The 103100-nt window shown below is 33.0% G+C and overlaps 3 protein-coding genes and 1 long non-coding RNA gene across 7 annotated transcripts; 2 read left to right on the forward strand and 2 right to left on the reverse strand.

The window, feature by feature from the left end:
- Positions 1–1894: 1894 nt before the first annotated feature.
- On the reverse strand, positions 1895–15207 carry LOC132746272 (uncharacterized; the record flags this gene model as incomplete). The annotated part of the gene is given in 8 exon segments (XM_060735376.1): positions 1895–1956; positions 2214–2255; positions 2880–2993; positions 5206–5376; positions 5590–5748; positions 5950–6457; positions 7133–7266; positions 15046–15207. Coding segments are annotated over 7 exon segments (1082 nt in total), but the record flags the coding sequence as incomplete, so codon positions are not given.
- Positions 14655–79068, forward strand: LOC132746270 (uncharacterized). 4 transcript variants are annotated; one of them, XM_060735374.1, is made up of 5 exons: positions 14655–14833; positions 16199–16336; positions 30969–31546; positions 31786–31959; positions 74999–79068. In XM_060735374.1, exons 3-5 carry the CDS (start codon positions 30998–31000, stop codon positions 75329–75331), a joined length of 1056 nt encoding a protein of 351 aa, XP_060591357.1. In that variant the 5' UTR covers positions 14655–14833; positions 16199–16336; positions 30969–30997; the 3' UTR covers positions 75332–79068. The 4 variants fall into 4 exon arrangements, with proteins under 4 accessions (XP_060591357.1, XP_060591354.1, XP_060591355.1 ...); XM_060735371.1 differs by lacking the exon at positions 74999–79068 and adding an exon at positions 37614–42190; XM_060735372.1 differs by lacking the exons at positions 16199–16336; positions 74999–79068 and adding an exon at positions 37614–42190.
- Positions 65033–67849, forward strand: LOC132746269 (uncharacterized). Its single transcript, XR_009627970.1, has 3 exons — positions 65033–66326; positions 66756–66826; positions 67147–67849. It is a non-coding gene; the product is annotated as an uncharacterized LOC132746269 (long non-coding RNA).
- Positions 79069–87306: 8238 nt separating the features above from the next.
- Positions 87307–93741, reverse strand: LOC132746273 (uncharacterized). The gene is made up of 4 exons (XM_060735377.1): positions 93621–93741; positions 92984–93101; positions 92004–92219; positions 87307–91616 (listed from the first exon to the last, which is right to left on the reverse strand). The coding sequence occupies exons 1-4, from the start codon at positions 93702–93704 to the stop codon at positions 91084–91086; spliced, it is 951 nt and encodes a 316-aa protein (XP_060591360.1). The 5' UTR covers positions 93705–93741; the 3' UTR covers positions 87307–91083.
- Between the last annotated feature and the right edge of the window lie 9359 nt (positions 93742–103100).

The following is a 103100-nucleotide window of genomic DNA, read 5'->3' on the forward strand; positions in this document are numbered from 1 at the left end:
TAAAATTGTCTTTAAAACTTCATTAAATGCCGTTTTATTGTTAAAAAAACATTTTTACAACATTAAAATTTTTGGCTGCTAGGCCGCCAGGCCGCTGGGCCGCCAACTTCACAAAAATGACAAAATTAAAAAAATCTCTGAAAGTGATTTTTTCTTTAGATATATCGTTTAAATAACAATAATTATCTTTAAAACTTCATTAAATGCCGTTTTATTGTTAAAAAAACATTTTTACAACATTAAAATTTTTGGCTGCTAGGCCGCCAGGCCGCTGGGCCGCCAACTTCACAAAAATGACAAACTTAAAAAAATCTCTGAAAGTGATTTTTTCTTTAGATATATCGTTTAAATAACAATAATTATCTTTAAAACTTCATTAAATGCCGTTTTATTGTTAAAAAAACATTTTTACAACATTAAAATTTTTGGCTGCTAGGCCGCCAGGTATCGTTTAAATAACAATAATTATCTTTAAAACTTCATTAAATGCCGTTTTATTGTTAAAAAAACATTTTTACAACATTAAAATTTTTGGCCGCCAGGCCGCCAAGCCGCTGGGCCGCCAACTTCACGCCGCTAGGCCGCCAGGCCGCTGGGCCGCCAACTTCAAGCCGCTAGGCCGCCAGGCCGCTGGGCCGCCAACTTCACGCCGCTAGGCCGCCAGGCCGCCAACTTCACGCCGCCAGGCCGCTGGGCCGCCAACTTCACACATCTCGTAAAATAGCTCCCTCTCAAAATACAATAAACTTGCATGTCTTGTTGTTCGTACTGGCCCAGACTCGGCCATGTTATGCTTGTAAAATTATCGTTGTGATGCCTGTGAGAGATTCTGTTTTATCTAAGCATTTCTCTATTACTAACAGTCGCTTAACTAAAATCTAATTAACAGTTTAAATGACACTAATTTGATCAAAATTGATTGAACGATTGATCAACGTCTTTTTTTTTTGGCAGGGTTCAGAAATGACCGATATTCAGCCCTCAACATTGAAAGATGAAAAATGGTATGAACCCTGTTCTGAAGCATATATACATTACTTCGTACTGACAACTCAACTATCGTGGATAGCAGTGAGTGTCTGATATTTTACAATTGTTACTTTGAATTGAAAAGTATATTGTAAAAATAATCCTACTTTCAAAGATAAAGTTAAGACATATTGAAATGCCATCGTTAAGCACATTTGCAAATTTGTTGAAACAATATTTAACGCATGTGTTCGTTAAATGCGTTCGAGAAAAAAGGTATGACAAATATGTGTCTTAAACTTACACAACACTTATTAAAGAATTAGTGATAGTGGAAGATGCAAAAATTAGATAAAAAGTTCGTAAGACTTGACAAAATGTGACTGATTCTCTCATGAAATGTTTAGTCTTTTGTAGCTCTCATAAAGGTCTTAAAATGTGTTTTGGGTACACTTTTGCATGACCATAAGCAGTACTTTAACAAGGGTAAAGACAGCACTAGATTACTTTGTTGTTAATAAAATACAGGTAAAATGTCAAGAAAACATAAATAATGAGTTACATGAATTTTGAAATCACCCATCGTATTCACAAAACACAAAGTATATCTCTTAAAGTTATATTTCTCTTTCATTATTATCTGAATTTTTACATATTTTATACCCTCATATTTAAACTAATGAACATATCTAATAAAAACAAAATATGAAACGGGGCAATGCCATGGAACAAGGTTTTCAACAGAAGGCATAATATTATTAGCTCTTTACTAATAACCAAAGTTTTTTATTGTGTTTTTTTTTTTGGTATTTAAATTTCAAGTGTATTAGTAAATATAACCTTTTGTTGATGCTGATGCTGATGCTCAACATCTGGCTTTTCTATGGTAGCAAAAGGAAACAGCTCAAGCAAACGAAAAAACTCTTTTCGTGATTCTGCGATGGTTGCGATGAATTGTATAGCCTTGAAATCCACATGGTCGTCAACCTTAAGGAACGCAATAAATATATTAGTCTGTTCAAAGTTGTTTTTGATCTTTAGAAAATATATTTTAAAGATTCAACATATAAGCCTGAAGTTTGGGCATTTAAACGAATCATAAACTTACTTTGCAGAAAGTAAAATCTATCTTGTACAGTATTTAAGCTATCCTTTTTTAAAGCAATAATATTGAATTATGTTATAGAAACAATGCGGGATTTTTTCCACTAAAATGTAACTGATATTGTTAAATGATCATTTACAAGTGGCTTTATCCAACTGTTCTCTTCTTCCTTTTGGTTGACCTGAAAACAGTGAAAATAAGCAAATTTATATGATTAGCGTATATAATTTCAACATATGACATTTTCAACAATAAGTTGATAAAACTACCATTATGTAATACAAGTTCATGGGAGTTTTTGCATTTCGGCATTTTACTTGCCCTATGATTCTAGGCTTACATTCAACTCGCAAGCACGCTATGTTAGACTTGTTCGATGTACATTGTATTTTATGTACAATTTTATGAGTACTGTATTCTCTATTTTTTATTTTCATTTATTTAATCTTATTTTTGTGCGATTGCCAATTTATATTAAGAAGCAATAAAATTTCCTTTTACATATTCATAATATCTAATTAAACTAAAGAAAGCGTAAATTACAGTACTTATGCTATAGTGAAGTTACAGGACTTTGATGAAACATATGATGATAAAACTGAAAGTTGATACAGAAAATAAGGACATTAAATTATTAAATCTCCTTTATGTCTGCATGCAAACCGGTTTCGTTTTTTATTTAATAATATTTTACATGTAAATTAGTAATTGTTTATTACAGTGAAAATAGTTTAAAATAAATGAATTTTGTCGAAAATCATTTAAAACCAAAGATGTCTAAAATATTCACTACAATTATACATACTATCGATTGTAAACTGTCCCGCTCATTTTCGAGTTCCTTTACTCTTTCTTTCAGTTTGTTATTTTCTTCTTGAAGTTCTGATAAAACATCAGGTTCATCTTCTGTTATACTTTCCTAGGCAAGATAATACAAAACAAACTACAATATTTATATCTTAATATTTATGTTACATACACTTCTCTGAGCATTAAACTGACTTGGCATTAAGGATACTAGTACATTTTGATCAATAATCATGATCAATCTCCAAAATGCTTCAGAAATCTGTGGTCCATAAAAATGGTTTGCAGTTATGAAAGCAACTGCCAGCAACGATATGCTTTCGCTGTAAAACTTTTTTTGGATAAGAATTGACTGGTAGGATGTCCTATTTACCGAGTATATCGGTACTGCCTTGACTTTATGGATCATCGTGCTCAAACATGTCAAATGTCATTTTCCAGGGATGACCGGTAGGACAGAGACTCAAAATTAAGCTGTGCGGGAATCATCTGAGATGGTCAAGTATAATAAAAGATATGTTCAATATACATGTACCTTTTTACAACACAACATTCCATAGTAACATATGTTTATTTTTCACATCGAAATAGATGAATACAACGGTTAACAGCAAAGCAACGGATCACATGCTCGTTATTAATCTTAACCAAATCTTTATCAATAATTTATGTTTCCTGCAAAATTTGACTTTTTCACAATGATAAAACAAACCGTCTTGATACCCATTCAAATTCTTAATAAACCCTGAGATCTCTTACCGTATATAAAGATTTATAATTCAAATATATGTGAAGAAATGAAACTGATATAAATCTGGCACACAGCAAAATATATGTAGAAAAATACACTATGTTAATATATGTAGAAAAATACACTATGTTATGGTGTCCTATTCGTCCCCAAAATTTCGCTAGAAAACGCGCGATAATAATCGCCTCAAAATGGCGAAATTTAGTACTTAATTTCGCATGTCTTAAATTTCGTTAGTCTCTCAAGCGATAATTATCGCCCTTTCTATAGACAAAGGACACTTTTACTAGCGAAAATATTTAATATCATCGGGGTGATCCGGGAAGTATAGCTCTGCCTTGCTGATTCGGAGCTCACCCTGGGTGGTTAGTAAGGAATTACCGTAGTGTTGCCGGGGTAAGTGTGACCGCAACAATAATTCCACCCCGGATCTTCCCGGATCATCTCGGTTACTTACCGAGATGGTCCTGGGCTCTGCCGGGAGTCAGTGAGACCGCAGCTTAATTTATTTCTCTCATTTTATGTACAAGCATGACAAACATGAATAAAAGTACAATGAGGCTCAAACAGCGAAAAATATAATGGTTAATAATTTGAAATTACATTTAGATTTGTATACTTTCCAGTTTCACGTACATGGAGAGCAAAAACTGTTGTATATGTATATTGCTAAAACATATTAACTAATAGAACAAGCTGGTAGTAGTGTTTAATTTTGTTTCTTAATTTTTCTTTCTTTCTTGGTATTTTACCAATGTGATTCGATTTAAACAAAAAATTATCACTGGACGGACTTACAGTGAAAAATGTAGTTAAATTGGTTGGTTTTGGAGAGAAAAGAAAAGAAAAAAAGAAGAAAAAAATGAAGTAAAGGGGGAAAATAATACACGTGAAAGTATTTAATTGACGATTACTGCTCAATAGTCATAATAACAATCAACATTTTTTTACATATTCATATCACAATATCATGAAGCGAAAATAGTTTGAAACAAAATGAATATACTACATGTACTAGTATTCCCGTTAACATAATGCATGCGCATCATTTTCAAGTGATACATGGAGAAGTCTAATGATTAACAATAACAAACAATATAGGGTATAGAATAGAAATTCCATGGTTACTTGAATGATCTCAATTTTATGAAGTGCGAATGGCAGACGAGGGGAGATAACAAAATAGCTTTACATAGTAGATTTACTTCCCTTTAGTTAAAGTTGCCTAATGTTCAAGTGTTTTTATGCAAAGTGAATTGAATATAACTTATGATGTATTTTAGAGAATTTTTTTCAGATCGGCGCCCTTTAACGCGATAATAATCGCGTGAATAACATACAACATGAATTTAAGACGTTAATTATCGAGGTTCGCTAATATACGTTTCCCTGTTCTCAATAAAGGCGCCCGAGTGACTAGCGAAATTAAAACATGCGAAATTTAGTGCTAAATTTTGCCCTTTTGGGGCGATAATTATCGCGTGTTTTGTGGACTAAATAGGACACCGTACTTTGTATCTTTAATAGTTTTATATGCAGATATTAAAATGTTCGAGAATTCAGGTAAACTTACTTCTACTTGAAGCAATAGTTTTCTGGTTTTTGGCAAAGCTTTGTCTGAAATCGAGCCTTCGCTTTTTGCAATTTGTTTTTCTAAGGTGGCGACCTTTATCTCCAAATATTTTTTGACAAGTAGTGTGTACACGTCCATTGGGTATTCTTCCTGTAAGTCTATTCCCTTCAGCTATTAACAAATATGAATTACAATACTTGGTTTCTAAAGGAAAGAAATTAAGGCAAAATACAACCCGAGGAAAAATATATAACTATTTTGCAGGAATTATATCAATTTATGAAAAAAGGGATTGTATTTACGTTATCAGCTTATCAAGGGGCAATTCTTTCACAGGAGGAAACCTTCTGCTTTGCGTAAATAAAATTATTTTCGAAAATATACCCGTTTGATGCTACTTATGACATCCTCACAGGCAAGAAATAATCTGGATTCGTCAAATTTTGACAGCAAATTAATTATGTTATCAAATATGGCATCCAGTCTTTTTTCTTCCACATGGTTTTCTTCAGAAAGCAAGAGTTCGTCCCTGTCGTTGTAAATCTGAAAGAACATGATTACCAAAAATGTTTTTAGGACGTACTCCATTTTGAAGGTTAAAATAATTTGTAACACTTATAGCTAATTGATATTTTGACTTCATTCATATTCACTGAAAGTTTACACTAAGCCATCTAAAAATCACAGAATGCTTCAGCTTATCATGAATCATACAAAATGTACTGCTTCTATTAGTATACTTACTTCGTCGAACATGCTTGTAGAATACTCGAAGGCAAACAACTGACAGTTACTCATTATTTTCAGTAAGTACGATATATCCAATTCAACGAAATCCGACCTCGATATATCGTCTTCAGTTTCAACAAACAGCATTGCCAGATTCCAGACATATTGAAAACATATGTCTGACGACGGTAAACACGGCATCGTATCATGGTTTCCCGATGGTGGTTCAGTGGAGCGGTATAGAAGACGAAGTTTGTCGTACAGCACTAAGCAAACGGGGTGATCGCAAGACATATTCCGCTTTCTCCCAAAGTGTTTTATTTCACTTTTTCTAGCACACTGGACGAATATTTCAACATTGGATCTTTCTTCATCAGTTAAATTTGAAATGTAGTTTTTCCATTTCTTCTCTATTATGTGAAACAGTGCTTTCTTTGCCTCGCTGTGAGCTAGGATGGCCGTTGTCCAGTTTTTAAACCCGCTTTTACAAATATCTTCATTCGTGTCCGTGAATAATGACAAACTAAAATGTGAAAAGTTGCATAATATTGGCAATCGAATATACTTGATTATTTCATTAAATAAAATGGACAGTAGAAGGCAAAGCCCTTCATTCAGACAAAAGTGTAATGGTGTGTATATTATTACCGTGAATTGTCACAGCTTATACAAACACCTCTGAAAAAAACATGTTTATGAACCATTGTCTTCTTTGGGGCTGTAGGTCGCTGTAAATCTTCCTTTTATAGCTCACAATATTGAGCAAAATAAAGAAAAATGATATGTATTGGAAAGTGGAAAGTGTAAAATTTCCAAGTGTTCGCTGTCAATGTTTCTTTTTTAGATTTTCATCTATCTTGAAGGAACACCATTTAGGTCAAAAAGTCAAAACATATAAAATTTGAATTTCTTATATAAAAAAAACTGTGACACTTAATTTAAATTAATGGAACATTAAAATAATGCAAAACCGTCAACTCGTTCAGGAAAACGCAAGACTGAACTTTTTAAAATATTTTGTTCCATTTTAGATTGACTTAGCGCCAAGTAAATAATATAATACTTGTATTTAACTCGTCTGAGTCTCTTTAACAAGTTAACAAGTTGATATTCACATTATGAAGATTACAAAATTATCAATTGGATTTTAAAGCATTTTTAAACATAATTGATGATATAAATTGCAAAAAAAGTTAACCTTTCTTTTTCTATTGTGTCCATCATCACCGAGGTCGTATTAATTTTCAACAGTGTCCGGTAAACCAAACATAAATACTGACTGGCTTCAACTACTATGGTTTACATCATTCTTACACATTTGAGGCATAGGCTCTGTAAAAAAAGTTAAAATGTATCAAAAACTATTGTTAAAGGCGACGAATATTTTCCTAGCTTATCAGTAAAACTATTCAGGACCAGTGACCTTGACCCAAGACACCTTCCTCTTTAACAAAAATAAGATGGCCATACAATGTATGTTTCTATCAAAGATGGTATACATTAGTCAATAAATATAAATGGGAGACAAGCGTTATAATGTTTGATGATATATTTTTGGTTGGGTTTTACGTCGCACTGTAACACCGCACTTTGGGGTCAAACGCTTTTGGGTCCGACCCCAAAGTGCGTTACGTACTTTGGGGTCAGACCCCTGAGTGCGTTACGCACTTTGGGGTCCAATTTCGAACCCAAAGTGCGTTAAACAGGTACATATGCATTTTGTAACTTCAGGCAAACGACCGCACTTTGGGGTCATAGAAAATTAATATAGGGTTAACGCACGTTTTTCCGTGTTATAACGTCTGCAGAGTCCCGAGGAACGGTTGGTGCCCGAGCCCGGTAGGGCGAGGGCTCCAACAGTTCCGAGGGACTCTGCAGACTTTATAACACGAAATAAACGTGCGTTGACGCTATTATAGCATAAAATTTTAAAACAGATTCGTGATGTATATTATATATAAAACACAAACATTAAATCCTTGTGCTTGAACGGTATTTATCCAACTCTCCATGTTTTACGTATGCGTTTTATTTTTTCCGGGGCCAACAACTTGAGAACCGAACGAAATTTCGAATTTTAATTGATTTAACAAAGTTTAACTTTGGAGATATATCAACTTAAGAAAAACATATCATTACTCTACCAAAGACAAAACAGGCGCCTCAGAAATTCCTAGAATGGTTACAGATTGGCGGTAGGAAAAAGATCAGTGACATCAGATTCAATTTCAGAATCGGTTTTTTAAGCATGCAAGTTTAAAAAAAATCAGGCATAAAACATTATTCTCTCAAAGAAACATAATGAACATTTATCAATATAAACGTCAATAAAACAACGTTTTCTTATATTCATTTTGTGCCTTCCATTTTTGTAAGTTAATCGGGGGATTAAACTGAATGACAGATTCTACTAGTATTTGTTTACATTGACAACTGTCCGTTTCTAAGAAAGGGCGACAACCAAGATAAGCGGCGATGTCTATACGCCGTATTGCCGGCATAATTACTTGAATATGCGACTGAGGCCCTCGAATTAATAATTCCAATATAACAAGAGCGCATGACTCTGGCAAACAGGCCAAATCGTCATTTTTTGTTTGTTTTCTGGGCCCTGCATGTATTGCGCATAGGTAAAACCGGGCTATAACAAGAGCGCGTGACTATGTTAACGCATGGTTTTGGCCCCGTTATAACATGGGCAAAAGAGGGAATAATAGCCGATTTTATGCTATAATGTTCATTATGTTTTAAAGTCAAAGCCAATGGTAAACAAAAAATCAAGGTATTAAAACGCAAAACATGTGCCCTGAATCAAAGTAGAATTAATAGAGATTTAAATGATCTTGATCAGTTAGTGAAGAACTTTCACCAAATAAATCACCATATAAAGAATTTGTTTCAATTATTAAGCTTAAAATTTTTTTCTCTCAAATTTTCCATTTATTTTAAAAAAATGTACACCTTTCATTAACTCCATTGTTTTTTTAGTTTCTTACACATTTTATAAAAATATGATAGTCTTAGCATAGACAAAGGTATGAATTCTTGGTAATCATAGTAAGACATTTAGTACAAAATTTGCCTGATATTATGTTGAAAGAGCCATTTATTTAGCTAAATGTGACATATAAGAAACTTGACTAGGTGTAGATGCGGCTTTAAGTAGTGGTCCGTACAGGCAGTACTAAAAATATCAACTATTTAAATAGTCGCACATTAAGAGCGGAACTTCAGAATAATGTAAAATTCTCACTGGGGGTATAGAGAGGATTGTGGGGTATCGACCCCCCGCGAGGGTTAAAAATAACGTTTTAAAGGCCCATTTTGGTTTTATTTGTTTTTCTTAAAAGCTTTTTATTTTGATGTTCTTCTATATTATCCTAAAAATACACATTATAATTATGTTTAATGTGTATTTTGTGTAATAATACATTAGATAACATATTGAATAAGCCTTATTCATAAACTAACGTTGTGTGCCGATAATTGTTACACATATTTCCATCTCATTACAAACCACTTCCATATACGATAGTATCTGCTGAGGACCCATTAAAATCTTGATTTACCCTATTTCGTTTTATATTATTAAAGTAACAATTCTGAATTAACTAATTATAGTTCTTTTAATGTTGAATGCTGTAGACTGAAAACAGAAGTCAAGCTATGCCAATCTGCCACAACTGGGGAAAATAAAACATTTAAGATGGATTCTAAGATAGATGCCATACTGAAAGAATACATCATACTCGACAATTAAGATCATAAGTGTATATTTAGATGAATTGCACATCCGATTATGGCAGGAATTATTTTCAAACACGTATATCGTAATTTTCGAATAATTACGGAATAAAGTCATCTCATCTCATTCAAAATGGCAGCGGTTTTGGTAATACATAAAACTGACGTAAGTTTGAATATAGAAATCAACACAGTTTCAATTTAAAAATGTTATTATTTTATTTGAAAAATATACAACGTTTCGACTCAAAAGTCTTCATCAGGTATACTTTGTTTACAGGAAATAACGTCAACGTCATATGACGTCAAGGACAACGACGTCAAAATGTAATACATAATTTGGCGTATAAATGTAATATGTAGGATCTTATTAAAAGATAGACAAGAACTATCCTTTACATTTTATTTTAGAATGGCCAATGAAAATTGCCAGATTTAGTTTTGTAATTTTAAAATGACCAATGAAAACTTTTCTTATATTCAGTTCATCCCTGTAAATTTTACAGGAAGTCAAACTGAAAACATAATGGCCTTGGGCCAGAATAACTCGTTGCGGACATATTAAAGTATATATAAGAAAAGTCTCGGTCTATGGTTTTCCTTCAACTTTTTTGCTTCCGAGGGATCACTTCGTTTGCAGATTGTTTGTAAAGTTTCAACAACGCTTGCAAATCAAAGCACAGAAGGCGCTGAATTTGTTTGGGTCTCAGAATGTCACAAAGGTGAAGGTTGTGAGATAATAAAGCAATTTGTACTTTTATTGTGCCACCAATGCTTTCCAGCGTTTTAATTGTAGTAGATTGGCTATAAAACTAATCGTAACACTGATATTCGATCCAATGTTTATTTGACTGAAACAATTAGAAAAAAAAAGATTTGCCTTAACTGGGATTTGTACTCCAGAACTCTCGCTTCCTAAGCGAGCGCGCTAACCCCTCGGCCACGATTTGTACTCCAGAACTCTCGCTTCCTAAGCGAGCGCGCAAAACCCTCGGCCACGGTGGATTTACATATTATCGGCCTGAAGAAAACCATATTATTCTAGTTAGGGTTTGTAACGACGCTAACTGTTGTTTAACACTTGTGTAAAGAATCATGGCGCTTACTATAAGCATATATATCTATAAAAAATTAAACAATATTAGAAATCTTCGACCATTCGGGAATTATTTTGCTTGAAAATTAATCCGCCTGTCATGTGACCATATTAACGCAGTGATCTTCCCTACAATTTTTCGGTCTAAGTGTTACTTATAAAGGGAAGTAATCGCTTCAAAAAAGCGGACTACTTTCGGCACTTGAAATTAACAGCGTTAGGGTCTGAAATTTCGCTACCATTATTTGTTTGGTCTGACGACCCAAACAAATAAAAACTATCGCGGATTTCTTTCTGTTCCTCTACTTTTTAAAGACAAACAAAGCATGAGGTGTAGAGTCAAGCCATGAACGATATCGGCCATTGGAGTCAAAATGTTCCTTGCTGTTTCCACCAAATGGTATAAAATATGGAGGTTTATACATTCACCGCGACATTTTGTACGATTTTGGCAGAAAACCTCGAGAGTTTGTAAGTTGTCCGCGACATTTTGTGATAAAGCGATTTATTGCTGGCTTAAAATGGCCGCAAACGGCCACCTTATATATGATATTTGTAAAACGCTATTTTTTTTCTTTTTAATGAGTGCAATGCTCTGTTACAACCAGTTTTGCAATAAAAACGAGTTTTGCAATAATTTTATTGCAAAAGCAAAACAAATGAATGGTTAAATGTTTTAAACAAATTTTTCAAAAGAAAAAAATGAACAAAAATAAGATTTTCCTTTTTAAAATTTTAAAAGGTATGTCTAGTCACACTTGTTGTTCTGTCGAAGTATGAATTCTTTTCATAAATAAATGAAAAAGTTTTTAAAAAATGTATTCAAAATTTAAACATTTGACGGTCATGGTCTTTTAAAGCTCAAGGTCAAGGCCACTTCAACCTGTCCAAAAGTTGTTTTTTCCACGTATGAAATAATCCATTGATTTATTACAAAGTTACAACTGATAAACCATAAAGGTCCTAAATAAGTCAAGGTTAATTTGAGTTTGATAAACATGAACATCCTGACATAAATATGTTGTGTTTTAGTATGAAGATAATCCATTTATAAATAACAACGGTATAACCAATTACAGATTAAATGTTTCATTAATTTCACCATGGCAGCCGATGTCAAATAATTTGACATTATGGTCAAAGTCATTTAAAGCTCAAGATCAACATAATTTCGACATTTAAGAAGGTCTTGTCAAAAATGTTGTTTTGCAAAAGTATGAAGAAAATCCATTTATTCATATAACAAAACTACAGTCAATTATAGCAAAAAAAAAGTAGAAATTTAATAATCTAACCTTTAAAGTCAAGGTTATAAAAAGGTCAATTTGAGTTTGATCGAGATTGATCCTAAGAAAGTTCTTTTATAATATGAAGTCAATCCATTCAGTTATAACAAAATTATAGCCAGTTTCACAGAAAAAAATGAAAATTTCAATATTTTCACCGTAAAGGTCAACTTCATTTATGAGTGAAGGTCAAAGTATGTCTGGTTAACTTGAAGGAGGTCTTTTCTAAAAGATTATAATGTTAAAGTTTGAAGACAATCAATTAAAAAAATATCAAAGTTATAGTCCCTTATAGCAAAAATCAGCTAAAAACAAGCAGAATTTAGACATTTGACCTTAAAGGTCAAGGTCATTTATGAATAACTGTCAAGGTTAATCTTGATTACTTGAAAGTCTTGTCCCAAGGGTTGTTGTGGCCATATATGAACACAATACACCGAGAACTTAAAAAGTATGATCAATGTACAAGTTTTTGGACGGCAACGCTGACATAACTGTAATAATAGCTCTTTTTTTCTCTTTTTTCTTGTTTTCTTCAAAAAAAAAACGTCGAGCTAAATATTATTCAAGTGAGATATACATTGATCAAGGGTTTAATAAATGTAAGTTTCACGCTTTGGTGACTCATTCTTAATAGAATATTTAGGTGTATTATGTTAAATCAATTTAATCTATTTTATCCGGTATGATTTCATTTCACAACGTTCTATTCGCACGCGGATTTAAGTAAAGATATAAACTGATAACTAAAGTGATAATCAATAAAATTTTATTCACAAACGACCAACCTTTTTAAAGGTAAACAAATTGATTTATGTTCCATTGGTTAGTTTCATTAAAGATGTCTTTAAATATAATCAATATATTTTTTAAAATTACGGAACGTGTACATTTAAACGCAACAGAAAGCGCTGTAAATAAGGCATTATAAATATGTGATTTAAAGAAAGTGAATGTCATTCAATATAGATAACTACCGGGCCTTTCAATGATATATTGTATAAGTACAATGTTTATATTAGGCTTTATTAAGTGACGTAAGAGTTATAGAGTTATTTTGTTACGGCGTATTACATTCAATGTATGTATGTACACACACGTATTTTTTGACAAGATGAGTTTTGATATTCTAACAATTAAACATTAACTGTTCGAAAAGTTTTTACAACATTATAATCAGCAATCAAGCTGATCAGGTTTAATAATCTGTTAAAAAGTATAATAGAAAATGTATTTCTAGTTGAGGTCTCTTGTTAATTTTCGACCAAAATTGTCTCACATAGAGAAAGGACATTTAATATATTATACATTTTTTGATATATTTAGAAATTGTATCTAGAGCAAAACTGAAAATTATTATCTGTACTCCTCAGAATAAAAATTACATGCATTCTGACAAATTCTTTAAAGCTGCAATACAGAGCTGACATTGTGATACATTTCTATGCATTATTCAATCAAATAATCAATATTTATTTATTCGTACTTATTTATTTACTTTTAACATGAGTATGCACAGTATGCTTCTAGAACTATTGTGAATATTGATTTATGGATTGCTGTTTTTCTGTTAATTGATATTGCTTAATGTTAACAGTTATACATTTGACTATCTGTTAATATTGTATCTGGCGGTTTTAACATTACTGTTTTGTTAATTTCATAATTATATGTTCAGCTCTTCTCACTACACTACAACGTCTCATTGTATAAATAATTTTATATTTTGGAGGATAGTACAAGATACAGATACAGAAAGAGGCCCCAATTCCAGAAGCTTCTCCTTGTTCTTTAACGTGCCAAGTGTTTACGCACTCATACACGGGACATCCATTTAAAGTTTCATCCTTAAGACTGGTTAGTAATTTTAGTTGGCCAGACCGGGAATCGAACCAACAATGTCGAGATTAACAAGTCTCGCGCTCTAACCGATTGAGTTATGCGGGCTGACTGGTATTGTCGACCTATAGTTGGTAAATTCCGTAAACGTTACGATCTAATTGTAAATCGATATGAATGTATAGAACAGGTTGTTAAATGGTCTATTTTAAGAATCCCCCTTAGCGTTGTCTGTCAAGGTCTTAAGAGTATAGACGTAAACTCGTAGGTCCGAATCCTGGTTCATCCACTTTTATTTCTTTGAATTATGCTTAGTGCAGAGCAATTGTAATGTTCACGTGGATATGAAATTGGCTCGACGAAATTCTTTCAGACGTTTTGAGAAAAAAAAGAAGCGTTTTATTCGTTCGACAATTATGTTCGGATCTCGGCAAAATATGAAAGCGAAACTATTTTATTCGATAACCTTACAGCCGTTATCGAGACAAGCCCCTGAGCTGTCAGTTTCTACGCATCAACACTCCAAACCAGTGTTGAATAGCGGTCCGGATAAGTATCGCTGACACCGAAATTATTTCTTTAAACGAAAAAAAGGGTCAACGTTCTCCCCTCCTTCCGCAATTTAAAAACGAAACTTCAGACCTTTCGAAAGTTTAGCTGACCTGCAAACATTCAAGATCATTGTATACTGTTAACAATAAGATATAGGTAAATTTGTGAACGGACATCAACAGTAAAAAAAAGACTTACTTTATTTTCCTTTGAAAAAATGTTTAAACCGAAAATACGATCCTTTTTTGTTGCTGCTTTTGCAAATGTAAACAAACAATTAATTCCCTTTCACCTACGCGTGTAGGGGGCGCTCAACGAAAGATTAGAGACGACATTTTGCTTGTTGACAATTCCTTGAGGATCATTAGCAAACTAAGTGTTTGTAAGTTATTATATGTATTTGTTGTTGTGTTATATGCATTCATTTTGTCACACGCATAATTTTAAAACTTTAACACGAGATTTTTTGTCCGCAGATGTAAATCACTTTTGGTTTCGATATTTATTCCAAGTAAGCAAGATCTACTATCCTACACATTGGAGTTTGGGCGTTTTCTTTTAGAAAAAAAAAGTCATTAAAAGATAAAATTTCACCTCAGACTGAAATAGATGATTAATACATGTCTTGTCCGACGTAAAAACATCTATAGATGTAAAGTATTTGTAATATTCATCCTTCTGTATATATATGATTTTCAACCGTGGCAACGTTTTATTTTGTAAATATTGACACACCCGTTAACTTTAGTATAAGTTGAACACGATAACGTTTACATTAATCGGTCGTACCATTTTGATAAAATGGGTTGTTCAAGTTCTCTAATTATTACATTTTGAAAATTTATTGCAAGAGAAACGAATAAACGTAAATCCGAGTAGCGTAGTGATTATAAAGTTCAGATGATGAAGATCTCAGGTTATAAAAATGTTTGTTCTTCTCGAGTTTAGTATATTTTTAAATTTAGGATATATCTTTCATAGTTTGTAACGTAATGTTTACAATGTTTTACACAATTTATACGGTTAAGCAAGATTGAATGCATTTGATTTTTAACAGATTGAACAGATTGAATAGCATTATCAACTTCATTTTGTTGACATTTTTATCAATTTTGGCTCATTCGTACATACATTTTTTCTTCCATTGCTCATAAATCACCCTTATCACAACAGTGTGGTCTATATAATGCGAGTTTGCGAATTGTGTGACATAAACTATTAAATTCGTTCCTGAAATAGCAATGTTGAATGAAATTCACCAGAAACTAAAAATCGAGTCCGGCGCTTGTTGAGAAATTTAAAAAAAAAAAAAACAAGAAGAGAAAAAATATCTTTTCAAGGAATGAAAGCGTAAAACGGGGCCGAAAACCATTCCAGACAGGCTCCTGAGCTGTCACCTCCTGCGCATCAAAACTTCAAACCGGTGTTGAATACCATACGAGCATCACTGAGACAGAAATTATTTCTTTCATATAATGATGAAAAAATAGGGCCAACGTTCTTCCCTACTTCTGAAATCTTACCCTAGATTTATTTATTTTCGAAAATTTAACTGCAAACATTTAAAATCATTGTATAGTGTTAAATAATAAGATCTCGGTAGATTTAAAACGAATATCAGAACATGAAAAGACTTACATTTATTTCCTTTGAACAAAATGTTTAAACCGAAAATACGATGTTTTGATGGGATATACACTTTTGTAAATAAAAAACAAAAACAACTCCCTTCTACATACGCGTATAGGTGGCGCTCAACGAATGGTAACAGACGACCAACAATTAACTCCCTTCTACATACGCGTGTAGGTGGCGCTCAACGAATGGTAACAGACGACTGCCTTGTTTACAAGCATTTGGGGATTATTACACAAAATAAGTATTTGTAAGTTTTTTTATATGAATTTGTGATTATTGTAATGTGATGCATTTATTTTGTCACACGCATAGTTTTAAAATTTTAACACGATATTTATGTCCGCATGTGTCAATCACTTTTGGTTTCGATTATTATTCAAAGCAAGTGGCAATTCATAATAGGGTGGAACTAGATGATTAATAAATGTCTTGTCCGACGAAAAAATTCATCAATGTAAGGTACTTTTAATGTTTATCCTTCTGTTATTTTAAACCTTTGCAATGTTTTATTTTGTAAATATTGACTTTAAGCTGCACGGCTCCAGAGGAGCCAACATATTTAAAGAAAATCAATATCCTAACATTTTAAGAAAGGTTAAAACGTTCAAGATCCAAGTTATATTTTACATGTGCGGTTTAAGGCTAATTTTGTAGTATCTTATCACCATATTTCTACTGCCTTCTTAAAAAGTATGTTAAAACTATAAAGTTGTAAAAATGTTATGTTAACTTTAAAGTAAATTATGATTTTATTTCTTTGCTGAGTAATATTTGCAAATTATTTGTTTGACACTGTGTATTTATTCAAACGTTGATGAATATATACATGTAATGGTACTGATACTTAATTACTTCACCAAAAAAGTACTGGTACTGCAGTACCGAGCTAAAATCTAGTACTGGTACTGGTAATGGTACTGCATAATTTGCCAAGTACTAGTAGTGGTACTGAAGTATTACACCCTTAGTACTGATGCAGCTCTGGTCCGGGGCATATCTCAAAATCTATTTGAGATATCAACTCGAAATGTCATAGAGGAGGAATACATACAAGATTTATAATTCTTCCAGCTATTATCATTGAGTTATTTCCTCTTGTTATTTTCTATACTTACTTTTGTCCGGTGCATTTCTCAAAAAGTATTTGATTTATCAACGGTGGATAGATCTTACTTAAGAGGCGTGCATTGCATAAAAAAATTATTCTCGTTTTAATAATATCTAGTTTTTGCCCTTTGTTAGTTTTCATGTTTGATTTTTATCAAGAAAATAACCTGAAAAGTATTTGGATATTAACTGTATACTTTTTAGATTGATAGATCTCATCGTGGATGAATGTAGTGCAGAAGTATAAGAAATTTTCGCTTCATTATTTTTTGAGCTTTTGTCCTTTGCTTTGTTTCATATACAATTTTGTCCAGACCATAACACATAAAGCTTAACAGACATAGTAGATATATGCATTTAGAAACCTCATCGGAGGAAAGGAATGCAGTTGACGAGACTGACAAATCTCTACACCATATGTTTTAAGTGATTCTCCTTTGTATTTTTTTTGTTTAATTATCGATTGTTATTATATTTGTCCTTGCTTAACCTTTAAGTGTTTATCAGCTCAAAACCTCCTGAGTAAAGCTGTTTATACCAATATTTTGGTAATTGCCCTTTCATCTTGTATATAAAATTAATGTATGCCACGGATTTTCATCTTTTTAATACTTTTCTCTAGTTCAATGGGAGATTTTGCAGTCTGTGACTGCTTCTTGTTGGATAAGGCGTTGGTCTTTTATTACAAACGTTAGAGTTAACCAATCTATAGAAAATCCTCTTTTCGAATTTTTAAAAAATTCAGAGTAAGATAAAGTAAATTCACAGGTTTCACAGCAAACAAAATTTACGAGTGTTTAAACGTGAAAAAGCGGTAAAGATATAAGGACTGTCTAAATCTTAACTCAATAAATTAGATTTTCGATTTATTGCTCTTTAATCTTTTCTGATTTTATTTTATTGAGTTTATCAATTTCTTTCAGCATATGTTTCTTACATAGCCAAAGACCTATTAATCATTTTATTTTGACATTAGGGCAAAAGAGTTTGTTTTTAGTTTTTGTATGACAAAATAAAAAGATCGGCGGGCCTAAAATGGTTTGCTGATATTGTTTCGCTATTATTGTTTTTTTTCCCCATTTAAGAAATATGCAATCTATTAAAGTATATTGTTCGAAATATTTCTATAGGTTTAAAATGACAACATGAATTTGGAGTTGAGGTACCTCATTTCAGTTTAACATATTCAACCATGCATTGTGCTTGTTTGAACTACAATATCGTTTTATAACTTGTTTTACTCCCAGGGTCGTGTAGTTGATGTACTATTCATTAAAACGACAAGCGTTCGTTCTGTTTAACCTTAAAGAGGTAATTATCTCGGTAGTAAATCCATAACTTGAAAATGGAAAAATGAAGATCAGTAGATTAAGTAGATGTATCGCTTAAATGTGACAAGTATATATATATTGCAATAATGTGTTGAAATGGAATTTGACAATGATACTATAAATGGATGCATAATATAAATATCATTAGAGAAAGTTATAGAAAAGTTTGAAAAAGTGAACATGATCATTAATATTATGAAAGTTAAGATAGATAGATTGCAATATGAAGTGAGTAATTATTGCACTTATTTGATATGCATGACAATAAATATATTTTGTAGGATGTCAATAATAGGAAACTTTCGTCATTTATGTACTATATTTTTGCTGTGAAAACAAATAATCATCCAGGCTGTGTGTGTGATTTCAGACTTGGATCAAATTCGTAAAATGACGTTCAAAATTGGAATAGCTGAATGTATTTTGGCCTAAAATGACCTCAAAATGATGAATTCTTTACAAAATTGTTCTACCAAAGTCGAGTCCTATAACATTTTTGCGCCCTCACTATACAGGGGCATTTTGATTTGCCCTTGTCCTAATCCAGTTTTATTAGAGTTATTGCCCTTGAATTAGTACAGATTGACAATTTTCAATTTGTGTCGCGCGTAGTTCAGAAAGTATATGACCTAGAGTCATTAAACTTTTCAGGACTGTTAGTCACCATGTGTAGTTAAGTTATATAGCTGCGGTTCGGAAAAATTAAGATATCAACATTGGAATAAGGAATGTCCAATATAAACAGACCATTCGTTCATGCACATATTACTACTATAAATCTTTTCTAACCTCTTTAATAGGAGACTTAAACGCCCTTCCAATTAAAATCAAGCATGCTCCTACGCTTGCCGCTTTTACGGGCAGTCTTAAATGTGAAGTAACAAATATGCCGAACTTAAGCGAAAAGACCAAATAATACATACTAGACTTCGAACCAAATGTAGCTATCTTGCATCTGATTTAGTCGACAAGAATATTGCCGAGTCTCAACTGTGTGATTGTTGAGGAGTTGAAAATACCTATCATTTCTTCTTTATTTGTCAAAAATATGCTCATCTACGTCCCTATCTACTAAACAATATTTTCAACTATTGCACTCAAACTGTGCATGTTATTCTTTTCCTGTGGACTCCAACAGCGCACCGCTGTTCATAAATTTATAAGAGATGGTAAAAGATTCTAATGTAACATACTAGTTGTCATAAAATATAGTGTTCACATAACTTCTTTTTTCATAAATGAAGTCTTACCAAAACGATTGTAAACGATAATTTTATATAGAAACATCCTCTTATCTCTATCTTTCTTTTTATCATTTTCCATAAATTACTTACATATTTGTATTTTTTTTTAATTTTAAAATTTATAATTGAATTTTCATTTCCTTTTTTATAGGGTTTAATTAAAAAAATAATAGCCATGTATTATATGAACGTATACATTTTGTTAAAGAAGACTACCATGAGCTATTGCAGCCCTCGGTCCAATTCCTTTCTGCTTAAATCGTAAATCATAATTATATAATTATATTGAATTAAAATTTGTTTAAACCAACGTTGGAAAAATAAGATGTTTTTTTTTTGCCCTAATCACTAAGGGGAGAGTCATATAGAATTTCCTTTGTCTGTCCCTCTGTCATACTGTCCTGCAGACAGTTGAAAGTAGGGTCACCTGTGGCATATGATAACATTTCTAGTTATATGTTTATTTATTAACAAACAAAAACAAAAAAACAACAACAAAAAAAAAAAAAAAAAAAAAAAAAAAAAAAAAACACACACACAAAAAACGCGCTAATTATTCTTTAACTATACTTTAGTGGAATTTAGATTTCGGAAATACTGCATTACACTGTTATCATGAACTACCTATAGGTTGCATAGATAAATCATAAATGTATGATTTCGTCTAGCCTGCATTAATGGTAACAAATTTTACATTTGTGCCATACGGATTTTGTAAGTGCCTTACTAAAGCCGTTATTAACAATTTAAATGTTATTTCAAATTTCTTTTTCAAAACTGTTTTTGTATACATTGCTTTCAATTTATACAGAGTTATAAGCTAAATTTCTATATGCGTTACAGGTTTATCCTCTACCGAACAACATCCACTTCCGGATAAAAACCGCTATAGAAACTAATTCTTCATTCTGCAGTATTGTTACATTCCGACTACACTACATTACAATATTGTTTGCAAAGATCTTTAAATGCTTTAAAAGTTTCAAATAGTTCATTTTCATGAAATAATGCATTCCTTTAAAAAAACAAAAAACAAAAAAAAACAACAAAAAAACAGTTAATTGATAAAATCATAGTATATACTTACGCGTCAAACTTAGCATACACGCATGCGCATGCAAGCATGGATGAATACATCAAAATTATATGAATAAGACAAAGCATCTTAGATAGATATTTAATCAAATAAAATTCCTGATTTATATTTATGCAATGAAAATGTCCTAAAAGGATGTACAAAATGAGTATACAGGAAATGTTTATTGCCTGATTCAGTAACGGGTAAAATTAACGATTCGGCAACTCAATCATTCGACCCATAAAAATTTGTCGAACTAAGGATATTGACGATTTAGCCTGAGCATGGAGCTAAAATAAACATATGCATTTCGACTTTCATATAATTTTGAAAAGTTCCGTACGGCTAGACAATTCAATGTGTCCTGGATAGCCGTATGTGACTCACGTACGGCTAGAACTTTTGGCTAGCCGTACGGGTCCGTACGGCTAGCCATGCACTTTCTTAATGCAAGCGGTACCAATGTTGGGGAAACTGTAGACTCCTTATAAATTATCAAAGACAACTATTACGCATATCAAGAGTATATGAGCCAATATCAGATTTCGCCTGTAATCTTGTCCTTTTTAATTTTTCACAAAATGCATGATCATTTTATAAAAAATAAATGTGCATGCTTGTAAGTACATAAAATATTGTAAACTAAGACATTTACAGGATAAGATATTAAACATGTTTTTTTTTCTAGTAGTGTCATAAACCTAAATTAAAACTGATTTTCCCTCGTCCTTAAGTCAAAATCCCAATTTCAGCTGTTTCTCATGTAAATTTGTATTACTAAAATACATATTTTTGTTAACTAATGCAAAATATAACCTTTTATATAATATATTTATACAAGTAAAAGCCTCAAGTTAAGTATTTCAATTAGCAAAATGCAAGTTATAATTTTGTCCCCAACTTTTTTGACAAAAATGTCCGTCAAGTAACAGTACTATAAGAAGATTATTTTAGTTCAAGTAAATTGTTGTGTGCTCTTCAAAAGAAGGTGATAGGTGTTATACCTGGCTACAGCAACGAAAAATATGGAAATTTTAAATAGGATTTAGAAAATTGGAAGATATTGATTAAAGGTTATAACCATGATTTCGAACAGTGTCCTTTAAGTTACGAGATTCTAATTATCTTCTAACTTATGAGAAAGATTCCCTTTTGTATTGCTTCTATTAACAAATATGTTTCAGTCATGAATTAAATGATCAAAATTGTCTCCCTTATCTCATCTGTGTAAACAGGCTGTAAAATAACCTGAATTAGTCCTTGCAATAACTGTCTTTACAATAATGTTGCTGCAAGTACAAAATCTGTTACTGAAAGTACAAAATACAACACAATTCTTCTTTAACATACAACTATGGATAATAATCTAATTATTATTAATATATTTATTCTATAATTAGACATTTATGCCATTTAAAACTTCTGCTTTATATTATTTTGTTATTTGAAGGACAACCTGTGTTATTGAAGGGACTTTTTAATTCAAACTCAATGTACTGTACTAACATATCTACATTTAAACTTGGAGAAAAGTTATTTTTTGTTTCAGTATCTATATTCAATTTGGTTACTTTTTAGCTCACCTGAGCACAAAGTGCTAAAGGGTGAGCTTTTGTCATCACTCTGCGTCCGTCGTGCGTCGTGCGTCCGCGCGTCGTGCGTCCTTCAAAAAATGGCGTCAAACTTTTCAAACAACATCTCCTCCTAAACCACATGGCCAATTGCAACAACAATTTACAGAAATGATCCTTAGGTGGACCCCTTTTAAAGTTGTTCAAAAAATTAAATTCCATTAAAAACTCTTGTTGCCATGGCAACCAATAGGAAAAACTAAAAAAATCTTCTTTTAAAAAACCCTAAGAGCTAGGGCTTAGATATTTGGCATGAAACATTTTCTAATGAGTGTCTACCAAGTTTGTACAAATCAAAGCCCTAGGGTCAAAATTGGTCCCGCCCCAGGGGGTCATTGATTTTCCCTATATGCATATAGTAAAAACTTTAAAAATCTTCTTTTAAAGAACTCAATAAGCTAGAGCTAAGATATTTAGCATGAAACATGTTCTAATGGGTGTCTACCAAATTTTTTCAAATAAAAGCCCTGGGGTCAAAATTGGCCCCGCCCCGGGGGTCATAGATTTTCCTTACAAAATGTATATGTGTTTAGCAAAAACTTAAAAAAATCTTCTTTGAAAAAACCCAAATAGCTATAGTTAAGATATTAAGCATAAAACATATTCTATTGAGTGTCTACCAAGTTTGTTCAAATAAAAGCCCTGGGGTCGAAATTGGCCCCACCACAGGGGGTCTTTGATTTTCCCTATATGCATATAGTAAAAACTTAAAAAATCTTCTTTTAAAGAACTCAAAGAGCTAGAGCTAAGATATTTAGCATGAAACATTTTCTAATGAGTGTCTACCAAGTTTGTTCAAATAAAATCCCTGGGGTCAAAATTGGCCCCGCCCCAGGGGTGTCATTGATTTTCCCTATATGCATATAGTAAAAACTTAAAAATCTTCTTTTAAAGAACTCAAAGAGCTAGAGCTAAGATATTTAGCATGAAACATGTTCTAATGGGTGTCTACTTAGTTTGTTCAAATAAAAGCCATTGGGTCAAAATTGGCCCCGCCCCGGGGGTCATTGATTTTCCTTATATGTGTATAGCAAAAACTTAAAAAACCTTCTTTGAAAAAATCCCAAATAGCTAGAGTTTAGATATTAAGCATGAAACATCTTCTAGTGGGTGTCTACAAAGTTTGTTCAAATGAAAACCCTGTGGTTATGATTTCCATGATTTCGAACAGTGTCCTTTAAGTAACAAGATTCTAATTATCTTCTAACTTATGAGAAAGATTCCCTTTTGTATTGCTTCTATTAACAAATATGTTTCAGTCATGAATTAAATGATCAAAATTGTCTCCCTTATCTTATCTGTGTAAACAGGCTGTAAAATAACCTGAATAAGTCCTTGCAATAACTGTCTTTACAATAATGTTACTGCAAGTACAAAATCTGTTACTGAAAGTACAAAATAAAACACAATTCTTCTTTAACATACAATTATGGATAATAATCTATTAATTATTAATATATTTATTCTTTAATTAGACATTTATGCCATTTAAAACTTCTGCTTTATATTATTTTGTTATTTGAAGGACAACCTGTGTTATTTAAAGGACTTTTTAATTCAAACTCAATGTACTGTACTAACATATCTACATTTAAACTTGGAGAAAAGTTCTTTTTTGTTTCAGTATTTATATTCAATTTGGTTACTTTTTAGCTCACCTGAGCACAAAGTGCTAAAGGGTGAGCTTTTGTCATCACTCTGCGTCCGTCGTGCGTCGTGCGTCCGTGCGTCGTGCGTCCTTCAAAAAATGGCGTCAAACTTTTCAAACAACATCTCCTCCTAAACCACATGGCCAATTGCAACAACAATTACAGAAATGATCCTTAGGTGGACCCCTTTCAAAGTTGTTCAAAAAATTAAATTCCATTAAAAACTCTGGTTGCCATGGCAACCAATAGGAAAACTAAAAAAATCTTCTTTTAAAAAACCCTTAGAGCTAGAGCTTAGATATTTGGCATGAAACATTTTCTAATGAGTGTCTACCAAGTTTGTTCAAATCAAAGCCCTAGGGTCAAAATTGGCCCCGCCCCAGGGGGTCATTGATTTTCCCTATATGCATATAGTAAAAACTTTAAAAATCTTCTTTTAAAGAACTCAATAAGCTAGAGCTAAGATATTTAGCATGAAACATGTTCTAATGGATGTCTACCAAGTTTTTTCAAATAAAAGCCCTGGGGTCAAAATTGGCCCCGCCCCGGGGGTCATAGATTTTCCTTATATGTGTATAGCAAAAACTTAAAAAATCTTCTTTGAAAAAACCTAAATAGCTATAGTTTAGATATTAAGCATGTAACATCGTCTAGTGAGTGTCTACCAAGTTTGTTCCAATAAAATCCCTGGGGTCAAAATTGGCCCCACCACAGGGGGTCTTTGATTTTCCCTATATGCATATTGTAAAAACTTAAAAAATCTTCTTTTAAAGAACTCAAAGAGCTAGAGCTAAGATATTTAGCATGAAACATCTTCTAATGAGTGTCTACCAAGTTTGTTCAAATAAAATCCCTTGGGTCAAAATTGGTCCCGCCCCAGGCGTGTCATTGATTTTCCCTATATGCATATAGTAAAAACTTAAAAATCTTCTTTTAAAGAACTCAAAGAGCTAGAGCTAAGATATTTAGCATGAAACATGTTCTAATGGTGGTCTACCAAGTTTGTTCAAATAAATGCCCTGGGGTCAAAATTGGCCCCGTCCCAGGGGGTCATTGATTTTCCTTATATGTGTATAGCAAAAACTTAAAAAACCTTCTTTGAAAAAACCCAAATAGATGGAGTTTAGATATTAAGCTTGAAACATCTTCTAGTGAGTGTCTACAAAGTTTGTTCAAAGAAAAGCCCTGGGGTCAAAATTGGCCCTGCCCCGGGGGTCATTGATTTTCCTTATATGACAGTGTATACATAGCAGAAACTTAAAAATCTTCTTTGAAAAAACCCAGATAGCAGAGTTTAGATATTAAGCATGAAACATCTTCTAGTGAGTGTCTACCACGTTTGTTCAAATAAAAGCCCGGGGTCAAAATTGGCCCCGCCCCAGGGTGTCTTTGATTTTCCCTATATGCATATAGTAAAAACTTAAAAAATCTTTTTTTGAAAAAACCCAAATAGCTGGAGTTTAGATATTAAGCATAAAAGATCTTCTATTGAGTGTCTACCAAGTTTGTTCAAATAAAAGCCCCTGGATTAAAATTGGCCCTGACGGGGGGAGTAGATCATTGTTTTTCATTATATGTGTGTAGTAAAAACTTAACATTGTGAAGCATCTTCTAATGGGTGTCTTCTAAGTTTGTTCAAATAAAAGCCCCGCTGCGGGTGCCTTTATACAGGTGAGCGACCTCAGGGTCATCATGGCCCTCTTGTTTTTTTTATGGTAAATTGCTTTTTTAAAATTGGGGAAAATCTGAATAATCTTGCACCCTTTAGAATCCTCAACATTAAGTTGCTGTAAGGACAATATACATATTGTGGTAATTGAAATGCATGCCATTTCACAAAACAACTGTAGCGATTTTAGAAATAAAAGTAATAAGCAGTACCAGTATATAGAAGGTACTTATCTCTACAGACTTATTTTTTGCATAGAATTACAGTTTACTTTGGAAAATAGAAATCAAACCTCACTTATATCATTCACAAGCAAGCCTTTAAAGCATGCATTTTTACAAAAGAAAATTGATGTTTTCAAAACTACTAAAATTAGTCATTAAAAGTAGTCTCTTGAAACTTAGAACATGACTGTTTGTTTACTTTCCAAGTCCTATTTTGGCCTCTCGTAAAATTCCTGACATTATCGTAATTTGTGAACACAGTAAGTTTCTTTTTTGTTTTGTTTGCTTAAAATGTTGCATCAAAACTGTTAAGGTCAGTTGGCAAATTTCAAGCTTGAATGGTTGAAAAGACCCCAGGCTATTTCAGGCACAGAAGGGCCACTAACAATTTTTAAGCTATATGAATGGCTTTGTCACAAGAAAGAATCTCTGGAATTTATTACAGCCATTCAGGATTTAAATTATGCATTCTAAAAGGCCAATAACTTTTGCATTTAATTTTAATTATTTAACTTAGAAAACTCCTGATTAAAAACATAGCATGTAAAATCGATCTTCAAAACTTCTGATGGTTTTCTCTTTGAACTTGTTTATAAAATTGACTGGGACGAGTTTGGACCGAATCATGCGAACTCACAACATCGCTTGGTTACCTTAAAGACTTGTAACTTTTCCCCGTTTTAAATTCATGTCTGTGCAATTGTGAAATGTTTATATTTTATACAAAAAGTAGTAATTGTGCTTAAATTCAAATGATTATTGTTTGTTTATAAATGATTACACCTTATAATTTATTTATTATTGTCACTTCAGTACAAATATGTCCGTCCTGTAACTTTGAAAGAGAGCTTCCCCTACCTTTGTTATTTAAATTCAAGATCTATTTAAGAAAAATTCAAAGCTTTTTTTCATTTCTGTATGTTGTTAACATTTAATTGTTAGCTCAATGATAAAAAATAAACGTAAATTTACAGTTTTAAGTACTTTAAGTAACATTCATTAGTCCTTGCAGTAACAAGCATGGCCTTGGTGTAACACAGATTGATTTCTAGTTCTGCAATATAGCAACATGGTAAAAGTTTATTTTTGCATTCAAATTGATAAAGATTACTCTGTTCATAAAAAAGAGCAAGAAAAAATGATCTTCTTACGTGCGTGCGAAACATACTGACATTGTTTTACTTAATTTCCTTTTTTGTTTACGATTGAAGACGAAAAAAAGGTCTTTTGTAGAGAAAATATATACATCTATAAAAAACCCATTTAAGACTAAAAATGAAATTTATATAAAGTTGTGTTGTTTGTTTTGCTTTGTTGTTTTGATCTTATTATTTTATTAAAAATGTAAAAAATGTTATCGTTACTGCAAAGACAAACAATGGTCAATATTAACCCTCTGACAATCATCAACGATATAAAATAGACAAGTTTATGTTGCACTTTGTAAAAACTAGCTTTCAAATTCATATGCTTACTAGATGAGATAAAACTTTGCAGCTTAATAAGGTATTCATATTTGAAAAAAATCAGAACCCTAATTCGGGCGGAATTTGATATTAGCTCATATACACATGTACCCTGGTCCCAGTGGTAAAACTTATAGGCTTGCTCAGGATAAGCTTATATCATTGTTGAATATCGGTCATCCATATTATGTCAACTGTGGTCTGTCCTCATTTAGCATCGTCGGATTTTCATGGCAGAACCATTAACATTTATCAGTTATGTCATCTTACATGTTGATCAACCGTGCGTATCCGACGATGACATTTAGTTGTTAACACTCTACTGGTCATTTAGTTTTTCAACACTCTCCTGGTCACACTTTTGCCCCAATTGTCACAAAACTTGGAAAGAATGTTTGTGACAGGTCTTGCTCCGAGTTTGAACATGAATCATCTTGGTTGAAAATTAGAAGTTGGTCAAAGTAGCCAAAAATAGAAAAATGTTTTAGTTCATTATTGTGTATGTTAAGAAGTTGGTCACATAGCCTGATTATGAAAAAAAAACCTTGTTAACTTTCAGTCCAATATAACTGAATTTGTTGGAAAGGTTGTGTGTGCAGACTATTATGTATAATGAAAATATTAAAGTACATCTGAATTGATTTGATTATAGATTTCATTTTTAGCTCGACTTTTTTTTTTTGAAAAAAAAAGTAGAGGTATTGTTATAGTCAGGTCGGCGTTGCCTTTGCCGTTGCCGTTGCCGTCCGAAAACTTGTACCTGGATCATAACTTTTTTATTACTTGGTGTATTGTCTTCATACTTGGCCACAACAACCCTTGGGACAAGACCTTTCAGTAGACCACACTAACCTTGACCTTCATCCATAAATGACCTTGACCTTCAAGGTTAAAAGACCAATTTTTGCTTGTTCATGCTCTTATTGGCTGTAACGTTGTTATTTTTGAATGGATTGTCTTCAAACTTGAACATAATAATCTTAAAGGATATCCCTTAAAAATAACCAGTCAGACCTTGACCTTCAGTCATCAATGACCTTGACTTTGAAGGTCAAATTATTGAAATTTTCATTTTTTTGGCTATTATTGGCTGTAACTTTGTTATTTTTGAATGGATTGTCTTCAAACTTGAACATAATAATCTTCAAAGATAACTGTTAAAAATATACCGAAAGACCTTGACCTTCACTCATTAATGACATTGTCTTTGAAGGTCAAATTATTGAAATTTTCATTGTTTTGGCAGTAACTGACTGTAACTTTGCTATTTTTGAAGGGATAAACTTCATATTATAACAGAACATTCTTAAGGACCATACCTTGTTGTTTATCAAACCCAAATTTGCTTGGGCTCTTAATGACCTTGACCTTGAAGGTTATATACTGAATTTTCTCAGATTGTGCATTTATTTATTGGTGTGTGTGTATGTATAGCATATGTATTATATATATATATATATATATATAAATGTGTGTATATATATATATAAATTGCGTCATTTTTTCTATTTTTAGAAATTGCGTCATTTTTTTTATTTTTAGATTCTATTTTTAGAAATTGCGTCATTTTTTTTTCTATTTTTAGAAATTGCGTCATTTTTTCTATTTTAAGAAATTGCGTCATTTTTTCTATTTTTAGAAATTGCGTCATTGTTGCTTTTTTTAGAAATTGCGTCATTTTTTTTCTATTTTTAGATATTGCGTCATATTTTCTATTTTTAGAAATTGCGTCATTTTTTTCTATTTTCAGAAATTGTGTCATTGTTGCTATTTTTAGAAATTGCGTCATTTTTTCTATTTTTAGATTCTATTTTTAGAAATTGCGTCATTTTCTATTGTTAGATTCTATTTTTAGAAATTGCGTCATTTTCTCTATTTTTAGAAATTGCGTCATTTTTTTCTATTTTTAGAAATTGCGTCATTTTTTCTATTTTTAGATATTGCGTCATTGTTGATATTTTTAGAAATTGTTGCTATTTTTAGACTTGCGTCATTGTTTCTATTTTTAGAAATTGCGTCATTGTTTCTATTTTTAGAAATTGTGTCATTTTTTCTATTTTTAGATTCTATTTTTAGAAATTGCGTCATTTTCTCTTTTTTTTTTAGAAATTGCGTCATTTTTTCTATTTTTAGATATTGCGTCATTGTTGATATTTTTAGAAATTGTTGCTATTTTTAGAAATTGTTGCTATTTTTAGAATTGCGTCATTGTTTCTATTTTTAGAAATTACGTCATTGTTTCTATTTTTAGAAATTGTGTCATTTTTTTCTATTTTTACAAATTGCGTCATTTTTTTCTATTTTTAGAAATTGCGTCATGTTGCTATTTTTAGAAATTGCGTACTGTTGCTATTTTTAGAAATATGCGTAATGTTTCTATTCATATATATATATATATATAAAATATATAAACAAAACTATGTGACAAGACAGACCAAACTAGATTTATAAAAAGGAAACGTTAATATATGTTCAAACCTTTCTATGTTTGCGTTTAGAAAAAGTAAAAAGTCGAGCGTTGCCCCCGCCCGGCGGTGGCTCTTGTTATTAATAAACAATAAAGTAATTAATTTGAAAAATTATGTGTAGAGAAGAATACATCACACCGGAATATATGTAATAATGCATAAAGAACAGTAGATAGATCTGTGACATGGAAAGCTATACAACAGGATGTACTATTAAATTAAATTTGGTAATTAAGTCTTTAAAGATGATTCAATTAATTGACTATGTACAGTGTTCAAGCCAGGTTATGTCTTTCATTAGATAGCATCACTAAATATTCAATATTACTATTTCAATATTCTATACTGCAGTGCATTAACGGGTGTTTCACAAACTAATTTCTTTATTGCTCATCTATCAGCTTGCCTAGAAATACACAATTGAAACATTACATCTTCCTTGTCTCATTAATAACTTTGGAAGAAATCAGCCTTAGCTTGAGTCACTTGTAAGGGACATTGACCTTGGTCAGGAGATGACCCCTATCGATTTTGATGTCAGTAGGTTAAAATCAACATGGCCTTTGTGACAAAAATGGATTATATTATCAAGCAATGTATACCTCAGTGCTCTCAGTGCTTTCATTTTTTGTTGTAAATCTGACCCTGTCCAATTTGGAACGAAACGACCGGAGCGGTATTCTGCCTCCTGAAGAACCAAAATATATTTCAAACCTACATATTACAATTTTGACCTTTTTCTAACTAATTTTCTAAATTTGGATGAAAAAATAATAATTTTTATTTAAGGAAGTAACTGTATTAAAGATATTTTTCCATTTGAATTGGCACACAAATTATTGTTAGATGACCTTTAAATAAACATTATGTACAAGGTTTGAGTATTCATTTAGTTTAAGACATTGGATGTTATGACCCTAATTGCCCAAGCTAAAATTTTGTAAAATAAATGTGCTTGTCTTATCGCTGATTTTAAGACGTTGTATATTTTGTATTTTTCAATCGTTTCCAGACGAGTTCTTCATAACTTTCAACAGAATAATGTCAACGATAAAGGAACAAATATCAAAGAAAGGTCATACAGACTGGGTAAGATGTACTTTAGGGTTAAGCAAAACAACATGGGCACTATACGATTACGTGTTGAATAAATTTAAAAATTATACCCACGGGAAAGGTAAGTTACAACGTTCTCAGAATTTCTTAACGCCTGCTGAAGAACAACATATTCGTCCTAGTGCAGGCTGTATTCGAATTAGCTTTGACACGAAAGTTAAATACCAACGTAAACAATCTAGATGGGAATGGAGAGATAAGTGTCAAATCTGTAGAGGAGCATTTGAAAAGATAATTGCCCTACACACTGGAGTGTATAACCAAACATCTCACAGTGAAAAAGATATATATTGGTCGACAAACTGCACAGATACCAGAGGTGTTGACCTTGAATGGGCTATTGCAAAGATGTTTATGCCTAAAGGGAATGAAAATAACACAGGACCAGAGGACACCGACCCTGCCGCCATGCTAACTATTCTGCTGAATTGCAACTTATTCATGAACCCAATACGAAAGAACCCAAAATCCAGAGTACGTTTATAAAATTTCTCGTTGTCGTTATGATTACTGAAAGAAATATACTGTCGAATAATTAACATTTTATGTATTATAAAGAAAAGTCTTACTGAACTCATTTGTTGTTGAAATTGGTAATTTGTTTGCAACACAAATAAAAGTTCTACGCTTTGTTTAAAAAACTGAATTCTACAGCATTATTTCACTATAACTTTTAAATATTTAAAGAGTAACATATATAAACTATTTTGTAGTTGAGGGAAGCAAGAAATAAATTATACCACTCAGGGGACAATCGTGTTGACGAGGCTGACAAAAATAATTGTTTTGATGACATGTGTCAAATTCTAACCGATGCTTCTAATGACAAGGAAGTTGAGGAGGACATCAGAGATACGATTATAGAAGATATTAAAGAAATTAAAAAGGTAGCCTTGAAATAAATGACAAAAATTTTCAAACATGTAAATATTAAGCTCACTTTTATTTTCAAGAAGGCTTTGCATAGTCATGTAAACATAATATAACATATCAATGTATTGTTATAACACTTTACATTATTGCAAGCTTATTTTTTTATTTTAGATTTATTAGTGTCCTTATTAAAGTTCTGGCATTGTGTTCAGATTTCTTAAATGTGACGTTTAATCAGATTATTTTTCTTTTTAAACCTTTTTTTCACATGGTAGTTTATAATAGATATTCCTACCATGTGATAGGTTAAGTAGCACGTATACGTACGGAATACCGTTAGGGACATCGTGGTTATACGTTAAGATACAGAGTGCGACAATGCGATAGTGCGACAGTGCGATGACGACAATGTGACAGTGCGATGACGACAATGCGACAGTGCGATGGCGACAATGCGATAACGCGATAGTACGATGACGACAGAGCAATAGTGTTATCGCACTGTCGCCATCGCACTGTCGCATTGTCGTCATCGCACTATCGTACTGTCGTCATCGCATTATCGCACTGTTGCCATCGCATTGTCGCACTGTCGTCATCGCGTTATCGCAGTGTCGACTATTGCCTTCTGGTGAACGGTTCTAAACTGCTGGCGAATAAGCTGACGGTATAGAATATCGGATAATTTTTCTTTTGTCAATAAAATTTTTTCTTCTTGTTTTTTCTTTTCTTTTTTATTATTTTTTTGTTTGTTTCTTTTCTGTATACTAATAATGTTTAAATAAAATTATAAATTAATAATAAGAATCATTTTATACATAAATACTGAAAGAGTTATACATAGACGGAAAATGTAATAAATTGTGTGAAATTTTAATATACAAATTTATAGAATTTTTTCTTGGAGTTGAGTGGGGCGGCATTCACACTTCAAACCCCCGTGCAGAAGAGGGTACCCCCCTCTCTTGCACCGCGATGTATCTGATCAATAGGGCATGGTTTTCACTATTTGAGGCATCAAAATGGAGGGCGAAAAGGCGTGAAAACACGTCTGTATGAGGTAAAAGGTAAAACATATATAACAAGAGCACCGCTAGGCGGAGTATTATATGCTCGAAAGTGCTTTTTAGTAAGGATGAAGCATTTGTAAGACATTACATAAATTAAATAAAGTATAACCTCCTTCAAACAGCAATCCTCCAAAATTGTTTGAATATTGTGGGTCAAATGTACGGTGGCACAAATGTGACATGTGTGTGTTTTTATTTATCTCAAGGCCACGAGATACTATGTCGTGGCCACGAGTTACTAAGTCGTGGCCACGAGTTACTAAGTCGTGGCCACGAGATAGTTATGTCGTGGCCACGAGATACTATGTCGTGGCCATGAGTTACTAAGTCGTGGCCACGAGATAGCTAAGTCGTGGCCACGAGATACTATGTCGGAGTCACGAGTTACTAAGTCATGGCCACGAGTTACTAAGTCGTGGCCACGAGATAGCTAAGTCGTGGCCACGAGATACTATGTCGTGGCCACGAGTTACTATGTCATGGTCACGAGTAACTAAGTCGTGGCCACGAGATAGCGCTTAGTCGTGGCCACGAGATACTATGTTGTGGTCACGAGATACTTTGTCGTGGCCACGAGTTACTTAGTCGTGACCACGAGATAGCTAATCGTGGCCACGAGATAAATAACCAATCGGATTACACCATTTATATGAATTTCCCTATTGAACTAGACATGTGCTATAGTACAAGGATGATCCTTCTTCTCCAGCCAGTTAAAGTGCCATTTATACAACTAATTGACTGGTCAATTATTTTACATTTAGCGTCACTGTGACCCTGATTTTTTACCCAATGACCTCGACATTATTAGATGTCATCTACTGATAAGGTGCAATGATCTTTCTGGGTTATATAAACCATGGCTTATCCCTTCTAAATTATTCACCAGACAAGGATTTAACTATATATGCTATCTACTGTCCATGGGCATGTCCATGTCCTTTCCAAATAAAATAAACCAGGACTTATTCCTTCTCATGTTATCGTATAAACAAGGTTAACATGCCGTAGTACGTACAAACTGACCAATTCGATCACAAAATTGTCCCAACAAAGAGCTATAGTCAAAAATAATGTCTGATGGGTCTTGGAAGGTGACTTTCTAATATAATCCAAAAGACAATTTCAAAGTAAATATCTTCAATATTTTCAAATATTAATGTTGCATGTAAAAGTAAGTTGTTAAGTTTAAACAATTCATAATATATATAGTGTATTCTGATTGGTTAATTATCTCGTTGCCACGACTTAGCTATCTCGTTGCCACGAGTTAGTCACTCGTGACCACGACATAGAATCTCGTGGCCACGACTTAGCTATCTCGTGGTCACGACTTTGTAACTCGTGGTCACGACATAGTATCTCGTGGCCACGAGATAAATAAAAATACACACATGTCACCTTTGTGCCACCGTACAAATGTAACTTAAGTTATACTCTGGAAACTGTTTCCAGTTTTGAGGTAATAGCGACCTTGAACTTTGACCTTGTGACCCCAAAATCAATAGGTGTCTTCTATCCAATATGGACAATCATCCTTAGTTTGAACACTATGGGTCAAAGTTGTGTTCTGGAAACTGTTTTCAGTTTTAAAGTTATAGTGACCTTGACCTTTGATCTTGTGACCCCAAAATCAATAGGGGTCTTCTACCCAATATGGACAATCATCATATGAAGTTTGAATATTGAATATTAAAGCTTTTTTTCTAGTTTCATAGTTGATTGATTGATTGATTGATTGGGTTTTTTGTCGCACCGACACAGTAAAGGTCATATGGCGACGTTTCAGCTTTACTGGTGGAGGAAGACCTCAGGTGCCCTTCCGTGCATTATTTTAGGCACAAACGGGTACCTGAGTAAAACCACCGACATTATAGTTTCATAGCAATTTGAACTTGTGTAACAGAGGGTTATCAATAAAAACGGTCATTTCCACAAAATGCTTATGCGGAAAGGGGTTAACTGGTCAGCAAATTCTAATATACATGTGTACCTAAAGCACCGTACGTTAAGTCGGTTGACCATATAGTATAAGAAGAAAATATGGCATGAACCATTTTTTACCTGCAGGTAGTTGATAATTCGAATTTTGCATGTTTCCCTGTAAAAGAACAACAACGACAGCAAAAAAAATGAAATAAAAAAATAATAAAAAAATAAACAGTAAGAATTTTTCCGAATAGATGTGTTTTTCAACATCGAAACAATTGTCTCACTATGTCCACCAGCGGAATCAGTTGGCTATAGTACAATATGCTGACCAGTTAAACTTATAGTAGGATCTGCTGTTAAGTTAATCTTAAAGTGAAAATTGTTGACCACTTAGATATATAGAAAAAAATATGTGTTGATGTAAATTTCTTATTACATGTATCTTTATTTACAATGTTAGTAAATTATACATCTTACAAAACAAAAGATCCACTGATGACGATCTATGAATATAATTTGTTTGTCTTTTTTATACAAGTAATAAAAAATGATTTTTGTTTTTACATCTTTAAAATGTCAACATAAGATCATTTTCATCTGAAAAATTTCTATTACATTGTATATTAAAGTTTCACACAGTTTATTACATTTTCCGTCTATGTATAACTCTTTCAGTATTTATATACAAAATTATTCTAATTATTAATTTATGATTTCATTTAAACATTATTAGTATACAGAAAAGAAACAAATAAATAAATAATAAAAAGAAAAAGAAAAAACAAGAAGAAGAAAAAATATTGACAAAAGTAAAATTATCCCATATTCAATACCGTCAGCTTATTCGCCAGCAGTTTAGAACCGTCCACCAGAAGGCGATAGTCGACAATGCGATAACGCGATGACGACAGTGCGACAATGCGATGGCGACAGTGCGACAGTGCGATGACGACAATGCGACAGTGCGATGACGACAATGCGACAGTACGATGGCGACAGTGCGATAATACTATCACTCTGTCGTCATCGTACTGTCGCGTTATCGCAATCGCACTGTCGCATTGTCGTCATCGCACTGTCGCATTGTCGTCATCGCACTATCGCATTGTCGCCCTCTGTATTTTAACGTATAATCACGATGGCCCTATCGGTATTCCGTATATACGAGTATATGACTACATGTATGCCTGTTTGAAATAATACAAATGTATGTAATTAATTCACTTGATGACACGCCATTTAAGTGCAGTGAAGCGTCTTTAGAAATAACAGGTGAAAACAACGGGAGCCCTTTACACAGAAAGAAAACTCTAGATATGTCTAAAACATTTTTGAAAGTTCAAAATTCATTTAATAAAGTTTTATTCAATAATGAATAAATGCCAATAATATTTTTTTCATCGTCGATATGCTAATTGTAACAGTCATAATGAGACTTACTGATAATATAATCAAATCATATCCGATATTTCTTTTTGAAGAAAATAAGTCGAGTTATCGTTATGACCCTCTCGTCGGCGTTGCTTTCCATTTTCCTTAAGGCCCATTTTCAAGGAAACCATTCATGATATACATCGATATTTCATAAGAGGGTACCATTTCAAAATTGCAAATTATCCAAAACAAAATTTATGCAAACGTAAGCCCTTTTTTACTTACTATTTAAGGATTAGTTATCCATTTTGTTAAGGTCCGTTTCCTCAGAAACTATCAAAGAAGTTAACCTGAAACTTGATTTCATATTCACCAACAAAATATGACAACATTGAAGGATGGTGCAGATAATAAAAAAAAGAATTTTAGCAAAATAATTCTATTTTTTAGACTTCAAAGGTCGAATTCTCAAAAAAGTGAAAAGTGACATTATGCCCATCCATGGGTAGATATAGAGTGAAAAGGTGAAAGCCAAAATGAGTTAACATTTTTTCATAACTCCTTTCAATTTTATAATTTACTTTACATGAACGATAAATTACCCACTATTGAAATAAATAGTCAATTCAAGTCAATTTGACAATAAAAATGAGCAACATGTCACTTTAATAACTTCAAACTTAGAATACGTGGACTGCGTTTTAATGTCTTTATAATTCATTTTTTTAATGTGAGTCGCTTTTTCTTGGTTATTTTTTGTTAAGATTCATTTCTTTAAAAAATATCAAAGATATTCACTTTAAACGCATTTCTTAAGTGAGATAATCTTGTGAGCCACCAGAGAAACCGTCAAAGATATTTACTTAAAACTTGAAATATTTGTTGACTATCAAGGACAGGTAAGACTGCAAAGCACATTTGAAATACTATTCCCTTGTTTATATGTTGCTTGTTACAGAGAAAAGTAGACCACACATACGCTGTCTGCGGACAAATCTTAAGCTTGAGTAATGCAGTATTTTTAATGATGTCAATACGTTATTTACTTATATCAATAGCTTGCAAGTCATGTATTTCTTCATACTCATAAAGAAATCGAATATGGTTCTTTCGTCGATGAGAATTCATGTTTCTGAATGATGAACTTAGACATGTTTAGTGTTTTACATATAAAGAATAATTGTAATAGAAATTAACTACTGCGATACGTATCAAAAACTTAGATTTGTTATCTTTTTTGTGGATGTTGTATATTATTTGAAGGAAAAATGAAGAATATTTTGGTTTTCTAGTTGAATGAGGCTGAAATCTCTATGAAAATGTTTGACGATGCATTGAAGGAGAAGAAAAAAGGCCTCTTTGATGACTTTGAAAAATGTCTACGCAACTTTGAAAACGATAAAGACTTCGACGGAATTCGAAGATTACTAGAGCTTTTGGAAAAGAACGCTGCTTATATTAATGAAATAGAGTTTTACAAAAAAGAAATTGATGACGGACTTTGTGTGGCGGTAAAAGACATGAGTACTTCATTTCAAAACATGGAAGGAGAAATAGAATCAAAATTTTCAAGTATACCAGAAAAGCTGCTAGAGTTAGATCATAAGGTTGCACAACTAAATGAAGACGCTGAAAGGGTAAGGGTGACACTTACCGAGTATTCGAATGCCAAAACAAAATTGATAAATAACATGAGAAAGAGCTTAGGATGTTTGACCAATGATCTTGATAGTCTACATGATCGTCTGCCACACGTTCCAGAAAAGACCTCGCTGTTCGGTTTGATCGTCGCAATGGCATTATTCCTTGCTTTAATTGCTGTAAGTCATATGTAGAGCCCTACAACTTAGTTATATGTAGAACCCTATATATGACTGACAAATATAATATTATGACTGACATTGGCATATATTTACAATGATTCTGGATAAACATGTTTGGTGATATAACCAGCTATAAAACACAAGATGAGACATATTATGCTATAGAATTATCAAACTTTACAATTATACAAGTAGCTAGTTTTGCCTTTACATGTTGTGGAGATCCTTGATGATCTGAATGTGTATGATTGATTGTATTCGTATTTTTCGGACATGTAACTGTTTCTTTATTTCAATGCTTAGTTATTTCAATGCATAAATTCGTTAATATTGTGCTAAAGCGTTATTGCACTAGAAGAACAAACTCTTATGTTTTCTTAGCACCATATAACTTGATTTAAATCCATGTATTCAACTTGAAATGTTAGAAATTGTTGTCAACACATTTAAATAGTTTTACATGGACGCCATGTTGTTCGCAATGCATTGTGGTTGTTTGTTACCAAGCATATATCGACAATGCTTCGGAGAAAAGTCAATATTTTTAACCAATCTCAGGTACACAACACTATAAACCAGTCGTTTAAACTTTGCCGAGATAGTCATAAAATATTACATATGAATTACAGAAAAGTGTGATAGTATTAAAAAGACTGTTTTGCTTTTATTTCTATTCACAAAATTCTTTAACACGATCTTAAAACAACAATGCATGTGATTGATGTACTAGTTGATTGTTTGTGTTTTCACATTAATTTACACATGAATATATCATTTCAATGTATGTAAGATACAATGTTAACAGTATGTGTGCATTTGAATTCAAATTGTTTATATTATTATTATTCTTTGATTGGTATCAGGTTTTCGGTATGCTTTAACGTGTATATTATTATATTTTGCGGCCTGCAGTTTACAAAATTTGTATTTGTGTTGCTGATTCAAAAACTGTTAGCAGGCTGGAAGCATCTGTTAATACGAATGTTTTTTTTTTCACATGGACATTGACGTGGATAATAGTCTATGGATAATAGTCTAAGTTTGACTTTGTTTAGAGAATTGAAACAGGGCCAAGAGTTATCTGTGTATCTCAGGAAAATAAATAATTTTAGAAAGATAGACAGATAATATCCAAAAATAATTGTGGCGGCATTGCCGAGTGGCTAACGAATCGGACTAGTAATCTAATGATCGCTAGACGCATGGGTTCAAACCCCATCAGGGGCAAGTTTTCGTTTCCTTGAGCAAGAAACTATACACTCATTGCTCTCCAGGAACGGATTCGAACGTGTGTCAATAAGATTATAGCTTCCTACACAATCAAACTAAAATAAATTTTGTATAAACCAATTTCAAAAATAAGAATGTCGTCGCATTGTCTGAATATGGAATATGTAAGACACAGGAATATTGAGAGGCATTATAGACTATGTGAACTGTGTGATGGCTTACAATTGAAGATGAATTTTATTTGTGCTTGAATGTAGTATGTTTAATGATAAACGTATGAAATATATTCCAAGATATTATTGACAGAGACCTAGTATGATGAAATTTGTTAATCTTATGAAAAAGAGAACAGACGTTTACTTCATAATATTGCATTATATATATTTGTTAGTCGTTCAACAAAAGATAAAATTTACAATGCAACACTCGTAAATATGATAACATGTATATTTAGCCTGGGGTTCTATGATATCACGGTACTTAACGTTTATGGAAAAATATTTAAATATAATAATCAGACATGAATGAATTTTTCTTCTATTTAATAAGTGATCGTTTCCCACAAATGTTTGTCAATACTTCCTTTCAAAAGATCCAATTAAAATGTTATTTTTAAACTATTTACATAGTCTACCATTTTAGGTGATTTAAGAGGAGGTTACTATGGTAACCTGGTAATCCCCAAAAATGCAAGAAATCAAGGATAGATGTATCAAAATTTTCAAATTCAGAAGTGAAAAACTTCCAACAGTGCACTTGCTATAGACAATATGTCATTATATTGGTTTAAAACACAATTTAATTGACTGAGTAAATTTTTTTAAGGGAAATAGAAGTCCAATTTGATGATTTTTTAAAAATAGCTGTCTTACTACGAATTTATTAATAATTCACAAAATTAAATTTATTGACAGATGCTATTCAATTTAGTGTGACAGTTCAAAAATAAAAACATCATTATTTGCTTTTACTAGCAGCCGCAGAAAATCTAAATACCGTGGTATCATAGAAGCCGTGATATCATAGGAACCCTGAATATATATAAGAATATTATTGCCATGTAGTGTATGAACGTATATATTGTTTGTATATGTTATACTTATATTAGATATATTGTAAATATATACATATTGCCAGCGTCTCGGTGATAGGGATTTGAGTATTTTGAAGATTATACATGTGTTTGTGCCTTTTCACTATTTTGTGCAGTCTGCTTGATTATTATAACTTCCAACAACAAAACATATGTCTATATGCTGTACCATACAACTTAATGAACCTTCTGTTCTGTTCTTTAAGTATTTGGTCCTGTTAACGTATTGGTAATTGTTATTAAATCTGACGGAGTGTAAGGTCTATTGGGTATGATGTAGAAAATTCTACCAAGGCTAGCTTCTATAAACTTTTCTAAATGCAGATTTGTGAGAGAATCATTCTTTCTTGCCAAGGTCAACAAATCTGTATTCATTGATACGATTTCGTTCTTATAGCCACCATCTTCCAATAGAAACCGGAAACTCGGCAAGAATTCAATTAAATGATAGACTATGTACGTAATGTAATAAATTAGGCGACGAATTTCATTTCTTATTAGAATACAAACTCTATGAAAATGAGCGCAAGCGCTTCTTAAAACGTTATTAATATAGAAGACCAAATATAATCAAAACATCTGAATTAATGAATACTAATACTAAACAAGAACTATTAAAAGTAAATTTGTTAAGTGTATACTAAGTAGAATTTAAGTCATTGACCAATATGTATTTATTGAAATAGGACTTTCTTTTTTCCGAATATCATAAGTGTTGCAAAAGTATCTGTTTCGTTTTGGAGACCTAGTAGGACATATTCATAGTATCCTGCATTTTAATTAGACCACAGGTTTTTTATTTTTCAAAAGGAAAGGTCAGAAGACGCTGGTTAGGTCTAAAAGCACTAATCAACTCTGCTTCCGTATCTTAAAATCTAATGCCATTTTTCACTTTATAAAATGTGTCATTTCTAGCACAGTATACAAAAATTATTTTTCTTTTTTGGCCTATGATACCGCCATTCGCAAATTAAATTATATAAGATCGTGGGAACTGTGTATAGGGCTCCTCATGAAGTCGGGGGTACTCCTGACTCCCGATCCCCACTGGGAAGTCGAGGGTCAGCAGTGCACCTGGCACGACCTGTGGCGCTTGTTATCGCAGGAAGATCTTATTGGAGCTTCCATGCCCCACGCTGTGCTCTGGTTGAGTTCAGGTCCACGATAGAGTAGGCGGAAACCACCAGTTCCCGCCGATCTGAAAACGTTTTACTAAAATACATTGTAAATTTTATTCAATTATAGCTATAGCTAAGATTTAACTAAAGGGAAGTAAATGCAATAACATCTGCTATGTAAATCTATATTGTTATCTCCCTTAATCTGCCATATTGAGAGTATTCAAGTAGTCATGGTATTTCTATTTCTATTCTATATACCCTATCTTTTTTGTTATTGTTAAACATTAAACTTCTCAATTTATACCTTGAAAATTATTCGCATGTTAAGTGAAATACTAGTACATGAAGCATATTTATTTTGTTTAATATTTTTTTCGCATCATGATATTGTGATATGAGTATGTTAAAAATGTTGATTGTTGATATGACTATTGAGCAGTAATCGTCTATTTAAAACAACACATGCATTTTTTTCCATTTCCCCTTTACTACTATTTTACTTTATTTTTTTTCTCTTTAACACAAAACATACCAATTCAATTACATTTTTCACTAACGTTTAGGTCTTTCCGGTGACAACATTTTGTTACTATCGAATCTCATTGGTGAAATACAAAGAATAAAAAAATGAAACACTACCTTTGAATGTAAGATCAGCTTTCTCAATTAGTTCATATGTTTAAACAATAGATATATGAAGAGACACAACTGTTGTATATATGTACTTTACAATTAAAAGTATTCAAAATTTATATTTAATATCAAATTGAGCCTCATTGTACTTTTTTCATGTTTGTCACCTTATTATGTTATGTTTGTACGTGGAATGAGAGAAATAAATGTTTGTTTGACTTGACTTGACTTTTTTAAATAAAGTTATTGTTTAAGGGACAGAACTCCTTTTACAAAATGAAACATGGTTCTTATTTGATTTTAAACAACAGAATGTAAATACAGGATCCTTGATAGCTAATGCAACAAAATAATTTAAACGAAGAAATAAATTTCCCAGTCACCACAAATAAGGAATATAAATGGTCTTTAATGGTAAATCATGCAGTCAAGTATGGATACATAAGAAATAGCAGGCTATTTTTTTAAACCATTTAAACATTGTTTTGGACACAGGTTATATGCCATCGTCATGGCTTAATCGTTCCATTATTAAAAAAAGGTGATGCAAAAGAACCATAACCTTACTGAATTGTTAACGTTAATACTTAACTGTTGATTAACTAAATATATAGAGTCTAAAAATATTCTTAATGCAAATCAGGCGGGCTTTTGAAAGGGCTTTTCCCGTCAGGATAATTTTTTTACCCTTCATTCAATAATCAATATCTTAAAACATAAGAAGAAAAAGCGTTTTGTGTATTTATAGATTTCCGCGGTATTTGATGAAGTAAAGAGGGCTAGTTTTTGGCTAAAGTTGTTAAATTGTAGCATCAATGGTAAAGGTTCGAAAGGTCATTTAAATTAAGTATAGAGAGGAGAGAACATGTAACATAAAATCTTGTGTTTCCCTTAAGGATACAATTTTTCAAATTCATTAAAACAGAAATAGCAAAATTTGTTTATTTAATAAAAAAATGAGTTTTATAGCGACTTCCGTTTTTATTTTGATTTGTGTGTGTGTGTGTGTGTGTGTGTGTGTGTGTGTGTGTGTGTGTGTGTGTGTATTTAATCTGTGTAGTGTTTTTAATTTGTATTATAAATACGCTGTAATGTTTTAAAGATAATGATTTGAAATGTATAAACACACTACTGAAAAGGTATTGTAAAATGAGATCTAGCAAGACAATTTTAAAAATGTGTATCTTCATAAAGTGGTGTTGGTTAAGTATCGAACCAGATCAGTTCAGATCACTTGTCTGGCATATATATATCTCATTGACGTGTAAAGTTACAATAGATATATTGTTGATACCAATGACCTTTACGAAAGTTAATGAATTGCTATGTCAATATTGTTGGACATTTGCAGTCCAAGATTAAATGACATTTCCACACTATATAACGAATGTTTTCATATTTTTATTTTAACGTACTGTGCATTATGCAAGAAACTACTGACCAGTTACAGTAATTCATAATTACCGCGTGAGTATTTTGTAAACAAAATGGCTATATTCATTAAAAAAACCCTGTTACACAAGTTCAAATTGCTATGCAACTATAAAAATGCTTGAATACAAAGTTAACGTTTACTGGACCAAAAACTTTGTAACCACGCCCGTTTAACTCACAACGAGTGAAAAATGTCCATCGGTTAAAATGTTGTGAGCAACTTCCGTTCCTCGTTGTGAGCACCCATCTAAGACAGGTGACACGAATAACAAGGTGAGTTTTTCATAATTTTGAAGATACAGACATTTATGTGGAAAATATCACAATGAGTTAGCTAGCGATGTGTTTTCCGAGTATGCACATGTAAAGATATTGCCTGTTGGTCGACAATTGATGTAAATACGTGCGACGCAGTCACTCGGGGTAGCTGGAAAACTGGAGACAACTTCTCTTCGGGATCAAATTTAACATTGAAACGTCGATTCTGGTGAAGTTTTGTGCATTTTTACTAACACAGATGCCACAAGTCTTCAGCGTAAATTATTTTACCAGAAAGTCTTCATAGAACGAAGATATACCCTTTTTGCTTTAATCCTCGTTGTGAGCACCATAACCTCGTTGTGAGCAAGACAAGCGCAGTGCGTGTCTGGTTTTAATATGTTATTCAGATGTGAAAATATATTTTTCAATCTACCAAGCAATTAAACGTTTTTGCACAGCAACATTTCTTTGCAAGACGTTGATGCATTACCCGAAGGGAGGCATATTAGTTTTGAACTGTCCGTCCGTCAATCGTCCGAAAACTTTAACATTGGCATAACTTCCTTATTAGTAAACGGATTTGATTCATATTTGAACACAACATCCCTTAGCACAAGACCTCCTACGGACCTGTATATTTTAATCTTGACCCCTGAATGGCATTTACCTTGAAGGTCAAAATGTCCAAAAAACATTTAAGATTGGCCATAATGTCCTTATAAGTAAATCATTTTAATTCATGATTTAGGCACAACAACCTCCTTGGACAGCTTTCCAAATTGACATATTTCTTTTGACCTTGACCGCTGAATGACCTCACTTTGAAGGGTTAAATTGTCCAAAAACTTAAAAATGGTGCATAACTTCCTTATTAGTATACGGATTTACTCATATTTGGACACAACACCCGTTTAGAAAAGACCTTCAAACTGATCTATTTTTTTTACCTTGACCTGAATGACCTTCTAGACATCCAAAATTTTAACATTGGTCAATAACGTGGAAATTAATTCATATTTGGACACAATTGCCCCTTTGGACAGGAGCCTTCCAAAATGACCTATATTTATTTCACCTTGACATTGAATGACCTTCACATTGAAGATCTAATTGTCCAAACAAAAATAATCTATCTCGTCCATTAAATCAAAGGACAAAGCACCACTTTGGGACATTGTCAACTTACCCGTGACAATTCTTGTTTCTACATATCTTGGTCAGTCTTTCAGCTCAGGATAAACACAGTAGTGTGTATCACACAAACGTTGAAATTGTTGAAATATTTCATAATCTGTTCCGTGATGTTCACTCGGTGCCACACTATAGTATACGAAATAAATATACTTTTGATTACCTCCCCTGATTAGCTTCTGTCTGTTAATCATGATGACTTGTGAATATGAAGAATAATTTTCAATAGCATCTATTTTTCTTTCAGTGGTTGGAACATGGGTGTCGTTCAAGGGGAACCAAAGCGAGGCATCAAGTAGGCAAAGTGTTGAAACGAACTTCATACCAGTTGAACGAAGGAAACGGTCAATTATATTCACCAAGGCCATCGCCAATATGTAAAACGATTCAAAACTTCAATTTGATGAAATCTCCAGACATGAAAACTCCCCCCACAAGAAAAGAAAACACATATCAACGCCATTGTAAGTCATCGCAGAGAACGAATACATTTCCTGGTAGACACTGAAAAAGATGTGGTTACAGTTAGTCCGCTGAAATTAACCTTTCAAAAATGCTTCTCGCACAAAAAAACAGTACAATAAAAGAAATTGACAGCTGACAATTTTTAAAAGAAAATATTCAAATCTGGTAACACATCGACAGAGAGACTGCTTCAAGAACTGAATGTACAAATATTGAAAATGAAGATGAATTCGAACTTCAACAAAGAATTTGACTATTCTTACTATTTTCATAAATCATTGCCTGTTGTATTCAAGATGCCCAAGAAGTAGGACGAGTTAAGAATGCTAATACCTCAAGAAATTGTGGACGATTGGGTACAGAACTTCACCTACAGATGATGAATTTCAAGGTCTGAACAGCGAGGAATCCAACTTGCAAATTATGCCTGCGTATCCAAGAATTTCAAAAAACAAGACAAAAGTTGATGGTGGAGTTGTCAATTTGTCAGGTAGTATCAGACAACAAGTTCTTATGAAAAATATTTCATTCCTGATGTTTTGTGATCTGCGGTGAGATGTTTTCTGAACAGACACGCCGCGGTATGCGATATTCTCCAAGAATGTCTAGTAGATTCTTCTGGGTTGGACGAAATTATTTCGGTGGGCGTTTCTTACGGTACATGAGTTGCTTGAGAAAAGTGAAGGAGAATGATCAAAGGTGGCGATGCTTTTCAACCCGAAAATTCAGAGATTAAGCGTGCCGGTGGTGCCTAGCGCGGTTACCGTTCGCTCTGAAACTTCAGAGGTCACATGGGTGAGAACTTCCAGGTGTAATTCAAACCGGGAGTGATGCCGAGAGAAATGGATCGACATACAAGGCACCAGAGAAACACAAATGCAACCCATAAATTCTTATGTACGTTATGTTTGATGGAAGAAAATGAAAAGAAGTGCTGATGTGATCTCCTTGGTTGTTTGAACCCGGACAGACACTGAAAGATAAACAAGAAGAAAATGAAAGGAAACAACATTATAATCAACAATGCTATTGACACGATTACCCATGTCCAAGACTCGAGTAACAACTGTGTCCGAAACACCAGAGAAAGACAAAAACACAGTTTTTACACACTGCTAAGTTTTGATTCTATTGTTTTTCTACTGTATGAAAGAGTTGCGTAAATTGCGAGTTAAGAACGGCATATTCACTAAACAAGCTTAAAGAACTGGCTGGTGTGAATGTGGCGAAAAATCTAAATACTGCTATTCAATTGATCTGAACATGACCACTTATATGGAAGATTGATAACTGTGTCGATAAGTGCTTAAGAATTTCTGAAAGAATATGCAAGACCGGTTGCCTATTTTAAATAAGGTTGGACCATTTATTTGCGAATGGGCCAGTTGTTAACTCTAAACTGTCAACGTATATTTGAGAATTCTGAAGCCTGTTTGAGAAGCTGCCCACACGGTGACCAGTCAGACACGTCGATAATTAAACAACGCTCTCCAAAAATGGTTTAAGGATAGAGAGGCTTATGAAGGTAACTGGTAGTACGATTATACCAGGCCATCGATTAGCATGGTTGGTGAAGCGGCAACAGAACCGTTGATCACAAAGTAATGGCGTGGAACCACAAGAATGTAGCACAACATAAGCTAGTGCAGGACACAGTCTGAGATTCATCACCTGTCAGAACTATGTGCGCATTATTCTACCATTCTTGCATCCAGATCGTATTTTACGAAGGAGCTTATTAAGGAAAGAAAGATTAGTACACCAGATGGTAGTTGAGTTGGGCTGGACGCAAACCTATGTACGCCTTCGAGGGAAAATCTCCTGTATGAAATCCATGCTCCGACGTTGCACGAAGCCGTGCCTGTTTCGATATGTAAGCAGACATTTGTACGTAAGCCAGAGCATTAAAGACAGAAGCGACACTATAGTTTATGCTGGTACGAGACGAGATTCTTGCTCAGATGACTATTCAAAGTTACCGTCTTACATAATTATTTCACATTTGCAGGGAAAACGACTTATATATAAGCATTTAAAATAACAATACGATGTTGTTTGCTTTTTCTGAAACAATATCTGCAGAACATTTTGTATTTTGAAATAAAACGAACTGAACGTGACAGTTTGTACAAATACCTACCGCTTGATATTAATTTGATGCCATTCTTTGTATTACCTGCATTGACCTAAACTTCCAGCTGACTTTTTTTTTTTTGTTGGGTTTACGCCCGTTTTCAACATTGATGTCCAGTTATATTAAGGGCGGGCAGTTCACCTAACCATCGTTCCTGGGGAAAATACCAGTACTTAGACCTCAAAAGTCCGTAGGGCAACTGCCTACTTCTCACATTGAAAAATCCTAGTCGCTAGGCAGGGCTCGAACCTACGCACTCCATCAGTGAGAGGTTTTCAGAGATTAGCAAGTTCACGACTCTGATCCCCTACACTACGGATCCGGACCTGCCTTACGTATTGACTATGCAATTTGTTATACGGCGATACACTTTTCGATAATTTTATTTAACCGACCTTTATCACATATTATTTGCTTACAGGTTCCATTCAGTGAGGACTTGTGTCGAGATATCGATTCAGGAGATTGAAAGTGTATATCACACTGATAATCCAAAAAGGCCTTCAAGGGTATCAGATAAATCCAAAACAATAAAGGAGGCTGTTTCAAAACACACCGAAAACTGTATTTTTTCCTTGGTGAATTTCCGTCGGTACAAGGCCGGTTTGAAAAATGCTTCATTATTGATTACTGACGATACGGCTTTCACCATATGAAACTCAATCTGAGCCGAAAAGCTCCAGATGAATCATTTTTTATATGACGATCTGCAACGAGCTTTACTGTTAGGTAAAGATGTTATAGGCGAATCCTATGAACTTCAACGGTTAATGGGTACGCAGGTTGTGGTATATCTGTTAGCAGACTTAGATAGATACTGGAAAGAGGAACAACCTCACGCTAGTATACCGGTTCTTTATTTTTACCGGGGATACAGTTTAAGCATGGAGACCACTAGGAAAATCAATGAAAACATGTAAAGCCGCCTGCAGGGATGAGGGATTAGATGTCATTGTTACTGCAGCTGACGGAGAATTTAACACGATATAATGGTTCGAGGCAGAGATAACAAACCATTAACACAACATCAACTTAGCAAAAGACGTATGGAAAGATGTATGCAAGTTCTCCAAATCTCAGATAATACATGTATTTCTAACAGAAGTGTAAACCTGTTGTTCCGACACATGAATTCTTAGAAAACAATACCCTTCAAACAGACGGTGGGACCATGAAAAGAATAAAGACACCAAGCAAAGGATGGGTGATACATAATGCAAAACGGAATCAGAGAAGAATCTGAGATAAAGCCTATCGAAAATGAGCAAGATGATAACACAGTCACAGTCTCAGAGGAAGTGGAAGAGAAACGGAAGAACCAGAGCGCACCGATGAATACACCAGATGAAACAGAAACTTCACCAAGACGGAGTGCAAATAAACGTAATGAAAATTTTTGAGGGACTAAAGCGAGTAAATTCAGCAAAATGGACAGACATTTCACAAAGTACTATTGCAGATATTTTCCCAGTCCGCTGAAATTCATTGAGTAAGCTGACAGTGAAGGAGCTGACTGAGATAGCTAAATGTTTGAACAGGCGACATTGCTGATAAGAAGTTGCATATAAAAGTATCGGGAGTTCTAAAAATATCAACTTGTTAACAGCATTTCAAAGCAAGTTGGTGGACGGATCACAGATTGTTCAGAATGTCAGCGCAAAGAAAAGAATGTTCCGCCGTTGAAACAATTAGCCCAGCGTGTTATTATGAAGAAGGCATACCCAAGAGAGTACTAAACATTGCATTAGCAAATTTCTTGTGGCCGGATAAATTTGAGAGAATGGAAAGAAAATGCACGTGTTAAACAAACTATTGATATTATTGGTGTGTCACAATCTTTGAGTCCATACTACGTGCCAGACAAGAGTGAAGATGGAGATTTTGAAGTTTTCATGTATGACAAAACACATTTGGGCAGCAATTTGAGAAAAGCGATTTGTTTAAATAAAGTTAGTGGCGTTTCAAAGAAGGCTTGGATAATGTATCGCGTATGAAACCAGAGATCCCTAAATCCATTTACTTATAGAAGTCTCGCCCGAAGGAAAGATAGCTGACCAGATGAAGGAAAAGATTTGCCAGAAATATGGTCAGTGATGATGTGGAAAAGTGCATGAATGAAAATGGTAACCTGGAAGAGGCCACGTTTTGCAAGGTTATCCGAGAAGGTCTGTATGAAGCTGACGACACACCTGGCATACCTGCTATTGAAAGATGTGAAAAAAAGGTTGAAACTTATAAACTGGCTAGACAAAGGGGTTGATTTTGGTTGAATTCCGCCATATGGTGCTTCTATAAAAGGATTGTCAATTATTTTATACGAAGGTTTACGATCTAGCTCTGAGGCCAAACTTTATTTATATGCATTAGCTAAAAATGGCACATATTTGTGTTCGTGCACCAAACACTCTGTGTTCGGAAAGCTTCTTCTCTACTATGCAGGAGATGGATCCATGGGGCCAGGGCGTTCTTACAGCCGATGGGATAGAGAAACACATATCTGACTTTACAGCCATTACTGCAATTGAAAATGAAAGACGACAGGTATTTAAAAATCTACTTTAACTTATTCAGAAATTACAGAAAACTGTTTGAAACACTTTAGCTCCATTTCATTTGATTTGGAACTTTTTAAGCATATTCATGTGTTGGTGTTTTGGAAATTGGACTTAAAACTTTAAAGGGTGTCAAATAGGGACTGAACTATCGGCATGATTTCACATATCTGAATGCATCATTTAAGATTTTTGTTAAAAAAGTAGGAAGGAATTTTTAAAATTACATGTATATATAGTTCGTTTTAAAATAAGGTAACAATTATTGCAAGATATTGATCTTTCAAATTGTATTACATGTGACATGCTTTATGGGGGGAGGGGATGTCCACACAAATAGTCCTTTTCATAAACTGTAAGCATTTCCGGTGATGGAAGGGTTTAGAGTCGGTGAATTGTAATTCATGGAACCTTTTTCCTATGGATTCGAATCTAGTGCGAGACGTTTTGTCTTGCTATATGAATGAAAGACGTGTCAAAATAATTCAGCTTAATTTTCAAGTACATGAATATGGTGGGTTATTACATGTGTTTCACTTTCAAATTTTAGGTCGTTCTTCATCAACACACAAAACGTGATAAAGTATATCCAGTGCCGATAGTTTCTGCTACTTGTGAAAAATAGAGAAACTCAAACTGTTACGACATGCTCATGTAGGAAGAATGGCTTCATTCGGTTTATTATCCCAAGTAAGTAAAACAGCTTACATTTTGCACTAATTATTTCCACAATTCCTTACAGGAATTCAGAGTAAACGTAATTAATGTTAATGTGGAATGGTTATTCTAATTTTCATATCAGTCAAAACTTAGAAAAGTATTTAAACTCTCAAATTAATGCCTGTGTGCCTGGCTCAAGAACTCTACGAGCATTATATTATAGCCGGCTTCAATATGACTGAATGATATCTAGACACATTTTCAATAGAAACATACTTATTTTTTCAGAGATCACTTCTTTGATACAGAGGCAAGAGTCAGAGGACATAGACGACGAATAAAAAAAACCTCTCACGTTCTCGGAAGTAAACGACCCCCTCCGGGAGACCAACCAGTTCGGGCACGATACGGATATAAAATTGATGAATCGAAAATTTTAACGTCCAAACGTATTGGGGTGGAATTCAATTAGTATAAGTGAAATAACATTTACTAGGACTCGAAATGTTTGTTCTTTCTATTGTTACTGAAAGGGCCAAAACTTGAGGCGGTAACACATTGTAACTCTGATACACTGGTAACAGTCGCATATGGATACTTAGTTATATTGTAATGCAGATTGACCGATATTGGACACATATTGTAATCTTTCATAATGCTGAACTTTTGACTTGAATGTCTATATCTTTGTAGATTTATGAACGATTTGATTTAAACTATTACCATGATAATATTTAATGCTTCATGTTAAGATGGCAATAAATTGTACGTACATAAAAAGATGCCTTTTACCAAGTAACACTTCCTTACAAAGTTGACATACTTGTATAAAAATTTTTATTAATATTTCATGAATCTGATTTGATTTTCTATTTCTCAATATGGCACTTTCGATACATCTTCTGAGAGCAATAAAACTGGGAGATATAACAAAACAGCCATACTTTCATTAGAACAAATATAATTATAAAATGATTGTGTTTGAACAAAACGAATCACAGAATAAATCATCACAGCATATACATTAGAACTTTCAGTATAACAACAATAAAACTGGGAACCATACTTTCATTAGAACAAATATAATTATAAAATGATTGTGTTTGAACAAAACGAATCACAGAATAAATCATCACAGCATATACATTAGAACTTTCAGTATAACAACATTAAAAATATTGCAAATAAAATATGTTCAAGTCTGGCTAGTCTGCTAATCAAACAGTACAACATAACGCAAGAGGGGGTCATGATGGCCTTATATCGCTCAAGTGAGTACCATTGCTCTATATGATGATGTTAAGTTCATATGACAGACCACAATGGCATCATCATAATACATATTTGTTGTTTGTAACAATGACCTTGACCTTCAACTTAGGGTCATGCATAACTAAGCGCCAATCCCTAAACCAAGTTTGAGGCTGCTAGGTCCGAGCATTGCAAAGTTGTGAATTTTTGTATAAATGGATATGGTGACCTTGAGCTTTGGCCTAGGACTCAACTGGTCCAAGGAAAACTTCCCACAAAGTTTGATCTGCCTACACTCAAGTGTCAGCAAGTTATTAGGTTTTTTATGTTAAAGGTCATGGTGACCTTGATCAATGTTGATGGACAGACGGACGACGGACATCAGACGGTCACAAAAGCTCACCATGATCAAAGTGCTCATGTGAGATGAAAACCGCTACAATTAATATTTTTTAACATTTTGTATTATGAATCACAGCATAAATCACCACATCATATAAATCATTGTGGCATAAAATGGAACTGTACGTCACCAGAAAGAATATGTTTTGGGTTAAAGAGACTGCTGCTGTTTTCTAAAACAATAACTATTAGGATTTTGACACGGACTGAATTTCGAAGATCCTGTCCTGTATCATTTTTAGATAAAAAAACACATATATTCTCACAACGATGTGTTTGCTTTTAGATCAGCAAAACGGCAGTGGTATGAAATACAAATATGATGTTTACAATGAAAGACAGTATTAATGCTAGATTGCATTATGCTTCTCAACTCTGAGGAGAGTTTTTTTCATGAGTAAAACATATTATACTTGAATACAAAACATAAAATACATGCAAACTTGTGTGTAAAGGTTGTATTTGATGCAGAATCATATCTGAAAAAATATCTGAATGTATGCAGGTATAAAACGCTTGTAATAACAACAAATCTAAAAACAAATATAACACAAAATATATATGTCTTATCAGTAAAACTCTACTGCCTTTACATTGCAGACTCCTGTGAAAACTTTAAGCAACTGTATCATATGTTGGCGAAGAAGAACCGTAGATGATGCCTTATCTATGTAAAATTTGTGTCTAAATTGTCTCTGTAAATTATCATATCATGAACATTAGAATACCCTGTTAAATATATTTTACCCGATTCTGCATGGTATACAACCTTTAAATCGTTAAGAAACATTTAACATCATATACAATAAATTATCTAGTAATACTTAAAAACAAAAACTATTTCAGTATGAGTATGAACATTTGGTTGATACCAATGTTTTACTACAGCACACTACAAATTCACATTCAAGAGTTCCGGTTCCGGCTAAGTCATAAACATGTTGCAAATGGACCGGGCACTACTACACTTGTCCTTGACCGTATTCTTCACATTCACAGTACGCTTGATCAATGCAGTCATTTGTCTCCTTTATGGAATTTACCATTCATGTGCCTTCCCAACGCTTGTGGCCTGTTGAAAAGTCTGCCGCAAAGGTCACATTGTACCCCTCTGAGATTCTTTTTCTCATGAACATATTTCAGGTGGTGTCGTAAAGAATCTGAAGTCTTAAACAATTTGCCACAAGCACTACATTTTACTTTACTTTTCCCGGTTGCTGAGCAACTCTGTCGGTGTCGTTTCCAACTACTTCTGTACATGAAAACCTTGTCACACGACTTACATTTAAGCGTTTGACCATCTCCATGGCATTTGGTTTTGTGAACTAATAAATCACGATTGTAAGCAAATGTATTATTACAGCCTGCCTCAGTGCATTTGAAGGATTTGTCACCGCCATGCACCACTGTTGCGTGTCGTTGTAAATTGTACCGGCTAGCAAACGACTTGTTGCAGATGTGACAAACACACTTCTTTTTATCAATTGGTGGCATATCTGTACTTGCCCTGACCTGAAAAAGATTAGAACTACTAGAAAAACTGTCAGTGATGAATAAAAATCAAAAGAAAAGTTGGGGTCATGTCCCTTGCAAAACATTATTTTCAGTCAAACACACTGTAAAATCAGGTATCCCAAAATTGTACTAGTGGTGTAACACCTTAGACGTCATGAATATTTCTAAAAATGACACAATTTCATGATGAAAATGCTGTTTAAATGTCAAACACAGACTGTCATGAGCTTTCTAGGAAAGACAGTGCAACTAAAATCATGAAAAATGCTCTACAGAGCAAACAGACGCTGAGAACTATTTGAATCTGTTATTATGCGACTACTGTTTTTCGCGGAGGATTGCTTATTTAGTGTGTTGTAACCGTAAAAGGTAATGGTAAACAAAAAAAAACTTTATATACCTACGATTTTGCAAATGTTTTGTTGTTCGTGCAAATGGTGGTGAACTAATAAGGGGATGTAATTTATTTATTTAATTGCATATGCTTCGTGTTCGAGGACAGTCTGTGTGATATAAACATGCATGTATTTTTACTGAGCTTCATTCATGTTGATAGACTGGCCAAGTTGTGTAGAAAAAGTAGAACTATTTCAAAGAAAAAATTGTGCAAAAACGTTTTTAGTGCTTTTGGTAGATTGAAAATTGTATTCTCGCCATTTGAATTACATATTTAACCCAGACAGCACTTCGCTTGTCTTGCTCACAACGAGGTTATGGTGCTCACAACGAGGATTAAAGCAAAAAAGGGTATATCTTCGGTTCTATGAAGACTTTCAGGTAATAATTTACGCTGAAGACTTGTGGGCATCTGTTTTAGGTTAGAATGCACAAAACTTCACCAGAATCGACGTTTTCAATGTTAAATTTGGTCCGGAGAGAAGTTGTCTCCAGTTTTCCAGCTACCCCGAGTGACTGCGTCGCACGGTATTTCCATCAAATTGTCGACCAACAGGCAATATCTTTACATGTGCATTCTCGGAAAACACATCGCTAGCTAACTGCATTGCGATATTTTCACATAAATGTCTGTAATCTTCAAAAATTATGAAAAACTCACCTTGTTATTCGTGTCACCTGTCTTAGATGGGTGCTCACAACGAGGAACGGAAGTTGCTCACAACATTTTAACCGATGGACATTTTTCACTCGTTGTGAGTTAAACGGGCGTGGTAACGGCATAATCAATCTTAAATTTTGTGTTACCATGGCAACGGAGGACATCTCGAATTGCGTTGATTTTTCCCATCAAATCTGATTTCAAAATGCTGCAACTTCTGAATTGATTGAGATATAGTCAAAGGCTTTTAAGTGAGGCAATTTCTAGCCTCTCTAAAGTCCAAAATTTTCTTAGCGTGCAGAAGAGGGAACATCCCCCCTCTACCCCCACCACCCCGATAAATCTTTTTGATAGGGGCGGCCAGAAAAAAGTGATCATGTTTGGGGATTAAATTGGGTATTTTAGGCCTCAAAAAGGATGGAGGGGGTTAATAACGTGAAAACACGTCTATATGAGGTAAGGGTTAAACATATAGTAGTACCTGTTGACTAATTACAATTACAGTGAAAACTGCTGACCAATTAGATATCTAGAGAAATAATAATGTTATTTTGCCGTGAATTTCTTATCGAGGATGACGATAACGCAATGGCGACAGTATGATACCGCGATGGCGACAACACGAGATTATTATCGCATTATCGTATTGTCACCATAGCATTATCGCAATGTCGTCATCGCGTTATCGCACTGTTGCCATCGCATTGTCGCAATCGTAATATCGCATTGTCGCATTATCGTACTGTCGTCATCGCATTACCGCACTGTCGCCATGGCACTATCGCATTGTCGTCATCGCACTGTGGTATCGTCGTCATCTAACTATCGCACTGTCGTCCATTGGATTATGAAGTACAACCAAGATGGCCCTTATGGTATTTGAAGTTTTAAACATTTAATAGTTTGATGCATATGAAAGTCACTTGATTTAATATATCTGTTCTTTTTGTAAACCTTAATGGCCTAATTTAAATAATCATTTGTTTATAAATGCGAAATTTGATAAGGTAAATATACACTCATCTTATTTTTTCATACAGTAACTATATAAACTATCTATATGGATTATGTTATAGTTTCAAATGATGTGGTGCACCGCTACCTTAATTTACCTTTTGTTTACGTTTTATTTACATGTTGTATGTAACACACTGTAATACTTTATCACTCAAATATCCTTTATTTCAATATTATCATGTATTTTACCGTTAAATTACTCTAGAGATCATGTATTCAGGTTTTATCAATGTAGTAATAAAATTTCCGCCATCTTGTATGTTAGCATACACAAAGGTGACATGTGTGTGCTTTTATTTATCTCGTGGCCACGAGATACTATGTCGTGGCCACGAGATACTAAGTCGTGGCCACGAGATAGCTAAGTCGTGGCCACGAGATACTATGTCGTGGCCACGTGTTACTAAGTCGTGGCCACGAGATAGCTATTTAGTGGCCACGAGATACTATGTCGTGGCCACGAGTTACTAAGTCGTGGCCATGAGATAGCTATGCCGTGGCCACAATATACTATGTCGTGGCCACGAGATAGCTAAGTCGTGGCCACGAGATACTATGTCGTGGCCACGAATTACTAACTTACTTCGCAACAAAATTACATAAGAATTGCAGACTCGGTTTGATTGAGTTTGTACATGAGGGATCGTGAATAAGTGCAACATCCCTTACGCCCCATAGCACCGGCTTGAGCGGTACTCAATTCTCAACACTTAATAGTGCTGGCATCAATGATCCCGAGTACCAGAAAAATAAAACAACACTGAAGTGAAGTACGGGGCAACTTTTTACATCTGCCAGACAACACTTGACACCTGCTGTTGTGAAGTACAGTATAAAAATCTGAAAACAAAGTGATCCCTCGGAAGCATTAATGACTATAAAATTACATAAGAATTGCAGACTCGGTTTGATTGAGTCTGTACATGAGGGATCATGAATAAGTGCAACATCCCTCACACCCCAAAGCACCGTCTTGAGCGGTACTCAATTCTCAACACTTTATAGTACTGGCATCAATGATCCCGAAGGACCAGAAAATATATAACAACACTGAAGTGAAGTACGGGGCAACTTTTTACGGCTGCCACACATTACTTGACACCTGCTGTTGTGAAGTATAAAAATCTGAAAACAAAGTGATCCCTCGGAAGCATTTATCACAACAAAATTACATAAGAATTGTTCTTAATAAGTCTGTTCTTAATAAAAGAAACTTGCACCTTGATATTGTTCTGTACAAAAAAATTCCAAACATTGATAAGTTAGCTCGTCTTCTTGGTGATGAACTGGTGCCTCTATATACAAATGTGGTTCTGTTCAAACAAACATAGGTTATCTCATGTTCTTTGTGATAAACTCTCACCTTGAAGTTCTGTTCATATAGATAAATGATCTTATTTTCCTGGTGAAAAACTTGTGGCTCATTAAGGTTCTATACATATTATAATATTTCAAATATTGGAAAGTTATCTCATGTTCTTGGTGAAAGACTGGTGACTAGTTCTCTCCTCAATGTCGTTTCTTTTTCTAAATAGATTAAGTCAGGGCACTATATTCATGAGGCTTTCAACATCACATCTAAGAACTCATTATCCAACATTGCAAAGGGCAGGCAATCTCCTGGTATTCCAATTTCTTTAAAGTTTTGAAAAACCCAAAAATTTTCTCTGGTGTTTCCGACATAAAGACACATCTACATGTATCTTTCCTTATCACTCCTGCTTTTACTGTTCTATCATACAAGCGCCTCTGTTTCCTGATATATTTGTTTAGAAAAAGTTCAAAATTTAAATTTCATTATTTTTGTATTTATTTTATTTCGGGGAGGGGGGGGGGGCAATTTAAAGGACAGGTTATATGCCCAATTTCCAGCTTTACTGGTTGAGGAAGACCTTGGTGCACCTATGTGTATGATTTCAGGCACTAACAAGCACCTAGGTACCATCAATGTTCCATAAATGAGCTGGATAGCTATCTCACATGAAAGAATCGTAAACCCTTGCAGAGCACATACCTACAGCAGTGAACGGCTGAAGGTTTAAAGTCAAGAAACTAAACCAATCCGTCACAGACACCCCAAGTATTTTATCTATTTGCTAAGCAGCAATTTTTACAAAATTATTTAAATTTATAAATGTTAGTGATTCTGATAACCTATAGACAGCTAAGTGAAGATAAGATGATCATATATGTAAGATATGTCAGAGTGCTTACTGTGATTATTCAATATTTTAATGTGAATTGTCTTGAGGTGAAAAGGAGCTGAATTCCTAAATTTATGTTACATGTCACAATTGTTCTTGCTACCTACTTTTGTTCCTAATTTCTAGTAAAAGATTATATTTAAATACACTGTAATTCTTCTTTATAAATTTGGCTTTCTGTGATAATAGTATATCCAGTGACAGAAACTCACTGACTTAAAATAAAATGTCCTGTGTCGGCCTTTAAACAAGTCAAGAAAAAAAACTATTAAAATATAATAATTTTGAAATAGCATATACAAATACTTCGTAACCGATTACTTCTTGAGCATTTTGTGAAAAATGGCTGTTTTCATTGAAAAGTCTCCCGTTACAAGTTCAAATTGCTATAAAACTATAAAAACTGCCTTAATACTAATCAAACTTTGCGGCACAAATGTTGACGGGACCACTGCCTTTGCAACAACATACACAGGCTTAAATTTCCTGTTACCATGGCAACGAGGGGAAATCTCAAAATTGCCAAAACTCACTATTTTGCATTGATTTTTTCCCTCAAAATTGATTTCAAAGTGCTGCAAATTCTTAATGGATTGAGATAGAGTCAAATGCTTTTCAACGTTGGTTACACGTTACCTTATGATTGATCTGGTGTCATTTTTACCCTCTCACATGTCCAAAATTTTCTTGGCGATGAGGGGGACTGCCGCCCCCTTCAACCCTCCCCCCCTAACAGAAGGGGGCACATCCCCTTTTCGAAACCCCCTGATGTATCTTTTGGTTGGGGACTGCGCCAAAAAAGTGGTCACTTTTTTAACAACATATTAAAACGAAAATCAGTCTTTGGGGCCTAAATAGGGCATTTTTTTTCAATATTTGAGGCCTCAAAGAAGGGATCGAAAGTGCGTTGTTTCACGTATATATGAGGTAAATGGTTAACAAAAAGTTATGAAACTACCTGAAATTACCAAAAAACGCGTTTTTCCATGTTTAAACATGGCCTAAGATATAAATTTGAAGAAAAATTGTTGTTTTGTAGATTTTTTGATTTTTTTCATTAACAAAAAATGATGATACTACCTGAAATTACCAAAAATCGCGTTTTTCCATGTTAAACATGGCCTTAGATATAAATTTAAGAAAAAATGTTGTTTTAAAGATTTTTTGATTTTTTTTTCATTAAACCATTATTTCATGAGCATTTTGTGAAAAATGGCTGTTTTCATCGAAAAGTCTCCCGTTACAAGTTCAAATTGCTATAAAACTATAAAAACTGCATAAATACTAATCAAACTTGGCGGCACAAATGTTGACTGGACCACTGCTAGCCGTTATAGCCGGATATCGTTGTGATAAGTAATTTGACATTCCATTATGGAATTAGTCAATGGTCTTTTGCACAGGTTTTACCGTATCATCTCTGGCCAGCCTGTATAACCGGAATCGGGTTCCGGCTAGCCGGAGTAGCCGGAACTTCCGGAGAAGACGAAAATGAGTTCCGGCTGTTCCGGCTGTCTGGCTTACTTCTCGAATATTAAGCTTTTGTGTTTGTATTCTTGTCATACCGATCATTTTAAAGCATATTTTCCTTGATTATATCTCATGTTAAGTAATGATGAAACAAAAGAAAAATAACAAGAGAAAAATTGTTAAAAATGGAAATAAACCCCATCTTGATAACAATAGCAAAAGACTTGGACTCGGCGGATACTTAAAATAATCTATCTATCTATCTATCTGTCTATCTGTCTGTCTGTCTGTCTGTCTGTCTGTCTGCCTGCCTGCCTGCCTGCCTGCCTGCCTACTCTATCTATGTGTAACCCCTCGCGGGGACGTAGACATGACTCAAGAATAGTCACTTCAGAGACAGCTATGAGATTACAGGGAATCCGAGAAACAGTCCCTAGCTCTTATAGAATAGATTCTTTTACATGTCTAGTTTACAGCACTGATACATGCGAGGATTACATGGATTTCTTACCAGTACACCTCTAGTTAGGGGACAGTGTCTCTGAAAAACCCAAGGGTCGAACCCGGGACCTCAGCAGTGACAGCCAGTTGTCTAACTAACTGAGCTATTGCGCCACCTTATGTACTATGTCGAATCAATTTAGTCTCTTTCATCCAGAATGATTTTATTTTACAACGTTCTATTCGCACTCGCGACGATGCTATGGTTTAAGTGAACAAATAAACTGAAAATCAATAAAATTTTATTTTTTATCTTTGTCATAAACGACCAACCTTTAAAAGTCCCGTTTTCTAACGAACAAATTGATTATTGTTCCATTGGGTAGTTTCATTGAAAGTGAAGTACAGATTGTTTCGACATATATAAACTAAAATATTTGCACCTGAATATTGATAATATAAATAAATCGGTTTGTAAAAACAATTTTCAGTAAATCTCTCCGTAAATGCAAGTACATGTATTAAAAAATAGCTTTACATATTTGTTTATTTCAGATTTACAAGAAATGGAAGGGAAATGTGATTAGTGACGTTAGTTGTGTCGCGGTTTTATATTGTAATATAAATCCGTGGCAAGTGCAAATATAAATTAACATTGATGTGTCGCCTTGTCAACATTTTAGTTGTCTGGCATTTTCTTTTTAAATATAGGTTATCTATAAACACTTGCAATGTACTCTATCATCCTATATTAAAAGTTCTCAAGTCCACAACTTTTATAATATAGGACAAATGACTTGGACAGAAATTAAATGGGTTACAATTATTGTGCACTGCACTTGAGGTGAATGAAAAAAAGCTTGCATACCAAATTTGGAGTCAATCAAACATAAAGTGACCAAGTTATGCTCTGGACAAGCCAAGTTAGTATGAAAATTAACAAAGGGTAATAACTCAAAAAGTGCAGAGTATAACTTCTTATGCGCCGACATTTTTCTCTGAATGAAGATTTAAGAATCTCGGCATAAAATGAAAGCGTAAAACGGTGCCGAAAACCATTCCAGACAGGCCCCTGAGCGGATCAAAACTCCAAACCGGTGTTGAATACCGGATAAGCATCGCCGAGACCGAAATTATTTCTTTCATATAATGATAACAGAAACATTCAAAATGAAAAAAATAGGGTCAACGTTCTCCCCTACTTCTGAAATTTTAAAACGAAACTTACCCACTGCAAACATTCATGATCATTGTATAGTGTTAAACAAGAAGAACGAATATCAAAATATCAAAACATGAAAAGACTTACATTAATTTCTTTTGAACAAAATGTTTAAACCAAAAATACAATGTTTTGATGGGATATACACTTTTGTAAATAAAAAAACAAAAACAATTAACTCCCTTCTACATACGCGTGTAAGTGGCGCTCAACGAATGGTAACAGACGACCAACAATTAACTCCCTTCTACATACGCGTGTAGGTGGCGCTCAACGAATGGTAACAGACGACCAACAATTAACTCCCTTCTACATACACGCGTAGGTGGCGCTCAACGAACGGTAACAGACGACTTCCTTGTTGACAATCATTTGGGGATTATTACATAAAATAAGTATTTGTAAGTTTTCTTATATGAATTTGTTATTATTGTAATGATATGCATTTATTTTGTCACACGCATAGTTTTAAAACTTAAACACGAGTTTTGCTGTCCTCACTAGCTATGTAACACTTTTGGTTTCGATTATTAGTCAATTCACAACGGGCTCGATGTGGAACTAGATGATTAATACATGTCTTGTCCGACGAAAAAAAATACACTTCATGTATAATCCTATATGTTATTTGCACAATCAGTGCCCTAATTAAAAATACTCCTACACATCAAAATGCTCTTCGTATGTACATTTCACACTATATATTTGTACTAATTGTCATGCACGAGTCAGCGAGCTGAACTATTTTGGTCTAGTCAAACTGTTCCTGTTTACCGTACGCTACTTGTATTGCTATCAGTTACAGGCAAAACGAAAACCGTAACATGATTTTTTACATAAACAACATGTCGTATGTATAACTGGTCACGTACATAGATATGATCTTCGAGAAATGGGTTAAGCTATTGATAAGCAAACCGTCCAACAATGAAAACTGATCAATACTTTAAAATGCTTTAAATTAAAAATCCCTCTTAGCGCAGTTGGTAAGGGGTGAAATCGTAAATTGATTGGTTCGAGACCTATTTCAGAGATTTATTTTTTATTTTGGTTTTAAGATTGCCATTCTCTTAAAACTATTGCAAACCTTTTTTGTTGTGTATACTATCTATGTTGTATATTTTAATATCTGATTTTATAACGTGCGTGCGTAAAAGCATATACGTTTTCATTGTCAAAAGATACAGATATAATTTTGTATAAAACACCTCTCAAAATGTATTCTACAATCACGTGTAGTAAAACGATTTCAAATTAATTCTTACAAGTTAATTTAAAAAAAAATCATAACGTGATGTTAGTAAGGAATCAAACATCGGTAGTCCGACATCTATACCAATACACTACGACTCACTGAGGAGTGAAGTTAGAAAATATATCGATAAATTCGATATAATATACTGATTAGTGTTTATTCAAATGACCTTTAAGAAAGTTAATGAAGTGCCAGGTCAATATTGCTGGACAATAATTAGAAATGCCTGTAATTCAATTTGTGTATAGTATGATATATTTTGATTTAGTTGGTGTTTGTCTTGTTATTTTAATACATGGTAAACGAGAAAATAACGTTAAAGTATCCTTTGTTTCGTTCAAATCATGTAAACCGATTTGTGATTACTAAGTATATAACTATCATAATTATTATGTGCCACTTGAAGTCTTTCCATGTGATGGTAACTGATGTAATTTATTATAAAAATCTATCACGCGTAATATAAAACGCGAATATAGGTTTGTTTATAAAATACTGTTCTGATCCGCCTTCGCAATTATATCGCGTCCATACCTATAGTCTGTTTCAAAAAACATTCAACTTTATTTGAAATTTTTAAATGCACAAGTCGAGATATGTTTTATGTGGTCATAGTTACCGTTAATACATATATTTATGTCATGGAAAGGCGTATACATGTATATCAGGAGTTTGATGCTGTGTATTTATGTACATGAATGTGTGTTTTACTCAAATAGTTTTTATATGTGCATTCTTTAAATAGAATCAATAATTATACTGTCCATAACAATTATGTTTCCTGTTGTATAGTATTTTGCTTTGATTTAAAAAATTGGTTTATGCAGATACTTAAAATAAATCTATTCATAATGGAATCTTTTTAAATGTTTCCCTGGCATAATCTAGATTTTGTAAATTTTTTTTGTTTTCTTCATTATTTATTTACTTTTTTGAGACTGCATATTTCTTGAAGAACATCATAACATTAAAGATACCAAATCAATTTCGATCTATCTTATCTTACTGTCAGTCTGAATACTACTTATGGATTACATCAAATCTTAATATTTTAGAGTATGTATTTGAATATATTATTGTTATACACAAGAAATAAGAGAAAATTGTTTAAATTTACCAACAATTAACATTTTTGCTTTGCTTTGAAAACTTTTCTGTGACATGAAAGTGTATTTATTTCTTTGTATATTTTCCTTCGTTGTTATCACTACAAATGTAAAAAATGTTCAGGATTCAGTATGTCGGGGAAGGGGGTGTCACGGAATTAGTATTAGGTTTAACTATGCATGTCTACATAACTAACCTGTCGTCGTCGGTCATGCGTATGGATTCGTGCTTAATTCTCCCTAATGGGTAATTGTACTGTCGCATGGCGATTGGTTTATTCTACAATGGTACGCAAGGGATTAAAAGTCTCAAATGATAATTAGGTATCCGTTCTTAATTTTGATTTGCAAGATAATGCTTATTCTATTAATGTTTAGACGTACGCTAAACTCCTTGATCAGTTTTCTGATGGTATCCGTTCATAATGTTAGATTTTCTTCTGTAGCTGTATGCGTAACCATGTGCAACCTATTTGAAACTTACAGTATGTAAATAAATACGACTATCGATAACTATCTTTACCCCGTGGATCATGGATGTATACATATTAATTAATGGTTGCCTACCTGTACGAAATTTTGGCACGGATTCTGGGCGGAATTGGCACGGAATTGACACGGAATCAGTGATTTCTGGGCGGACCAGGAACGGAAACGCAAATTCCGTGTCATTCCGTCTCACAAGAAAAATATTTTGTTCACTTTTCTGGGCGGAAAACTATAAAAATTCCGGCTGGAATTTTATTTGGAGCAGAATTTATACCTAAACATTTCATCTTGGACAGAATTTTCAACTTTGAAATTTTCTTGGGAAGGAATGGTCTTCACTATGGGCGGAATTCTATACTTAAACATTTTTTCTTGAACAGAATTTCACATATAAGATGTCTAAATCATAATTGTTAACTCTTGTTTTTGCACTTGCAGACATTGAAATTTTACCAACTGTACTTATTATTTTGTTGAAGCATGGTACTTGACCAATAATTACAGGTGTATTTTTAGAATAAATAGGGTTATTTTTTAGACATTAAAATATACCTAAACAATGTTTTTAAATATTGTGGCAAATGATATATTGTCAGACTAATTTAGCAAATCTGTTTTGTACTGAAAAACAACTGTTATAATCTTAGTGTAGAACTTGAAAACATTCACCTCCAAAATGCTTAAAGGGATATTCAGGCAAAATAATGACAAAAATATTAAAATGATCTTATGTACTCAAATCACGCTAAAATGACTTTTCTTAAAGTTTAAGCATGAACTTCTGTATATATTGTATATATTTTAGGTTTAAAGCGTAAATTTATCTATTTATGTTGAACAGAATTTAGACGCAAATAAAATCACCAAATAGTTTTAATACAAGTCAGGTGACTTGAACAAACCCTTGAAGTTACAATAACAGATATTGTGGATATTGTATGATTGAAACAAGTCTAAGTCATACATTTGACATGTTCTTTAACGTTTCCAGAGCTCACTTTGACCACTATTGTGAAATGTTAGCGCTCTAACCTGACCCACGCGGGTCAAGTTAGGAAACCATCATTTTATTCTTTATATGGAGAAAGGTTTTGCTCCTTTGACTGTCTAATATATTCATTTTGAGGGCATTTACAGAATATTTAATGAAAAATTCAAAACTAAGAAATGAAAATTTTGCCTGTGTCTCCCTAAGTTTATAAAAAGCAACATTGAAATAAGAATGTTGTTTAAATTTGAATATCAGGACAGCCACAGGACAAGATAGTGTGCTTGCCATTTTAAACTCTAAGAAATCATGATTTGTTATAAAAAAATAAACAAAAACAAAACAAAAACATTGCATGAAATAATCTCATATAGTATGCCCATTTAATCTATATAGAATTGATCAGCCAATACTGCCCAATAATTGCTTTCATTTAGGTAAATAAATACTACAATATACATCCACTGAGATTTTACACTACACAGATCAGAGCTCTGATAAAACTCAACTGACCAGCAGTTTCCCACCATCTTAAATTCTTTGCATGACTAATTTACTCCACTGGTCATTCCAACAGATCAGGCTGTTCCATTGAATTATTTTGGGGAGAGATAACATTATAAATTTCATATGCAGAATTTGTCTAGGACATTGCAATTTTTTTTGTTCAGAAATTTGTAATGATTTTTAAATTCTATATATATATCTATTTGTTACTTGAATTTTTGTTACATTCAATGAATGGAGGTTGAGATGATAAGTAAATTAACCCTGTTTTACATAATGATTGACCTGTCCATGCAGTTATACAGTTGTGAATTTTGAATTCTAAGATATCTGGGTCAGCAAAAAGAGTGCAAATAACAGAGGATGTATTTGATATTTTAACAATTTTGGAGATATACTTTTGTTTAAGATCTCGAAGTGTTTTAGTATTGGTATGATAAATAAGTGTGAAAACATGGGACAAGGAGATGAACAACATAATCAGGTAATCATAAACCTTTAGTCACATTAATGCTGAAACAAGTTTAATATCAAACTATCAATGGTAGCAAACTAAAATTTGTAACAAGAGGTCAATGTTGTTTTTATATTTTCAACTTCATACATTTGTTTTTTTTTCTGATAATTGTTTTAAATCTTTATTACATGTTTAATGACTGTAAAATATAAATTATTCAATGATTCTATATAATGATTGTGTGTATTGTATAAATTAATAGCAATTGTAGTAGATCTTTTTCATTTCCTGGAAATTAAACAAATTAAGTCAATTTGATTAAATAGGAATAAATGGTACAAATTCAGAAGTTTTGTACAGCTGAACTGGGTCATCATAATCATTTATTATTTTACATGTATGTGTTGTGTTTCCAATGGAACAATCTAAAATTACATTTTACACTCATATTTTCAGACTGGGAGTTAAGTGCTGACTGTGAGATGCAAGGTGTTTCAATAAAGATGTGCAGTATTAATCCTGAAAAGGTATATTTTTAAATCTCAATACTTTACTATTCAACATCTTTCCTTGAAAAAATACATAACCAGTAAAAAATAGTGTCACAAATAAAGCAGTTAATTAATTCTTATACAGAGCAATTCTTAAACACTTGTGCACTGAAATAAGATACTGCGTAAGCTTTAGTATTTTTGAATATGCATAAGCACTGTTAATATTTAATACTGTTGAAACATAAAATTTGATATTATCAAAAAATATGAAATATAACTGCATATAATTATGCCATCAAACATAATTCATTACTACATTTTTGTTTAATTAATTATTAATTTTATTATTAAAGGTGAGCACAACCACAAGAAGTTCTTGGAAACAAACACAGGCAGTGGACTTAAAACAGACATCAATTAAAGAAATAGTAATTTAAATAATCAGAAACATTTGAAACAAATTTATGATTGAAACACTCTCAGCAAAAAAATTGCAAAAAAACAAAGTGTTGGATTCTAAGAAAACCAGTACCTACCAAAACCTGCAGGTAGAAAAAAAACTGTTTGTGTTATAGTGAATGTATGGTATTCTATTCTGTATTTGGACTAAAGGATATGTATTAAATTTTGTGAAAGAAAATTTAATGTGATACATTATTGATATTTATCCCAAAAAAATGTGATCATGTTAAACTCATAAAAATTCCGCCCCCATGAATTCTGTCCCAGAATTCCGCCCAGAATTTTGTTTGACAATTCCGTTCCAAAATTCCGTTCCGAAATTCTGCCCCGAGATTCCGCTTCAAAATTCCGCCCCAAGATTCCGCTTCAAAATTCCGCCCCAAGATTCTGCTTCAAAATTCCGCCCCAACTCATTTGCATATTTCGTCCCAATTCCGCCCAGAATCCGTCCCGTTTCCGCCTGGAATCCGGCCGGAATCCGTGCCAAAAGCAAATGGTTTAACACTTGTATATTTGGGGGAGAATTTAAATTTCTGGGCGGAATCTGCCATTGAATTCCGCCTCATTTCCGTGCAGAAAATTTCGTACAGGTATATAAGTTTTGGATGTCAGCTTACCAGTTACTCATTTCCATCAAATTTAAAACATTTCATGTGATTGAGTTTAGTGTAATTCAACATCAGTCATGTCACTTTAAGTTATAGAATTGCATTGAACCTATGCATTTTATGAATTGATCGACTGTAATCCTGTCTTTATAGGTTTTTATAGTCTTGATTTCAAGATAAATAAACAGTTTTAGTTGGCTGTGTGACTATATCTTAAGCTGGCTGTGTCCTAGATTGAAAATGACTGCATGAAAATGTGAAGTAATAAGCTTCAGTACTTGTGTAAAGTTTCAAATATTTTATAGTTGTAGAATATGAAAACTATTTTATCTATAACAAATGATAGGTCAGTTAATTTTTTATGTTGATATTAGTGTAGAATCACTTTGTAAAATTATCACAAATCCTGAACATTGGTAAAAGAAGCATCAAAATCAAAGAATATTCCATGGTAGCTAGGCAACCAAAATTCCCTTCAAATAGAAAGGATTTGAAACAGGATCAACATAATAAAAATACTCTGTATGTTTGATCTCATTGTAACTCTTTAGTAACTATTAATCTCCTATATGCCTGTAAAATTTGGAAATTTATAACAAAATATTAATTATTCATTGGTTGCTAAGCAACCTAATTATATACAAAGACAGTAAGTATCATTTTTGGTAAGAATTTTCTTTATGTCATTTAATAATATATTATGCTAGTCAATTCAAAGTCCTTACTTTGTTGTGGAACCACAGTGTAGTTAACACCAAATGTTCCTGAAAATACCTTTATGAAAATATGTTTATTACCTTTACAAGTTCAAAACCTACAGTAAAGTGAGTTTAAGGATACTTGATCCAAGAATCATTGTTAAGATTGCATTTGCAGTTCTAATATTTTTGTTTTTGTGATCATCCTGCTTTGTTCATGATATGTTGATATCTTTTTTATTCAAATAGCCAATGTGCACTTAAAATTTGTGAAATTTAAGAAAATTATGGAATATATTGTGGTTATCCTCTTCCGAACAACATCCACTTCCGGATAAAAACCGCTAGTTCTTCATTCTGCAGTATTGTTACATTCCGATTTCACATTACAATATTGTTTGCAAAATTGTTTAAATGCTTCCAAAGTTTCAAATAGTTCATTTTCATGAAATAATACATTCCTTTACAGAAAACAAAAATTACAGTTCATTGATAAAATCGTAGTATATACCTACGCGCATGCACATGCAAGCATGAATGAATGCATCAGAATAATATAAATGAGACGAAACATCTAAGATAGATATTTTATCAAATAAAATTCCTTATTGACATTTATGCAACAAAAATGTCCTCAAAGGTTTTACAAAATGAGTATACCGGAAAATGTTTATTGCCTTATTCAGTAACGGGAAAAAATAACGATTCGGCGACTCGACTAATCGACCCATAACAATTCGTCGAACTTGGGATATTGACGATTTAGCCAGAGCATGGAGCTTAAATAAACACATGCATTTCGACTTTCATATACTTTTGAAAAGTGCCGTACGGCTAGACAATTCAGTGTGTCTTGGATGACTTACGGCTAGAACTTTTTTCCTTAATGTTAATGTTGTACATGCAAGCGGTACCAATGTTGGGGAAACTGTAGACTCCTTATAAATTATCAAAGACAACTATTACGCATATCAAGAGTATATACACATGTACCCTGGTCCCAGTGGTAAAACTTATAGGCTGGCTTAGGATAAGCTTACAGAATTGTTGAATGTCGGTCATCCATATTATGTCAACTGTGGTCTGTCCTCATTTAGCATCGACGGATACCCACGGCCGAACCATTAACATTTATCAGTTATGCCATCTTACATGTTGATCAACCGTGCGTATCCGACGATGACATTTACTTGTGAACACTCTACTGGTGATTTATTTTGTTAACACTCTACTGGTCACACTTTTGCCCCAGTATTAAAGTACATCTGAATTGATTTGATTATAGATTTCATTTTTATTAATATACGATAAAGTAATTCATTTGAAAATTAATGTGTTTATTTATATATAAATGCATAAAAGTACAGTACATAGATCTGTAACATGGAAAGCTATACAACAGGATGTACTATAATTTGGTAATTAAGTCTTTAAAATTGTTTCAATTGATTGACTTTATACAGTGTTCAAGCCAGGTCATGTCTTTCATTAGATAGCATCACTATAGACTCAATATTACTATTTCAATATTCTATACTGCAGTCAATTAACGGGTGTTTCACAAACTGATTTATCTATTGCTCATCTATCAGCTTGCCTAGAAATACATAATTTGAACATCACATCTTCCTTGTCTCATTAATAACTTTGGAAGAAATAAACAATGGCTTGACTCACTTGTTAGGCCAAATGATGACCCCTATCGATTTTGATCTCAGTAGGTTAAAATCAATATGGCCTTTGTGACAAAAATGGATTATATTATCAAACAATGTATACCTCAGTGGTCTCAGTGCTTTGATTTTTTGTTGTAAAGTTGGCCTTGTCAAATTCGAAACGAAACGACCGGAGCTGTATACTGCCTCCTGAAGGACAAAAATATATTTCAAACCTACATATTACAACTTTGACCTTTTTCTAACTAATTTTCTAAATTTTGATGAAACAATAATAATTTTATTGTTATTTTAGGAAGTAACTGTATTCCATTTGAATTAGCATTATTGTTAGATCACCTTTTAAATTAACATAATGTACAAGGTTTGGGTGTTCATTTAGTGTAAGAAATTTGATGTAATGACCCGAAATTACCCCAGCTAAAATTTGTAAAATAAATGTGTTTGTCTTATCGTTGAATTTAAGACGTTGCATATATTGTATTTATCAATCGTTTCCAGACGAGGTTTTCATAACTTTCAACAGACAGAATAATGTCAAAGATACAGGAACAAATATCAAATAAAGATCATACAGACTGGGTTAGATGTACTTTAGGGTTAAGCAAAACAACATGGGCACTATACGATTATGTGTTGAATAAATTTAAAAATTATACTCATAGGAAATGTCAGTTAAAACCTTCTCAGCATTTCTTAACGCATGCTGAAGAAGCACATATTCGTTCTAGTGCAGGCTGTATTCGAATTAGCTTGGACACGAAAGTTAGATACCAACGTAGACAATCTAGATGGGAATGGAGAGATACGTGTCAAATCTGTAAAGGAGCATTTGAAAAGATAATTGCCCTACACGATGGAGTGTATAACCAAACATCTCACAATGAAAATGGTATATATTGGTTGACCAACTGCAGAGATACCACAGGTGTTACGCTTGAATGGGCTATTGCAAAGATGTTTATGCCGGAAGGGAATGAAAATAACATGACACCACAGGACACCGACCCTGCCGCCTTACTCACTATTCTGATGAAGTGCAACTTATTTACCAACCCGATACGACAGGCACCAAAATACAGAGTACGTTTGTAAAATATTTGTTAAATTTCTCGTTGTCGTTATGATTACTGAAATAAATATACTGTATTATTAACATTGTATGTATTATCAAGAAAAGTCTTACTGAACTCATCTGTTGTTGAAATTGATAATTTGTTTGCAACACGAATAAAAGTTCTACGCTTTGTTTAAAAAAGAGAAATCTTCAGCATTATTTCACTATAACTTTTTAATACTATTTAAAGAGTAACATATATTAACTATTTTGTAGTTGAGGAAAGCAATGCATAAATTATACCATTCACGGGACAATCGTGTTGACGAGACTGACAAAAATGATTGTTTTGATGACATGTGTCAAATTCTAACCGATGCTTCTAATGACATGGAAGTTGAGGAGGACATCAGAAAGACGATTCTAAAAGATATTATGGAAATTAAAAAGGTAGCCTTGAAATAAATGACAAAACTTTTCAAACATTAAAATATTAAAATTATTTTTATTTTTAGAAGGCTTTGCATTGTCATGTAAACATATGTAAACATATCAATGTATCGTTATTACACTTTACATTATTGCAAGCTTATTTTTTTATTTTAGATTAGGGTCCTTATTAAAGTTCTTGCATTGTGTTAAGATTTTTTAAATGTGACGTTTAATCAGATTATTTTTCTTTTTAAACCTTTTTCACTGAGTAGTTTATAATAAATATTCCTACCATGTGATGTAAAGTAGCACGTATACGAGTATATGGCTACATGTATGCCTGTTTGAAATAAAACAAATGTGTGTAATTTATTCACCTGATGACATGCTATTCAAGTGCAGTGAAGCGTCTTTAAAAATACCTGGTGAAAACAAGAGAAGCCCTTAACACAGAAAGAAAACTCTAGATATGTCTAAAACATTTTTGAATAATTTCAAATTCATTGAAATAAGTTCGATTCAATAATGAATAAATACCGTAAATGTTCTTTTTCATCGACGATATGCTAATTGTAACAGTAATAATGAGACTTTTTGATAATATAATCAAATCATATCCGATATTTATTTTTGAAGAAAATAAGTCGAGTTATCGTTATCACCCTCTTGTCGGCGTTGGTTTCCATTTTCCTTAAGGCCCATTTCAAAATTGCAAATTATCCAAAAGAAAAATGTATGCAAACTTAAACCCATTTTTACTTACTATTTAAGCATTAGTTATCCTTTTTGTTAGGGTCTGTTGTCTCAGAATCTGTCAAAGAAGTTAACCTCAAACTTGATTTCATATTGAACAGCAAAAAATGACAGTATTGAAGGAGGGCAGATAGTAAAAAAATCATTTTAGCAAAAAAGTACCTCTTTTTAGACTTCAGAGGTCGAATTCTCAAAAATTGTCTCAGTTAAAGTGACATTATGCCCATCTATTGGTTGATATAGAGTGAAAAGGTGAAAGCCAAAGGTGAAAGCTGAAATAAGTTAACATTTTCTCATAATTCCTTCCAATTTTATAATTTACTTTACATGAACGATAAATAACTCACTATTGAAATATATAGTCAATTAAAGTCAATTTGACAATAAAAAAGGATCAAAATGTCACTATAACTTCAAACTTAGAATACGTGTTCAATTTTCAAATTGAACTGAATGTAAGGACTTTATAATTCATTTTTGTAATGTGAGTCGCTTTTTCTTGGTTATTTTTTTATTAAGATTCATTTCTTTAAAAAATATCAAAGATAATCCCTTTAAACTTGGAATAAATGTTAATTTTTTAATTTGAAGAGCAATTCTTAAGTGAGATAACCTTTAGAGCCACCAGAGAAACCGTCAAAGATATTCACTTAAAACTTGCAATATTTGTTGACTATCAAAGACAGGAAAGACTACAAGCACATTTGAAGTATTATACCCTTTTTAGCTCACCTGAGCTAGCTCAGGGAGAGCTTCTAGGATCGTTGAATGTCCGTCGTCGGTCGTCCGTCCACACTTGTTCGTTAACCATCTAGCGGTCACATGTTTGCCTTAACCATCATCAAACTTTGTCAGAATGCTGAACAAGGTAATAGTTCGGATGAGTTCGAACATGGGTCATCTCGGATGGAAAACCAGGTTACAGGGGCTAAAAATAAAAAATCTTGTTCACACTATAGTGGTCACATTTATGACTCAATCATCATCAAATTTGGTCAGGATGCTTGTCTAGGCAATTGCTCGGATAAGTTTGAAACTGTGTCATCTCGAATGAAAAACTAGGTCACAGGAGCTAATTTTTTTTTAAAAAAACCTTGTTAACACTCTAGAGGTCACATTTTAGACTCAATTATCACCAAACTTGGTCAGGATGCTTGCCTAGGTAATTGCTCGGTAAAGTTCGAACATGGGTCATCTCAGATGAAAAACTAGGTCACAGGAGCTAAAAATAGAAAAACCCTGTTAACACTGTAGTAGTCACATTTTTGACTCAATTATCATCAAACTTTGTCAGGGTGCTTGTCTAGGTAATTGCTCGAATGAGTTTGAACATTGGTCATCTCGGATGAAAATCTAGGTCACAGGAGCTCAAAATAGTGAAATCTTGTTAACACTGTTGTCGCTACTGTTTTGATTCAACTATTGCTCGGATGAGTTTGAACATTGGTCATCTCGGATGAAAATGTAGGTCACAGGAGCTCAAAATAGTGAAATCTTGTTAACACTGTAGTCGCTACTGTTTTGATTCAACTATCTTGATATTTGTTGACTATCAAAGACAGGATAGACTACAAAGCACATTTGAAGTATTATACCCTTTTTAGCTCACTTAAGCTAGCTCAGGGAGAGCTTTGGTCTGAAAGTTTGTTTTGATTGTTTCTATGTCAAGTTTGAATATGGGTCACCTTTGGGTCAAAAACTAGGTCACACCGCCCAAATATGGAAAAACCTTGTTTACACTTTAGTGGTCACATTTTTGGTGCAATTATCATCAAACTTGGTCAGGATGCTTGTCTAGGTAATTGCGAAAATGAGTTTGAACATGGGTCATCTCGGATGAAAATCTAGGTCATAGGAGCTCAAAATAGAAAAATGTTATTAACATTCTAGTGGCAACTGTTTTGATCCAAATATCCTGGAAACTAGTCTGAAAGTTTGTTTTGATGATTTCTAGGCCAAGTTCGAATATTGGTTACCTGGTGTCAAAAAATAGGTCACACTGATCGAATATTAATATTCCTCGTTAACTTTATAGTGGTCACATTTTTGACTCTCCTGTCATGAAACTTGGTCAAAATGACTGTCTAGGTAATTGTTCGGATGAGTTCGATGGGTCAGGTGTGGTAGGGCCATCTTGGCTCTCTTGTTTATATGTTGCTTTTTGCAGAGAAAAGTTGACCACACAGACGCTGTCTGCGGATAAATCTTAAGCTTGAGTTGTGCATTATTTTTTAATGATGTCAATATGTTTCTTTCTTACATCAACAGCTTGAAAGTCATTTATTTCTTCATATTCATAAAGAGATCGAATATGGTTCTTTTGTTGATAAGAATTCATATTTTTGTGTGCTCAAGGACATTTCTAAAGTTTTACATATAATCAAAGTTAAAGAATAATTAAAATAGAAATTAACTACATGTACTGTGATATGTATCAAAAATTTAGATTTGTTATCTTTTTTGTGGATGTTGTTTATTATTTGAAGGAAAAATGAAAAAAAACTATTTTGGTTTTTTAGTTGAAAGAAGCTGAAATCTCTATGAAAATGTTTGACGATGCATTGAAGGAAAAGCGAAAAGGCCTCTTTGATGACTTTGAAAAATGTCTAAGCAACTTTGAAAACGAGAAAGACATCGACGAAATTCGAAGGTTTCTAGAGTTTGTGGAAACGAACGCTGCTGATATTCAATTTGTTAATGACAATATTAATGAATTGAAGAAAATAGAGTTTTACAAAAATGAAATTGAACGACTGAATCGTCTGCCACACGTTGAAGAAAATACCACCCTGTTCGGTTTGATTATCGCAATGGCATTATTCCTTGCTTTAATTGCTGTTAGTCATATGTAGAGCCCTACAAGTTAGTTATATGCATATTTGCATATATATGACTTACAATGGCATATAGGTACATTTAAATGATTCTGGATAAACATGTTTGGTGATATAACCAGCTATAAAACACACGATGAGGCATATTTTGCTATAGAATTACCAAGACATATACTCATACAAGTAGGTAGTTTTGCCTTAACGTGTTTTTGGAGATTGATGATCTGAATGTGTATCCGAATTTTTCGGACATGTATATTTTCAACTGTTTGTCTACATCTGCGGATGTTTCAAAATTCCAAATTGTACCAGTTCGTGTTAAATGTTGAATTCTGCTTAAGCCGGTGCTAGGGGGCGTGGACGGTAACTTGCGCTTTCCAGTACCGTCCATTAACAGGCTCAATCAAACCGAGCCTGCAACATTTTCAATTTTGCCGTGTTTGGCTTTCTTTAGGGATTCTGTTTTTCTCTATTTTATTTCAATGCTTATTTATTTCAATGCATAAATCCGTTAATTTTGTGCTGAAGCGTCATTGCAGTTGAAGAACAAATTCTAATGTTTTCTTAGCACCATATTACATGATTTAAATCCATGTATTTAACTCGAAATGCTGGAAATTGTTGTTAATTATTGCTTTTATTTCTATTTTGATAGTATCAAAAAGATTGTTTGGCTTTTATTTCTATTCACAAAATTTTTAACACGATCTCTTAAAACAACAATGCATGTGATTGATGTACTAGTTGATTCGTTCTGTTTTCACATTAATTTACACATGTATATATCATTTCAATGTGTACAATGTTAACAGTATGTGTGCATTTGAATTCAAATTGTTTATATTATTATTATACTTTGTTTGGTATCAGGTTTTCGGTATGCTTTAACGTGTATCTTATTATATATTTTGCGGCCTGCAGTTTACAAAATTTGTGTTTGAAATTTGAAAAAGAATAATTTCAAAATGTCTGTATGAAAGAAATAGAGGGTATATTTCCGTATGATGTATGGTGCATGCACACTAATTGAACGATAGCAGGGCAATTTCCATTGTATGTCAACTGGAAAAAATTCGTATTGTAAAGAGTAACAAGTGAAAATTGTATTCTAGAGAACATTTATAAGAAACTGTTGTTGGATTGTGAAATGGTGAAAATAACTGTTCATATAATGTTAAGATGTTGCTTATTCAATAAGGGTTAGCAGACTTTCAACATCTGTTAATACGACTGTTTTTTAACAAGGACATTAACGATTTTATTACGGAAAGTAGAATTCAAATGGATAAGAGTCTAAGTTTGACTTTGCTTTGAGAATTGAAAGAGGGCCTAGAGTTATCAGTGGTTCTCAGGAAAATAAATAATTTTAGCAAGATAGACAGATAATATCAAAAATAATTGTGGCGGCATTGCCGATTGGTTAACGTATCGGACTAGTAATCTAATGACCGCTAGCCGCCACATGGGATCAAACCCCATCAGAGGCAAGTCGTCGTTTCCTTGAGCATTCATTGCTCTCCAGGAAAGTACTCGAAAGTGTGTATATATAGTTTCCTACACAATCGAACTAAAATAAATTCTGTATAAACCAATATCAAAAATAAGAATGTCGCCGCAGAAAATCTAAATACCGTGATATGATATCATAGAAGACGTGATATCATAGGATCTCAGTATATATAAGAATATAACCTATGTATATATTGTTTGTATATGTTATACTTATGTCAGCTGCTAGATATATTGTAAAATATACATATTGCCAGCGTTTCAATGTTAGGGATATGAGGATTTTGAAGATTATACATGTGTTTGTGTTATTTTACTATTTTGTGCAGTCTGCTTGATTATTATAACTTCCACCAACAAAACATATGTCTTTATGCTGTACCATGCGTACAACTTAATAAACCTTCTGTTCTGTTCTTGTAAAACCTTCTTTAAGTATTTGGTCCTGTTAACGTATTTGTAATTGTTATAAAAAGTTTACGGAGTGTAATGTCTATTGGGTATGATGTAGAAAATTCTACCTATAATATTTTTTTAAAGCAAATTTGTGAGAGAATCATTCTTCCTTGCCAAGGTCAACAAATCTGTATTCATTGGTACGATTTCGTTATCGTAACCACCATCTTCCAATAGAAACCGGAAACTGGGTAAGAATTCAATTAAATGATAGACTATGTACGTCATGTAATAAATTAGGCGACGAATTTCATTTCTTATTAGAATACAAACTCTTTAAAAATGAGCGCAAGCGCTTCTTAAAATTATTATTAGAAGACCAAATATAATCTAAACATCTGAATTAATGAATACTAATAACAAACAAGAACGATTAAATTAAGTAAATTTTTTAAGTGTATACTAAGTAGCATTTAAGTCATTAACCAATATGTATTTATTGAAATAGGACTTTCTCTTTTTCCGAATATCATAAGTGTTGCTAACTCTCTGTTTCGTCTTGGGAGACCTAGTGGGACATAATCATAGTATCCCGCATTTAAATTAGACCGGGTTTTTTTTATTTTTCCAAAGGAAAGGTCAGAAGACGCTGAGCAGTAATCAACTCTACTTCTGTATCTTAAAATCTAATGCAATTTTTCACTGTATAAAATGTGTCATTTCAACACACTTTACAAAAAATATTTTTCTTCTTTTGGCCTACGATACCGACATTCGCCTAAAATTAAATTATATAAGATCGTGGGAATTTTGTATAGGGCTCATCACAAAGTCGGGGTACTCCTGACTCCCGATCGCCACTGGGAAGTCAAGTGTCAGAAGTGCACCTGGCACGATCTGGGGCGCGTGTTATCGCAGGAAAACATTATTGGAGCGTCCATGCCCCAGGTTGTGCTCTGGTTGAGTTCAGGTCCACGATAGAGTAGGCGGACACCAGTTCCCGCCGATCTGAATACATTGTAAATTAAGCTTTAACTAAAGGGAAGTAAATGCAACATCACCTGCTATGTAAAGCTATTTTAATTATCTCCCTTCATCTGCCATATTGGGAGTATTCAAGTAGCCATGGAATTTCTATTCTATACCCTATCTTTTTTGTTATTCTTCTACCTTGAAAATTATTTGCATGTTAACTGAAATACTAGTACATGTATTATATTTATTTTGATAAATACTTTTTTTTTCACACCATGATATTGTGATATGAATATGTTAAAAATGTTGATTGTTGATATGACACCATTGAGCAGTAATCGTAATACTACACATGTATTTTTTCCATTTCCCCTTAACTACTATTTTACTTCTTTGGTTTTTTCTCTTTAACACCAAACCTAGTAATTGAATTACATTTTTCACTGTAAACTTTTTAGGTCCATCCGGTGACAACATTTTCTTACCATCGAAAAACATTGGTGAAAAACAAAGAATAAAAAAATGAAACACTATCGTTGAATGTAAGATCAGTTTTCTCTATTAGCTCATATGTTTTAGCAATATGTATATGGAGAGCAAAAACTGTTGTATATAATTATATACTTGACACTTAAAAGTATACAAATCTAACATTTAATATCAAATTATTTACCATTATAAATTTCGCTAGTATGTTAATTAACTGTTATTTGAGCCTCATTGTACCTTTATTCATGTTTGCCACCTCATTATGTTATGTTTGTACATGAAATGAGAGAAATAAATGTTTGTTTTACTTGACTTATTTAAATAACGTTATTGTTGATGGAATAGAACACTTTTTACATGAAACAACAGAGGGTAAATACAGGCCCCTTGATCGCTAATGCAAATCAAATGCAGCATAATAATTTAAACGAAGAAATAAATTTCTCAATCACCACAAAATAAGGAATATAAATTGTCTTTAATGGTAAAGCATGTAGATCTATCGATAATATATGCTGTCGACATGGCTTAATCGTTCCAATATTCAAAAACAAAGGTTATCCAAAAGAACCATAACTGCACTTGTCTTTGGAAATTGTTTACGTCAATACTTAACTGTAGATAGAGTCTAAAAATATTCTTAATGCAAATCAGGCTGGCTTTCGAAAAGGCTTTTTTAAAACAGGATAATTTTTTTACCATTCATTCAATAATCAAAATCTTTAAACATAAAAAGAAAAAAATTGGTAAATGTGCATTTATAGATTTTTCCGCGGTATTTGATACACCAAAATAAGAACGGGAACTAGTCTTTGGCTAAAGTTGTTAAATTCTAGCATCAATGGTAAGGTTCTAAAGGTCATTCAAATTATGTATAGTAAATGTAACATAAAATCTTGTGTTTCCTTTAAGGATACAATTTTTCATATTCATTAAAACAGAAATAGCAACATTTGTTTAATAGAATGGGTTTCAAAGCGACTCCCGTTTTTTTTTCGGTGTACAGACAACCCAAATGAGCTTTATAAGCTTAAAATTCAGCAACCTCATTGTGGCGAAATTTAGAGAACAGTCATATTTATATGTGAAACTCTGCCTTTTGGGTCATCCAAACATCAACAGAAAATCAGCAAATATGGCTCCAAGTATTGTCAAACAATATTGAGGCGGTAAATTCCATAAACGTTATGATCTACTTTTAAATCGATATGAATTTATATAACCAGTTTTTAAATAGTCTAAATTAAGACCCCCTAAGCATTATTTGTTAAGGTCTCTCACTTCAAGAATATGAGGTAAACTTGCAGGTTTGGATCATGTTTCAGCCGCTTTTATTTCTTTTTTTATCTTGATTTTAAAACTGCAATTTCTCTCAAAACTCAAAACTAGTACAAACCGTTTTGATTTATGTGTGTGTGTATTTAATCTGTTTATTAATTAGTGTTTTTAATTTGTATTACAAATGCGCTGTAATGTTTATTAAAGATAATTATTTGAAATAAAACATATAACTTTATAAAAACACTACTTAAAAGGTATTCTAAAATCAGATCTAGCAAGACAATTTTAAATATGTGTATCTTCATAACGTGGTGTTGGTTAAGTATCGAACCAGATACCTTCAGATCATCACTTTCCGGCATCCAATACACAACATCTCATTGACGTGTAAAGTTACAAATATATATCGATATATTGTTGATACCAATGACCTTTACGAAAATTAATGAAGTGCCATGTCAATATTGTTGGGTCTTTGCTAAACTAAAATAACAACACAACACCATATGCAAGGCCAGACGAACGTTTATTACGAGATGACAGCCGAAAGTAGTTTGTTACAACATGAATTATTGTTTTGTATCAAGGATTTTCATTCAAGCTTTAAAATATTCTTTAAAACATTTCAGAATTACAAATGCTTATATTTTATTTCATTCATGCAAACAGATTTACGCAAAAATATTTCCAATAAACCTAACAAATTTGCACATAAAAACATAACAAATCTAAGTCATTGCAAAATTTCTTATTAAAAGAAAATGCGATTATTCTAGTACATTATACAACGATTAAAAACACTTAAAATGACAACATTTGCCTAAAAAATTGCCTTCATTATCTTACAACATACGTCTTTGCCGAAATCGGATAATGCTACATTAAATTGGCTCGCAGTGCGACCCGACTCGCCCAGGAAAAACCATCGTGTGGAAACCTGTGTCCATTTGTCAAGTGTCGGTTCGCTAATGTTGGACCTCATCTTGCGACGACGTATGTTTTCATTACAAAATCAAATATATGAATTAACTTAAAAATGTTTACATTAAAGACTTTTTTTTTTTTTTTAATTTATACAACGTGTCTCTGTGAAATCGTCTGGTAGAATGACCCTCTTTACACATTACAATATACATATTGAGTTAAGTCACGATTCATTAAACACGACTGACCAGTATTCACCCTTTTGAATGCGTAACGCGATAGACAATAATTTCACGCTATTACTATCGAAACGCGTGAAATATTAAGTCTTTGCTAAACTAAAATAACAACACAACACCATATGCAAGGCCAGACGAACGTTTAGAAAATCAAAAAGAAGGGACTGGCGTTGTATCGGATTGTAAAACAACAACAAAAAGTATTATAATCCTAAAAGCTTAGATACTTCTAATCTCCTGTCTACAGAATCGGCAATATAGCCATCTTTACTCCTGTCAACCTTCCAACGACCGTGTCGTTTCAAACACCGATCATTCACACCTGCATTAGCAGCAGCAGTTACACCACCAGACCGTAAGGAATGCAATCCCAAGTTCAAATCTCCTGCTACCTCTCTCAACCTGTGCAACAAAGTTTCCCTTGCTCGAGTGTAACTCAAACATTTGTCTTTATAAATCAGACAACCATTACCTTTTGACCGTATACCAGGACGAAATAAAAATTTAGGACTGCTTATACTTTGTTTTGAAATTCTTAAATACCGTTGTAGCATTACGTATGGACATGCTTCGGAAACCCCTTTTGCAATAACAATTTCTGAGCCAAAACGATACTGATCAGTCTTGCTTTTGTTAATTTTCAAAGAAAAATAATTGTCATGAAAAGTAATGTCATTACAACGGAGATTTCTTATCTCATCAAACCTTAAAAATGCAACATATCCCAATAAAATCATACATAAATCTCGTACTACGAAAATGTCAATACTGTTTGCATACTTTGCACAAAGTTCAGTAATCATTTCTGTAGAAACTGGTTCTTTTTTGTTGACCGGTTTAGAATACAGACGCTTAGACGTTTCTAACAAGTTTTTTATAAACAAGTTGTCCGTAGGATCTGGTAGATTACGGAGTGAATGAGCCCATTTTATTCCGTAGACCGTAGATGAAACCATGGCATAAGAACACTTTTTGTCTATTAACTCAGTTAAGTACATAGCTATTAGAATTGGCGAAGCTGGAACACTGTTGCCTCCCTTTGATTTAATATATTTTTCCCATTTCAGAAAATAAAAATAATACTTTTTCACTGTACTGTCGCTTTTAGAGCTAACAAGATAATCAGCCATCTTCCCAGCGGTATCTTTAAAAGAACTGTCTGAAACGCCTGATTTCTGTACCTCATCCTCAATGCACCGTCTCAAGTTTAAACCTGAAGGAAAACACACACAAAATATAACACACCTATACATATCAAAATCTTATAGCTATTAATCTAAAATTCAACGGCCTCCCATCAAAAACGCCGTTTCTGCCAAAACCACGCTTCGTAAGAACTCCAGGCTGAAACATAAATACATCTTTGATAAAGCTTGCTGGTTTCCCTGCTGGAAAAAGACATGGCCAAAATAGTGCCGAATGCCAACATGGCACCACTAAAGTACCACTACATTTGTCGCTATTAATTTTATTGACGCACCTTACTATTAATCTTGGCGGTGGAACAAACCAATTGTTCTCACCGACCCAAAGTTGCTCAAAAGCATCTATACCTGCTGTACCCGGACACCAGTATCTTGAATTAAAGCATTTACATTTAGTGTTGTAATGACACGCAAAACGGTCAAAGGTATGCTTTCCCCATTTGTCATCTAATACTTTGAAAATCCAGTCAACAACTGACCAATCATCACTGTCCGAACATCTGCTCAGAAAATCAGCTTCAACATTATTTTTTCTTTGTAACCAACGAGAATGTAAATTAATTTGTTTGTCATCACACAATTTATCTACCTTTAATGCTATCTCTTGCAATTGTGGTTTGCTACTACCATTTTGCAACACACTACACACATTTTTATTATCTGTGTTTATCAACACTTCTCTACCATGGAGATACTAGTAAGGTAAATTTGAGAGTACAACCCTATATACAGACTCGAGCTCACGCCAGGTGGAGCTCAAAATGCTCTCGGATTCTAACCAAGAACCGATTACATCGCTGTCTGCAACACCCTGTATGTAACCCCCAAAACCTACATTACTTGCGTCAACAAAGACGTTTGCATAATTACAACTTCCAGCTCCACTGGCGTCAACAAAGACGTATGCCGTATCACCTATTTCAGAAAATAACGAACCCTTGTTCAAATTTCTAATATGTTCACGCCAATAAATAAGCTCATCAAATGCACCACTGCTTATTTTGACTGGAGCATTCCAGCTTGCTCTGCTATTTACACATTCATATAAATATCGGGTTCTGAGTCTTACTACCGAACCAAAAACACTCATCATCGATATCAACTGACCCGTTAAACATGCTACCTTTTTGACCGAAAACAAAACTACGCCCTTGCATACAGAAGTAATAAAAAACTGTAATAATGATTCAGTCCGATCTATTCTTTCTTGCGTTACTTTCAGCACACCCTCACATGTATTCCAAAGATAGCCTACCCAAATAGTTTGCTGAATCGGCTCCCACTGACACTTATCTTCGGCTAACAGAAAACCGAAACTAATCAAATCTTTTTTAGCAAAAATACTGTTTTCCCTGGCCATCTCAAGAGAGCTAGCACCACCTAAACCATCATCTAAAAACAAAATGATTTTCATCCCCAAATTTCTCCATTTCTTGATTACTACCCGTAATACCTTAGTAAATATATATCCGGCGGTAGATATACCGAACGGCAAAACCCGAAACACAAAATATCTCTTCTTTCCCAATTCTGTCCATGAGAAACCTAAATAAGTTGCATGTTGGGGAAATATCATAATATGATGATACGCCCCTTTAATATCAAACGTATACAGAAAATCACCTTTTGAAAAGACTTGTCTCGCCAAGTCATGACTTTCATAACAAAATTTGTACTTGAATAAATCTGGATTAATATGTCGGCAGTCTAAGACTAACCTCGGTTTACCATGCCTATTATAAGCAACAGTTAACGGGTTTACCACAAAAGGTGCCTCTGCAACTTCTTCTATACAACCTTTAGTGAGAAGGGTTCGAATCTCACTCGAAACAAATGCAGCATTTTCTCTGGCAGACCTATTATTTGTAAGTTCAACAGATTTTGGTAATGTTTTAAAAGGCAACTTATATCCTTCTGAAACTACACTTAAAATATATTCACCTGGCTCCGCCTCTTGCCAGTGCTTAATGCAATTATGCAATCTCCCAACCGGAGACACTACTTTATCTAAAATCTTATCATTGTCAGACATATGTGAAACATTCTTTATCAAATCATTAGAGCATTTATAGCTTAACTTCATTTTCTCAATATTAAAGTTATCAGACTCCTCAACTCCATTTAACAAAAATGAACCATAATTTATACTTATCTGTGTATTGCCATTCTTATCAGCCTGCAAGTCCATGCGGCACTCTGCCCGCCAATGCCCGGGTTTCCCACACTTGAAGCATAGCCCTGGTTTCCTGTTTGCTGTCTGTTGATTCGGAGGACGACTATCTGAAGCTGGCGACGCTTTAGTAGCAGGGTACGGTGAAAAGCGTCTAGCTCGTACTCGACGTTCCTGACGAACCTTCCTATCTGCTTGAATTTGTGCCTTGTAGATTTTCTTCTCATCGTCGGAGTTTTCCGCCAATGGATGAGACTCGTACTCTTGTACGACACGCCAACCATGCTCTGAACTGTCGGCCAATTTTAAACATTTTTGACGATGTGACAAAATGTCCATACCTTCTGAAATTTTTTCTCTGGCACTGCTAGCAGACGAATTCGAATCTTCCTCAGTAATGGTAGCAAGATAACCGTCTGCTTGTCTCATTTTATCCATAACTTTAGCGTTCACCATAAACTGTTGCTCGTGGCCTTTCTTCTTGAACACATAAGTACCACTAGTACACGCCGAAATTTGATTTTGTGAAATTTCGTTTATTTTCTTCTCAAATGTCTGCAGTCTAGAATCTAACAAAGACTCTAAACTAGATAAAATACTGCTTTCTTCCATCCCGAGTCGCAACGGCCGCCACGTGCTAAATTGGAAGTGTAAAATATTTATACAACGTGTCTCTGTGAAATCGTCTGGTAGAATGACCCTCTTTACACATTACAATATACATATTGAGTTAAGTCACGATTCATTAAACACGACTGACCAGTATTCACCCTTTTGAATGCGTAACGCGATAGACAATAATTTCACGCTATTACTATCGAAACGCGTGAAATATTAAATATTTGCAGTCCAAGTTTAAATGATATTTCCACACTATATAACGAATGTTTTCATAGTTTTATTTTAACGTACTGTGCATTATGCAAGAAACTACTGACCACTTAAACGTACACATGTATAGTAAAATTTGCTGACCAGCTACAGTAATGCATAATTACCGCGTGAGTATTTTGTAAAAAATGTCTGTATTCATTAAAATACAAAAGTGATCATGTTTTGGGATTAAATCGGGCATTTTAGGCCTCAAAAAGGATGGAGGGGGTTAATAACGTGGGCATTTTAGGCCTCAAAAAGGATGGAGGGGGTTAATAACGTGAAAACACGTCTATATGAGGTAAGGGTTAAACATTATGTATAAGCTGTTGACTAGTTACACTTACAGTGACAACTGCTGACCAATTAGATATCCAGAGAAATATGTTATTTTGCCGTGAATTTCTTATCTATACTTTAATGTGACGATGACGATAACGCAATGGCGACAGTACGATACCGCGATGGCGACAACACGAGATTATTATCGCATTATCACCATAGCATTATCGCAATGTCGTCATCGCGTTATCGCACTGTTGCCATCGCATTGTCGCAATCGTTATATCGCATTGTCGCATTATCGTACTGTCGTCATCGCATTACCGCACTGTCGCCATGGCACTATCGCATTACCGCACTGTCGCCATGGCACTATCGCACTGTCGTCACCGCACTGTGGTATTGTCGTCATCTAACTATAGATTGTCGTTCATTGGATTATGAAGTATAACCAAGATGGCCCTTACGGTATTCCGTAGTTTTATACATTTAATAGTTTGTTGAATATGAAAATCACTTGACAAATTAAAGCATTTATCTATTCTTTTTGGCCCAAATTTAAATAATCATGTTTTTATAAATGCGAAATTTGATAAGGTTAATATAATAAGGTAAATAATACTAAAATATACACTCATCTTATATTTCATACAGTAACTACATAAACTATCTATATGGATTATGTTATAGTTTCAAATGATGTGGTGCACCGCTAATTGAGTATTGCCTTACCTTAATTTACCCTTTGTTTACGTTTTATTTACATGTTGTATGTAACACACTGTAATACTTTGTACTTTATCACTCAAATATCCTTAACTGTAATCTTTATTTCAATATTATCAAGCATTTTACCGTTAAATTACTCTAGAGATCATGTATTCAGGTTTTATCAATGTAGTAATAAAATTTCCGCCAACTTAACGTCATCGTTTATGTTGTTTTACGATCTGAATTCCGTGTGGATGTGTAGGAGTTTTTAATTTTTTATTGAACCAGTAAGTTTTTCGCACCACACGTTCCCCGCAACCTTATTGTGTAACATAAATAAATTTTGTTTTATTATAAATGTTAACAATTATTTGTCACGTATATATAATATCATTTTGTGTGGGAGGTGTGGGATCCGATTAAACTCCTTTCGTGTACTTTTCCCCCGCAAGTTCCAACAGTGTCGGATACCTTGCGTACATAAGCGTTGTTTTGATGCAGGATCGACACTCCGCAACTGGTAAACAAGAAGATATGAGCCGTGTCATGACAAAACCAACATAATGGACTTGCGACCAGGATGGATCCAGACCAGCCTGCGCATCTGCGCCGTCTGATCAGGATCCATACTTTTTACTTACAAACCCTACTACAAGTAGAGAAATTGATAGCGTACAGCAAGGATCCTGATCAGACTGCCGGATGCGCAGGCTGGTCTGGATCCATGCTGGTCTCAAACCCATTGTTTTGGTTTTGTCATGACACGGCTCATATTCAGTTTCTGTATAATAATATCGAGCACATTCAAAGAATAGAAGGTAACACATGAAGATATACCATCGTAGAAAACAAATATCATACCTTATTTTAAATGTGGTCTTCTTAACAATATATAGAAACACAAACACAAAACATCATAAAAAAATAACAATTCTTCCATTTAGATTTTGTTTTTTTATTAGTATTATATTAATGACAGCGTTATAAAGATATTTATTATATTTGCAAAATAGTCTTTTCTACTTATCTTTAAAAGATCTCAGAGAATTTGAAGAACGTATATTAGATGGTGTTCTATTCCAAATCTTTGCATTATTGTAACAAAAAGTCCTTTAATGTATACTTGAAGACACCATGCTTGAGTATTGATTTCAAAGGTTTATTTTATCACGTTAGACACTGCTCTAGACCAATCCTTTTTCCGGTCTACGAAATGAAACATTGAAAATAATATCTTTTGTACTACAATACACTAAAACCAACATGATATATCCGTTTTTTTGTGCAAAGGATTTATAAGCGTATTGAGTTTCATAATTTGAATATTGAAAACGCTAAAATGTGCCGTGATTTAGCGCAAGGTACACAATGGTAGTAACAAAAGTCATCACAAGAAAGCTAGGACATCTTCAGAGTTATCACAAGAACTACGGGACATTTAAAAAATTGGACATAAATTTGTGAGCTGGACTTTATGTTTACAATTTTGCATTATAATTAGGAAAAATGAATGGTAAGGATGAAGATCACAAATGGCCAGTCAGGATGGATTTTGATTCCCGTAAATATCTATCTGTTTACATCTGTATGAAATGCTACATCTATTCTTGTTAGTTTGATTTATCTATAATCAAATGATTTTAGTTATACAGTAAAAACCCTCAATTAAGACCACCATCGGGACTGGACCAAAGTGGTCTTAATTGCGGGGTGGTCTTAATTGTGGATATTCTTATCATTGCTTACACACGTTATGACCAGGGCGTATTTTAGTCATTTTGTATGAACAAACAATTAATATGTATCTTAACCTTCAAATACAATATGAAAGTATGTTATAATGTTACATCTGATGAGAAGAAAACTTATTTCTGAAGAAATTTTTTAATTATCAAATTTTCTTTGCTCTGATTTCAATATTAATTACTAGTATGTATGATGTACATAAATCACATATCATGTAAGACATTATTTCTTCACAAAATAAATATGCATACAGCAAAATTAAACCTCTCTGAAATTTACTTTCTCACCATTGACATAAAGAACAGAAAATTCCGTTCTTTTAAAAACTGGTCTTAAAAGCGGGGTGGTCTTAATTCCGAGGTGGTCTTTAGTAGAGATTCTACGGAATTTTCTGTTCTTTATGTCAATCCAGAATTAAGACCACCTCACTAATCCACTTTTAAGACCACCAAATTCAGTCCCAATTCATTATTTTGTTCTTTATTTGACCTCTCTATTGAGACCACTGATATTAAAATCAACACCTTCCTAGATCTTAAATGTGTTGTGATGTTTTTATTATCTGCTTGATTGCTCTTAGGCATGACACTTGATTACACAAGGTGTCAAAACTGTTATTTATGGGATATTTCATGAAAAAGGTGAGAAAGTTAATTTCAGAGAGGTTTAATTGTGCTGTATGCACATTTATTTTGTGAAAAAATAATGTCTTACATGATTTTTTGAATTATGTACATCATACAGAATAAATATTGAAATCAGAGCAAAGAAAATTTGATATTAAAAAATTTCTTCAGAAATAAGTTTTCTTCTCATCAGATGTATTAACATACTTTCATATTGTATTTGAAGGTTAAGATACATATTAATTGTTTGTTCATACAAAATGACTAAAATACGCCCTGGTCATAACGTGTGTAAGCAATGATAAGAATATCCAAAAACTAAGACCACCCCGCAATTAAGACAACTTTGGTCCAGACCCGATGGTGGTCTTAATTGAGGGTTTTTACTGTATATTATTTTTACATTTTATTTCAATGATAAATGGCCCAAGCATATGACATTAAACCCAAGAAATTTTCTTAGTTTCATGCCATATGCTTGATGCCATTAATTATTTCCTCAGGTTGTCACGTAGTCACGATGTTTAATTTTGTTAGTTTATGGATAGTAATGTTGTTTTGTTTAGTTTTATCACATAAACTTGTTGATTTAATGATACATGTATTTTAAACCGGTATATTGTTTTTCATCTATATATCAAGTCCATGTTGGAGTAGCATGGAAAATCACAAAATCATGTTCTGGTGTTACCGCTACACGACAGTCTGTATCGTTATACAAGTTTGCTCCTTTTAAAAAAAGCATGCGAGAGGTATTTTTGCAGCTGTGTCAGATATGTTTTATTGTTCAAATTACGGAAAAGTAAGAATATCTGATTTGTCGAATTCGGCAGCAAAATTTCGGTACAGGATTTAGTCGGTCATATGATGGTGATTAGGGATATTGTAGCAATAGTGTTTACTGTCCTTATTTTTCGAAACATGAAATAGTAAATTGCTTTTCAGAAATCAAAAATTAATTTATACAGTTCACAGGATTAAAAACTGTCACTCTTCACTCGTGTTTAATTTAACGTAAACTATATGTTCCGATTTTTCCTTATACCGATTTGTTCATCTCCATGTATATTTTCGTTTTAATAAAGTCGTATTATGAAGCGGAGAGTGAGCATAACATTTTATTGTAGAATGGTTCTGATGATTTTAGGTTTTAAATGAGATTCATTAACTTCAATAAGAAACGCAAAAATGTATGCCGTTTTGATCTCTCCAATAATGACAATAATCTCCATGTAACATTTAGATTTCAATGATTTATACATTACATGCCGGTATAATGGTGAAATAAAATGGAGATGTTGGTACACAGCAGTCGGTTCCATCACTTATATATTGATATACAAATAATAAATATACACAGTGGAAAAAAATGGTACGTCATAATTAAAAATAACGTCATTAGTACATGCATTTAATGGTGCGATTAGATCATATTTTCAATGAAAAGAAACATTTTATAAACAATAAGTTTCACAACATTAAAAGTTTACATAAACTTAATATACATGTGTACTTAGTGTAAATAGCTTTAAATTGTGTTTCATTTCAAGCATAACACAACTAGAAAATGATTATATATGTACGAACAAATACTATATTATTAACTGGCATTTGGAATTAGTTTAAAAAAATCTAAGTAACACAAATCTTACCGATATCAGAATACAATACAAAACTTTTACATTTATTTCAATGCTACTTTTTAATATAGGGTCCTTTTTAAGTTTTCTTGAAAATATCTTACAAAGGTACTTCACTTAATTAAGGCATTAAAATTCGAGATACTTATAGCTTAAACATATAGGTATTTTTTTGTTGGAAATTAGTAAGAAAAGTTGCACTAGAATTAGATAATTATATGAAATGTAATTCATATATGGCAATTTGCATGACAGTTCTAAAATCAATATATTATAACCACCAATTTCTTTCGCTAATATATGCCTTCAGGAAACTGATAAAGAGAAAATGATTTGAACAAAATGTGCCGATATATGTAAACTTTAACAGAATAACACTATACAATCCAGAGTGATACGTAAGTTTAAATAGTTAAATTAATAATTGAAATTAAAGATATATTCGACACTTAAAAGTTGAACTTTTCATGTAAACTCGTTTGGTTTTTACTTTGGAGACACTAGGCTGATGAATGGAACAGCCAGATACGACAATCGACAGAGGAAATTTACTCTCCTTGAAAAATAGCGTAAGGTATCTCCCTAATTTTGTCTTGTAAATTGTTCATGAATTTTAAGCAGTCCTGTATTGGAAAATTCAAACGTCACGTTTGTCAAATGTTAAAAAGGTACAATTTTAATGGTGGTTGTCTACATAAATAGATTCACGTTTGAGCTTTTCTACTCTGGCGGGGGCTCAGCACTTTTCTGAAATAATCTAAAAGTTTTGCCATCGGGCTTTTCTTGCTCTTGGGAGTGAGTAAAATATCTCCTCTAAGCCGATGAATAATGCATGCACACATCTTTAAAGGCATCAGGTGTTTCAGAAGTCCCTGCATTTCTGTTACGGTAAAGTTTTCCAAATTGTCGTTCAAATATCTTTCAACAAGTATTGGGTCATCTTTTGTTTTTATGTTTTCAGCGTGACTTGCTCGAAGCTCTTTAATAACCAGTTGTTTGTCTTCACTCAGCTTTTTTATACTATGCGATAGATATTTTCTTAGCCTCTTTATTCTGTCCTCCTCTGATTCAGAAGTCATCTCAAGATCTGGTAGATATTCGGCGGCGGCCATGTCTCGGCTAACATAAGTCAGATACTGTAGCAAGCTATTGCCCTTGATCAACATTTCCACATTTTCACCTTTGCACATAAATTGAAGTAAAAGGGAGCCCATGGAATCGCTGATTGCTGATTTTCCTAAAAAAAGACCAGATTATGTATTCTATTTCCAACCCAACACTCATTGACAATATTTCTTGCATTTCCTAAAGAACTTTATTATTTGCTAATACCATTTTATCGAGTAAATAATGACTGTGTTTCGTGTGAATTTATTATACTATTTTGACCACTATTATGTAATCGTTTTTCTTACGTACGGACACAAGAGTATAAAAATTGTATAAAAATTGTTGTCACTTTTCTAACATACCTTTAATCCCTTTAAATACCGATAACCATTGACAACTTCTTGAAAACAGACTATTTTTGTAACTATTAAAAAAAAAAAGGCTGACAAAAGTAACGCGAAAATTCTTGTCTTAAAATTCTTTTTATTGTAATAAATTTTAACAATTAAAATACCTGGCATAACAGGATACATAAATAGGAAATCATCGGGACAGTTGATGGGGATAATGTCAAAAGATGTTTCAAGGAAAGTTTCTTCCTCTAAATCGCCTCGACCATCTTCCATCTGACGCATTATGACTGTCGACATACTTTCTTCGTCCTTTTTTGTTTGTAGAGAACTACCTGGCATGCTGTCTTCCACAGGCTTTGGATGTTGTAATGCTTTTTCTAAAATATATATCATTATACAAACTTTATTTTTGGTTCACCGAGAATTGGCTGCTTTAATGGTTCACTTTTTATATTTTTATCTTTATCTCAAACTATTTACAGTAAGTGTTAAAACGTCTTGCATTACAAGTATACAGTCAAGTACATTTAAAACGAGTTGTTAAGTTGCCCTGCCTCGTTAACATAATGATGACTTATCAGCGATACAAGTTAATAAATTCATAAAATATGAATGTTTTTTTAAAATTTAATTCCCGAGATGAAATACATGAAAATATAAATTATTTATATTTATATTAATAAATTATGAGTCTAAATACAAACGAACTAATGCATAATTCAAGAAACACAAACCAATTCATGAAAATGATAACAGATAACTATTCATAAATATAAAATTTAATGTGTTTAATCATTTGTGAGGAATTTGTTTGGTTACGTAGGCATTAAGAAACAAGTATTTCCTTGAAAGTGTTGGAACTTTAGTTAAAAGTAGTAAAAAATGAAACGAATGCAGTAACAGTAATATTTATTGTTATATCCTTTTCGTGCATATTTGATTGACTTCATTCAATTGAAAAAAACTCTAAATGAAAAGTTTAATGTACAGGGGCTGTAATTTTTTTTAACTGTTTTGATTTTTTCAAAAATACAGCTTTTTTGGAAAGATATTGCAAAACAAATAAAATCAAATACAATGCAATGATCAAATACTCTAAATTAATGATCAAAATTTAATAGTATCTTTTAAATCACTCCACCTTTTATATCTCCATATAAGTTATCTACGTCTTCAGTAACGTCTACTTTGGAATAAATCCAGTGACCGAAGTCATATTTTGAACTGCACACGGGGTTTTCTTGTCTCGACCTGCAAGCCTGGTGAATAAGAAAGCATATAATGTTTAAATAAGTATTAAATGTTCAATAATACTAGTATACGTATATCAACTAAAGATGAATAAAGCAAATAACTAAGCAATATGAAAACAAAAATCCAAACAAGGACGGGCGACATCCAATGAACGCCCCAAACAAAAACTTGGAACACAGAACCACCGGCAAGCCAGTCATTTTACCTGTAAGAGTTCTACACCTACAGTTCTGTATAGCGCAATTAACGAAATTAATCGTTCTGCATACAAATGTATCAGCTGCCCCGCAAAAAGAAATAAGGTCGAACAAAAATGAATGCAGATGAAACGTTGAAAGCGAATAGATTTTTAACTAAAACATGCAAAGAATATTTTTCTGAAAAGGGTGAAGAACAGGTCATATGTCATTTTCAGAATCCGATTTGGACAATGCTTTATGTAGTTTCTATGTGTAGGTATTAAAATTATCTTATTAAAATAAAATCTACAGCACTTACGGTTACTAGACCGTGATAACGGTTACCTGTATGAAAAACAATTTTGGTTTTCCCTTCAATCCAAGTGCACAATCAAATATTTTAACAATGTCGTCAACCAATACAGGCATCTTATCTTCTCCAAAGATAACATTCCTCCACACCGGTGTCTTACCTATTTGTAAAACCAGAACAATTATATATGGTTTCCTGCGTAATCTTTATTAAAATTGTGGGTATCTTAAAATCTTTATGTACAAGTTTAGTCCCAATAAAATGATAAAAAAATTAATATGTTTTTTTACTGCGTGTAGCGTATCATTTAACATTCATTTCAGACCTTATTAATGGTACCATTAGCACATGTCACTTTCCAGTTTAAATCATAACTGGATAAAATCTATAAATACAGCCTCATTTTCATTTTGTGTGTAAATATAACACATCAAATAACTATTGTACTTGGTCTAACCTCGTTTAAATTTCCGCAGTCCAAAAAATTCATATCCTATAAAATTTTACTTAGTCTAGCATCGTTTTCATTTTCCGCACAAAGTTCATATCAGTTCCATATTATACTTTATAGAACTTAATAACATTCTGTCAAAAAAATTAAAACAAATGGTGTGAAATAAAGGCGTCATGATACATTGATAAGTACAATAACGATTCTATTGCACTCATACACAGGTACAAACCCTATAATGTACGTATCCTCATAACACGCTACCCTTTAATGAATTTTCAAAACCCCAACATGTCAGCATTAGTAAGTCTAAAGAAGTGTTTGTAACACAGTCGTGATATATTTTAAGACTTTAAGGTTTTCATGCAAAAATACTAAAGAAATATTATACAAAAATTTGTACAGAAACTCATCGAAAACAAATTCAATTGCCACTAATACTTGCTTTTCAAAGAATTAACATTCATTTACCTGATTTGTCTTTGGGATCACTAAAATCGATTTCGTTTCCGTGTGTACTTATTACCAATACAAAACAGTCAGATTCCTGGTTGATCGGATCTATAGAGGCTAGTATAAATAAAACAAGGTCAAGGTCAAGGCCATACGAATTTGCTTTCTTTTTACATTACGTCACTTGCTTTAAATGTACAAATAATATAAAACGTTCTTATTTCTGAAAATAAAACATTCAATGTGTTTTCTCTCCCCCCCCCCCCCATAAAAGGGGAAAAAAGAAAAAGAACGTTTAACCGTGGTTTACCTAGCTGTATACACCATATTGGACGAGCACTCATAAATTTTAACTCATTATTAGAACGGTGATAATCTAGTTTTGTTTTTATAGATCTGGTTAGATGAAAATGTTCCTCGTTTAACTGTGGTGTATTTTCTTTATTTCAATTATTTCAAATTTCTCCATTTTAATACATTTACATACATGTAGACATGTTAAGATTGTAAGCATAAGTACAATAGAGTAGACCAATCTTCACTCTACTAATACTACTTGTACTACGCACTATACAGGAAATAAAACTTTATTTCTAATATAGTATTACATTGTTAAATAGTTAGCCAATGTAACAAACCTACTTATGTCTACGAAGTAAAATTAAAAAAAAAAAATCAAAACAACAAGAGAATCGATTTGTGAAACGAACTTGTGACAAAATATTTGATCACGTGACATGACAATTGCAACGACCAAACGACTTTACCAAAATCACCGTCCAGACATTTACCATTCGATTGCAAAATTACTGTTATAATCGCTTCTTAAAGACCCATTAAACCTTTTCAGTCATTGGTTGCAATCTTTTGTGAACGTCACTTTTACATAATCAAAGACGTAGGGCTATGTAACACCGCACTTTGGGGTCAAACGCACTTTGGGGTCCGACCCCAAAGTGCGTTACGTACTTTGGGGTCCGACCCCAGAGTGCGTTACGCACTTTGGGGTCCAATTTCGACCCCAAAGTGCGTTAAACATGTACATATGCATTTTTTAACATCAGGCAAACGACCGCACTTTGGGGTCATAGAAAATTAATGTTCATTATGTTTTAAATAATATATTGTAGTCAAAGCAAATGGTAAACAAAAAATCAAAGTATTAAATAGACGCAAAACATGTGCCCTGAATTATAGTAGAATTAATTGGGATTTAAATGGTCTTGATTAGTAAGTGAAGAACGTTCACCAAATAAATCAACAAATAAAGAATATTTGTATCAATTATTAAGCTTAAAATATTTTTTCTCAAATTTTCCATTTATTTTAAAAGAATGTACACCTTTCATTAACTCCATTGATTTTAGCTAAATGCATTATTTTTTATTAACACATAGAAATATGATAGTCTTAGCATATAGACAAAGGTATAAATTCATGGAAATTTAGTAAGACATTTTAGTAAAAAATGTGCCTGATAATATGTTTGAATTTATTCAGCTAAATGTGACATATAAGAAACTTGACTAGGTGTAGATGCGGCTTTAAGTAGTAGTCCGTACAGGCAGTATATATATTTAAATACTATTTAAGTAGTCGCACATAAAGAGCGGATCTTCAGAATAATGTAAATTCTGATTGTGGGTATAGAGGGGATTGTGGGGTATCGATCCCCCCGAGGGTTAAAATAACGTTTTAAAGGCCCATTATGCTTTTATTTGTTTTTCTTAAAAGCTTTTTTATTTTGATGTTCTTCTATATTATCCAAAAAATACACATTGGCCAATTACCTGAACCATCTTTTTCATATGTTGCTTTTTGGCAATGATGAGTACAGTTATAGTAAATTAGTATTTTATATGGAAGTCAAACACTACATTGTCTTGACTACTTTTATGACAGATAATTTCACATTTATCACTACATTTCTCTGATACCATTATTTTAACATTATAAAATTCATGTTTGCTCTAAGATTTCCCATAAAAAAGCCTCTGGCGAACGGTTGTTACAGAGCTTACAAAAACCCTTAAGTTTGTTGATAAGCTTAATAATGTATATTTTTTCATAAGGGATATTTTTTTCAGCATCTTTTAAGTTTAGGAATACACAATTTCTGTACTATAGTATTTTGAACGGTGGCATAAAAGAGTCATTTGCATTTTGTTTTTATACTTTTTTGTTTGTTTTTCGTACATATTTATTTTTTTTGACGTACATTTTTTTTTTAGTTTTGAATACATACTTTTTTATAGTTTTGCATACATATTCTTTTTTAGTTTGCATACATATTGTATTATAGTTTTGCATACATATTTTATTTTAGTTTTTTGTACATATTTTATTTTTGTTTTTTTTCGTACATTTTTTACATGACGCCATTTGCAAAGTAGAGGTTTGGACAATTACGCCATTTGTAAAACACCATTTTCAAACACTTCGCCATCTTTAAATTACAGTATTTCATTTGCAAATACCAACATTTTCATTTTTGGAGGTATCAAAAAACAACACTTTTTAGTATATATATAGTCCGCGGTAACCCAAAGAAAGGTTCTGCATATGGTCTCGATGTGGTTAATATTTTACACAAGGTGCCTTAAAATCCTTCATGGGGTTTATGTGTTAAGGATCGGACATGGAACCAAAGTCTTAATCCTTTGACCTGTAGGTGTGACCCCGACCTTGAGCCGACACACCTGGCATATAAGTTCTGCACATTATCTGGATGTGCTAAACAATTGACCCAAGCTTCATAAATATCATTAAGAGCTTTAAGCATTTTTTCTAAATCAGCGGAATATAAGGACCTTTTTAGATCCTTTCTTGTGCAATATTGTAATACACCACCTCCCTTGCCCCCGGGGGAGTGCGGGTTAAAAAAGAATCGTGTTTTGATGTTTGCGCTGTTCCGGGGCATAAAGCAGGGCGAAGATTCAACCAGTGGTCGGCTTGGTTTAAAGTCAATGCCCAGCGCTATTCTCAGGGGGTCGGGGTTGAGTGGTGCATATTCATGGAATAATAACTGATCACCAATCAACAGCCCTTTCCAATAGACACTAATATAATAGTATATAATAATAAAAAACAAAATTATATAAAATACATATAATTTAAAAAAAATGGATCGAAAAGGGTCGGCCGCAACCAGACTTGCCCGCCGAAAACGACTGGGTCGATTAAAAAATGGGCCGAAATGTTACCAAACCACTGTGCTAGTTTAATACTCAACTATGGGCTGTTATGAGATGTGAAGGCTGTTTTGATTGGCTAAAATATGTACAAAAAACAAAAATAAGATATGTACGAAAAACTAAAATAAAATATGAATGCAAAACTGAAAAAATATGTATGCAAACTGAAAAAATATGTATGCAAAACTAAAAAAAATGCAAATGTCACTTTTATGCCACCGTAATTTTGTTATATGAACACAATTTTTAGATATTTCAAGTGGTAAAATTAATGAAACTTTTATAAAGTATTGACTGCCACTACACCTCAAATATTTCAATGTCGCAGATCGAAAATAAGTCAGTACTCAGTATTTAAGCGGAACTGAGATGACACCTTTAGACCTCTGGAACCCAAAGTGCGTTGATATGTAGCATATTAACGCACTTTGGGGTCAATTTCTCGATTTTAACCCCAAAGTGCGTTTGACCCCAAAGTGCGGTGTTACAGGGCTACCGGTCCTAGTTAATTAGTAAATTATTAATAGTCTGAATACCACTTTAATTTCCTACCTTTTTACTTTGTATGTTTAATATTTATCTATGTATCATTATTATATACTTTATCATATATATTACCTGTTCTTATTTCTGCGACCATTTCCCTTACTTTTAAATTTTGGTGACAGATAACTCGGAAGTCTAGTCTTGTAAACAAATCTTCCATCATTCTTAAGTCCTCCCTACACCCATGCCGTTCTAATGATCCTTGCTGTTCGAATTCATTACAAATAATTAGAGCTTGACCCCGAAATTTATTATTCATCTTGTAAGTGGCCTCGGACTCCATATTGATAGGTTGAATTGTCTGAAAAGTATCCAATTTATTTAATATAAAAGTACATTCTGCCCACATACTTAAGACTGTTTTACAAAGTGATCTTACAAGAATATCATATCATCTATCCAATTAATGATAATTAGCCTTTTGTTTTGACACATATATATATAAAAACTTACAATTTTTAATCCCCTTTTCCGTTTTTTATTTTATTTTAATGCATTTAATGAACATAATCATGTGATCTGATCATTTGAAGCATAGATGAATCAAGTCGTTTTTTATATTTCAGTTTTCTTTCAATTTTCTCTTTGCTGCTGATGTTATCCAAAATTAAGTTAATTTGAGCAAGTTATCTCTGAACAATTTAATCATCTCTGATCAGTTTCAAGGCATTTATGTCTTTGTTGGAATTTATACGTTTTTGACGAATATACAGTAACTTGATCTTTTAATGATTAATTTGATGTTTAGTTCATGTTTCATAACTTGTTGTATCATTTACCCGTGAGGATTTTGCGCCTCCGTAAAAACGATACTGTACGACCGTGCATATATTTTGACGTGACGTCAATAAAAAATACTCTTTTTTTCACTTTAAACGATTTTTATTTGTGGTATGTGATAAATAGAATATTTAATTCCTATAAGTTTATCGCCAAAGGATCGCATAATATAATTTGTTTTCATTTCGTTCAATAAATTCAGTATTAAACTTACACTTTTTCAATATCCTTTATATCAAAAATTAATAGTAAACTGTCCCCACATTTCCCCTAACAGTTCAAGAGTCGTTTATTTATTTTATTTGTTTAAAACATAATATATGATTAGTCTTATTCCACCGTACATATCCGCAATACAAAAATGTGAAAATAACGCAGCATTTGTGCTAAAGTCAAGACTATTCGTGAGTAATGAAAATTTGTGTTTCGTTCAAAACCAAAATAATTATACATTTCATACATGTATACATATACCCGAAGCGTCATATTCTTGACATTAATACAATAGGATAACAAATGTTTACGATCTTGTTTAAAAATGTTGATGATTTTTAAGTTAAGAGAACAACAGCAACAGCAAACATTAGTTTTACTTATCACATCTTTATTTTAGTTCAGAAGAAATGACCTTAGTTTTTACATTAAAAACAAACAAAAACAAATGGTCCGAGACATCACAAATGACGAAGCGTTTATTAATTATAAATGTCATGGATGCCAAATTTCTATCATAGGTCACGTCATGCTTTGCTATTTACAACAAATCACTCGTGGTGATAGGTGTATCATGTGACCAATAATCTCGAACCATTTCAAATACTTCGTGATCTTCACGCAAAAAATATCTAGATCTTCATTCTTCTTTACGTTTATTTTTCCTTTCATGTTTTAAACATTATCATAATTCAATGAAAAAACTTAGAGTGATAGAAATATTCTTGACTTTGTAGCCGCCGAATTTTACTTGTAGTGGCTTAAACTTAATTGAGTAATTATGTACGTTATTGTACCAATAGATTAAATTTCATAGCAGCCGTATGCTGTCAGTCTGATTTAAAATAAAATTTAAAAATATGAATACATTGAATGATTTAATACTATTTTGTTTCAACCATAGATTTGCACAAATCGACGACACACAGTACAGTGAAAACATCTAACAACTCTCACACATATATACTGAAACAAAAAAGAAACTTTCTCCAAGTTTAAATGTAGATATGTTAGCACAGTTCTTCAATCCTTTTGAAACTCGATTTTTACGTTGAATAAACATATCGGGCTTTTATAACGGGGATTAGCTGACCGATTTTGCAACAAAACGAGTTTTAACAAAGCTACTACATGTAATAAGTGTGCACATTAAGTCTGGTACCCTTGAACAACTGCCACAATACTTTGCGAACGTTTTTTTTTTTGGTTCAGTATATGTTATTATGTTTTCTCATTTCATGATTCGGTTTCCCTTTCGTTTTCTGTGTATGGATTAATGTCAAAATTTTTTAAAGTGCATATTTTATGCATTTGAAAGTCAGAATATTTTACAAGAGAGATTAGTCAACGTTCTTTCGATTATGTAATAATTGTAAAAAAAGGGAAAACTCACGTTTTGTTGGTTTTTTGTATCCGAATAAAACATGTAGATCTACATAAACCGCCTGCTTTTAAACCGTCTGTCTCTAGTTACACGTCACTATGATTAAATGTGTACATATTTATGTAGCTAGCCTGAAATACATATAACGGACATGGTATCCGGTTTTTTTGTTAGTCAGATTTTACAGATATAAAATATTAATCTACAAGGTTAGCTATAGCGACTCGCTTCGTAATTTTTTTCCAGGGGTGTGTGTTTAAAGACATTTTCTACAGTTTATGAAAATTTGATCCTTTCATAAGAATTTTCTAAATTTTTTGTATGATAAGTAAATTTAATGGCGATTACAAAAATAAAAAGAAAAAATATATGTTTTACACAACATACAAAAAAATTAGAAAAATCCTATGAAATGAGAAAAATAAACATGAATTCTGTAAAAAATTTAAAGCTAACAAGAAATTTCTTTGATAGAATTTTATACATTATTGATATATCAGGTAACATTTAATGGTGGATTCAAAAAATAGAAATAAAAATATATGTTGACGTGTTAGATTTTTTGTAAACGGGCAGTTTTCCATGGTTACCGCATATGCCAAGCGTCCACAAAATTACCACGCTTTCTTATGAAATATCAGTGTTGATATTAAATGTATTGTCAAATATAGCAACAAAAACATGTTGTACTAAAAATTCTTTTTTCTTTTGATGTTATATTAAGTAAATGATACTGAATATATTTTTAAAAACATATTTAGGGCCATATTATTTTTTCACTCGACTAACATACCCGAACAGTAAGCCAAGTAACAATGTATTCAGAATTAAATTTTTCAAAGAAAATAATGAAAATTCGGAAACATTTCTTAGATATCAATTTTGTTTTTTATTCAACACTTTTAAAATATATCATTTTTACACTTCTCTGCCCGGTTGTCTGCCAGTAATCAAGTGGCGACGCACTTTCGCCACTATACCTCAAGTGTTTTGGGGTAACGCGCGCAGAAATCTTCATTAATGCTGTCGTACCTAATGCTAGGGAAATCCTTGAAACGACCTCTTATTTTTTGAAGCCGATCTCCTCCTGCAACTACTTTAGAAATATCTATTCTGTATTATTTACTCATTATTTGCTTATAGCAGAAATTAAACCTTATCCGAAATACTTTTCAAACTTGACCTTTGAAGAGTAATTATCCGTGATTATCTTTCTTGGAAGCGCAGGAAACGATGCGCTACAAAAAAACTACCGAAAACGTCTTTAAATGTAAAAAGACAGTTCGATTAGCTGAAAGAGACTTCAGCGAACATCAAAAATAAAAGTGACATATAAAGTTATGGAAGCCAGTTCCCTCGGTTTTGAGAACATATGAAGATGCATGTAACACAGAAAATAATATACACTAAATACCGGTGGGGGGGGGGGAATCCGGGATCGCCCATAGAAAAGCCGGGATCCGGGATCGTATTAAAATTAGTAATCCCGGGAATTGACCAACTCGGTGTCATCGATAAATTATCGATTATTTCATACCTTTAAATTTGTCAAAGATATGCTTGTGATATGCTTATTTACAATTTAAAATGATGTTTATTTATTGTTGATGGTATGATATATATTTTTGTACTTGAATGATTTTCGTTGAGACTCGCATGTACTGTATACATGTTTCTTGGTTGGTTATTTCATGTATGATTGATAATAAAAAACTTAAATTAATAACAGTCGTACAAGAAATACTACAACTTGTACGAAAATAAAGTTTAGATTATTATCATAATTGTTGTTGTTGTGTTCTGTTGTTTGTTATCATTATATTATAATCATTATTTGAAATGTTTTTGTAGAGCTTTTTGAATAAGTTTGATTTGTAGTAGTTATAAAAAAATCTTTTAACACATTTTTTTCACAGATGAGAGCGTTATTTGACCTCAGAATGTTATACACCCCATTTAATATTAACTTATTTATAGTGAGGTAAGTTTTTTTTTATCTTTTTCATTAATATTTGTAAGTACAATGGCGTGGAAGTCGTTGTATATTGGTTTCGAGATAACTGACACAAATGACACGTGCCCTTTTATATAATATTAGAGACACCTGTCTGGTGAACCAAAGTGTGATTGCTACGTAAAGTGAGATTAAGCGGGGTTTTTTTTTTTGTTAAAAAATACATTTGAACAAGAAGACCTTTTATATAAATCTCTGGATATTGATTTCCCTACCTAGATATAAATTTTTATAGTAATTTCCACTTGTCAAAAAGAATCAAGATTGAAATGTTCAAATAATTTTACCTCCCCTAATCAATATATGAAAAAGTATATTGTACTTTAAAAAATTTAAAACAAAAAATGTTTCAATGGGACAGACTATCATTTTCCCCTTGAAATATTACGATACGTGTACAATATTTTAAACAGAATTTCTTTGATCTAATAAAGCCGGGATCGTATTAACCCATTACGCGATAAATACAACCTTTAG

This window comes from Ruditapes philippinarum, unplaced genomic scaffold (genome assembly GCF_026571515.1).
Source record: "Ruditapes philippinarum isolate M1 unplaced genomic scaffold, ASM2657151v2 ctg6814_1_1_1_1, whole genome shotgun sequence".
NCBI classification, from domain to species: domain Eukaryota; kingdom Metazoa; phylum Mollusca; class Bivalvia; order Venerida; family Veneridae; genus Ruditapes; species Ruditapes philippinarum.

What these genes read in the sequence shown, in the direction of transcription:
- LOC132746273 (XM_060735377.1), bottom strand. Translation starts at nt 93,704, where the DNA reads ATGCCTGTATTGGTTGACGACATTGTTAAAATATTTGATTGTGCACTT. An exon ending in CTTATATGGAGATATAAAAG is followed by an intron (nt 92,220 to 92,983) that starts GTGGAGTGATTT and finishes TATATATTTTAG; the next exon opens with AAAAAGCATTACAACATCCA. An exon ending in TATGTATCCTGTTATGCCAG is followed by an intron (nt 91,617 to 92,003) that starts GTATTTTAATTG and finishes GTCTTTTTTTAG; the next exon opens with GAAAATCAGCAATCAGCGAT.
- LOC132746270 (XM_060735371.1), top strand. Translation starts at nt 30,998, where the DNA reads ATGTCAACGATAAAGGAACAAATATCAAAGAAAGGTCATACAGACTGG. An exon ending in GAAAGAACCCAAAATCCAGA is followed by an intron (nt 31,547 to 31,785) that starts GTACGTTTATAA and finishes ACTATTTTGTAG; the next exon opens with TTGAGGGAAGCAAGAAATAA. An exon ending in ATATTAAAGAAATTAAAAAG is followed by an intron (nt 31,960 to 37,613) that starts GTAGCCTTGAAA and finishes TTGGTTTTCTAG; the next exon opens with TTGAATGAGGCTGAAATCTC.